At 42.7% G+C, this 144179-nt stretch overlaps 3 protein-coding genes and 1 pseudogene across 6 annotated transcripts in view; 2 read left to right on the top strand and 2 right to left on the bottom strand.

Annotated features, from left to right (window-relative positions):
* Positions 1-16601, top strand: part of LOC114683839 (dehydrogenase/reductase SDR family member 7) — an 18872-nt gene extending 2271 nt beyond the window's left edge. The window contains exons 2-7 of the mRNA XM_028858198.2: positions 4488-4640; positions 7220-7326; positions 8393-8632; positions 14075-14197; positions 15006-15221; positions 16332-16601. Coding sequence (XP_028714031.1) covers positions 4488-4640; positions 7220-7326; positions 8393-8632; positions 14075-14197; positions 15006-15221; positions 16332-16376 — 884 coding nt within the window. The 3' untranslated portion in view covers positions 16377-16601. The remainder of the gene's footprint in view (positions 1-4487; positions 4641-7219; positions 7327-8392; positions 8633-14074; positions 14198-15005; positions 15222-16331) is intronic.
* A 19521-nt stretch (positions 16602-36122) lies between these two features.
* LOC114683850 (dehydrogenase/reductase SDR family member 7-like) lies at positions 36123-59346 on the top strand. 3 transcript variants are annotated; one of them, XM_028858206.1, is made up of 8 exons: positions 36123-36318; positions 42884-43039; positions 47735-47841; positions 48491-48730; positions 52572-52694; positions 53665-53880; positions 56032-56108; positions 59022-59346. In XM_028858206.1, exons 1-7 carry the CDS (start codon positions 36138-36140, stop codon positions 56071-56073), a joined length of 1065 nt encoding a protein of 354 aa, XP_028714039.1. In that variant the 5' UTR covers positions 36123-36137; the 3' UTR covers positions 56074-56108; positions 59022-59346. The 3 variants fall into 3 exon arrangements, with proteins under 3 accessions (XP_028714039.1, XP_028714053.1, XP_028714049.1); XM_028858220.1 differs by lacking the exon at positions 48491-48730; XM_028858216.1 differs by lacking the exon at positions 56032-56108.
* Positions 59347-83527: 24181 nt separating this feature from the next.
* Positions 83528-122569, bottom strand: Pcnx4 (pecanex 4). Of its 2 annotated transcripts, XM_028858231.2 has the most exons (11): positions 122397-122569; positions 109809-110551; positions 103195-103374; positions 102460-102974; positions 102125-102225; positions 101884-102003; positions 98140-98503; positions 96815-96918; positions 92188-93218; positions 91169-91355; positions 83528-84660 (listed from the first exon to the last, which is right to left on the bottom strand). In XM_028858231.2, exons 2-11 carry the CDS (start codon positions 110504-110506, stop codon positions 84409-84411), a joined length of 3552 nt encoding a protein of 1183 aa, XP_028714064.1. In that variant the 5' UTR covers positions 110507-110551; positions 122397-122569; the 3' UTR covers positions 83528-84408. The 2 variants fall into 2 exon arrangements, with proteins under 2 accessions (XP_028714064.1, XP_028714071.1); XM_028858238.2 differs by lacking the exon at positions 101884-102003 and having other exon boundaries at positions 122397-122475.
* A 17868-nt stretch (positions 122570-140437) lies between these two features.
* On the bottom strand, positions 140438-141221 carry LOC114684505 (annotated as a pseudogene).
* Positions 141222-144179: the final 2958 nt, after the last annotated feature.

Genomic DNA, 144179 nt, shown 5'->3' with positions numbered 1-144179 from the left:
AGACTGTTTCATCTATTGGCAAGGTTCATCAGTTGCTTTACTCTGTGTCTTGCGGAATGTCTGGAAGTTTCTTCTGTAAAACAGGAACCTGAAGGACCATCTTACCTTGTTTTGGCAAAGTTCAGTGGTCATTTTCCTATGGGTCTTGCATGCTCATTTTATATAATATATTGTCAAGCAGTCCAGGCAAGATCAGTTTCCTGCCCAAATTGCTAGCCTTTTCCACTTTGAAAGCAAACTCCATAACAAGTTTCTTGGATGTCCATCATTCTCTTTGAAGTAATTGGTGCTGTCCAGAAAAATCTAAGTTTTAAAAACATTTTAAATGCCATAATCTGTAGGTCTTTGAAGTGTTTGAAGATTATCTATCTAATTGAAATATATCTCTGCATACCTAAAAAACTTACTAACATGACTATAAGTTTGATTATTATAGATGACTACTAATCTGTATTTCTTAACAATATATTACAATTTTAAATGAGTTGCATAAACATAATGTCTTAAAAAAAGAGTAGAGATATACATACAGTATAACAAAATTGACCCTGAATTTGTATTAATAAACCAAAATCCATACCAATATAAAGTATTTTGAGATTAACAGTTGTTTTTTGGATTAAAGTAGATTTAATAATCTACTTTTTTTTTCATCATCTCTATATCATATCCCCCTTTAAATAAAAACAAACATTCATAAACAATATTTTGGAAATTTGGGTGTAGCTTTCTATGCTACTTCCTGCTGATTGGTGACACTGGCAATCTTATGGTGATCCTGAGCAAATTTAGAATTATGGTCAAGTCTTGATTGTAGTAGTCTGTGAGGCTACATCATCTCAGCCAGTTGCCTTGAAGCTGTTCTGGATATTGGATCATCTGGAGACCTCTCAGGGATTCTTCCTTGATGGAACCATATTAACCTGGAAGGAATCCACAACTTCTCATCTGCTGTGGAAACAGAAGCAAAACCTCTTTTCCAAAGCAACATGTCTTTAGACCCTAATTTTGAAGTCAAGATACTTATGTATGTATATATATATATATAATAATATAATAAATATAATATATATATATATAATATATATATATATATATATTAGTTTAACTTAGCAGCCCCTACAATCAAATGTCTCCCTGCAGTTAAAGACCCCAAAGACAACACAATAATATACATATCCAGACTCTCTGTGTATTTTTCATCTTTACGTGCCTTTTTTTTTCTATTTCTTTTTAAAGGACTTTCTCTATCCTTTTCTTCTCTCTCCCAAGCCTATGTATATTTTTAAACACACTGTAACCGGTTTAGAGGTTTTTTTTTTTTTTTTTTCTATCTGAATCTGTTTTATTGTGTATCTTTAATCCTTTTCTGACCAGAAGAGTTTTTAAATTGCTAAGCTGCGTGGCTAGAACCAAAGTGGCTGCTCAGCTTTTCAACATGGCACTGGTACCAATGAGCCTTGCTTACCTCCCCAATTCTGGGAAGCAATATTAAGTAGCATGCCTGTGTTTTTAAGCTCAAGACTGTGCTCCCAAGCCCCCAGGCAGCGGCTGGGAGAAGCCTCTTTGTATTGTGGCCTGTGAGAGACCTCAGGAGTCTGCCATATTGCTGCTGAAGCCCACCTGGCCAGGAGACGCGTCTCTATACTGCAGCCTGTAATGAGACCTGAATTAGGAAGCTGTTCTTGGCTCTGTTTTAGAATCTTTTTTTTTTTTTAACTCTCAGGTTTTATGTGGAAATTCTTGCCAAACATCCGGGCGCCAATTGTAGACAGATGAATCTCTCCCACTCTGCCTGTTCCCGAATAACCGGTCAGAGGCTTAATATTAATTACAAACTGTTTGGTCTATGGCTCAGGCTTATTGCTAGTTAGCTCTAACATCTTAAATTAACCCATTTCTATTAATCTATATTTTGCCATTACCAGTCTGCTGGCATCTTGCTCCTTGAGCAGCTGGATGGCATCTGTCCTGCCCCTGCCCCTCTTCTTCCTGTCTCTCTGCTTGAATTTCCAGCCTGGCTTACCATAGGTCAAAGCAGTTTCTTTATTAATCAGTGGTAGCAACATATATTCACAGTGTACAGAGAGACCATCCTACAGCAAAAAGCTTTGCTTACATAGTTTGGTTATTTACAGGACAAATTATATGTGTTCAAATGTCTAAGAAACTGTTGGGTTTTAAAATACTATCTCTGTTTAGGGCTTTGACTGCAGTTGGATGGTATAGTACATATGTCTATTATGCTTTGACAGTAGTTGGATGATATAGTACATATATCTATTATGCTCACAGCATGGGTTCAGTCCTCAGCACTAGGGAACTAAATTGACCATATCTGAATTTGTACACCATAGGGTAGCGGATAGTGGGGGTTCTGTTTCTGCCAGGGTTCTTAGTATTTATTCAATTGATATATATTTATGGAGTCCTTTCTATGTTCTAGTCTCTGCAAAGTGTTAGGCCACTACTGTGAAGGAGGACAGGGTCTCAGCCTCAATGGATTTAACAGACCTCATCTGTGGTTTCACTTCAGAAATTAGAGTTATGAAACTACAAAGTGGGGGTAACTTACTCCCGAAAAGCTTAGTTTTCTGAAGAACTCAGACTCCGTGAAGTTCTTGTGAGGGTTTTAATATGGAATTGTGTTACGCTCGTAGACAAGAATGAAATAAGGCCAGCCTGGATAGCCTTATTACCCCCTGTCACGGGACAAACTAGAGTCCCAAAGAGACCAGGCGTGAGGCCTGGTGAGTGTAACAGGGCCCCAGACCTTAGGACAACTGACTCCATGATGGAAGTGCCATTCAGGCTGTTAAACTCAGCATGTAGACAGCACCACCTGCCAAAACTAAAACAATGACCTAATGCATCAAAGCCCACAGTCCTGGGAAAGTCTCTAAAGGTACCAACCTTGCCTTTTGGCTTCTCTAGTTCTGCTTCTGGCTAACTGTTCTTGTTGAGTGAAGTATGTCAACCCAGGACACGGTTTTTGTCCTGAAAAGTTTTCCCTGAGAAAGGCTCAGGGCTACACTGGGATCCTGAACATCCTGTGTAGTTGCCGGCCAGCCAATAAAGACTTCCTTTTGGTTTAAACCCACGAGCAAGCAGTCTGCTCTGGTGGATGCCCCACAACCGGGAGACTGGCCGTTAAAGCTGCTTGCTGCATAAGCTTGATGAGCCGAGTTCCGTCCTGGAAGCCACAAAAAGCTGGAAGAAAAGAACTGCCTTCTCCAGTTGTCTCCTGACCGCCAACATGCACAGAAGGCATGTGTGCATAGGCCCTGTCATGTGCGCATACGCCCTGTCATGTGCGCATGCGCCCTGTCATGTGCGCACCTGTCATGTGCGCATGCTCCCTGTCATGTGCGCACCTGTCATGTGTGCATACGCCGTCATGTGCACACCTGTCATGTGTGCATACGCTCTGTCATGCGCACATACGCCCTGTCATGTGCATGCCCACACAACAGTAATCATGATGATGAAATTTAAAAAAATTAAGTCCAGGAAGAGAACTGGGGCACAGTATTACACCACGGTGACCCTGGAACTTATGATGTGGAGGCAGGGGGATGAAGAAATACGTGTTTCAGGCAAACATAGCAAGATACTGTCTAAGCAACGACAAAAACCCAAGGTGATTATGTCATCCTCTTGAGCACCCTAGGGTGTTTCGAAGGCCTCACCTGTGGTTTCACTTCAGAAATTAGAGTTATGAAACTACAAAGTGGGTGGGAACTTCAGAATCCTTTATCCAAATCTCCCATTTAATAGAGAAAGCAATGAGTTTCTAGTCACTGGCTTTGATTTTCTTTGTCAGGTAAATGGATAAATTGAGACTTAGAGTGAAACTGTGTAGGTATGAGTCTTAGAGTCTTAGCTACTAATAGATTCTGGTACAGTCACCCAGATTCCAAAATATACAGCGTACCGTATAGATGATTAATTAATAACATGGTGTTCACCATTTTTAAGAAAACTCTGGTAGAAGATGCTTTCTTAGAATTCTTCCATTCTATTTCTTTTTTTTTTCCTCCCGGAGCTGAGGACCGAACCATTGAGCTAAATCCCCAACCCCACATTCTATTTCTTTACTTATTTATTTTGTTTGTTTGTTTGTTTGAGACAAGGTCTCTGCCTATTAAGCTGGCTCCAACCGACTATGTAGCCAAGTAAGTACGGCCTTGAACTTCTTTCCTCTTGTCTCCACGTTCAAAGTTCTGGGAGAACAGACATACACCACCACGCCTGGTTTATGGAGGTGCTAGAGACTGCTCCCAGACTGTGTGTACTCCAGGCAAGCATCCCGACAGCTGGGTTGATCCCCCACACTTGAACTTTTACGCTGCACATATTAGCCCTTCATAGTTAGTAGCGGTATATTAAAAAGTTTACTTATTTCATTCCTGTTTTACTACTCTTTGGCATTTAGGTATCATTCACCATATTCTGGCTCCCCTGTAACCCTCCTCCTTCCTCCGCAGAATGGGAGCTGACTGACATGGTGGTGTGGGTGACTGGAGCGTCCAGTGGCATTGGCGAGGAGCTGGCTTTCCAGTTGTCTAAACTGGGCGTCTCTCTGGTGCTGTCAGCCAGAAGGGTGCAGGAGCTGGAGCGGGTGAAGAGACGGTGCCTGGGTGAGTCAATTCCCGACAACAGCGTGCGCCCTAGAAGTGAGAATCCAAACTCAAGGGCAGCTTCGGGAAGTGAGGGGAGGTGGGACTGTCCTGCGCAGCCCGCGCCGTCTCCAGAGCGGCGCATGCACAGTCCGGCCTCCTCTTCTGCTACCTCTTTGCCTTTTCTGCCACCCTTCCACTGTGCTTTTATGCCAACTTTTGATGTCGAGGGGCGCGTAAGCACCAACCAGTTCGTAAGTGCTGCTGGATTTTAATGATCGAACGACTTATATCTTTGCTTTAGGAGAAGAGGTTGTTATCCACAGTGTTCCTGTGTGCAACCAATGAAACGTAGTCAGGAATGATCCTTATTAGGTTTTGCTTTATGTCAGATAGTAAAGTCCTGGGCGGGAGTGTGTGTGTGTGTGTGTGTGTGTGTGTGTGTGTGTGTGTGTGTGTGTTAGGATGATGAATAAAAAGAAAGGAAAGAAGAAATATGGTTTAAAAATGAACCTGAGGTAATACCTCCCTCTATATACACACAACAGATGACACTGTTAATATTGTCATTGGCTTGAGTTTTAATGTGGTCATGTTCACTTTAATAGTAGCCTCAGGGAGTGTTTAGCATTTAGTATTTTAATATAGTCTTAAATATACGTGTGCCTCTGTGTGTGTGTGTGCCTCTGCCTGTGTGTGTGCCTCTGCATGTGTGTGTGTGTGTATAATCTCTGCCTGTTATTCTTTCACTTTTTTTTCTTTTATTTTGCTGACTGCATTCACCCAATGATAAGAGTTCTTTGCCCCAGTAAATAACGTCACAAGGTTCTTTTCATGACGTTGTTTTCAAAAGCCTCTTGTGTTTTAGTTCTGTGCATTTTTTTGGGGTAACGGTCATTGGTCCTGTGCCTCTGTGACTTGTAAGGCTTGCCCTAGCAGAGAGGATAAATCACATCAGCAGTGCTGAGGTGGTTTGAGGACCACCGGCCCCTTTTCTCTGTGTGGTCACTGGTGCAAGCCTTTCCATTTTTTAAAAGTTTAAAAGTTTTATGGTGTTTTTTCATCTCTTTGCCCACGAGACTTCTGTTCCGCTCACGGTCTATGTACTTGCTACTTTTTTCTTACTGGCATTTATTACTTTAGATTCAAGTTAAAGTCCAGAATAATTCATTCCAACTGTTCCACTGGTGACCAGAAATAGAAAGGATCAATTATGTCCCTGACTTAGTTAGGGTTTCTATTGCTGTGATGAGACACCGTGACCATGGCAACTCTCATAAAGGGAAACATTTAATTGGGGTGGCTTACAGTTCAGAGCTTCAGTCCATTATCATCATAACAGGGAGCATGGTGGTGTGCAGGCAGACGTGGTGCTGGAGTAGTAGCTGAGAATCCTACCACTTGCAGGCAACAGGAAGTTGACTGAGACATAGGAAACCAAAGCCCACCCCCACAATGACACACTTCCTCCAACAAGGCCACACCCACTCCAACAAACCACACCTCCTAACAGTGCCACTCCCTGTGAGCTCATGGGGGCAATGACATTCAAACTATCACAGTCTCAGAATGTTTTTAGGTAGGAATTGTATGAAGGACTGAGTACTTTTCCCTATTTACCTCTTGGGATCCTTGGCCTAGGGAGAGAAGCTTCTACCTCCCATCACACTGCTGGCCTTCTCAGCTTCTTATAGATGTATAGTATGGACTTAAAAGATTTAGTTTTAATTGCGTGTATGTGTGTCCGTCTGTGCATGTGAGTGCAGGTGCTCTCGCAGGTGCCGGCTCTCCCTGGAGCTGTAATTATAGACGGTCGTGAGCCGGGTGCTAGGAATTGAACTCAGGTGCCAATGCAGTGCACGATCTTAACCACGGAGCCATCTCTCCAGCCCTAAGCTGCTGTTTTAAATGTGGGTGCACGAGCTACTGAACTTGACGAGTCTATTGATAAAAGTAACTCTATACTTGTAAAAAAAAAAAAAAAAAAAAAAAAAAAAAAAAAAAAAAACACAAAAACCGTGGTATAATTTTTTTTTTTTTTTTTTTTGTGGGTGGAGTTACTGTTTCTTTTTGATGTGCAACCTATGCTGGCCTCAAGATCCCAGTCTACCTGGCTCCATGCTCTGAGTACATTGCGGTTGTGGACCACTTTGTGCAATTGGCTGAGTTTCCTCAGTTTCTATCTACTAGTATAATATTTACATATATATATAGAGAGAGACAAGGTCCTGCCACATAGCCTCTGCTCATCTGGAACTTGCTGCGTAGACCAGAATAAACTCAAGTTTCTGCAGTTCGCCTCTGCCTTCCAAGTGCAGGGACTCTAGCTGCGTCGTCACATCCAGTTCATTCTTTGCAAAGTCCCTCTGTGTATAGTCAAGGGGAAGGAAGCACGCTGTACTGCTTCCGGTCAGCTAAACCGCTGGTCTGAGACGGCGGCGTAACATCACTGGTCCGCTTTCCTGCTCAGTGAGGGTGCAGAGTCGCCTAGAATGAGTTCATTGCCGCCTTCCTGTGGGATAGAGGTTAAACTGAACTGCTAAGTTGAGTTCAGTGGAACTGGGGAGTGTCTTGCTTACTGTTCATGTGTCTTTTTTCAGAGAACAGCAGTTTAAAAGAAAAAGAAATACTGGTGTTGCCCCTTGACCTGACCGACACAGGTTCCCACGAGGCAGCCACCAAAGCCGTTCTGCAGGAGTTTGGTAAAGTAAGTTGCATTTTATATCCATGAAGCATGGATGGCGTCGCTTGTCTGTCTTTAAAAAAAAAAAAAAAAGACAAACTAGCTGGGCGGTGGGCGCACGCCTTTAATCTCAGCACTCAGGAGGCAGAGCCAGGCGGATCTCTGTGAGTTTGAGGCCAGCCTGCAGAGTGAGTTCCAGGACAGACGCAAAGCTACACAGAGAAACCCTGTCTTGGAGGGAAAACAAACAAACAAAAAACCAGCAACAGGGATTTCCAGCTGTGGATCCCCTTCAAAGGGAAGGAGACAGACAGAGCGCATGTGGTGAGGTCAGGCCTAGGCTTAGCTTCTGCTGCTGCTTCTTCTCCTTCTTTTTCTTCTCCTTCTCCTCCTCCTTCTTTAAAGATTTATTTATTATTTATTATGTACACAGAAGAGGGTGCCAGATCTCATTACAGATGGCTGTGAGCCACCATATGTGTGCTGGGAATTGAACTCAGGACCTCTGGAAGAGCAGTTGGTGCTCTTAACCTCTGAGCCATCTCTCCAGCCCCTAGGCTTAGCTCTTTAACCGTTGGCTGTTGGGCTTCAGCTCCTTAGTACTTCTCGCTTCCCAAGAACAAATTCTCTATGCAGAATGAGAGAAGTTAACATCCGCGGATGCTTTTCTTTTTCCTGCTACTTGTTACTTTACTTCGAATGGAGAGTCTATGGGTGAATTCTTGCTTCTTCTCTTCCTTCCTTCCTTCCTTCCTTCTTCTTCCTTCCTTCCTTCCTCCTCCTCCCTCCTCCCTTCCTTCCTTCCTTCCTTCCCCTCCTTCTCTTCCTCTCTCCACCCCCCTTGACACAGGTTTGATGTAGCTCTCTTCTGGAACTCACTCTGTAGACCAAGTTGGCCTTGAATTCAGAGATCTGCCTGCTTCTTCCTCCCAAGTGCTGAGATCAAAGGTGTGCGCCACCACACCTGGCTTTGCTTATTTTATTTTTTTAGCTGCCACTAGAACCACATCACTGTCCCTTTTACTATTCAAGTTAATAACACAATCATTTTCTTAGGCTATCTCTAAGTACCCATTTTCTGATTTTTTAGATTGACATTTTGGTCAACAACAGTGGAAGAAGCCAACGTTCCTTAGTTCTAGAAACCAACCTGGATGTCTTCAAGGAGCTGATCAATCTGAACTACTTAGGGACGGTGTCCTTGACCAAGTGTGTTCTGCCTCACATGGTAGAGAGGAAACAAGGGAAGATTGTTACTGTGAACAGCATTGCGGGAATTGCTTCTGTGCCCCTTTCCAGTGGGTACTGTGCCAGCAAGCATGCTCTTCGGGTAAGACAGCCCAGACTCTGTGCATGACCTCTGTGTGTGCATGACCTCTGTGTGTGCAAGACCTCTGTGTGTGCATGACCTCTGTGTGCATATGACCTCTGTGTGTGTTTGGGCCATAAGACTTTCAGTGAATATGCTGATTAAACCTGGGCTGTAAACGTGAGACTGAAACAAGAGAGCTTGACATCTCCCCTTAGATAAAAGAACAACCCTTTAGTCACTCCTGCCTAGAAATCCGTAACAGCTTGGCACACATTGTACCAGACCCTGGGGATGTAAGGATGAGACACGGGTTCTTCCTTTAGGATAATCTGCTCAGGATTTCACATTTCCTCTGACTCAACCTGTGTCCTCATGGTAATGAGGCTCTAACACTGTTTCCTCCCGCACACGTTTTAGGATGTGTTTTTGTTGTCCCGTGTCTGTGACTTCTTTTCATCCCCTTTCCTTGGTCTTTATGTCACCTTGTGCATGCACGTTAGAGACAGGTCCTGCAGCCGGGTGATCAGTCCTGGGCCGGTCTCACTTGGGGAGCATGTGACTCTACTTCTTATGGTCTCTTTGGAAGAAGACCATCTGATCAGGGCAGTGACTAGGCTTGATTTGTATTCTATATCTGATGAGGCATAAACAGCAGAACTGAATGAATTTTTAATTTTGGCTTACGAGTAAATGTGAAGAAATAGTGAATTCAGTATGACAATAAGGCATTACTAAACGTTATAGCTCATGTCTCAGAAGGAGAATTTTAGTGGCACATTCTACCCCTGGCCGAATGAGAGACAGTGACGCAAGTCATCATGCTTTCATGGAAACGGAAGTCGTGGTTCGGCAGGATCCATCTCTGCCGTACACAACAGGTAGTGTCAGGTGATGAAGGGCTGCATCTGGGAGGCTTTCCTCGGACTTAGTAAGGGGCTGTCAATCAACCTCCCTAGAGACAGTCCCATCTCAGACAGGCAGATGCAGTGGAGTACAGATCCCGCCGGTTGGTTGTTGGCACTTGGTCTAAGAGATGCAGGATGCTCTCAGTAGAGCACAGTTGGAGCTGTCTAGTCTGTCCACTGAGACTCTCTGTTTTGAATTCTGGGCTGAATTCTCTGACAAAAAGCAGGCAGGTAGAGCGGTAGCTCTGTACCCAAATGCTGAGACTAGGAGGCTTTTTTGTTTGTTTGTTTTGAGACTGTCTCTTGTGGCACAGGCTGATCTTGAGCTCTATACTCTGCCTTTATCACCCAAGAGCTGGGATCACGGGTACGCACCACCATGTCCCAGGAGGCCTTTTTAAAGAACACACTTCCTTCTCATATTCCCGGATGTTACAGTGAACTTTTTCTTTTTTTCTTTTTTTATTTTTTTTTTTTTTTGGTTTTTTCAAGACAGGGTTTCTCTGTGTAGCTTTGCGCCTTTCCTGGAACTCGCCTTGGAGACCAGGCTGGCCTCGAACTCACAGAGATTCGCCTGCTCTGCCTCCCGAGTGCTGGGATTAAAGGCGTGCGCCACCACCGCCCGGCTAATTTTCTTTTTTTAAAGAAAGTATTTTTATTTTGTCTGTGCACCACATGCATGCAGTACCCAAGGAAACCAGAAGAGGGCACTGGATTCCCTGGAACTGCAGTTACGCATAGCTAGCTGTAAGTGTTGTGCCCAGGTCGCAAGACCCCCAAGCAAGACCACCGCAGAGCCAATATCCGATACAAGCACACAGAGGTTTTTAATAACAAAACAAGCAAGCTTGATCCGCGTCCAATGTCCGACACAGCAGGTGGAGGAGAACGGCCCCGAGTACTCACTTTAAGGGGTTTATATAGGAAAGGTTTACGTGCAGTTTGGGATTGGACAAGGGGGCTAGGGGTGAGGTAGTTCTTTGAAGTTACTGGCTGAACTATAAGCATGAGGTTACTGATGGCTAACAGGATTCAGGGGAATCTACAGAGACATCAATTTTTACTCCATATATCCTGCTTTTGTTGAACCTAGGATATATACACTCAAATTTATTGTTCCAGTCCTACTTTCCTCTGAGGTCAACTTCTGGTCATTAGAGCCCATTACTCCCCATATCTTGTTTTGCCAAGTCCAGGATACATAGATTTATTGTCCCAGCCTTAGAAGTTCAAAATTTGGTCACTTCTAAAACTGCTGGTCAGCAAATACTTTTGGGGAGGGGAGGGGGAAGTGTCTCTCAAGATGGCTACTGACTTTTCCCTTTCATAAGCTGCCACATAGGTGCTTGGGGACCAGACCTACAAGAGCAACAAGTGTTCTTCACCTCTGAGCTATCTCTCCCTCTCTAACAGTGAACTTTTTTTTTTTTTGGTTTTCCGAGACAGGGTTTCTCTGTGTAGCTTTGCGCCTTTCCTGGAACTCACTTGGTAGCCCAGGCTGGCCTTGAACTCACAGAGATCCGCCTGGCTCTGCCTCCCGAGTGCTGGGATTAATTAAAGGTGTGTGCCACCACCGCCTGGCTAACAGTGAATTTTTAATCACTGTGTGTACATGATATGATAGGAGAGGATTCAGTGTCGTGCTGGTTGCTTGGTTCCCTCTGTCTTGCTACAGAGGGAAAATATTAAATGTACAGGAGTTCTTCATTCCTTTACCAAGCATTTTGTTTTGGAGCCTCTCTGAGGTAGGCACTGTGTGAGTGTTGTATGATACCATTTCTGGGAAGACATGAACAACATCTGCTCCCCCCAGACAGGGATCCCATGACAGACCAAAGTATAGATACTATCAAAGTCCAGCTTGGTGAACCAATGAGTTGTATTGGAATGACTTCAGGATATGGGTGAGGGGTTACTTACAGGAGCAGAAATGACCAAAGACAGCTGCATCGTGAAGTCCACCCCGGCATGAGTGACAGCTCACAACAACTGGGACCCTGGTGCACACTGCACAGCCTGCAGGCAGCTCAGCAGGTTGGAGAGTTTCTTCTCCAGGGAGCTCAGTTGGTCTAAGCCTTTCCTAGACAGCTCGGCTTGCCTGACATTGACTCTCAACAGTCCGGACAGCTTATATATGCTTAGGGTGGGAGGGGCCTAGTGAATCTGGTCAGTTTCAGGGACTTCCTGAAGCTATTTTGAGTTGTTTGCTTTCTGAATTTAAGGAGCTTTGCTGCGGGATGGAATGCTTCATTCCCTCCTTAGAACATTCTGTTTCACCTCCTTTCAAACATTCTACATCTGAAGGGGCTTCCCTCCAAAGTGGAAGGTTTTAATCCCACAGGAAACTCCTATGTAACAGCCAGTCTGTCAGCAGGAAACCCCATCGCTTCTGCGCTTGTTAGGAGTCAGTACTTAAGAGCTGACAGATACTTGATGGTCTTCGATTGTGCAGGAATGGATCACAATCTTTCTTTTTAGGGTCATAAGTATTGCTTTATTTGTTTGTTTGTTTTGTCCCATCCCCCCACTCCCCCCCAACCCTCGCCCCTCAACCCAACCAGTCTCCTGGGGCACATGTTGGCCTCTCACTCCCTTATTTGCTGAGGATAGCTTTGAACATCTGATCCCCCTGCTCTCCCTTTCTACTGAGGGGTAACAAGTGTGAGCCACCATACCCAACATCTGGTCTTTTAACATAATGCAGGAACATTGCCTAATTAAGGAAAAGAAATAAGGGGAAGCAAATATCTGCTTATTTCTGTTGCATTGGAAATGGCCTGTATCTTCAAGTGCAGATTCATCTTGGTCCTTGGAAGGTCCTGCAGTAGGTGGTCACATCATATCTATACTAGTCTTATATCAGTCATTGGCTAGACAATGACTAATTCTACACTGAAATTGAAGTAGATCCCCCTTCCCACTGCCCTGCCCTTGGAACAGTGGGGGCTTCCTTCCAGAACCTTGATTAGGCACAAAACACACCCAAATACCTGTTTTTACAGAGAGATCTTTTATTAAGTGGGGAAAAAAAGTTAAAGTGGCTGCTTTCTGACTCAGGCAGAAAAAGAGCAGCAAATGACCTACAGGTGTAATTTTTAAGAGGGAAAAAAGGGAGATCTGTGTTAGAATGGGCTAGGATGGAGGTGTGTGTTAGGATAGACTAGGATGGAGGTGTGTGTTAGGATAGACTAGGATGGAGGTCTGTGTTAGGATAGACTAGGATGGAGGTGTGTGTTAGGATAGACTAGCATGGAGGTGTGTGTTAGGATAGACTAGGATGGAGGTCTGTGTTAGGATAGACTAGGATGGAGGTGTGTGTTAGGATAGACTAGGATGGAGGTCTGTGTTAGGATAGACTAGGATGGAGGTCTGTGTTAGGATAGACTAGGATGGAGGTGTGTGTTAGGATAGACTAGGATGGAGGTGTGTGTTAGGATAGACTAGGATGGAGGTCTGTGTTAGGATAGACTAGGATGGAGGTGTGTGTTAGGATAGACTAGGATGGAGGTGTGTGTTAGGATAGACTGGCATGGAGGTGTGTGTTAGGATAGACTAGGATGGAGGTCTGTGTTAGGATAGGGGGAGGTCTGTGTTAGGATAGACTAGGATGGAGGTGTGTGTTAGGATAGACTAGGATGGAGGTCTGTGTTAGGATAGACTAGGATGGAGGTCTGTGTTAGGATAGACTAGGATGGAGGTCTGTGTTAGGATAGACTAGGATGGAGGTCTGTGTTAGGATAGACTAGCATGGAGGTCTGTGTTAGGATAGACAGGATGGAGGTCTGTGTTAGGATAGACTAGCATGGAGGTCTGTGTTAGGATAGACTAGCATGGAGGTCTGTGTTAGGATAGACTAGGATGGAGGTCTGTGTTAGGATAGACTAGATGGAGGTCTGTGTTAGGATAGACTAGCATGGAGGTCTGTGTTAGGATAGACTAGCATGGAGGTCTGTGTTAGAATAGACTAGGATGGAGGTCTGTGTTAGGATAGACTAGGATGGAGGTCTGTGTTAGGACAGACTAGGATGGAGGTCTGTGTTAAGATAGACAGGATGGAGGTGTGTGTTAGGATAGACTAGGATGGAGGTCTGTGTTAGGATAGACAGGATGGAGGTGTGTGTTAGGATAGACAGGATGGAGATCTGTGTTAGGATAGACTAGGGTGGAGGTGTGTGTTAGGATAGACTAGGATGGAGGTCTGTGTTAGGATAGACAGGATGGAGGTGTGTGTTAGGATAGACTAGGATGGAGGTCTGTGTTAGGATAGACAGGATGGAGGTGTGTTAGGATAGACAGGATGTGGTGGTAAAAGATAAGGGATGAAGGATGGAAAGGGGGCCGGGTATTTGTCCCTGAGGGATGAAGGATCACCTCTGGATAGAGGGGAGACAAACATGGCCCATAGAAAATAGGCTGTTTATAAAGGTAAGGGGGACCCCCTGTATTAGGAGTGTTTAATTTTAATTGGGCATGTATTTGGATAACATATTATACTTGCTTTTTTCTTTACTTTATCCTTTCTCTTTTTTTTATGTTCTTGTTTTGTGGTCCTTAGGGTTTTTTCAATGCTCTCCAATGTGAGCTTATCAATTATCCAGGAATTACATTTTGCAATGTTTACCCTGGGCCTGTGCAGTCCGACATTGTGAAGAATGCCCTAACTGAAGAAGTAACTAAGGTAAAATTCTAGAAGGGAAATAATTGAGTCCTATCTAGCCACGTTTGCTTAATCTTATAAGTCCGGGCCAATTCAGAGCTACTCGTGAACTGTTCACAGAAAGCGACAGCGTTAAGAAAAGTGTTTAAGGGGTTGGGAATTGAGCTCAGTGGTAGAGCGCTTGCCTAGCAAATGCAAGGCCCTGGGTTCAGTCCTCAGCTCCGGGGAGGGGGGGGGGCGGGTACGGGGGACAAAGAGGAAAAAAAAGTGTTCAAGTTACTTGGTAGTATTTCAGTGTCTCATTTTAACAATGGCTAGTGACATTGCCAGAGTGTCCCTTATAAGTTCGCCATTATAGATCCACTACTCTTATTAAGAAAGTCCTTTTATCTTTTTCTATTTCTTCCCTATTATGCCACTTGTTAAATATAAGTTATTTTTATGTTGTGTGGTGCTAGGGATTGAAGCCAGGATCTTATCCATTCTAGATAATCATCTCTGGACTGTACAGCCTTAGCCCCTAATGGAAATCTTGGTAATTTGATACTTCTAAAAATGTGATAATAAAGTAGACATTGGTGCCCTATTCTGAGATAATTATAATTAAAGGTAAAGAGCCTTTAGCATGTGCAATCTTATCTGATGAATGCATGACTTGGGCTCTTTGAAATATCATAAATTACAAACCTCCAGTACCTCCTATGAAGACTCCCAGTTGACAGACAGGTCACAAAGAGTCTCACTGCTGGATGGCCTCTGGGTCCTTCCTGGTAAACATTCTCATGGAACGGTTTGGAATCTTCAGTACTCACTTCTGTTTGACTTGCAGCCCATGAAAAACGGTATAGATCAGTCTTACAAGATGCCAACGAGCCGCTGTGTCCAGCTGATGCTAATCTCCATGGCCAACGATTTGAAGGAAGTCTGGATCTCTGATCACCCTGTCTTATTGGGGGCATACGTATGGCAGTATATGCCAACCTGGGCCTTATGGCTGACCTCCAAATTGGGGAAGAAAAGAATACAAAGCTTTAAGGATGGTTTGGTAAGAGCAATTTATAGATTTCTTCGCAGTATGCATGAATCCTGTGAAAATCCTGTTTTCCAGGTTCTTAAAGATTTTTTTTTTTTTGTTTTTCTGACTCCGTACCAGTCTCATGATTAAAATACAGAGAATGTGAAACATATTCTGTACCCACACAGTATATTTGATGGTTTGCCACATGATTTCTAGTCTGGAAGAGTCAAATTTTTATAAGGTAAAAGTCAAAACGAAGGCTGCCAGTCTCTCTTCTTCACTCATGGTCAGGTTTCAAAAAGTCCCTCACTCTGTCTGTTTCATGTTTTACTTGCTTTACAACTATTTCTAAATAAGCTGGGCACTTCTTATTTCCAGGCACCGTTTCTGGGTGATGATTGCATCCAGGGCAGTAGCCACACTCCATCTTAGATTATCATTTTTTGTCTGTCTTTGTGCCAATTCTTGGATGAGCAAATGCTTACCCTTCCCAAAGAAAAGCCACATTTAGGGGTAAACAAGTTGCTTTGTTTTATCTTGTAAACAGTGTATTAAAAGTTCATAAGTGATTCTAGAGTAACATCCAAATATTTCTTTTCTTTTTCCTTTCTTCCTTTTTTTCCTCCCTCCCTCCTTCTGTCCGTCCCTCCCTCCCTTCCTCCTTCCTTCCTTTCTCATTACATATTTCTGGCTACCCTTGACATCCCTACATAAACCAAAACTGGCCTTGAATTCACAGAGACCTGCCTGCCTCTGCCTCCCAAGTGCTGGGATTAAAGGTGCACACCACCACAATCAGCCAGATATTTCAAAATTCTAGGCACTCTGACCTATTGTGCACACGGTTAGGCTATCTATCAGTAGGTATGATCCAGAGGAGTAACAACAAGAGTACTCATTATTTAAGTAATTCTTGCCACGTGGAGCAGATAAAAATACTAAGCCCTGGGGCAATATTTACATGCAGATCAAGAGTTTGGGCTGTGATATTTTACTTCTAATTAAAGTGTTTGCCCAAGGATTGCAAAGATCACTCTTGGTGCATGATGATACAGTACATACAGTTGATTACACAGAGGAGCTTGGTTGTCAAACATAGGAAGAAGGTCTAGTTCATGTTACGTCATTCTTTTACAGGACCCAGACTTGTCTTATATACTCCGGAAGACGAAGAAAGATTGAAACAGCCCCTTGGGATGTCTGAGCCACTTGTTGAGAATGACGGGCCGCATAAGTACAGTAAGCGTCACACAGAAGGAGGGTCAGTGACTGCTTTCTGGGTTAATTTTTTTTATACAAATATCTATTCACTATGTAATGAATAATAAATATACCTTGCCCTGTATCTTGCAAATGTGTATGAACACGCGTTACCTGCTTGAATAAAGTAATAGTCACAGTACTTTAGCACGCAGACTTAGAATCCTGGTTAGCAAACCTCACCCAGCAGTTAGAGCTGTGTGGTCAACCTCGTCTTAATTCACTTGTGCTTCTAAATGAAATACCACTGACTGGCTCCCCGCAGACCATGCTAATTTGCTTTTCACAGTTCTGGGGCCTGGGAAGTCCACAATCAAGACATCAGCAGCACTGGAGTCCTGTGATTCTGGCTCATTCTAGCTCCAAGGTGATGGTATGCTGCTGTGTCCTCCAGAGGGAAGTGCTGTGTCCTGACCTGGCGGAAGATTTGGAAGGGCAGGGCAACTCCCTTCACCAGGCTCATTGCTTTGCTTGTCTCTTTTTCGTTTTCCGAACTGAGGGCTGAATCTCGGGCCTTTACACATGCAAGGCATATGCTCTGCCACTGAGCTGGACCTTTAGCCCATTTAAAAAAAAAATCTTGTGTGTCTGATATATGTGTGAGTACAGGTATGCGCATACCACCAGGTGCATGTGGCGGTCAGAAGATAACCCGAGTATCAGCCTCCAACCTTCCACCTTGTTTCAGATGGGGCTTCCTGTTTCCTGCTGCATACAGTAGCTGAGCTGGCCTGAAAACTTCCGGGAGTTCTTTCTCCAGCTCTCATCTCCCCATCAGCGCACTGAGACAACACATTCATTGATGAGGCTGGTTTTAGATGAGCGCTATAGATCTAAGCTCATGCTCTCGCGCCTCTGTGACAACTTCTCAGGTTCTCGTGAGTCCCAGGTTCTCGTGAGTCTCAGGTTCTGGTGCCTCCGTGACAGCATCTCAGGTTCTCATGCCTCCATGGCAAGCCATTTCCCCAGTCCTATTTCTCATTCATTTTTTACTTTTGTCTTGAGACAGAGTGTCACTAATTTGTTGGAACTGGCCTTGACCTTGACCTGTATCATAGTCAACAGTCAAGCTTGCATTCTTCCTGCCATAGCTTATCATGGGGCTAGGATTAGAAGCCAGGGCCACCAGACCTTATCACTAAGCCCTTTTTATAAAAGCACCCAATCCCACTCATGACTCAGTCTGCTCTGACAGACCATATCTTTTGCTCTACTGTTGCACTGTGATTTTTCAACATCAATTTCGAAGAGAACAAATGTGATTCAAAACACAGCAATATGAGTTATTGCACACAAAGTGGACTGCTAGGCAGTGCGTGGAGGTAAAGAATTATTTGGAACAATCCTTCATCCAAAAGCTTCCAGTGTCTTAAGGAGAGTGGGGAGGGACAAATGACTAGCTGGCAGCAGCCAGTAGGATGCATAGCGGCCTGGGATATGCATCGTTATTAAACATCTGTGATATACCATTTGGTACACTGGACCGATTCCCCCACTCCACATAGCAGCCACTAAAGTAGGTGATGTTTTCTACCTTTTATATCCTCAAGAGATGCTTAAGGCAACGGCGTGTAACTTTTTCAAGATCCCAAAGCTATTTAGGCACAAGTAAACACCCCAGGAAGAACCCACTGGCAACTCCTCATTGGGATTACCATCAATTTTATTTTAGCATTCAGCACGGAACAGTCCCAAGTAAACACAGACTAGGATTGAAAGGCAGCAGGAAAGCCACAGCTGTTTACCAGCGCTTTGCCGTTCAGCTGGGATCGAATAGCACACATACCACAACTGTAGAATAGTTGTTGAGGCACGTGGGAGGCCACTCCAGGGCTATCCTTGGGAAAGGGAGAAGGTGACACACGGATTTACTCCACAAAGCACAGTCGGTAGAAACGCTGGCATAAACACACACACAGAGTTCATCCCAGAAGCATAAAGCAGTACGGTTTGCCAGAACAGGAGTAGACCACAGGCTCATCTCGTGAGAGAGCATGCAGTAGCAGAACCCCGTATTCCTACTGCAGCTGTGTTATTAGCTGCTTAGGATGGGATGGGAATGGGGTGTGCCATGTGTACACAAGTAAGAAATGAGAGGGGACTGTTGTATGACCAGTGATAAAAATGGGAGTCATGGTTTATTGCACACATCGCATCTTCGGTAAAAAAATGAGAAGAACACTACCATGTAGTTGTTTTCTCCTTCCTTCCTTCCTTCCTTCCTTCCTTCCTTCCTTCCTTCCTTCCTTCCTTCCTTCCTTCCTTCCTTCCTTTCTCCCTTCTTTTCTTTCTTTCCTCTTTGGGGGCTCACCACCCAGCCCCCAAATAAATACACAGAGATATATCCTTACTTATGAATGCCCACCCTTAGATTGGCTTGTTTCTAGCCAGCTTTTCTCACTTAAATTATCCCATTTCTCGCCGGGCGGTGGTGACGCACGCCTTTAATCCCAGCACTCGGGAGGCAGAGGCAGGCGGATCTCTGTGAGTTCAAGGCCAGCCTGGTCTCCAAAGCCAGTTCCAAGAAAGGCGCAAAGCTACACAGAGAAACCCTGTCTCGAAAAACCAAAAAAAAAAAAAAAAAAAAACCATTTCTCTTTAACATTTTGCCTCTGGGCTTTTTGCCTTTCTTTATTCTATATATCTTTGTTTCCTTCTTAGTCTGTGATTGGCTTGGCTGTGTGGCTCAGTGGCTGGCCCCTGGCTGGCATCTTCCTTCATTCTCCTTTTCCCACTCCTTTTCTTCTTCTTCTTCTTCTTCTTCTTCTTATTCTTCTTCTTCTTCTCCTCCTCCTCCTCCTCCTCCTCCTCCTCCTCCTCCTCCTCCTCCTTCTTCTATTTATTCCCTCTGCTTGCCAGCCTTGCCAATCCTTTCTCTTGCCTAGCTACTGGTCATTCTGCTCTTTATTAGACCATCAGGTGTTTTAGGCAGACAAAGTAACACAGCTTCACAGAGTTAAACAAATGCAACATAAAAGAAGGCAATACACCTTTGCATCATTAAACAAATATTCCACAGCATTAACAAATGTAACACATCTTAAACTAATACTCCATAACACTAGCATGCAAGAAATAATAGCACATATGTCATATGTTAGGAAAATTCGTTATGGTAGGGGAATAATTGAAGTTGTGGTGTGATTGTCTCGATGATCTTGAAGGAAGGGCATAGAGACAGATAAAGAGTAGTTACTTCATCTTATTTCCAGGTTAGCATTCCTCACTGAAGGAAGTCAGGGCAGGAACTGAAGCAGAGACCATGAAGAAATATTGCTTACTGGCCCATCCTCTGGCTCATGCCCAGTTAGCTTTCTTACACAGCTCAGGGATGGTGCTGCCCAGAGTATCCTGAGCCCTTCCATGTCGATCATTAATCAAGACAGTCTCTTACAGACATGGCCACAGGCTAATTTCATGGAGGCAGTTCTTCAGTTAAGAGTCCCTCTTCCCGGAGTTGTATGTAGGTTGATGATAGGTTCTATCAAGTGGAAAAAAACAAACCCAAACCAAACAAAAACCAAAACTAAGATAGAGCAAAAACAAACAACACAGCAAACAAAAACAAAACAAACAAAACCTAACGAGGACAGGAGGATTATTTTGTCCACAGTGCTTGCCTGGTATTGTGCCAGATGTATTTGCAGTGTGTGAAGCAGATGTTGGGCAGGCATTCTTTGCCTCCAGAGAACAGACCAAGGAGGAGAGGCTTGAAAAGAAAAACACCGTGGTCAGTTTGCAGCACTCTTTCTAGGAATGTGCATACAGATCAACTTGAAGAGTTTGTGCAGTTTCCCACGACTTATGATTTGCAAACCCGAGTGCTTGGCATACTTCTCCCTTCTCCCTGCCAGGTGTGCCATGCTGCACAGGGACGACACATTTATGGATCATTACCATTTAAAAAACAATTTCCCTTGCACAGCTGAGGGTCAACCCCAGGGTCTAGCTCATGCCAGCAAGTGCTTCAGTCAGGACTGGGTCTCCCGGCCGCCCAAAGCCCCAACAATTATCTTTCACGGCCCTTTGAAATGAAGGGAAGGACTCACTGAGCCATCCGTGAAAGTGAGGCATAATTGTTGCTATGCAATGGGACAAACTGGGCAAACGGGCACTGTGTGAGACTCACAAGTTGCCACTTTGAGGATTAGTCTGCATAACCAGTTAGTGATTTGAGACCGCAGTTTATAATCACTACCTATTACTTCTACCCCTGTCCTGAGGAACAGTGAATACACTACACTGAACATACATGAAGTGTCCACTTGGGGAGATCTGACCTATACATACATTTGCTGGCCTGGAAAGATGGCTCAGTACTTAAAAGTACTGGTTGTTCTTCCACAGAACCTGGTTCAGATCCCAACACCCCCATAGCAGCTCACCACAGTCTGTGACTCCAGTTCCAGGGGATCCGATGCCCTCTTCTGGCTTCTGTGAGTTCACGTGGTGCGCTTACCTGCAGGCAAAACACCCAAGCACATAAAATAAAAACCAATCTTTAAAGGCCACCGGCAAGGCTATAACTACATCAAGAGGGCTAACTTATCCACCAGCCTGTAAAGTTCAACCTGTAAAGTTCTGCTGTGTCCTTGTGAATGGCTTCCAGTTGGAGGTTCCGTTGTGTGTGTGTGGGGGGGTGGGTGGGCAGGTAGACACTGAATCCTATTGTTATTTGGGTAAGAAATTTATTAAAAGCATTATTCACTCTATAAATAGCACAATGTCAAAGGCTCTTAGAAAAAAAATAAAGCCTATGGGGCACAGTCTTTTCTTATACATTTAAGAGGAAGGGAGAATATATATATATTCATCACATGACTGATGGGCAGTCCATAGTACATGCTTGGTGGTCAGGTTATCTGCGATTCTCGTCTGGTGGGGGGTTGAGGGTGCATAAAAGCGGGCGGGTGCTGAGTGGGAGTAGGGTTTGTTGGCCTGCAGCCCATATCAGCTAGGAAGGTGAGGAGAGTAGGAATCCAGAGGGGCAAAAAAATCAATGGAATTGCTTTCCAATTGCTCTGCCCAGATCGTGACTCCCCAGAGAGACCAGATGAGCATACTGGGATGCAAGAGCAAGGCTTTATTGGGGAGCAATACAAGCCTAGGCAGGGACCCAGGCAAGCGCATCCAATGTCGACATGGCTATCACCCTCGTGCTGTAGAGCCTCCACTCCACGGCTCCCTGAGCGAGCAGGGGCCTGGCCCTGACCCCACCTGTGGTGCTCACAGGCCACCTGGCCCACTCAGCAATGGCCCGGGTCCCTTCAGTAGCCCCCGGGCTGTGCAGCTGCGGCCTGCCAGACTCATTGCAGTGCATCCCCACCCAATGCCTGCGCTCTGGTCAGAGAGCAAGGAAGCAACGGGGGAATTCTGTTCATCTGCCCCAGTTCCATCAAAGGGACCTCCATCCCTTCTGCTGGCCCTCCCGCCCAGGAGTTGCAATGCACACACAAGCTCAGGCATAAAACTGCATAAAAAACGTATATATGTGGCCACACTTTTTACCCACTTGTACATTTATATAGGTAGGACATTCCAACAGAAAGGTAAACAAAACTTTTTACAACATAAGACAAGACCACAAAACAGCTCTCCTGGCACCTGCAGACAAAAACCAAAAAGATGACAGCCTCATGCTGGTCCCTGGGAGCACCCCATGTCGTCTATAATACAGATATGGGGTTCTACTACAGATGTGGGGTTCTCTGTCCCCGCTAAACCCACTAATGGGGTCTGAAACATCTTTCAGTCCCTTGTGATCATGGTCTGCAATGCATTAGCAAATGAATGATGAGCAGAAATACAATAAATCACACTGACGAACAAGACAGGCAGAAAGGAAGAACAAGGGCCCTTAAAAAAGTTCCGAGGCTGACAGATGGTCCAAGCAGACAGGTGTATGGAGAGGGAGCCTCGATTATGCCAAAGACTGTACAGATGGGACCTTATGGATGGGACCTTACAGATGGGATAGGGACAAGTCAACAGAGTCTCCCAATCCCCAGAGTTCTCGGATACACAGATTGGACCTCATGGGTCCCTGGTAAAGTGGCCTTAACAGATCCCCGGGGTGCAACAGAGGGTCTCTGGCCTTTCGTGTTAAGATACACAGAGCCAAGGACCATATGGATGGAACCATGAAACTCTAAAAAGGGTTCCCAGTCCCCTTCATGGGTTTCACAAAACAGACAAGTGTCCTCTGATGAGGGGACCGTGGGGACCCTGCGTCCTGACGAGGGGTCTGGATGTCTCCCAACTCCTCCAGGGTCACCTTACAGGTGCATCCACCAAGGTGAGATCCTATCAGATTCAACTGCCAGCTTCGGATAAGAAAATTAAAGTAAAAAGGAATGCAAAGACAAAAAAAATTGAGCACTGTTACCAATCGGTGCAGACAGACCTCCAGAACCCTTAGGGGTCCTGGTGGGGGTCTCTAGGGATCCCGGATGAGCCCCCAAATGCTGTGCCCAGATTGTGACCCCTAGAGAGACCACCGAAGATGAGCATACCGGAATGCAAAAGCAAGGCTTTATTGGGGAGCAATACAAGCCTAGGCAGGGACTTTGTCAATACATCTAACACTGTGGAGGCTGGAGGAGGTGCCCGCCCCTCTGCAAGCTCAGTTTTTAAAGGCAAAACCCACAAGGTTACATCAGTTAGGAGTGCTAGTACGGTACAATTCTGATTGGCTTGTTTCTGGGGACGTTCCAGAAACCTGATCTTTATCTTACTGCTAGATGGGCGGCTGTTTGCCAGCATTTTGTTTTGGCTGCCCGCATTGGGACATTTTATGGTTAAACAATCACCATGGAGACCAGGATTAGGACATTCCAATGGTCACACAGTCACCATCACATGATTAACTTGTTATTCTGTACTTTGTACTTCCAGGTTCCTGCAACTTGGGTCAACTGTGGGAACTCAAAACCTAAACCTAAAATAGAGATTCTTAAAACTGGAGGCCTTATTTTAAAAATGGAGGAGCTTTGATCTCACATTTCCCCCTTCTCATGTGCCTAATGGAACCCAATCATGGGTTTGGGGCAGTTAGCTCATAAGTATCCCTTTCTAATAATGACCATGTATAGTTGGTCATCTTGCCTCTATGCCAGGGGGTTTCATTTTGACCCAGTATTTCAGCCTTTTCTGAACAGGGAACATGGGATGACATATTCTCTTCTGGAACTGCTTTGAGCTTTGTCAGGGCCCCAAAGGGGCTGGAAGGCTGGTCAAAGGCTGGGCAATGGGGCATTTGTCAGAAGCATGTGGCTCTCTGACCCTGAAGAGACAGGGAACAATCACGTTGGCTGGGCTGGTCCACGTCAGCTTTTAGCCAGTCCAGAGCTCACAGTCGTCTGGAGCAGTGGAGTCAGCAACTGAAACTTGGAGGTGTCTGCCAGACAAGTAGAAATCTGTTGAGACAAACTTGATCTAGGAGCAGAATTTATGAACTTATTTGGAACACTTAGGCCCACATCCTTAGTAATTGGGAAGATCAGGAATCCCAAGACCAGGAGAGAGGAAAAATACCATCCTTAGGAATAAGCTGTACTTGTCTGGGGTCCTTCTGACCTCTGTGAAGTGGACCCAAGTTTTATGACTCTTTTAATCCTCTGAGGCCTACACAAACTATCTTATAAAATGACACAAAAATTTTAGATACATTAGTTTTGCCAATCTGTACTGAAACCCATATCATAGACAAAGCAGGTAATGAGTATCTGTAAAACAGCAGGAATGGACTCAGACCTTTGAGCCCCAACAAGAACTACAGATTACAATAAGCTGTGTCCCCTCTTATATTTTGTAATCCCTTGCACAGCAGATGGAACCAATTGTGTGCTCTGCAATTGTATATATTTGCTTGTGTTGTACCCAGAGTCCACCAAAGACCACCAAGAGACCGAATCCAATGCAAAAACAAAGCGTCTTTGTATTGTTATGAGTTAACTCAGGATTGTCCATCTGTTTGATGCAGCAGCAGAGCAGGAGAGACCCTGAGTAGCAATGTGGGTTTTTAAAGCAAAGGGAGCTTGGGGGTCTACAGACTACATAGGAACAGACTCAGGATTGGTTGTGGTTACAGTTACCATTTTTGGGCGGGTCTGGACAAGTCTCAAGGTTTGTCCTTGAGCTGCCATGGAGGCTGACTGGCCTAGCACGTACCGACTGTTGGGGCTGATTCAGGAGCCCAGGCTCTGTCCTTGAGCTGCCATGGAGGCTGACTGGCTTAGCACATACTGACTGTGGGGGCTGACTCAGCAGCCCAGGCTCTGTCCTTGAGCTGCCATGGAAGCTGGCTGGCCCAGCACATACTGACTGTGGGGGCTGACTCAGTGGTCCGGGCTCTGTCCTTGACTCATGCACGTAGTTCTAAGTTGGTGAGAGATCAAAGATGATAAATAATTGGCTGAACCTTGAGCAGTCAGGGTACGTGTAGAAAGGGAGCTACTGCAAGGACTATGTCTTTTGCTCATGGCCCTCCCAGAAACTGCTTGCTCAAGTCTCAGGAAACTGAAATGGAGGTCTGATCTCTGAGAGAAGACTGAGCAGCCTGTTATGGCATCTGCTTGGTCCTTTCACTTGCAACTTATGTAAAATTAATGAGCTAGGGATTATAGGCCTGGAGATTTTTCTTTCTTTCTCTCTTTGGTGTGACAGAGTCTTGCTCTATACTCTACGCCAGCCTTGAACTTGTGACAGTCCTTCTGCTTGAGATCTCTGAGCACTGGGATTACAAGCATACACTGTCCTGTCTAGCTTTAGAAGTTCCTATTTTCAGAAGATTTAAAACTATTGGTTCAGTTTCTTAAATGACAGCAAGGCATTCAGATTGTCTATTTCATTTCAGTTGAATGTTAATCATTTGAAAGAATGAATAAACAACAACAAAAAATACTTCAGTATCCATTTACCAATATTAAATCGGTAAACACAATTTTCTTCCTTGGCGATTTTTTCAACTAAATGAGAGTTAAACTTATTTCACTTTAAAGGAAAAGTAGTAAGCCAGGTGGCGGTGGCGGCAGCACAGGCGGCGCATGCCTTTAATCCCAGCACTCAGGAGGCAGAACCAGGCAGATCTCTATGAGTTCAAGGCTGGCCTGGACTACAGAGCGAGATCCAGGAGAGGCACCAAACAGAAACCCTGTCTCAAAAAACAAAACAAAACAACAACAACAAAAGAGAAAGCAGTGATTTGAATGAGATGTCTCCTATGAGTCTCACGCTGGTAGGAGAGGACTGGGAGGTGTGGTCTTTCTGGAGGAGGTATGTCAGTAGGGGTCAACTTTGAGGTTTGAGAAGTCTCTAGCTATTCCCAGTATGTTCTTTGCTTCCAGTTTGTGATTGGAAATGTAAGCTCTTATGGGCTGCTCTGACGCCTGCTGCCTGCATTCCACCATCATGGATTATTATCCCTCTGTGTTTTAGTTTGGGTTTTATGTCTCTGAAGAGACACGGTGACCATGGCAACTCTTATAAAGGAAAATATTGAATTGGATCTGGCTTACAGTCCAGAGGTTTTAGTTTATTATCATTGGCAGGTAGCATGGTGGCGTGCAGGCAGACATGATGCTGGAGAGGTAGCTGAGAGTCCTACATTTTGATCAGCAGGCAGCAGAAAGAGGGACACTGGGCCTGGCTTGAGCATCTGAAACTTCAAAAGTCCCCATAGTCTATCACAGTCTCAGCAATGTTTAAAAGTTCAAATCTCTTCTGAGATTCATGCAGTCTTTTAACTGCAATCCCCTGTAAAAATCAAAATCAAAAAGCAGATCACATACTTCCAACATATAATGGCACAGGATATACATTACCATTGCAAAATGGAGGAAGGGAGCATGGTGAGGAAATACTGGACCAAAGCAAGATTGAAACCAGCTGGGCAAACCCCAAACTCTGCATCTCCATGTCTGATGTCAAAATGCTCTTTAGATCTCCAACTCCGTTCAGCTTTGTTGACTGCAACACACTTCTTTCTCTTGGGCTGGTTCCACTCCCTGTGAGCAGCTTTCCTCGTCAGGTATCCCATGACTCTGGCATCTCTAACATCTTGGGATCCCCAAAGCAATCCAGGCTTCAGCTTCACAGTTTCATGCAATGGCCTCTCTAGGTCTCCATTCAGGGACAGCCCTGACCCATGCCTGACCTCATCCTTAGTCTCAGGGCCAAATTCCACAGCCTCATTCTTCTATCCTTAACTCCAGAACCATGTGGATGAAGCTGCCATGTTCTGCTGCTTACTGGGGCTGAAACATGGCCCCCTTGTTCAATTACATCTTCACCAGCTTTCTCTCCTTGACTCCCTAAGCTTGGTTGTCCAGGCCTCAAACTCAGATCCACCAGCCTCTGCCTTTTCAGTGCTGGCGTTAAAGGTGGACACCACCATGGCCAGCCCTAAACTTCCCTTTAGTTCGTTTTCACAAGTTGGAAGCTTAGCTGGGTGGGGTCTTGCTCTGAGGTCACCACTCCCTTTATTCCACTTAGCATCAGGCTTTTCTTTAACCCGTTTATACTTCCTGGGGCTCCCTTTTCTCTTCAAATGGTCCACTTTGTATTTTTCCTTGCTCAGCTTGCTCCTTTTCATTATAGCTCTGCATGAGCCTGGCCACTAGTAACCACATGACACAGTCCACGCTAGGCTATTTTGAAATCTCTGCAAACATAGTTAACCTAAAACTCTTCAACTTAGCCTTAGGAAGTTTTTTTTTTTTTTTTTTTTTTTTGACAAGGCCAGAAGGCAGCCACATTCTTCACCAAAATATCACAAGAATGATCGCTAAGCCACATACTAAAATTCTTCTCCTCTGAAATATTGTGTGTGTGTTGGGGGGGGGCACAGTTCAAATCACCTTCAGTAACACTGTCTTCCATGCTCTTACTAGAATGGTCCATCAGGCCCTGCCTAAAGTGTCCAATAGCTTCTCCAGTCCAAAGTCCCAAAGTGTTCTCCAAACAAAAGCATAATCAGGCCTATCATAGCAGTACCCCAGTCCTTGGTACCAACTTTCATCTAAGTTAGGGTTTCTATTGCTGTGAAGGGACACCATGATCTCGGAAACTCTTATAAAGGAAAACATTTAATCAGGGCTGGCTTACAGTTCAGAAGTTTTGTCCATTATTGTCACAGAAGGAAGCATGGTGGCCTGCAGGCGCACATGGTGCTAGAGAGGTAGCTGAGACCTGGATCCACAGGCAGCAGGGAGAGTGACATTGGGCCTGGCTTTGAGCATTTGAAACCTCAAAGCCCACCCCTAGTGATACATGCCCTCCAACAAGGCCACACCTACTTCAACAAGGCCACACCTCCTAATGGGGGCCATATTCATTGAAACTGCCACAACCTGTAAACCCAAAATAAATGCTTATATACGTTGCTTTGGTCTTGATGTTTTATCACAATAACCAAAAAGTAACTGATAAAGAAGGACCTGCGAAAATTAGTGTTTGTGGGGAGAGACGGCTCAGTGGTTAAGAACACTGACTGCTCTTCCAGAGGACCCAGGTTCAATTCCCAGCACCCACATGGCAGCTCACAACTGGTCTGTAACTCGAAGATCTCACACAGACATCCCAGCAGACAAAACATCAATGCACATAAAATAAAAGTAAATAAATTATTTTTTTTTAAAAAAAGGAAATAAAAAATTAATGTTTGCTCTGTGTCATACTAAAAAGAGATCTCACTGACAGCAGTGGCTGGTGCAGGAGGTAATCAAGAGGCACAAGGAACTCTGTAGGACAAAATGGTCCATTAGATGGACCGAGAAAGAAGGAGCTTCAAGTTTCGTCATAGTAACTGCAGCCCCCACTGTACCTAGCTTCAGACAGGTTGCAGCCAGTGGTGGAGCCTAATCAAACCAGTTGGTGAAGCCGGGCGGTGGTGGCACACGCCTTTAATCCCAGCACTCGGGAGGCAGAGCCAGGCGGATCTCTGTGAGTTCGAGGCCAGCCTGGGCTACCAAGTGAGTTCCAGGAAAGGCGCAAAGCTACACAGAGAAACCCTGTCTCGAAAAACCAAAAAAAAAAAAAAAAAAAAAACCAGTTGGTGGATTTTTTCATCAGAACTGTCAGCTCACCAATAATGACACGGAGACTTATTATTGATTATGGAATCTTGACCGGTAGCTTAGGCTTGTTTCTAACTAGCTCTTATAACTTAAATTAACCCATACCTTTTAATCTACATTCTTTTACGTCTCTCTGTCACCCTTACTTTGTAATGCCCATGCTCTTGGCTCTGAGTCCTGGCATCTCTGCCTTTCTTTTTCCCAGCATCCTCTGTGCCTGGAAATACTGCCTAGCTATTGGACACTTAGCTCTTATTAAAGCAACCACAGTGACATATCTTACACATAGTCAGTGTAAAGGAATATTCCAGAATAGGTGGACATCTCTACATCATGATTTTGTCAGCACTGCAATTGATTGTGGTAAAATAATGAACACATCAGGTTTTGTAACACCATGACTAAAGTTCTTATCTAGAGTAAATAATACAGAAATAGGTCTTAGATCTCCCAAACATCAGTGCTGAGAATTCTCCCCACCTCACCCCACCTCCTCATTGCTGAGGATTTTAAATGTTAACTTTATTATTGTTTTTACATTTTATTTATCTTGATGTGGGTTGGGGAAGGAATGTGCCAGCGTGTCTATGTGGAGGAGTCTGTTTCTTTTTCCATCATGTGGGTCCCAGGGATCAAACTCAGATTGTCAGGCTTAGTGGCAAGTATCCTTGCCCCCAGAACCACCTTACCCCCCTGAGTCTACCTTTAAAACAGCACAGGATCTACAGCTGTAACACGAAGATAAATTATTCAGATTGTTTGTCTTAGGGTTTTGATTGTGTGAAGAGACACCATGACCACGGCAACTCTTTTTTTTTTTTTTTTTAAGATTTATTTATTTATTATGTATACAGCATGTATGACTGCAGGTCAGAAGAGGGCACCAGATCTCATTACAGATGGTTGTGAGCCACCATGTGGTTACTGGGAATTGAACTCAGGACCTCTGGAAGAGCAGCCAGTGCTCTTAACCTCTGAGCCATCTCTCCAGCCCCAACAGTAACTCTTATAAGGAAAGTATTTAGTTGGGGTGGCTCATTTACAGTTTCAGAGGTTCGGTCCCTTATCACCATGGTGGGGAGTTTGGTGGTGGACAGGCTGATGTGGTGCTGGAGAAGTGGCTGACAGTCCTACATCTTGCAGGCAACAGGAAGTTGCTGCGGGCCGCAGGAAGATATCATAAGAACTCAGCTGGTTATGGCAAAGTCACTACCCGGAGGGATCAGGGAATTCCTCCAGAGGAAGCCAAATCCCAAGGAGTTTTTGGTGTTATTTGGCTTATTTTATATCAGCTGCCTTCTCTTATGAAAATCATGTGTGCCTTCATAGTTTTCCCAAAGAAGGGCTAACAGTGTGGACTGATCACTCTCTGGACATACACATTCCAGGCATTTGGAGAACAGCCTCAGGAAAGGCTTTCTCTGGAGTCAGATATCTCCCTTGGCCACTTTCAAGGACTAGCAGTAATAACAGTCCACATGAAAGTCTCCTGATTCAAGGTAAATTCCACAAGGAGAAACTGCCTAAGTCAGGTGGGCATTAAGTAATAGCTTTACACAATTTAGCTTAGATCCTCCTTTCTTACATCCTTACTAACTTTATAGACCTCTAACTCCTTATCTAACCACTTCTAGGAATATTTAGCTAACTTTCTGTGCTGACAGCTATGCTCAGCCAGAACTCCAGTTCAAGCCTTCCTGTAGTTATCATCATTGGCAGCATCCGGCCAGGTCCATCCCCAGGTGGAGGAAAGTACCTTATCAGAGACACCTCTGTATTCTCTAAGAACAGACTTAAGCATCCAGACTATCCGTTTGAGAAGGCCTGGCGGATGTGCCAGTTAAGCTTTACTTCCTGCTTTCCCAAACCTTACCTCTAGTTCCAGATTTCCCTTTAACTATCACCAGAGGCATCCAGCTGTTCACAGGTTGCCTAGCGACCAAGCACACTTTCCCCCACCCTGCAGAAAAACAGCAGATCGCTTGGACAGATAGGAGCCACAGGAAAAAAGAAGACAGTTTTATTTTACTTGAGAGGAACAAACTGAGATGGGGAAGAACCAGGTTGTAGGGCTAGAAGAGAGGACTAGAGGAACGAGATGGAAGAAGAGGAAGAGTCAGATCGGGAGTACTAGCTGGGTAAGAACAAGCTGAAAAGGACCTATATAAGGCAGAGTTAAGACGAGAGTATTAAGATAGAACTTAGAGGGAGCAATAGATAAGTATAGAGAGAAATCAGGCAAGAAAGGAGCTAGACATGAGAACAGAACTGAAGCTGGGTATACAGGATGTTATGCCAGAGGAATTAAAGCAAGTGGACGATAGAGCTCCGTGTGCTGAGATTCTATTTCCCGAAAACAGTCCTCGCCATTAGTAGTTCCCTCTCCTGAGCCCCTGGGATGTATAATATTAAGGCTGGTCCCTCTAATATTATACAAGAGGAAGTCCACTGAGACACTGGGCAGTGTTCTGAGCACAGGAAACCTCAAAGCCCTCCACAGCAACACACTTCCTCTAACAAGGCCACACCCACTCCATCAAAGCCACACCTCCTAACAGTGCCGCTCCCTGTGAGATTATGGGGCCAGTGACGTTCAAACCGCCACACTGTTTTATTTAAATCTATTAGTAGCCACAGGCGTGCTTTTGTTTTTGTCATCATCATTATTATTAATTTGTCACTGCTGGTATTCAATGGTTACAACCTAACACTACCTTTCTTTTAACCTATCCTACCACAAGATTATTTCTTCAAATCATTCTTTGTGTCCCACTACGTTCTTATTATAAAATCACTAGTATGTGTTTTGCTTTGTGTCTTTTTAATTCAAAAGGTTACATCCCCCAGAAGCACTCTATGAAAACAAACATGGTCGTGGCTTACCTGTCCCTCCCTCTTCCTGAGATCAATGGGGGGGTGGGACTCATCTCATTTAAATCTTGTATTCTAATCTTGAAACATTTGTGTCTTCTAGGATAGGTAACAATTTCTAACTATGACACAGGCATGCCAGCCAACTCCTATGACTGGAAATCCAAAGCTTCTCCAACTAATGTGTAAAATAGGGAGAGCATCTCCCAGTTACCTGTTGACTGTACAGAAGCTTAATGGAAAGCTTGAGCATTGCTGTTTTAGTCAGGATTTCTATTGCTGTGATGAAACATCATACCAAAAAGCAAGTTGGGGAAGAAAGGGTTTATTTGCTTACACTTCCAGATCATAGTCCATCATTGGAGGAAGTTAGAACAGGAACTCAAGCAGGCAGGAACTGAAGGCAGGAGCTGATACAGAGGCCACGGAGGGGTGCTGCTTACTGGCTTGCTCCCCCGGCTTTCTCAGCCTGTTTTCTTACAGAACCCAGGACCACCAGCCCAGGGAGGGCACCACCCACCATGAGCTATCCCCCCCTCCATTATTCACTAGTTGAGAAAATTCCTTACAGCTGGATCTTGTGGAGGCATTTCCTAAACGAGGCTCCTTCCTCTCTGATGACTCTACACACAAAACCAGCCAGTACAATTACCCCTTCTGATCCCTTGAAAGATATGTTGGATGTCAACACTTGATGTCTTAGGGTTTCTGTTGCTGTGAAGAGACACCACGACCCCGCGGCCACTCTTCCAAAGGAAAACATTTTAATGGAGGTTGGCTTACAGTGCGGAGGTTTTTAGGCCATTGTCATCATGGCAGGAAGCATGGCAGCGCACAGGCAGACATGGTGCTGGAGAGGAGGAGCCGAGAGTTCTACATCGGGATCGGAGGGAGCAGGAAGAGAGACACTGGGCCTGGCTTAAGCATTTGAAACCTCAGAGGCCACCCCCAGTGACACACTTCCTCCAACAAGGCCACGCCTACTCCAACTAGGCCACACCTCCTGATGGTGCCACTCCCTGGAGACCAGGCATTCAAACACAATCAGGAGGGGGCTTCTATTCAAACCACCACACTTAGGGAAGCCTTGAGGATGGAGACTAGGAAACTGGGTCAGCAGGTTCTCGAGATTAACAGGTAAAAGACAGTAGGAAGATGACCAGCTTACCTGGGCCAGAGACAGAATATGGGGAGAGGAGAACCAAAGGATGGAAGGGCTCCAGGGCCCCTATAAAAGGTCAGTCCAGAGTCCACGGACAGAGGGCAGCCCTGTGCCCTGCCCTTCTGGACCGGGAGCTTTGCTCTTTGCTTCTGATTCAGTAAGTATGTGGTTTTCACCTCTCCTGAGTGAGAGTATTTACTTCATTTGGCTCTGATACGAACCTGGAAACCTGAAGCAGATATGGAAATAAAAAACCCATTTCCCCGCTGGAGGGCTGGGGGTTTGAAATGATTTTTGGTAGCTTAGGATACGTTTTCATCCTCTTAGTTCAGATTGATCAGTTTAGACAAAAAACCAAGAAGCAGCGTGGGGTGGAGTGTGGGATGTTGGTGACTGATGGGCACACAACTTCAGATAAGCAAGTCCAGGCCTGACCTTGAAAGTGTCTTACTTGGCTGGATAGGAGGGAAGGGGGCAGGGCAGGCCTTCTGGCAGAGAAAACTTTCACCAGGTCTTTGCATCAGTTAGGAGGGTGAGGGAGAAGTTGGAAATTGGTTATCTGCCCTTTGGGGGTCCATGTAGCTCCTAGTCTCTTACTATGCTCCCCAATTAGGTGTTATATCTTACACAAAACCAAAACAGAAATGGACTACTTAGCAAGGATACTACAAATAGATTCAATAAGACCTAACCATGTAAGAACAATTTGTGTGTGTGTGTGTGTGTGTGTGTGTGTGTGTGTGTGTGTGTGTGTGTCAGCGATCAGGGCCCGGGGAAGGGGAAAGGGGGCAAGGTCTCTCTTTGTCCTGGAACTTGCTCTGTAGACCAGGCTGGCTTCAAACTCACAGAGATCCACCTGCCTCTGCCTCACAAGTGCTGGAATTAAAGGTGTGCACCACCACCGCCAGGCTAAGAAATTAGTAGGTGTCTTTACGGTCCCTTAAAAGACAGGCATGGACTGCTCTAGATAATGGTCCTTTATAACACATGTGCCCATTTGTCTTACATAGGTAAATGAAGTCTGCAAGTAAAAAACGAAATCCTAAGAGCCTATTTGTTCTATTGCTGTAATAATCCAGGAAGTAAAACCTCGACACCGCCCTTCTCTAACAAAGGACAGGCTCAATCTGAGAAAAAGATTGGCACACACCTCCTTGCCATGGATATAAATACCTTCTGTCATTCACCGGCATGTCCTCAGGAAAGACGTCTACCCTGCCTAGACTGGACTCCAGTGGAACCCCATCTATCTGTCCCTCCTGAGTCCTTACAGCCTCAGTATCACTCTCAGGATCCTAGGATGCATTCTAACACAGCTTAACCCCGCTACCTGCTACGAACAAGCAAAAACAAACGAGAAAACCTCTCAAAGGTCTAAGAAATAAAATCTGTCGGTTTGTTTTCAAAACTGCTTGGTGTGCTTTGAATTTCCTGTACAGATATTCCTGGACTTCTGCTGGAGTCGGATGCTCTGACAACCCCCATCCCCCAACTACTAAATTACCCCTCCCAGCCAAACTAGACATTTAGAGTAAAAAATTATTAACCCCCAAACTCTCCTGCAAAGTCATGTGTCCGACAAGCGTTAAAATAAACAGGTTGTAAAATATTTGGACCCCCACACAGTTTTTATTGAGGGGGAAAAAAAAGAAAGGTAAACCAATGGAATGTAAGATTATAGCCTGATTACTCAATGAGGGAAGGTTTTACTCATGCATTCAGGGTTATTGAGATCATTTCCTGACTCAATCAGTGCCCTTACTTGACATTGTGGTCTGTGTCTGACTTTGCAAAGCCAAAACGTAACCCATCTCTAAGGGAGGATGGTTATTCTTGCTAAAAGTTTCTTTGGACACATAAAAAAAGTACTGCTTCTATAGAGCAGAGTCCACTTCTAATTCATGTCTAGCCCTAAGTTTTCTTCGTGGTTTGGCATGCTTCCTTGCTTCCCTGTAGGCACTGACTGTTGCTACAAGACACACCCAGTAATTAGAACCTCACACTGTTTTCCTTTAATCTAGTCCATCACCTGACTCCTTTTAAAATTTATATTTTCTGCTTTGCTGCATTTTTGATATATAGCTCTACATGTAACTATCACTACATCTTGGGTGTGTTTTTTTAACAGTCCAAGAGATCTCTCTTTAAGAGCTAAATGACGTAAGCAACTGTACTGCAAGGCTTACTGGCCCTTGGCATCCGACATCAGCGCAAACAACCCCGTGCCATTATTAAAGAACCTTGGCACCTTAACACCTAATGTAGACACCTTGACACCAGGGGCAAGGAACCCGGCAGTCCTCCAAGGTTTAAATACTGCGCTCTGTCTGTCACACTCTGACTTATGTTTCCATGATTTAGTAACATTGTAGTCTCTCTCACCCTAGAATAAAGACGCTCTGCTAGTTTTGGGTGCTCATCTGAGCGGAAGTTATTTGAGCGCTTCATTTGCTTAACAAGTCTTGACCTAACAATGGGTTTAGCCATTCCAGCAGGCTTCGCTTCACAGTGACTCCAACCTGTCACTCCGCCAGCTGAAGGAAAGATTCCTGCCTCTTTCGGAACCAGGCAGGTTGCCTTTTCCTTCAGTGTGCAGAGCTAACTTATTACTAGTAAGCAAATAGTTCGCACCGAAGGTAACCAGGAACACCATCATTCCACGCCTTCCTGTCAGTTGTACCCTGGGTTCTAGTGTGTGTGTGGGGGATTTACATTGGCTTTGAAAGACCCAGAGGAGCCCTTGTATCTCGGTCATACCCAAGCCCATGTCCCTCCTTTAACTACTCTAACCTCCAACATGGGGGTTGTCTGTCTCCCTTCCGCATTCTGGGGGTTGTTGGTTGGTTGGTTGGCTGGTTGGCTGGTTGGCTTTTTTAAATAACCCACTGCTTTCTGGAATGCTGACTGCCCTGTTTGAGTTGACCTCGTGCAGCTCTTACACAAGTAATCAGAGCTGCAGTGAGTTCATGAGTGTAATGTCCCTATCATATTTAGAAGACACATCATATTTTTTTCAAAGATCCTGAAGATAGAAAAAAAAAAAAGTCTACTAGCAATGCACCCATTTCCGCGAGTAATGTAGGTTTTGCTCAGTCCATCTAGTTAAGAAAAAGTCTCTGGCGGGATGGAGGCTGCTGGGAGTGCTGGGGCACCTACCCAGCCCTGGCAGAACCCTGGGTGCCATCTCCTGCAGGGGCAGGGGCATGAGAAGAGCGGCGAGCTCTGGGCCTCTAAAGCTTGGATATTTGTCTTCTACCAAAGTACAGACAAAGCCTTGAGAAGAATTCACCCGCAAAACAACTCTTAAAGCGATTTCTTCCTGCTTATTGACAACTCTTCATCACTGAGCCAGGGGCAGTATCCTTAAGTCCTTAAGTGGTCCACGTGTTTTTGCCCTCATTGCAACATTTCCTTAGACATCCTGTCAGTGTCTGTGCTTGCTTGGAGCCAGCATCCCTCCTTCTTAGATCCCTAGGCGGTGCAGTCCAGGACGGAGCCGGTAGTGTGCACCTGGCAGGCCAGGGACACTCACCCCTCCCATCCGCCTGCCCTCGGGGCGGAGCCAGAGCTCAGGCCATGTATTTAGACGCGGCCAGAGCCAGCGGTCCCCAGAGCTGCCTTCCAATCGCTGCGATGAGTGGGGAGTTCTGGCTGTGGGCGTTGTGCGCCCTGCTGCCAGCCTTGTGGCTGCTGAGCTTCTTGCGCACCGATACTGACCTGATGCTGCTGTGGGCTGCGTGGCTGGGTCGGCGTCCAGGTGAGGACCTTCTATGATCTCCAGCTTCAAAGGGGGGAGTCCTGATCTCGGCTGGGTTCCGGGTCCTCCCGGGGCCACCTCTGTTTGTTGAAGTCTCAGTGATGCCAGCCTGAGCTTTGCCCAGGGTTGGGAGTCAGGGAGGAAGAGCAAAGGGGGCAATTTGGCGTTCTTATAGCTTGTCTTGATCTAAAGATGGAAAGTTTTCGCCTTCTAGGCTGGGAAACCTCTCTAGAGGTTGCCAGCCAAACTGCTCCCTAAAGAGAACATCCTTAAGACCTTGCCTAACCGGAATTCCAGAGATCCAAAGCAATATCAGACACTGTGGGGAACAGCGAACACTGCCAAGCTAAGGTGCTTCATTGGAAAGGCTCAGGGTCTCTTCATTCCAAAAGTATTTGCCTTCGGCTTCTCACTCGGCGAAGTTTTTAAGTGGAATCTTAGACAACCCACCCTTTGGCTGCTTATGAGCCTAGAAGCTCAACGTAAAGGACCCAGGCGCTTTTTCTGAAGTAACATGATTTTTGCGCACTAGTGGGGATTGGTCTGTGTCTTGCTTCATGTTCCATGGGACTATATACCTGTGGGTTAAACACCTATATGGTGTGGCTAAACACATACTGTGTGCTCTGTAGGCAGTGGGCTCAGCGTTTCCCAGCCCCCCGGTGGTTCAGCACAACTCTAGAAGCTGCTTGGCAAACAGGGGGATCACATCCCCTTGAATGACATGGCATGCCCACGGGTAGACTTCGGATCCTAAGAATTCAGCCGAATTTTCCTAGTCTCTTATGACAGTACCCAGAGCATGCTGTGACATTTGTTTGGAAGTGGTAGCTCAGATGACAATGTTATCTACGCTAAGTGGGTGAAAACTGGCTGGGAGGGCCTGGGGGAGGGCAGGACAGGACTGATGAGATGTTTTTGCCTTCTTGCCTTCCTGCCAAACTCACTCCTACAGGCCAAAATCTTACCACTGGATGTTTCATTTTTGGGGGGCATAACTTGTTCAGACTTGTCAGCCAGTTTAAGTGCACATCAAGTTGGGGAAGGGTGGGGTGGATCTGGGAGAAGCTAGGGGATGGAAGATGGATATGATAAAAATACATCATGTGCATGGAACTCTTAAAAAATTAATAAAAGTATTTTTAAACCAAGTGGGATTTGACCCAAATCAGCAAACAAAATATCACATGTATTTCGATTTTTAATTTGGGTTTAGAGGTGTTGAAATCTGGGATCTAGTGTGCTGTTTCAAACTGGCTCATCAAAGGAGTTTTTGAGGTTAAGCTGAGCTACATAAAACCCCAGCTTAAAAAAACAAACAAACAAACCAACCAACCAACCAACCAACCTATCCACATGGCTCAGGGACCATCAAGGAAGAGAAGACAAAGATGGTAGGAAACAGAGGTCTCAGAAGACCTGAACAGAAGTTGTCTTCTATGTGTAACAGGACCTGTGCACTCAGGAACTCACAGTATCGGAGGTAGACTGCACAAGACCTGGACAACAAGATCAATCAACATTAGAGCATGGAAGGGGTTCATGTGCCTCCATCCTGGGGTGCTAGTGTGGTGATATTTTATTTGTGCAGAAATGTGATATTTTATTTGTATGTTAGTTAATAAAGTTTGTCTGGAGATCAGAGTCATAGAGCCATAAACAGAAGTCAGGCGATGGTAGCACACACCCTTAATCCGATCACATAGCAGGTAGAGTCTCTGTGTGGTTAAGGACCCAGGCGCTTTTTCTGAAGTAACATGATTTTTGCGCACTAGTGGGGATTCTTTTTTTTTTTTTTTTTTTCCGAGACAGGGTTTCTCTGTGTAGCTTTGCGCCTTTCCTGGAGCTCACTTGGTAGCCCAGGCTGGCCTCGAACTCACAGAGATCCGCCTGGCTCTGCCTCCGGAGTGCTGGGATTAAAGGCATGCGTCACCACCGCCCGGCTGAGTGGGGATTCTTTTGGTCTGTGTCTTGCTTCATGTTCTATGGGACATGAAAAACTTAGGGGCACAGGCGGCTGTGCTGGGTGAACTTTCTCTGTCAAGTGAAAAGGGCTGACACCACTTTCTTATTTGATAATAGAACCTTCTCTCGATCAGTTGCTTTGATTAACCAAAGGCTCGTGGGTGTTTCATGTTGGATGGTTTTGTGTAAACTTGGACTTAGAGAAGGAAACAAAATCATTTTTTTAAAATTATGTAATTCTACAAAAGTCATTCAACCCATCAAAAGAAAAATTGTTGACTAACGGTTACAAGATCGGGAAAAATGAATTACAAGACATTAGTTTAATGAGATATAGTGTCAGGAGTCATTTAGAAACATAAATAACTCATAAAATGTTAATGGCCTTTAAAATTTAATTCAATCTTAAAAATTAGTCATTCACAAACCTACATTAACAGCAGAGTAAGTTTCATCAAATTTCCTTTATATATATATATGTATACACACGCATATATATATGAAAGCATAGTTCTATATACAGAATATAGGTGAATATATCATGCATTTGTAGAATTAAAATTTCATGGAGGCAGTTGTAGGGAAAAATGTTTCGTAAACCCAGGGTGGGATGAGGGTTGAGGAAAATAATACAAAGAACACAGAAATAGACACAGATTCCTAAAGCATCATAGACTGGGATATGGACATGGTTTATGAAGATTTTAAAAGGGGAAAAAAACTCCCTTTCTCTAGAAAGTAAAATACAAAATTCTAGAATGCAAAAGGATAAAAAGCCCAACACTCTCCCGCCCTAGCCTTCCTACCTCTCAGTATGCCCTGTCTAGTGGCAAACTTCATTTCTGCTTCTTTTGAAACCTTCTGGAAAGAGTTTCTGCATCCCCAAGCATGAATCTCACTGGTAAAATTGAAGATTTGTTTTCAATGATAAATACGGTTGGCATTTCTTCAGTGCCAACTTAATGCTCTGAGAGTTTTGCAGCTTTAATTTATTTCACCAACAGTCCTGTGAGGGATGGTTTATTATTTGCTCTGCAGTTGTGAGAACTGGAGACCCTCAGCATACATTCAGGACATGCAAACTTCTGTCCTCTGCCATGGAGCTGAAAGTTGAGCCTTGAGCAGGCTCCGGAGATGTTCTGTTCACAAGACAGAATTTATTAAAACTCCTTTGATGAGTCAGTTTGAAACAGCACACTAGATCCCAGATTTCAACACCTCTAAACCCAAATTAAAATCGAAATACATGTGATATTTTGTTTGCTGGTTTGGGTCAAATCCCACTTGGTTTAAAAATACTTTTATTAATTTTTTAAGAATTCCATGCACATGATGTATTTTTATCATATCCATCTTCCATCCCCTAGCTTCTCCCAGATCCACCCCACCCTTCCCCAACTTGATGTTATTTTTCTCTTTGCCTTCTTTTGTTTGTTCTCTCTCCTCCCAGCCCTGCCCCAACCCACTGAAGCCAAAAATCTGTGCTTCTCATATATTTATGGGCATGGAGCCACTCACTTATACCTGTTTGACCTTCCATGGGGCCATATCTTTAAAGAACACTGACTGACCCTTCCCCAGAAGCCATCAGCTGTCACTAGCATGTAGACGAATTTCTAAACAATCTTATTAAATAAGAAACACAGAGCCAAATACAGGGGTAGTAGCTGAAGAGATCAGAGAAATAGCGAATAGCCACAACTAGCCTTAGCTTACTACCGCGCTGTAGCTTCCCCAGCAAGAGAGCTTCTTCCTTTCTAACCTGCGCTTTTATTGCCTTCCTGTTCTGCCTTCTCATTGGTTCTAAGCCCAGCTACATCACTTCCTCGTTACTGCCTGTCTGTACAAACCTCCAGGTCTCTATGGTTGGTACTAGGATTAAAGGCACATGTCACCACGCTTGGCTGTGTCCTTGACCACACAGAGACTCTACCTGCTATGTGATCGGATTAAGGGTGTGTGCTACCATCGCCTGACTTCTGTTTATGGCTCTATGACTCTGATCTCCAGACAAACTTTATTAACTAACATACAAATAAAATATCACATTTCTGCACAAATAAAATATCACCACACTAGCACCCCAGGATGGAGGCACATGAACCCCTTCCATGCTCTAATGTTGATTGATCTTGTTGTCCAGGTCTTGTGCAGTCTACCTCCGATACTGTGAGTTCCTGAGTGCACAGGTCCTGTTACACATAGAAGACAGCTTCTGTTCAGGTCTTCTGAGACCTCTGTTTCCTACCATCTTTGTCTTCTCTTCCTTGATGGTCCCTGAGCCATGTGGATAGGTTTGTTGTTTGTTTGTTTGTTTGTTTGTTTGTTTTTTTAAGCTGGGGTTTTATGTATCTAAGGAAGGTGAGCATTGATTTCCTGATGTTCCTGACTTCACCTGGAGTGCTGGGATTGTAGGTGTGTGCCACCACAACCATTTTATATGGTGCTGGGCATTGACACCAGGGCCTAGGACAGGCTAGAAGAGAATTCTACTGGCTGAGGCACAACTAGTGCCCCCACAACGCTGACTTTTTTAAAGACAAGCACTGCACACCACTGTGTATTGTTTGGATGTTGCATCGCAGGTGCCGCCGTAGAGAGAGAGGCTCACCAACACGCTGAGCCTTCATTTTCTGATGGAGCAGAGGGGTACAGCCTTCTTGGAAAAAACTGGCACCCAGCTAGCTCGCTCCAGTTACTTTATTACTATATATACAAAGTTAATAGGGGCTGGGAAAGGTTCCAACTTCCAAAGTCACCTTGCTCTTGCTGCCCGTGAGAGCAGACAATCACATAAAATTAAGGCAATGCTGTGGAATGTCTTTCTGTAGGCTGTGAATATGTGTTGCTCTGGTTGAGAAATAAAGCTGCATTGGCCTATGGCAAGGCAGCTTAGAGACAGGCTGGAAATCCAGGGGGAGAGACAGGAAAGAGAAAGGTGGAGGCAGGAGGAACGCCAGCCTGCTGCCCAAGGAACAACATTCCATCAGACTGGCAAGCCTCGGAACACGTGGCAAAACATAGATGAATAGAAATGGGTTAATTTAAGAACTAAGAACTAGCTGACAAGAGGCCTGCCTAGGCCATACAGTTTGTAAGTAATATATGCCTCTGTGTGTTTACTTGGGTCTGAGCAGCTGCGGGACCATGGGTGAGACTTATTTGTCTGGATTGTGGGGGGCCGGGCAGGACCGGAGAAAACTTCCAGCTACAAGGCAAGCCATAATCCAAAGTAAGAACTCCAGGTCTGCCAGGAGTGTCTTAGGACCCAGGTCAGTGCACCCACAAGTTCTCAAGTAGCACCAAGTGCACACTCTCCAGTGAGAAAATTCTTCAAGGTTTAAACAGTCTCAAAACAGTTTCTCAGACTCTACTGATTAACCCAAACATAGCAAAGGCTTCACTGAAACATTTCTTTAAAAGCCCAACACAAAGTCTCTACTGTGCATTTCACTTAAAGGTGGACATAAAGGCTTTACTTACATATCACTACAACTGTGGTCGAAGTTTCAGAAGGACACCAAGTTTTAGCAGGAAGTTTCCTGTTCCCCAACACCAACCCCTGCCTTTTGTGTGGCTACTGTATCATTTTGGCAGTCTTTCTAGGGACAGAAAGGCTTGGGAAACATGAATCACATTTCTGCCTTCTACAATACATCTTGTATGAACTACTACATCCTCCTAAGATGACAGCATGTACATTGGAGACTTGTTTATAATACGATATTGCCTGAAAGATATCAGATATGATTAGCAAAAGAAGAAAATACTACTTCTAAGTGCAGGATGATTATATCATACCATTGACTAGAATTTGGTAAATCCAGATCCTTACCAATAACTCCACCACAAAAATTTGGAATAACAGAACTGAAAACTGGATGGAACCCAATTATGTAATCTGAATCTCTCGTTAAAAGGGTAAGACAATTGAGTCCAGGCAATTAGTTTCTACTTAGCAGCTTTAATTTTATCAAATATATACTGAGAAATAGAATCTTAGTCAAATGAAACTATTGGTTAGAATAAAGTCTGAAAAACTTACCAAAAATCTTGAAATATATAAAATATTGGATGGGTAGGAAACATATTTGTGCTTTTTAAGAAATTGTAGGAGATTTGAAATTTTAAGTTCTGCATAATAGGTTGTCATATTTAATGACATGGTTTAAAGTTTCTTTATTCATTTTTTTGTTTGTTTTTATTTTTTGAGACAGGTTTCCTCTACATATCCCTGGCTTTTCTGGAACTCACTATGTAGACCAGGCTGGCCTCGAACTCACAGAGATCCATCTGCTTCTGCCTCTCAGGTGCTGAGGTTAAAAGTGTGCACCACCAGCCGAACAGTGGTGGTGCATGCCTTTAACCTCGGTACTCAGGAGGCAGAGGCAGGCGGCCTGCAAAGCCAGATCCAGGACAGACACCAAAACTACACAGAGATACCCTGTCTCAAAACAAAACAAAAAACAAAAAGAAAGAAAGAAAAAAAAGTGTGCACCACCACCGCCACCCAGCTAGTTTATGTTTTGCTTCTCTTTGATGTATGAGTATCACTATCCCACGCATGTTCCTGGAACTCTCTCTCCTTCTTCCTCCACAGAACAGGTGCTGACTTGTGGCATGGTGGTGTGGGTGACTGGAGCATCCAGTGGCATTGGCGAGGAGCTGGCTTTCCAGTTGTCTAAACTGGGCGTCTCTCTGGTGCTGTCAGCCAGAAGGGTGCAGGAACTGGAGCGGGTGAAGAGAAGGTGCCTGGGTGAGTCAATTCCCGACAACAGCCGTGCGCCCTAGAACTGAGAATCCAAATTCAAGTGCAGCTTCGGGAAGTGAGGGGAGGTGGGACTGTCCTGCGCAGCCCGCGCCGCCTCCAGAGCGGGCGCATGCACAGTCCGGCCTCCACTTCTGCTACCTCTTAAGCAGCTGCACTTGCCTGGCGTTTTCTTCTTTTCTGCCGTCTTTCTACCCTCATTTTTATGCAGATTCTCCCCACTTCTCTCAATGCTGGTTAATGATCAAATGACTTAAAACCTGCTCAAGGGGGAAGACAGTGACCATTGGAATACAGTTCAAGGGGCAGCCATACAATTTTTGCTGTCTTTGAATTTTAATGTAACCGTGTTTGACTAGAAAGGAGGCTTATTGTTACCTACAGAACATCTTGTTCCTAAATTGAAATAATTTTGAACTTTTCCCCAGAATATATTTTCGGATGACTTCTTTTTCTTTTCATTGTTGACTTTCCTGGCTGAGCTAACTACCCAGCAATGAGAGTTTGTTGTCCTGTCACTGTTCAAGGAGGCCACATACTTCTCGCACGATCCTGCTTTCAAAGGCCCTGGCACCCGTGGCTAGTGCTGGTTCTTGCGATGATCTGCCTTACCGTGCTGGTTCTTGCGATGATCTGCCTTACCGTGTACTTCCTGCTAAGGTGGGACAAAGGAAATAGTTTGGCTGTTCTTAGCTGGCTTATCTGGTGAATCAGGAGGTACAGCCTTTTTGTTGCCTTTAAAAAATGTTTTACATGTTTGAAAGGTTTCATACAACTGTATTGAATGTTCCTTCCTCCTCCTCCACTTTCCCGTTAGTTCACATTCTGCCCCTAGACAGTTTTACATCTGCTTTCATGTCACATACGCACGCACGCACGCACGCACGCACGCGCACACACACACACACACACACACACACACACACACACGCACACGCACACGCACACACACACACCTTTATATCTGTTCCTTATTTCTAGTTTTATTTCATTATGTTCTGTTAAAATACAAGGTCCTCTGAGTTTTTAATATCAGTTTTAGTAGTCTAAAATGTTATCTGCATTTAGAGGAAGTATGATGGGCAGCTAATAAGAATGCATATTCCACAGCTAGTAGGTGGAAGGGCCTGCAGAAGCACATCAGTTTTATCTGAGGTTTCAATGCAGTTTCTTTCTTGTCTTTTTTTTGGTCTGAATGATCTTCCTGTTAACAGTGGGGTATTAAAGTCACCCACTATTATTTTATTTGGACCTAGCTTCCCTTTTATGTCCTGTTATATAAGATGACATACCCCATTATTCAGTTCATAGATATGTACACTGCTCTATCCTTGTGATGTATCATCCCTTTTAGATTACAGTAATCTTCTTCTTACTCTAATTTTGGTTCAAGGATCCTTTATCAGTTACACGTTGTCTTAGTCAGTGTTCTATGCTGGGAAGAGGCACCATGACCACAACAGCTCCTGTAAGAGGAAGCATTCAGTTGGGACTGGCTTACAGTTTCAGAGGTTTTGTCTACTGCCATCATGGAAGGAAGCATGGCAGCATGCATGCAGACATGGTGCTGGAGAGGTAGCTGAGAGTTCTACAGTATGATTCACAGGCAGTAGGGAGTGAACTGGCTTGAGCTTCTGAGACCTCAAGCCCATCCCCTAGTGACACACCTCCTCCAACAAGGCCACACCTCCTAATAGTGCCACTCTCTATGGGCCTATGGGGACCATTTTTTATTCAAAACACCACATACATATAACTAATGTTTGATTTTAGGTCACATTATTTTCCTCTCTCTCTCTCTCTCTCTCTCTCTCTCTCTCTCTCTCTCTGTCTGTCTTTGACAGTTTGTATGTTTCTTATAAAAAATGGTTGGATCTTGTTTTTTAATCCAGTAAGGTGATATGCATCTTTTTAGAGTGATTAAGGGTCATTATTGAGAGGTTGTCTTCATTAGTTCTTGAAATCTGGTCATTTGTTTTCCTAGTTGTCTCAATTGTCTTTCCCCTTTGTTTGCCTTAGTTATTTGCTGGTCTACTGAGCTGGATGTGACTGATTCTTTTTTAGTTCTTTTTTAGTTCATCTGTTCTTCCCAGGAAGTATACTGTGTTGCTCTCACTGATTGAGATTATCTTTTTTTTGTCCTCTGTGTATAGGATTCCTTCAAGCTTCTTTTGCAATGAGGGAATGGTACTCAGGAATTGATTTAATTTATGTCTATCCTAAGAGGCCTTTATTTTGCCATGAAAATGCCATTTCTGGGTATGGCAATCTTCACTGCTAATTATTACTTTCAGGATGCTAAGCATCCATGCTTCTGATGTCTAGGGACTCGGCTGAGAGGACCAATGTTATCCTCCTGTGTTTACCCCTGTAAGTAAGTAGAAAATTTCCCCTCACGGCTTTTAATGTCTTTTCTTCATTTTGTAGTTTTTGCATCTCAACTATAATGTGTCAAGGGGGCAGTTTTTCTCTGCTCATGTCTTCTTGGGGTTCTAAGGACTCTTGGTCTTGAATGCCCATCTCTTCCCTAGATTTGGAGAGTCTCTCTAGTTCATTGAATAGATTTTCTATAGCATTCATTTTTGTCTCAGATCTTTCCTCTCCCCCACAAATTCTTAGGTTTGAGCTCACGTTTTGAATGTTGCAGTTGTGTTTCGTATTTTTTAAAATTTATGTTTGAATGTGGCGCTGCCTCCACCTTTACTTTTACCCCTCCAGTTCTTTCTTCCACTTGATCTGGTCTACTGGGAGTGTGTTCCGTCTACTGGGAGTGCGTTCTGCAACATGCTTTTTCTTGGCTTAGCTGACATTCATTTTTGACATTTATCTCTTGGTTTTTGTCTGAACTTCTCACTCTCGCTGATGTCTTTTGCTTTTCTGTTGCTGACCTTATATAGGATGGTATAATCTTAAAAGAGTACATAAATGATAGAATTAGGTAAATGTAAGAAGGGGAATCCAAAGAAAAACCACAATGCTCATTTTTATAAAAGTGAAATATTGGGGTTGGAGAGATAGCTCAGAAGTTAAGAGAAGTGGCTGCTTTTCCAGAGGATCCAGGTTCAGTTCCCAGCAACCACATGGCAGCTCACAATTGTCTGTAATCCATCTCAAAGTGAGTTGACACCTTCATACAGACATAAATGTAGGCCAACACCAATGCACATAAAATAAAAATGACTAAAAAGACAGATACCCTACTCTTCAAAAAAAAGAAGAAAAGAAAATATCAAAAATACTAAATGTATAGTGAAAAGAAAAAAGAAAAGACGCAAATACATAAGGGTGAAAGATGGTGTGGTGGTTTGGAAGAAAATGGTCGCAAAGGGAGTGGCACTATTAGGTGTGGCCTTGTTGGAGTGGGTGTGGCCTTGTTGGAGTGGGTGTGGCCTTGTTGGAGTGGGTGTGGCCTTGTTGGAGTGGGTGTGGTCTTGGAGTAGGTGTGGCCTTGTTGAAGGGAGTGGTCACTGTGGAGGTGGGCTTTGAGGTCTCCTATGTGCTCAAGCCACACCCAATGAGACAGACCACTTCCTGCTGCCTGTGTAAGTTATAGAACTGTCAGCTACTCCTCCAGCACCATGTCTGTCTCACACTGCCGTGTCCTACCATAATAATAATGGACTGGACCTTAAACTGGAAGCCACCCAATTAAATGTTTTCCTTTATAACAGTTGCCTTGGTCATGGTGTCTCTTAACAGCATGGAAACCCTAAGAGAGATGGAGTATGGGGTATCTCTTTCCTTGGGCCTCTAAAGTGTAGTCCGCTAGGTGCAGGGAAGGAACAGAGTCTTGAAGTTGGAGCCTCTTATTTCTCTACCAAGTAGACTGGTGCTAACCACAAGTCACGTGGCAGATGTCTAGCAGAGCTTTCTTCCTTGTGGGAGCTTCTCTTTTCATACCAGGAACATCGGATGGCTGCTTAAAGCTTTGCAACCTCTGAACAGGCAGCTGGTCCCATGCTACATAGACTCCCCAGTCAGTTCCCTTTGGAGTGAGTGACTTTATATACAGGACTTGTCTCCTGGCTTGTGTGGGGCTCAAGGAAGGGAACAGAACACAGACTGGCATCTGTTCAGGCAGTCTAGTCTCCACGCTTCATTAATCACTTCCTTAAAGGCTTGGGAGAGGGTTCCGTGGTAGAACACCTGCTTAGCATGAGTGAGGCCATAGGTTCAATCTCTAATTCTGCAACGTAACAAAATGCACTTCTTAGTGTCTGGCTGTCATATATAATTCAGCAAAGGGGCTCTGAACTTCGACCTAATCTAAATGTAACTCACTGACTTTGGAACTGTGCGAAAGAGCAACTAAATGTTGAGGGGTGGGGACTGAGTACTGTTGTAATGTGCTTCTTGGCTGGGATGAAGTTCTGGGTTCAGCTGCCAGGCCAAAGGAAACAGAAGACTAGCAATGCTACTTTGTGAGAGTGTTTCAAAACAAACATAACTCTCTATACTTCTAAATGCACTGTGGTGTTTTTTCTTTTCTGGTTTTTGTTTTGTTTTGTTTTGTTTTGTTTTTTCCTGTAGGATAATCTTTATTTTGCCAGAGTTCTTTCCCAAATTTCACGAGATCCATTCATCCCTTTGGGAAGGTTCCGGGATAGACTTGGAGAGCAGGAAAGAGCTTGACCGAATTGTAGCACGACTTTCTCACTAAAGTGTTGATGTGTCTTCATTTAGAGAATGGCAATTTAAAAGACAAAGATATACTGGTTTTGGCCCTTGACCTGGCTGACAGAAGTTCCCATGGTGCGGCTGTGAAAGCTGTTCTCCAGGAGTTTGGTAGAGTAAGTAGCAGTTTTTTGCCGATAGAGTATGCGTTATATCACTTTTCCCAGCTTGGTGAAAACTGTCAAAGAGATTCTTGTCTGTGGTGTCTCATTCAAAGAGATCCAGGCACAGGGGATGCATTAGTGGGACAGGGCTGTCACTTGGACTTTTTGATCTCTGGGTCTTGGACCTAGGTCATTAGTATTTTTCTTGCCTTTTAAACTCTCAATTCCTATTGAAGGCAAAAAGAGCTAAAAATCCACCACAACTTTGATATTTATGAATTTTGCTATATTTTGTGAAATATTAATTAGTAGGTAAATAGGTGAATTGTGTTGATTTTATCTCCTTTTATTGTTTGCTGTGTTTTGTTTTGTTTCAAGACAGGGTCTCACTATATGGCTCTGACTGTCCTGGAACACGCCATGTAGACCAGGCTGGCCTTGAACTCACAGAGCTCTGTCTGCCTCTGCCTCCCAAGTGCTGGGGTGTAAGGCTTGAGTCACTACACCTGGCTTGATTTTATCTTTTTATTGTTGACTTTAGAAGTGTAACACTGCTCTAGGGAAAGCTCAAATTAACAACATAACTACTCTCTCTAGGAATTTCATCAGTCCATTTGTAGACCATCGCTAAAAAGTCCTCTTTCTGATTTTATTGAACTAGATTGACGTTCTGGTCAACAATGGTGGAATAGGGCATTGTTGCTTTGCTGTAGATACCAACCTGGATGTCTTCAAGATGCTAATAGAGGTCAACTACTTAGGGACGGTGTCGTTGACCAAGTGTGTTCTACCTCACATGATGAAGAGAAAGCAAGGAAAGATCGTGACCATAAATAGCCTTGTGGGGATTGGACCTTTACCACTTTGCAGTGCGTACTCTGCTAGCAAACACGCCCTTCGGGTAAGGCTGCTTGAACCCAGCTCTGTTAGTATTGACTACGATGTACATGAGGGAATTGTCCATCATTGGGTCAGGTCTGGGGCGCTAAGGGGCCACAGAAAGAGAAGACCTTTGAGAGGACAGCACCAGTAAATGACCAAAAATATTTGAGCTGCACATGCTTCTTACTTATTCAACGGATTTTTATTGTGTGCCTGCATGATGCTGCACTCTGAGATGAATTCTGGGGAGAAAGATTATTTCTGCTGGAGCAGGCATATATTGTATATTGCCTGACCTCTTTTTCTACTGCATTTTTCACAGCAAACTGTGAGTCAATCCTCTCTTATCTGGTCTCATTCTGTCTGTATGATCACCGAATGATTGATCTTGGGCTACATATCCCCCCTAGGGAAACATGGACTCTATTCATTCTGGTTTCGTGGAAAGAAGAAAAATCTGATCAAGGCAAAGAGTAGGAGAAAAGACTGACCTGTTTTATCTTTAGAGTAATAAATATCAGAATGGGATGATTTTTACATTGGCTTAATAGTAAAACTAAAGACATGATAAGGCCAGTGATTAAGAAAACATAAAATTTAATTTATCCCATTAAAAGTTAACCCTTCTCCCCCTGCTTTTTTTTTTTTTTTCTGAATTAAGTCAGGATCTCATTCTGCATGTTAGCCTCAAATTCTCAATGTATCCAAGGTTGGCCTTGAACTCCTGGTCCTTCTGCCTTCAGCTCCCAAATGCTGGGATTGTAGGCATAGGCCAACACACATGACTAGAAAGTAAGTGTCAGTGGAATATTTTACCATTGGAATTGTATGATGGAATGGTTCAGGTCACCAGAGCTCCATAGAAATTGAAGGTGTGTTCCAACAGGACTCTTCTCTGCCACACAGTGCAGGCAAGTGCCTAGTGATGAAGGGCTGCGGCTGGGATGCTCTCAGATTCAGTAAAGGGCTGCCAGGCAACCTCCCATAGAGTTAGGCACACTTTAGGCAGGCAGGTGTGGGGTGTGGGGGAGTGTATATCCCGTCTGTTGAGACCCAGCCTTATAAGACATGTAGAATACCTTTTGTAAAAACAAACAAACAAAACAGAAGAGCTACCTCACCTGTTCCCAAGGCTCTGTTTTAATTGGATTTAATCAGCTGGCAAAATGTGCTCAGTTGACAGGCCTGTGAGACAGTGTAGCTGATAAAATCACTTGCCCTGCAGGTTTGCTTGGGTCACCTGAGTTTAATTCCTCAGTGCTCAAGGTAGAGGAGAGAACCAACTACCCAAAGCTGCCTTCTGACCTCCACATGCATGTGGAGACGCGCACGCGAGCACACACACACACACACACACACACACACACACACACACACACACACACAATTATAAGTCCAGTTTTTGAAAATGTGGCGAAGACTTTGTTAGTTGCTGCAGTGGTTTGGCGGGTGAACACGGAGGTCAGCGGGCTTGTAAAAAGCACGTTTTCCTTCTCAGTTCCCAGGAAGTTTTAGAATGAATTTATCACTGGAGCGTATACACCATCCCTGATATGGTTTTACACACCGAGAGGGTTCAGTGCTCCTGGGCTGGCTGATTGGTGGCGCTTTCTTTTGCTACAGACCAGCAGAGGCTAAAGGTATGGGGGGGGGGGTCCATACCCTCACAGGTATTTTGTTTTGGTCCATCTCTGGGTCATCAGTCTCTGAGCGCAGAAGCCTTCCCCATCCCTGGTCGGGGGAGGATGTCGCATTTACGGCCCTCAAACCTTTTAATGTTACTGAATCAGATATGGATGCCCCTTCGATAAAGAGCAATAGAATGGGCTGGATGTTGATGTTCAGTTGTTAAGAATGACACACACCTTTGTACTCCTCCTTGATTTGGCTAAAACCTCCTTCCCTTTTGCCGTGAAAAGCAGACACTTGCAAACTATCTTTAGAAAACAAATGCACTACAGAAACCACTTGAAACCCTTTTCTGCTCTGCTTCTGGAAACATGCCTAACCACAAGGAAGCTGGCCCTGAAATTCCAAGGCCATCTGCAGAAGGTCACATAGACCACGCTTGGAATCCATCAACATCGCAACAGTTAAAAGTCACCAACGCTGAAGACTTATCAATTCAATGGGAATCTATAAGCCAGGGCTCAGTCTCTCTGAAGATCACAATAAGTTCTCCAACCCCACAACTGCTGCTTGTATTTTCTAGAACCTGCTTTCTCAAACACCTTGAGTAAACAATTTAATCGTTTCATTAGCTGGCCTAGTGTTAAAACAATTCGGTCTGGGAATAATTGTTCCTACTTTAGAAACAGATGAGGAGAAACAGATCTCTGTTTATTCATAGTTGGTTTACAGTCTCCAGTATCTTTAAGTCTGGAAGGTCTAGCTAGCTATTCTTTTTTTTTTTTTTTGCATATAATATTTTTTATCAAGTTTTTAAAAAAGAATTTCATGCATGCAGACAAATGTATTCTCATCATATGCAGTCCCCGTTCCTCCCCGTGATTCCTCCAAGATCATTCCCATACTCCCCAATTTCTTTTTCTTTCTTTCTTTCTTTCTTTCTTTCTTTCTTTCTTTCTTTCTTTCTTTCTTTCTTTCCTTCTTTCTTTCTTTCTTTCTTCTCTCTCTCTCTCTCTCTCTCTCTCTCTCTCTCTCTCTCTCTCTCCCCCTCTCCCTCCCTCCCTCCCTCCCTCCCTTCCTTCCTTCCTTCCTTTCTTTCTAAAATAACTCACTGAGTCCAATTTGTTATTTACAAGAAGCTTCTCTGATGAGGTCTTAGAGCTGTACCAATCTATGGATATATAGACAAAATATGCATTGGGCTGGGAGGTGGTGGCACTTGCCTTTAATCTCAGCACTCAGGTGGCAGGTGGATCTCTGTGAGTTTGAGGCCAGCCTGGTCTACAGAGTGAGATCCAGGACAGCCAAGACCACACAATGAAACCCTGTATTTAAAAATAAAAAAAAAAAAATTAAAAAACCCGCAAAATGTATATTGGTGTGTTTTGCCTGAATATATGTCTAGGGACCAGGTGTGTGCCCGGTGCTTGCAGAGGCCAAAAGAGGATGTCAGATCCTTTGGACTGGAGTTACAGATGGTTGTGAGGTACCACATGGGTACTGGGAATCCAACCAGGATCCTCTGAAAGAGCAGATAGTGCTCTTCACCACTGAACTGTCTCTCCAGCTCCTAGAGATATCAATTTAGAGGGCAATTTGATACTATGTCCATACAGCAAAATAAGATTAGTGGGTTCACTCCTGGTCTAGCCTTTTAAAAAAGTCAGTCAGAAGGCAATCACATTATAATCATGACTGGCTATGCACTAGCCATCAGTCAAAATCTACTTCATGAAAATTAATTCAACAGTTAAAATGGTAATATAAATCGAAAACTGGATTTATCTATGGTAGTTATTGTAAGATTCTATTCCTGTTTTTTGCCTTTTGCCCCAGCTTTTTTTTAAACCTTGTCTTTTAAAATCTAACCAGGGAATAAAGAGATGCCCCTCTGCTCCTCCCAGGGATGCTCTGTCAAACATACACATTTTTGGAGAGGGGAAATGAAGATTGTTATGAGGAGGGTATATGGGGATCTTCAGAGAAAAGTCTAGTTCCTGCTTAATGCTTGTCTGCTGTAGAAGCTCTGATGTCAAAAGCTAGCATCCTTTGAAACCCTGGGATTGGACAAGATCTGAGAGTATCGGCTTTGGCTGTTCACGGTCCATGGCCTGTGTGTATACTATCTGTCCTTTATTCAAGCATTTTAGAATATAGTCCCTCAAATCATGAGGCTATGAAATGAGACCTGTATCTATGTTTAATTTCCCTTTTCTTTTCTTGCCTGCTAGGGGTTTTTCAATACCCTCCAAACTGAACTTTTCAACTATCCAGGTATAACAGTGTCTACCATTTACCCAGGACCTGTGCATTCGAATATTTTCGAGAATTCTTTAACTTCAGATGTTACCAAGGTAAATGGTTGGCAAATGGTTGGAATGTTTTACTATTTATCCCACAGTGTTGAGTCATTTAGGTCAGGGTCTCTGCTAGAAGGACTTATGAATTAGCTGCATAACTTAGATTGTCATGAGACATGCTAAATTTAGCTGGCAATGTTTGGCTTCCAGGTTTTATAAAGCTACTGAGATACAGTATCAGTTCCAAGTTGGCTGGCCTGTCCACATGCTGTGCAATAACCTTGTAGTCGGGAATAAAATCCCCTTTACCTTCTTTCCTCTCACCACAGATTGGGGGGGTGGCTTTTCATATGCTTTTTGAGGTGATAACCATCATTAGCCATGGTAGTAAAGAAAATGAGGAACTTTGACTATTCAATTAGCCAGAACGATCTCATCCAGTCCGTACATGATTGCTCTGAGGGACAGTAGAGTACCATGGAGGTTTGTGACTCCCACTAACACCTGGAGAGACTTGGAACAGGTGCAGGCCCACGTTGAGTGGGCCTCACTGGCGCCCAGCCTTTGGCTCCTTCTTAACATAACATTTCTGTAAAAGAGATGGATAAATCTTCAGCATCTGCTGTGGATATCGTTCTGTATAAATAAAACACTGATTGGCCAGTGGCCAGGCAGGAAGTATAGGCGGGACAAGGAGAGAGGAGAATTCTGGGAAGTGAAAAGCTGAGTCAGGGAGACACTGCCAGCCGCTGCCATGACAAGCAGCATGTGAAGATGCCGGTAAGCCACGAGCCACGTGGCAAGGTATAGATTGATGGAAATGGATTAATATAAGATATAAGAACAGTTAGCAAGAAGCCTGCCATGGCCATACAATCTGTAAGCAATATAAGTCTCTGTGTGTTTACTTGCTTGGGTCTGAGCTGCTGCGGGACTGGCGGGTGAGAGAGATTTGTCCTGACTGTGGGCCAGGCAGGACCAGAAAAACTCTAGCTACAGCATCCATTTTATTTTCAATTTTTAGATTTTAGGGATTAAAGCGGACGATGTTTCCAAGATGGCAACGAGCCGCTGTGCCCGGCTGATACTAATCTCCATGGCCAATGACTTGAAGGAAGTCTGGATGGCTAAGCAGCCTGCCTTGTTTATGACATATGTGTGGCAGTATGTGCCAATCCGGGACTGGATATTTTCAAGGAAGACATGGAAGAAAATTGTTGAAGGCTATAGTGTGGATATGGTAAGTGACTTGCTTTTTTTTTTTTTTTCTAGCAGTATGTATTCATCTTGTATGAAAACACAAAGTCTTCAAAGACTTTAGAATGGTTTTTGCTGGCTTCCAGACCAAGCTCACAATACAAATACCAAAAACATGTAAGAAGTATTCTATCACCACACATAGCTGATGGTTTCCCATAAATTGCCTGTGGTCTAAGTGCTCCAGAAGGTTCTGCATGGCAAGCAAAGGCTGCCATGTTTTCTTCTATACTTACTGCTTGAGAGAGTAAGTTTCAGGAAACTTCCTTCTCTGTTCCCTCCCATCAGCTCCTCCCCAGCTTCCCCATCTTAGCTCAGGAGTCACTTTCTTCAAGAGATGCCTTCTCCTCCCTACTACTTCTCCGGGGCAGGTGCCCTCAGCCCCGAGTTTTCCACTTTCAAAACAACCCACTGCACTAAGACAACTACACACACACACACACACACACACACACACACACACACACACACACACTGTGCAGTCATTTCTTTTGTCTCGGCTCCAAAGCACTCTGCACACCCCAGATTTGTAGGGACCAAGGCTGATTTGTCCTTCTTTCCACATCATTCCTAGAACACTGAGAGGGGAATATTAACTGTTTCTTAAAAAGAAAAGAAAAAGAAGGGTTTCATGGCTACACATCACAGCAAGTGTAATGGGTTAAGCTTAAATTCTCTAATTACAGTTACACACAAGAGGGGTTATGGTCGCAGGTCGTTTTCATTGTTTCTTCTGTAGACCTTGTTACAAACATTTTTTAAGATTTATTTTTTATTTATGCTTGTATATTTGTATGTGTATGTATTTGTTACATGTATGTGGTGGCCAGAAGAGAGTATCAGAACCCCTGGGAATGGCCGTGAGCCTCCTGCTCAGATTCAAACTCAGGTCCTCTAGAAGAGCAGCAACCGCTCTTAACTGTTAAACTCTCTCTCCAGCACTTGTTACAAACCATTAAAAAAAACCTCAGCTACTACATAGGTGGGTATGGTGGCACACCCCTTTAATTCCAACATTTGGGAGGCAGAGGCAGAAGCGGAGGGATCTCTGTGAATTTGAAGCCAGCCTGGTCTGCATGAGCTAGCCTGTTCTTCATAGTGAGTTGTGAGTTCTGGGATAGCCAGGTCTACCTAATGAAGAAACTCTGTTTAAAACAAACAATCAAAACAAAGCAAAGCAATCCAACAGGCAAACAACAACAAATCAGATAAGTAAACAGCACTATCAAAGAGGGCCATACCTTACGGGGTGTGTTACCTGCCAGTCATTAAGCAATATTCTCTATTTTTTTAAACAGCTCATTACTTCTGTCTTTCTATGTTGTAGTAAAAATGAATCAGGTGAGAGAGAGAGCCAAGAGAAAACGTTAACAGAATGCTTAAAGATATTAACATTATAAAGCATTTACACGGTGTCCTAAAATGTAGAGGTTGAAATGTCCTGAGTCGTGTTGGGTCTTGGTGATGTGAGATGGTTCTAATGGCGGACTTCACGGGAAGCTACCTGTGTTTTCAATGAGGAGGATGGTTTAGGAAGTGGCCTGGAGCTCAGGGACAGAGAAGCCCTGGGTCAGAGCTGGGGCCAGTGCTGGGATGTTTGGGTTCAAACACTGGGTCTAAGGCCTATTTACCCATGACCTTAGGCAGGTCACCCCTCTGACAATGGGTAGTAGATGGCGGTAACAAGTCACAGGGTTGTGATGGGCATTAAGTAAGAAGAGAGGGGCAGAGGCACTTTCTAAGCACAGCCTGGCATGTTGTCCGGGCTTCTTTTAGTCTCCATTTCAAGCTGAGTTTGGGAGTAGCAAGGGCAGAGGCTTAGGTTGTTTCTCTGTTCTGACTCTTATCAACGGTCACAAGAAGATGGGGGTGCCACATTGCTTCACTATCCTGGTTTCAGTTCCTTTCGGTATGTACCCTGATACGCTTTAGATAGGGTTTATCCTCCAAAGCTTTGTTCCCAAGCTGAACTTCCTTTAAGAGGCACCGTCTGATACGAGGCCATGGCGGCATCGCCCTTGGAAGGGATTAATGTTTTCTTGTTTTCCACGGGACTCTGGCAGTTCTAGGGAGAGTGAGTTGTCATACAGCATGGCTACCCAACATGCCTGGCTTCTTTTCCAATTTTCTACAGGAAGACCTAGAAGACAATCGTCACAAGAAGCTGAGTGAATGAGGCTGCCTAATCTTGCACTTTTAGCCATCAAATTGGTGAGATGAAAACTAATTTTCCTACAACCACAGGGATGGACTAATGTATGATTGGGGTGCTGAACGTTACCTCACACAATCTTGACACCAGTTAATATTTTCAGTGCTTTGTGATAAGGCAGAGAAGGAAGAGATTGAAAAGACTGCCCATCGGAGGGAGAGAGGGGCCAAGCATGGTACTTTCAGGTGCACAGTCTTTCAGCAAGGTGCTGAATAGCTCCTCAAGGCTATTCAGAGCATCTGTTGTAGTTGCTTACTTTTTACTTGTGTCTCTTTGGTTCTTGGCTCTTTGCTTTTGGGGGGGCCAGCCACCCAGCTCTCAGACACACACACACACACACACACACACACACACACGGAGACTTTTTCTTACTTATAAATGCCCAGCCTTAGCTTGGTTTATTTCTAGCCAGCTTTTCTTAAATGATCCCATCTATCTTTTAGCTCTGGGCTTTTACCTTTCTCTATTTCTGTATACCCTTCTTTGCTTCTTCCTTTATGGCTGGCTGTGTAGCTGGGTGGCTGGCCCCCTGAGCCCTCCTCCTTCCCTTGCTCCTCTATCTTTTCTTCCCACATATCTCCTCCCTGTTTTTCTCTCCGCATGCCATCCTGGCCTATTTCTTCTCTTGCCCAGCTACTGGCTATTCAGCTCTTTATTAGACCAATCAGGTGTTTTAGACAGGCACAGTAACACAGCTTCACAGAGTTAAACAAATGCAACATTGAATTAATACGACATATCTTTACATCACTAAACAAGTGTTCCACAGCATCAACAAATGTAACATACCTTAAAATAATATTCTACAACAATCTAGCTAATAATAAAACATAAACATCACATAGAACACTTTGCTTTGGATTTCCTTTAGTGATTTCAAAGGATATAGTCTTTTCTTCCCCAGATCAACTCTTTTTCGTTTTGTTTTGTTTTTCGAGACAGGGTGTCTCTGTGTAGTTTTGGTGCCTGTCCTGGATCTCACTCTGTAGACCAGGCTGGCCTCGAACTCACAGAGATCTGCCTGGTTCTGCCTCCTGAGTGCTGGGATTAAAGGCGTGTGCCACCACTGCCCGGCCTCTTTTTTTTTTTTGTAATAAATTAAAAGCACTTATTTTATGTATAGCATTACCATGCACATATTAAATAGTACTGTAATAGAATGATTTGACATAGTGGTTCTTTTTCTTTTCTTTTTTATTTTTTTAGACAGGGTCTCACTATGCAACCCTGGCTAGCCTGGAACTTACTATATAGACCAGACTGGCCTCCAACTCACAGTGATCTTCCTGCTTCTGCCTCTGCCTCTAGAGTGCTAAGATCAAAGGCATACACCACAGACAGTTTTAAACAGAAGAAAAAAGACAAAAATCTCAGATTATAAAACCTGTCCCCTAAGAACAAATTTTGTTTTTAAAAAGTCAATTTTCCCAAGTGGTCAATGAGACAAATATATTCTGTGCCAACATCATCATCAATAAATGTATTGAATAAATGTTTCTTATCCTTCATCACTGCTTTTTATGACACACTGGACATTTTCTCATTTCTTAGGATTATTTCCTGGGTATGATGCCTCATTTTAACCCAGCACCAAAGAACAATAGTCACAAGAATTTTTATTTTGCATAATTATTAAATTTTAGCCTTTCTTGGTGCATATTTTTGGGGGAGGCAAATGGCGTTATTGCCCCAAAATAAAGTCACATCATGGGCACATGATCAAAATTTTTTGTTTTGCTCTTTACATAATATATGAAAAACTTATATATGTTTTATTATTTTTATTTACATTTGAAACATTAAAATATGATTACATTTCCTTCTTTTTTTTTTTTTTTTTTGGTTTTTCGAGACAGGGTTTCTCTGTGTAGCTTTGCGCCTCTCCTGGAACTCACTTGGTAGTCCAGGCTGGCCTCGAACTCACAGAGATCCGCCTGGCTCTGCCTCCCGAGTGCTGGGATTAAAGGCGTGCGCCACCACTGCCCGGCTTACATTTCCTTCTTTCAACTTCTCTCCTTCAGTCCCCTTTGTCCCTCTCAAACTCCTTGCCTCCTCTTCTTTATTATTGTTAAGTACATTTACATATAAAATTGTTATTATCGCATGTATATATACATAAATATATAGGTATATTCTGCTGAGTCTGTTCAGTGTGGCGTGCACATGATTTCAGGGCTGACCATTTGGTATTGGATAACCAATTAGGGGACTCCTCCCTGGAGGAAGACTGCCTTTCCCTTAGTGGCTATAATTCTTTGTTTAAGGGTAGGACCCTCTAATTTTCCTTTTCTACATCACCATTGTATACAGGTGATGTCCTTGTTCAGGTAGACTTATTTTTTTTTTTTTTAAATATTCCAATTCTAAAGACTCAAAATCATTGCATATAGTTAGAAGGGCAGTCAGCATGGATGTGATGTACAAACCAGAACAATAAGAAAAGAGAATGCTTGAAATGCTATGTGTAGACACTAACCAATGGTATTTATGCCACATACAGATTATAGTGACGCTAAGCCCAGGGGTGATATTTGTGTGCCAATCCACAGTTTTGAATGTGATTTTAAAAATCCAGTGTAAGCATTTGAGCAGGGTTTTAAATATTCTTGTTGTTTTTAAAAATTTTTTAGCCTGCATGTATGTCTGTGTGAGGATGCCACATTCCCTGGAACTGGAGTTACCGACAGTTGTGAACTTTCCATGTGGGTGCTGGGAATTGAACCTAGGTCCCTTGTAAGAGCAGCCAGAGTGGCCAGTGATCTTATCTGCTGAGCCATCTCTCATCTCTCCAGCCCCAGGTTAAGTATTCTTAACAGGGAATATTAATGATGTAGATCAACAGAGCAGGACTACATTTCAAACACTGGGTGAATAGGGAGGGACTTAGTCGTCTTACCGTTAATATTTTACAGATTACAGACCCCTCTTGAAGCCTGGGAGACAAAGGATGATTGACGGGAGCCCTAACCATTTCCAAACCACCAGAAAGGAAGCTGGGAACATAAATACAATGCTCTCATGCACCGAAGACTGACGGAGGACTGAAGTATAATTTTATGCTTGTTATCCTTCAAAAGAAGTTTGGCCAGGTAGCCCAGGCTGGCCTCTAAGTCAGATACTCCAGCCTCAGCCTCCTGAATGCTGGGATTTTTGGCATCCTCTTTTGTGTGCTTCATTTTGATTTTTGACCTAACTTCTTCAACATGTAATAAATAAAAAGTAAAATATCACGATGAAGATTGAAAAAAAATGATGTATATGACAAAATTGAAGAACATAACAATTAATTAACATGTGTGTGTATGTGTCTGTTTATGCTTGTAGGCCTGAGGTCAATCTCAGTTGTCATTCTTCAAGCACTATTCACCTTTCTGTTTCTGTTGCCTTTTCATTTTTTAAAAATTACTTTATTTTATGTATATGGGTGTCTGTGCATCATGTGTATGCCTGATGCCCAAGCAGGGTGGAGAAGGGTGCCAGATCCCCTGGAACTGGAGTTACAGACAGCTTTGAGCTAACTTGTGGGTGCTGGAATTGAACCCAGGTCCTCTGGAAGAGCAGCCAGTGATCCAAACCACTGAGCCATCTCTCCAGCTCCCACTTTGGTTTTCGAGACAGGAACTCTCCTTGGCCTGGAGCTATTGACTAGGCTAGGCTGGCTGGCCAGAAGCCTTAGGGGTCCAACTGTCTCCAGTTCCCTGGTGCTGGGATTACAAGCATGTACCGTGTTTGGCTGTTTTTTTGGTTTTTGTTTTTTACATTAGTTCCTGTGGTGATTCCCTTGCTGGCTTTGCAGCAGGCAGGGGAAAACAGTCAGGATGAGGTAAGACTGAAACTCAGTTCGGCCCAATTTTATTGTAACCAGTGCTGGACCAGGACTTCTAGAGTCTGGCCCAGATCGTTTTACGTTAGCCATATTTAAACACAGCACAATTTTGGAAAAAAGTATGTAGGCACCAATTAACTCAGTTCCAAGTGCACAACAATTTAAGACATGTTTACATTGAGATTCCTTACAAAGTCCATCTGACTTCTTTCCCAAGAATGGGTACTGTTGACTCAGAGACTGTGCCCACAATTTAGGGTCTAGGGAACTTGACTGAGGTTAGCATAACGCCCTAAGATAACATAGAAGTCACTTAGGCTGTTGTACAGCACAAGTGACATCACTCCTAAGAATGAGTATATGGTCTGGAAGTAATACTCAAGGTTTTCAGGGGAAAGGGTCTGAGATAAGTAAAAACAAAAATTCTGGAAGATGCAGGCAGTGTAAGCAAGTGTTGCAGCTCTTGGGGAAAGGTATCCTGACTGCTCAGGGAAGTCAGGTGATACCTGGAGCTGCTGGAACAGCTCTGGCGGCTGGAGCTGCAATGGGACAGCCCAGCTCTGGAGGGAAATGTATCCTGACTGCTTGGGGAGTCAGGCTATACCTGGAGTTGGGTTGTGGTGAGGGATGGTCTCCCCTCAATATAGCAATCCTGCTCTGCTGTGGCCACATTGCATGTGGGAGCCCGTTCTTGGGTTCCCGGTGGCTTTACCCAGCAGGTCCAAATAGAGGATGATCAGGACCACGGGCCTGAGTGCAGGTGTCTGAGATGGTCTGCACTTGGCTGTGCTGGGGGAGGAGGTCTTTTGCTCCACCCCTTGGCGTCTCTGTAAAAACCCTGGACCAGAGACAGTCGGGGCCCCCGTTGGAAAAGGTTCCTGGCCCTCTCGAGGCTATCCTTTATTTTTTATCTGTTTATCTCTGCAATAAATCCTTCTATATAATATTTCCTGCTACTCACACTCAAGAAAACTCTGGGAAAATGTGGGGGTGGTGGGTAAACACCCCACAGAATGGCGCCTGAACAGGGACTAAAGAAAAAAGGGACTAAAAAAAGGGGGGGACTAAAAAAAGGGGAGACTAAAGACAAATGAACAGGGACTAAAGACAAAGTAATAGGGACTAAAGATAAAGGAAAATAATAGTTTTATTACAGAGTTTTTGGCAAAAAATTGAGAGGCAGGGGTTTTATCCTCGAGAGAAAAGGAAAGCAGACTGGAAGGATGTCCGATGCTGCAGCGAAATTCTCTTGTGTCAAAATTTTCTATCTTCTATCCCTTTCTCAGTTTCTATCTGTGAAAAATAAGTATAAGGTATAGGGTAGTAATATAGTGTAGGAAAAAATTTAAGATAAGTAAGGTAACGACAGAAAAACTCAGTTTTCTAACTTTGGGGGCTATGAATGCAAACTGGGGGGAAAATCTTTCTTTGGACTTTACGGGTAGTAAAAAAGCTCTTCTCTGAGCTTATGGGGAAGAAAAAGTTTCCTATGGAAGCTTTTGTCCTGGGGACAGCTGAAATGCTAAATCCAAGCAGCAGGAGAAAGTAATTTCTCCCTGAGGCAAAAATGGGGGTGTAAGAAGTCAAAGTTTAAAGTTGGCAAGTTTGGGGAAAAGTTGGTCTTTCTCCTGAGGAAAAAAAACTTAAGCTATAAAGCTTTTCTTGGAAAATTTGGGGGGAAAAATCTCTCTAAAAAGCCTTAATCTTTCTCAAAAGCTCTTAAAAACTAAAGCCTTTAACTTTCTCAGAAAAACAAATTAGAATCACCTTAAGATATTAGTATGGGGACCACCTGTGATTAGCTCAAAGGGAAAACAACAAACCTCTTAAGACAGCAAAACCTCTCAATTCTTTCAAGCTTTAAAAATCCTCCCAGCAATGCAAGAGGCAGGGACAAGTTTCTAAAAACCCCTTCTAAGCTGTCTCTTCAAGCTAGTAAAAGACAGTGGGTCAGAGTCCCCTGAGGGAAATGCTTGGGAGAGTGTGGGTGAAGAGCTACAGAGAGCCCCAAAGGGCAGGAAACTCTGCCTGAGAAAAGCAGAAAAACTAAGCTTTTCAGTTACAACCGAGCTGAGGCATCAAGGGTTTTGTCTGAGTGAGCATTTCAGAATGAAAAGGTGCTCCTAATCATCCTAATGCAAAGATCCCCTGAAGCAATGCAAACTGTTAGCATTGTATCCTTGCTTCTGACCAAAAATCCAGAGGCGACTAGCCAGCATCTCTGAGTTGGAGTGCATTTTGAGGATACTAGGGTTCCTGCAGTTGTAAACTTCTGGAGCACAGAGCTGAGGCAGGAAGGTGCAGGACCCAGGGGAAAACTGCTAATGAACAAAGTTAAAGCCGGTGGGAAAGGCACAGTTGCCCACTTTCCTACAAGTCCCGGGTTGATAGGTCCACAGCTGCAAAAAGAAATCTGAGAAAAGCTTTCCTATCAGAGAAAGGACCTTTCTGGGAAAACAGTAAAGCTGAACTATGTCTGAAGCAGTTGTGCTGCTGAGTCAGAATGCTGTCTGGGGAAAGAGCCCAGCCAGGGCAGAACAGAACTATCCAGGAGTAAAGCTTTCTTTTCTGTCAGAGAAAGCACCTCTTTGAGAAAAGCTTTGTTTCAACTGACTCCCAATGAGATGAGGGAGTGTAGCCCTGAGGGGTGATTGCCTCTGGCTTAAGCTCTGTCCTTGAGCACCCAGACAAGCAAACCCAACCCACTGGGGGACTAGGCCAGGTGAAGACCTGATGATGCAAAGCACCTGTCCTAATGGGAGTTTAGAAATGGCAGAAACCTCCCTTGTTAGATTTTCAGTCTGTACGCAAACCACACAGACCCCGAAAACGGAAACGGACAAAAAGCCCCTACCTTCGGTATCAGGGAAAGCCGCCGCTCTAGTGTCGGAAACTGTTTCTGGGGTAGAGGGGCTAAACTGAGACCAAACTGGATACTGTCAGGGAGAAAGACTCTGAAGAAACAGAGGGGACAGATTCCTCCCCAGAAAATGCATGACCTGACAAAGCTGCTAGAGTTTGAGGCAGACTCAGGGGGAGAAAAAAAGCCCCTACCTCTAAAGGCAGCTAGCAGAGGTACAGAGCCGCAGACAGATAGCTGAAGCTCTGCATCTGAGGGGTGGGGGGGAGGAACAAAATGAGAATAAGATCAGTGGGAGAAAATCTCTCTGAAAGAGCTATGGAAAAGCTGTTGTACATGATCTTGTTTTTCACTGACTGGCTAAAACAAACACACGCCCCGAGGAAAGTTGCTATCAGGAATTCCAGCCTCAATGCATGCTAACGAGGCAGGGTGCAGTTCTGATCCTGGGCCAATGTCAAATGAAGGAGAGACACCTGTTAAAGCCGGCTGAGGAGAATAGAAACCTCCCAATGTGCCATAGCTGAAAATGTAAAATGCTTGTTCAAATCTCCGGTTGCAAAGGCAAGAGACTTTGTTCAAACCTCCCAGGCAAGTCTAGTAAAAGAGAACCAGTTGACTCTCAGACCCAAAAAGAACCATGAGAAATGAAGTCCAAAAGCTAGCTTGCAATAAGGGACTGATATAAGGGAAATGTATTCTGGGAAAGGTAGTTTTTTCCACTAAAGATGGCGGAATTGCCCTGAAACACTTTTGTCAGTTCGAAAATACGTTCATGGTAAACTTAAAATACAGCTTTTAAAAGAATAAGGAGGAAAATCGTCTAAGGGTTTAAGTGTCAGTTCCAATGAAAAATTGAAAGGATATGGAACCAGGTGCTTCACGGTTTGGGGCTCCATTGGTAAAATGCCTTATTTACCCTAATAGCTGTGCAAAGTTTGTACGGTAGTTGGATGACAAAAAGCTACCTTTAAGAGCAAACAAGCCACTTTAAAATCCTTAAAACAAGGGAAAGCAGTTTATACACTGAACGTTGTCTTAGATATGAAGAAACTTACGTTGAAATTAAAAAATTTCTTTGCCTTTTGAACAAACTGCCTGCAATGAGTAATTCCTTTGCAAATCTAATAAGGAGACAAGGAAACAGGCATTCAAAAAAATGACTGCTTTATAGATGGGAAACTTCAGAAAATCTAGCTGTCTTACAAAATAGTTGCTTTACCTGAAGTTCCTTATAAGAAATCAATGTTAAATATCACAGCTGCTAATAAGGAGTTAAAGCTAATGAAGTGAAAATACTAAATTCTGAAAATGCTTTTTCTCAAAGTAAGCTAATGAAGGATATGTTTCATGAAAGAACATCTACGTTCTTGACTCCTTTAAATAGTAACAGTTTTGGTGAAAATATTGGAACTAACAACAATCAAGTCAAAATGTTTCGACAAATTCAAGACGCTATTCCACAAAAGAAAGCTGCCATGCTTTGTGGGCCATCATAGAGCTCAGTCCAATCTTCCTGGTCCTTTAGCTGAGGGTAATGCAATGGCTGATAAGTTAACAAAGATAAGTAGCATTATCCCAAGTGGAAATGGCTCAACAGTCACATGCTCTTCATCAAAATAGCAAAAGCTTAAGAAAGCAATTCAATCTTACCAAAGAAGCAGTTCGTCAAATAGTTAAATGATGTGGGGTATGTCCAAACATTTTCCTATCCCTCACTTAGGGGTAAACCCTCAAGGTCTTCTTCCCAATTATCTATGGCAAATGGATGTTAGGCATATTGCAGAATTTGGCAAATTAAGATACATACATGTGACCATTGACACTTATTCAGGATTTTTAATGGCTAGTGCACAACCTGGGGAAGCTACAAAACATGTAATTTTGCACTGCTTTGGAAGTGTTTTTCGTATATGGGTATACCAAAAATTATTAAAACTGATAATGGTTCTGGATATAGTAGTAAGGCATTTCAACAATTTTGTACCCAACGGGAAATCGTATATAAAACAGGTATTTCTTAGAATCCTCAGGAACAAGGTATTGTGGAAAGGGCTCATAGCAGTCTTAAAATACAACTTCAAATAATAAAGGGAAGAAATTTATCCTCAATCGCCATATAATGCATTAAATCATGCTTTTTGTTCTGAACTTTTTGAATATGGATGTCTATGAACAGTCTGCCACAGATAGATTTTGGCACAGTGGCACCCAAGCGACTTCTGCTCAAGTGAAATGGAAAGATCCCTGCTCGGGATTATGGAAGGGTCCTGATCCAGTGTTAATATGGGGTCGAGGACATGTTTGTGTTTTTTCACAAGAGGAGAATGAAGCTCGGTGGTTACCGGAGCATCTGGTAAGGAGCATGGAACTAAGAAAGGTCAGTTCCAATGACGTCCCTATAAAGGAACCAGAATGAAAATGACTCGATTAGTGTTTCTGAGGTTTTGTCACTGGTTTAATGCAAACAGTGAGGAAATAGAGTTCGGAGCTGTGCTGCTTTTGGCTTACTAGCTCCTTTAGAAAAATACTTTATATCACCTAATAGCTGTGCAGTATTGGCGAAGAGCTTTACAACAGCTAAATACGGTAATTTCACCCTCAGTGTGAAGTTTTTGGTAGAACAACCAAAAGTACTGCTGTAATAGACACATTTGTCTGAATTGAAGTACTTAGGGGACTATTATGAATTTGGGTGAAGGGACAGCCTCTAGTTAAAAACCGTCTACCGCTGACAGTGCATCTCTGCCGGTTCAGAAAGGCCGAGAGAACTCGGCAACTTTGGGGTGTGGCTTTGTCCTGAGAATGTTACAATCCCCTAGCAACAAGTATCACAACTCTATAATGACAACACTCACTAAATCCCAGTGCTTTATAACAAAGTTGACTATAAACTCTAAACTTTAGAAATGATGTATGTACTTCTTGTCTAGTTAAGAGAATCTTTCTAATAGAGATGGTGATAATAATTAAGAGTAAGAAGTAGAAAGACAAAAATAAGATATGTGAGTTTGTAGAAATTATTCTGTCTTGTTAGGTCTGTGTTAAGAAATCTTTAGGTGTTTGCTAAGTTAGATATATGCTAATGGTAGCCCTATATAAGTTTGTAAAATAGATCTATAGAATTCCTTTAAGAATGTAAGCTTGCAAGAAATATCCAAGGTAATCTTAAGACATGTAGTAATAAGTTTGTAAGAAGTAAAGATGTTAGTTGTAAATGTAATTTTAAATAAGAATAAGATGGAATGAATATAAGTATATAGGTAGTAAGAAATATATTTGCTAAAGTAGTTCTATAGTTTTCTTAAGGAGTATAAATAAGTAGATGTTAATACGTTGTATGTGAGTTTGTAAAAATGTGTAAATGTTGAATGTGAGTCTAAATGCTTTGAAAGGCAAAATGTTATATGTGAGTGTGTAAAAAAGTGTAAATATGCCGGGCGGTGGTGGCGCATGCCTTTAATCCCAGCACTCGGGAGGCAGAGCCAGGCAGATCTCTGTGAGTTCGAGCCAGCTGGCTACCAAGTGAGTTCCAAGAAAGGCGCAAAGCTACACAGAGAAACCCTGTCTCGAAAAACCAAAAAAAAAAAAAGTGTAAATGTTAAGTGTGAATCTATGCTTAATGTATATGGTGAAAAAACATGAGATGCAGAAGTTAGTGTACTAGCAGACGGCAAAGCAGGCAGTATGAATGATTTCAAAAGCTCCAGAAGCTGCTAAGAAGCTAAGAATGGTGGACGCCAGAACCAGCACAACAAGGCATCCACAGCTGAGATCCGTGGAAAATCGACACAACACAGAAAAACCTGAGCTAACATCAAAAACAGTGCGGTTTAGAATACTACTAAAACCTAAAAAGGTCTCTGGCTTGAGAATAAAAGTTGCAGAGATGCTTGTTTGAACTAAAATTGTTAACTGCAAAAAGTTTTGGTTGAAAAACTTCTCTTCATATTTGGAAGTGAAAGCCTGATACCAGAATTTATTTCTTGTTTGAACTTTTTTAACTTAAAATGAGTTAAAATTACAAAAAGATTTTGGTTATGGATTTCTTATATTTGGAAGGCTAGTACCAGAATTTATTATTTGAATTTTAAGACTTAAGAAATTAAATAAACAATAGAGATTTCATTGCAATGGAACAATTTTGAGTAATGACCTAGGAACGGTTTTCTGGAATTGGGTTAAAAATGGAACTGCTTAAATGAAGAAATTTATTCCCCTACCTAGAATCAAGATGCAGTTTTGCATATATGCTTTATTAACTAGTGATTCATGAATTGTTTTGTGGAACTGTTTATGCAAAAATGGAATTACTTATGGAACTGGTTTTGTGTTACAAATGGAACTTTTAAACAGAAAAGTTTGGGTTTTCTAACTAGGCTTGAGATTTTGCTTAAAATTATAAAGAAAGGGGAGAGTTAATATTCCTTAGTCTATTTAATTTAAATTGTTTGAGTGGATTAATGTCATGTTTTGTTAGTAAGAAATGCAAATGGGGTATACTAAGAGACTACTTTTAAAGTGTGTAAGAGTTTTATTAAGAAACTGCTTTTGGATGTTTTGCTAAAAGTTTTCAAAGTGTTAATGGTTAGATTGAAAATATTGCTCTTCAATATGGGTTTGTAGGAATTGTATAAGTTTGGGTTCCTCTAACTAGGTGTGAGATTTTGTTTAAAAAATTATAAAGAAAAGGAAGAGTTGTGAGATTGAATTATGTTCGCAGAAACCTATTGATATTAATGCACCCTGGTTTTGTGGAGTTAAGGAAATATTTAAGTTTGTGAATACATCAAAGTTTTTCCTGTGTTCTGTTAACAAGAAAATTCAAATGATTGAGTTAAAGTTGTAAGACGGAGAAAACTGTTAACTATATATAGCACCATATATGCTAATTCAAATGGTTCTGTTAAGGGTTTTCTTTGAGTTGTAAGATTGAGAGAATTGTGACTATGTATAGCAATATTTATGTTAACCTGTTAATGGTAATGATGAAGCTAAGGGATTCTTTAAGTTTGTAGTCGCCTCAAGAGTTTTTGTTTAGGAAGGGCTTGAGGCAGCTAAGATTACTGCTGTAGTCATCTTGGACCTAATTCAAAAGAGAAATGCCATCTATATCATCCTCTACTCCCATACTGGGAGGTGTAACAGCTATGGAGATTGCTGTAAGCCATTAATAGTTATTTTTTTATATATTAAGAAAGGGGGACCTGTGGGAGCCCGTTCTCGGGGTCCTCGTGGCTTTACCCAGCAGGTCCTCATAGAGGATGATTAGGACCACGGGCCTGAGTGCAGGTGTCTGAGATGGTCTGCACTTGGCTGTGCTGGGGGAGGAGGTCTTTTGCTCCACCCCTTGGCGTCTCTGTAAAAACCCTGGGGCAGAGACAGTCGGGGCCCTGTTGGAATAGGTTCCAGGCCCTCTTGAGGCTATCCTTTATTTTCTATCTGTTTATCTCTGCAATAAATCCTTCTATCTAATATTTCCTGCTGCTCACACTCAAGAAAACTCTGGGGAACTGTGGGGGTGGTGGGTAAATGCCCCACAATTGCGAGACCCCCGAGCAAGACCACCACAGAGCTGATATATGATGCAAAACACACAGAGGCTTATTGATAACAAGCAAGCCTGGGCTTGGTCCATGTCCAACACTTGACACATAGGGTGGAGGAGGAGGACGGTCCTGAGCTCTCAGGGTGAGGAGTTTTTAAAGGAAAAACCGCAAGCAGGGTGGTACAAGCCTTGGTGTCGTATGATTGGGTGAGGGTGTGCAACCTTTGAATTTACTGGTTGGGGCTTACAGTTATCATTTTTGGGCAGGCCTGGAGCTGCCATGGAGGCTGGCTGGCCTCACACATTCACATTGACCCATGCATGTAGCTCTAAGTTGGTGAGGGGTCCCAGACAGTAAACAACTGGTTGAACCTTGAGCAGTCAGAGTATGTGCAGAAAGGGAGTTACTGCAAGGACTATGTCTTTTGTTCATGGCCCTCCCAGAAACTGCTTGCTCAAGTCTCAGGAAACTGCAACTGAGGCCTGATCTCTGAGAGAAGACTGAGCAGCCTGTTATGGCCTCTGCTTGGTCCCTTCAGCTCCCCTCCTGGAGAGCCGCTACAGCTGAGTTTTGCTCAGCCCCGACTTAATGGGGCTTCCCGGTAGAGCTCGGCTTCTTCTCCAGCCCAAGATGTTGCTTCTTTTGCTTCACTTGCTAAAGGGAAGAATTGTTACTTTTTCTGCTCTGCCTTGCTCAACCTGCTAAGGGAACGTCTCTGCAAGGATTTTTCTGCTCAGTCCCCTAGGGGATGTCTTAGCAAGATTCTTCTCTGCACCGGTGAATGAAGTTCTTCACACTCAAGACTCTTTTGAGAAAGAGATTTATTTGGGAAGGAGGGGTCCAGGAGAGTGGCTGCCTCTATCAGGGTGGGAAGCAATAGCCCACAACTGAACAGGCCGGGTGCTTTATATAGGATTTCTTAGGAGTAGAATTTCTCCAGAAGAAGATTTTCTCTCCAGGGATTGGTAAATTTTTTTCTGCTCCCCTGGGCAGAAATTGGTTAGTTTCATTGGTCAGGGGCAGAGGTGGCCCTGATTTCAGAGCCAAACTGTGTTTCTTCCACTGGCTTTTCTTAGCTTTTTGGCTCTAAGTCCAAGGCCAGGGCATATTTCTTTCACTGGTTCTGAGTCTAGGAACAAAATATGTTTCTTTGGCACTGGTTTCAGAGCCAGGGCGTGTTTCTTTGGTTCTGGGTGCAGGGATAAGGTGTTTCTTCCCTGGCTCTTGGTTCTCCTCAAAAACTTGATAAGACACCCCTTGCATCCCCCTTTTTTTGAGACAAGATCTCACCACGTGGCCCTGAATGGCCTGGAACTTGCTTTGTAGACCAGGATGGCCTGGAACTCACAGAGATCCTGACTCTTCCTCCTGAGTGCTGAGACTAAATGTACATGCTACCACACCCAGCTAAGACCCTATTGTTGAAGACACCATATACTGGAGTCTTGGGACATGGAAAAATTAAGCTGGCACTGACCTGGAGGTTTCATCCCTACTGGCTAGTTTCATAGTGCTAGAAGGTACTATGCATGCTACTTGCGGGGAGAAAAGAAGTCAATGTCTTATCCAGCTGTGAACTATAATAACTGACCTGGCATGCTATGACCATAGTTGCAATGGTGGCATGAATATTATGAAAGAAACTAAAAGCTTTCTAATCGAATTTAAGGCCTGTTCCAAAAGACAGAATTCATGCATGGTACTAGTAACTGGGCTGAGAATCCATTGTGGATTAAGTCATATGCCCTAGGGAAGAACCTATTACTATTATTGTGCTAAATAAACATGGCATTAAACCACCCCCTAAAGCAATGGTTCTCAACTTTCCTAATGCTGTGACCTTTTCATACAGTCCTCATGTTGTGGTGGCCCTCAAGCATAAAATAATTTCCACTACTACTTCATAACTGTAATTTTGCTACTATTAAGAACTGTAATGTAGCCGGGCGGTGGTGGCACATGCCTTTAATCCCAGCACTCAGGAGGCAGAGCCAAGCGGATCTCTGTGAGTTTGAGGCCAACCTGGTCTACAGAGCGAGATCCAGGACAGGCTCCAAAAACTACACAGAGAAATCCTTTCTCAAAAAAAAAAAAAATTGTAATGTAACTATCTGATATGCAAGATATCTGATATGTGACTCCTGTGAAAGGGTTATTTGACCCCCAAAGGGATCATGATTCACAGTTTGAGAACCACTGCCCTAAACACTTATTTTTATATCCATGGATTGGTGCAGTTCTCAACCTTCATTAGAGAAACGCCTTTTTGCAGAAGATGTCAGTCAACGCATAGACTCATAACTGGTGAAGTGCAGAGAATAAGAGATTGTTCAGCCCTACCAAAATAGGACATCTCTTTCATCCTCTCCTCCTGGGGCTCAGGGGTCATCTTGGAAGTGAGAGTGGAAAGAATGTGAGAGAGGTTGTGGGAGAGACTGTTGGGAGAGAGTGGCGTCTGGAAATGACAGGGCTCTTACATGTACGGATTCATAGTAGCTGTGACCTCACGTACAAGGCCAAGATAACCAAAACTCCAGCATGAATGGGGGTGAGGCTCACGGAGTCTCAACCCTAGGTGGTGACCATGTGGGGCTCACCTAAGTGGTGACCATCTGATGGTTATTAGGGAAAGAGAATCAGTTTCTTCAGGGATGGGGTTCCTAGGAACTCCAGTTGGATAGCCTTACACCCATGCTCAATGCTGTGGAACAATCTTTGTACACTGTAAATATGTCTTACTCTCATTGGTTAGCAAAGAGCTGAATGACCTATAGCTGCGCAGGAAGAGAGTGGGTGGGAGAGCCAGATGAGGAGAATTCTGGGAAGAAGGGCAGAATCTTAGGAGATGCTAGGAGACACAGAGGGAACAAGACATGCTAGAGGACAGGTAAAGCCATGAGCCATGTGGTAAAATGTAGATGAATAGAAATGGGTTAATTTAAGTTATAAGAGCTAGCTAGTAACAAGCCAGAGCTATTGGCTGAGCATTCATAATTAATATAAAGATTCTGAGTGATTATTTGGGAAGCAGCTACTGAAACACAGAAACTCCGCCTACAGCTCAATCAGTTAAAAAAAAAGAGTTTATGAAGTTGGGAGGGAAAAGTGGTGGTGGAGGTGTGGGAGGAGCTGGAGGAGAGGGAGTGGGTGATAGATGTGATCAAAACACATTATATGCACATTCTCAAACAGTAAGAAAAAAAGGAGACATGCCAAGTGGCTTACCAAGGCAAAACAATCAAAATAACATTGCACCTCTCTTCCAAAATGCCAAGAACATGAGGTGATGTATTTCAGACTAACAGCTGCCTACTACAAGTGTTACAAGCGGCAAAGTTATCCTTTAAAATTGAAAGAGATAAGGACATTTCATGAGAAACAAGTAATTCATGGGTCAGCAATCCAGCAATTCAGAACACGCTAATCAGTTTTTTTGTCAGCTGGACTCAAACTAAGGTCATCTGGGAAGAGAGAACTTCAGAAAATGCCTCCATCAGATTGGCCAGTTTGTGGGGCATTTTCTTGATTAACAATTGATGTGGGAGGACCCAGCCCACTGTGGTACAGTTTGGTAACATTTGAAAGTTCAAGTCTGCCAGAAAAAAAAAAAAATCATATCCTTTTTCGTTTCATTTCTGTGGTTGAGTGTATTTTGGAAAAATTGACTTGGCACTAACATTGAAATTGTAGAAAACGCACAGGTACACAACGAGATCCAAAGATGGCTGCAGTGGTGGACTTCTCTCCACTGAAAAAACAGTCATCTCAAATACTTCACAATTTGAAGTAATTAGGATTTTTATTTTCATGAATGATTGCCATTTTAACTTTTAACATCAACTTGGAGAACAAAATTAATTGAAATCTTTTATAAAAAAAGTTTCTGCAAAAGCTGCTCAACCTATGAAACTGTGCCTGACAATGAAAAATACTGATTTAAGTTGCCCCTCAGTAATGAAGTCACTAAAAGTAAATTTTAAGAAGTTAACTTAGTTGTCTATTGTTTCACTTAGCTGGAAAAACACATTTTCAATGATTTGTAATGGAATCAAGACTATAGCATACTGCTGTATTGTGGGGCGTTTACCCACCACCCCCACAGCTTCCCAGAGTTTTCTTGAGTGTGATCAGCAGGAAATATTAGATAGAAGTATTTATAGTGGAGAATCTTGCGGAGATAAACAGATAGAAAATAAAGGATAGCCTCGAGAGGGCCTGGAACCTATTCAACGGCCGACTGTCTCTGGTCCAGGGTTTTTATAGAGATGCCAAGGGGTGGAGCAAAAGACCTCCTTCCCCAGCACAGCCAAGTGCAGACCATCTCAGACACCTGCACTCAGGCCCGTGGTCCTGATCATCCTCTATTCGGGCCTGCTGGGTACCCCAGAACGGGCTCCCACACTATATGGTTTGGACGATTTGCATACTAATTATCTATATTACATTTATTTAAGTAAATAAGTTTCTATTAATGCTGTTAGGTCCAGAGGAGACTCCAATTCCCCCAAAGGCAGTCCAAATATCCAGAAATGGACTCAACCTGGACTATAGGAGGGTTTCTGGAGGTTAGATGTAAGTCAGAATTCCTCAGGAACTTGTGAAACTGGTTCTCCTCTTTCCAAAGGAGTCATCTTCCTTACCATTGGCAGAAGGCTACCTGTGGCGCCTTTTGTACATAATAAAGCACAGGCATGTGTGGGTACATATGTGCATTATACAGTGTATCTATGGACTTAAAGTTTAACAGGGGAGTCTTAAGGGGAAAAAGTATCTCCAAAGACTGGTAGTTGGGTGAAAGATGAAGAAACATTGTGAAAGGGCCATAGATTCTTATAGCTGGAGGGCTTCTCTCCAGGTCCCACCAAGCCCCCGCAGTTCCATAACCCATGTATAAAATAAACACACAGACGCTTATATTATTTAAACTGTTTGGCCTAATGGCTCAGGCTTCTAGCTAGCTGTTCTCATATCTTAAATTAATCCATTCCTATGAATCTATACCTTGCCACCTGGCTCATGGCTTACCAGCATCTTCACATGTTGCTTGTCATGGCGGTGGCTGGCAGTGTCTCCCTCCACCTTCCTGTTCTCTCAATTCTCTCTCTGTTAGTCCTGCCTATACTTCCTGTCTAGCCACTGGCCAATCAGTGTTTTATTTATTGACCAAATCAGAGCAATTTGATATACAGACAATCCCACAGCAGATTATTCTCAAAAGCACACACCAGAAGTTTGAAACTCCCCTTCATATGCACACACACATATAAAATTTTTATTATATACATTTTATATTTTTATCCTATATAAAATTCTATTATATATAAATATATACATATTTAATATATTTATTTATAAGTATATATGTATATATATATAGTCAAGTTAAAAAAAACTAGACTGCATATCCACATAAAATCTAAAAGTACAAAAGGATAAGCAGTGTTTTAAAAGTGCCTTCCTCCTCCCAGTATGCCTCTCTGGAGGCAACCACTGCTCCATCCTCTTCTGTGCTGTCGGTGGAATTCTCCACAATTCCCAGCAGAGGTCTTACATGGGAAACTGGAAGGTGCCTGGTTTTCCCTATTGTTCTCAGGTTCAGCAAAAGCCTATGATACAAGTCCCGAGTCTGCAATGAGCAAAGAGCGAGCACCTCAAATGAGAGTGACTGACAGAAAGGACGAGGAAATTCACCCGAGGATACAACCGTCTTGGCACAGTTTGGGCCCTCATGGACGGCACCATCTGAGTGACAAGGGAAATGGTTGGGGCATCTCACCCTGCAGTGCCCTGTCCAGGCCCCTCTGGCACCCTGTGCCCTGGTCTGGCTGGCTCCAGTCACTTGGAGATTTGACCAAGCTGACTTAGGCAGAGGGAGGTGCGAGGGTTCGGAAACCTGATGCCAGTGTGATGTGAGGACAGCTAGCAGAAACTGGATTGTGTTTAGCCATACAGAAGCCAGAGATGACAGGACTTAGGGAGGATATGTCCGCTGTCTTCAAGTCTATGAGGGATTGCCACGGGGATGACAGGCTGCTTTGTTCTCTCTAAGGCCAGCAGGCAGAGCTACCATCTGCTGCTTCCAGAATTAAAGGCCTATCACGTGAACAGAAGACAGAGAAGACAGAACCTTTGAAAATGCAAAGGTCACTACTTCCCATATCTGCCCAGGGAGGTGGGAGAGAATAGCCAAGGCCCAAGCAGAGAATCCCTGAGGGCCCTGGCTCTAGATCTCCTTTCAACTCGTAAGAATCTGCTTCCAGAGGAGCCTTTGAGGAAGCCCTTGCTTACGCCGGCCTCCATGGAATTGAAGACAAATGTATCTGCTCCAGGGTCGGAAGATAGATGGCATGTCTGTAATCATCCCAGGGCAAAGAGGAGCACGGAGAAGTACTTGCCACCGACTCAATAGCTGCTTATTGATGAGGACATGAAGAAATCTTTGTGAGCTAGAGGCTAGTTAGGAAATAATTCAAAAACGTTAGTCACTGCAGTTTCTGGGACTTGTAAAAGTTTGGGATAATGAGTAACCAATAAGTTAATAAACAGCCTTCTGATTTCACTCCATAATTGCTGTAAAAGCCTCTCTCTACCATGCTTGGATACAGAAGTATATTACAGGAAGGATAGGTTTGTACCCTAGACCTTGGATTTGGAATAGCTCCCTAGTTCTTTATATGAGGTTTTTTTTTCTCTCTCTCTCTAAGGACAAGTTCTGTTTCTTCAAGTCTAAGATACAGCAGAGTTGTAAAACACTGAATGACTTTAGGGTTAGGAGTGTAACTCAGTGGTCCAGTGCTTGCCCAGGAGACATGGAGCCCTGAGTTTTTGACTTGTAGCAAGGAAAGGTGACTTTATTTGAATGCATGCACCGTAGAGTTCTGGACAGTAGATATGCTGGGATTTGGCTCTCAGCCTCACCAGAGCACTTAGGTGTATGGAGTGTGTCAGTCTCTTTGCTAGGGACAGAGACCACGGCACGTGCAAGCAGAAAGACACACCCCCCCTTGATGGAATTTATCGGGTGCTGCAGCAAATTAATCTCTGTGAAACCATTTCCTTTTTCTGTAAATCCAAGATAACAATATCACGAGAGCTCTATGAGGATTTTAATCGAGTCTGTGTTAAGTACATAGGAAGTGATGAAGAAAACCTTAGGCCGTGAGTGTTAGGAACTGCCCTGTTTCTGGCTGGAGGAAAGAGAGGTCACCACCATCGATTGCCCCATGTTTTGTGCTGATTGACAGATTCAACATTTTTAGTGATAATTAGAATTAGCATTTTCTAAGCGGGGAGTAGGGGCCAGCCACTGCTCTGAGAGTTTTCCATACGTTGCAAGTTCCAGGACAGCCAGAGCTCCACAGGGAAACCCTGTTTCAAACACTCTGACCAAAAGGAACTCGAGAGAGGAAAGGGGTTATTTGAGTTTATAATTCCAGGTCACAGTCCACCGTTAAGGGAAGGCAGGGCAGGAACTGAAACTCAGACCGCGGAGGGACTTTGTTGCTTACTGATCTGTTCTTGCCTGTTCGTGCTCAGTCAGCTTTTTTGTAGGACCCAGGTCCACCTGCTTAGGGGGTGTCACTGCCCACAGTGGGCTGGGCCCAGCCACAATAATCAGCAGTCGAGAATATGCCTCATAGTCATGCCCACAGGCCAGTTTAACCAGGCCAGGTCCTCAGTTGGGCTTCCTTCCTGTACCCCGGGGCTGTAGTGAGTTTACAGCAAACACTAATCAGGACGCCTTTGAAGCCTGCTTGTTTTCCTACTTCTATTTGCTTGGAATATTTTTTCTCCCATTCTTCCATCATAAGGTAGTATCTATTTCTGATGGGAGAAGTGTGGGTCTTTGAGGCAGGAAAATAAACTCTTTCCTATCCAATCTGTTAGTGTGTGTCTTTTGATTGGGAAATTGAGTCCATTGGTACTGACTTATTATTGAAAAATGTATTAATTCCTAATGTGTTGTTGATTTTTAGTTTTCTTAGTCCTCATTTGCTTAGCAATTCTAGCATCTTTCTCCTGTAACCTGTTGGGTGAGTTTATCATTCTTTACAGTCTGAAGACTTCCTTCCAGAGTCCTCTGTCACAGACTGCTTGAGCCTGCCCACAAAGTGCTGTGGGATGTCTTTCTGTATGCTGTGAATATGTGTTGCTATGATTGGTTGATGAATAAAACTGCATTGGCCTATGGTAAGGCAGCTTAGAGGCAGGTGGGAAATCCAAGCAGATATATGGAGAGGAGGAAGAGACACCAGCCGCCCAAGGAGAAGCAAGATGCCAGCAGACTGGTATCACCTGGCCACATGGCAACTTATAGATTAATAGAAATGGGTTAAGTTATAATAGCTAGCTAGCAAGAAGCCTGCCATAGGCCATAAAATTAGTAATTAATGAATTATTTTACAAGTAGCTGTAGGACTGTGAGGCTGGGTGGGACCAGAGAAACCTTTCAGCTACAGCAAGGTTTTTTCTCCTCCAATTGTGATAGTTTTTCTAGGTATCATAGTCTGGAATGGCAACTGTCGTTTCTCAGAACTTGAAATGCACTCTTCCGTTCCTTTCTGGCTTTCAGGGTTTCCATTTAAAAAGCTGCTGCTACTCTGATGGGCCTGTCTGCATATGTGACTCTGTCCTTCTCTTTTGACACTTTAATTTTCCTTTTTTATTCAATTATTACTACTACTTTGTGTAAATGTATGTGTGTGGTGTCTATGGTGTGTATGTGCACATGTGTGTGGATGCACGTGCCTATGTGTGTGGACAAGGAAGCCAGAGGAGGATGTCAGGTGTCCTGCCCTGTCACTGTCCTTCTATTCCCTTCAGACATGTGCTCACACTGATTCTGGAGCTAGGTTAGCAACTAGTAAACCTCAGTGATGCTCTGCCTTCCCCCCTCACAGTGTTAGAGTAACAGGCTTATGTGGCCATACCTGGCTTTTTATGTAGGTGCTGGGGATTTGAACTTGGGTCTTTATTCTTGTAAACTCTATAGGTCAGTTGTGAGGACATTTGGTGCTGATTTATGGAGAGGGTACCTGAGGTGAGCCCAGCTGGTAAGCCAGAATCTGTTCTGTGAAGCCAGGGGCATGCCAGCATGAGACAGGTGGTCACATGCCCTGATCACATAAGCCAGGGTCTTCGGGTAGATAAGTGTGTGCTGAAGGCAAAGGGGAAGACCATGTCCTCTAACTTAATGAGTCAGAGTGAACTCTCTGTGGCAAGACTGTGGCCTGGGGGCTGGGGGCTGGGGGTATTTGGTGTTAGTGCATCCTCTGACTTCACCCACTGGGTGCTCAAGTTGCTGTGGGATTATGGGTCAGGCACAGATGGTTGGGAGTGCTCTGATCTCAGGAACCAGAGCATACACAGTGCCAGGGATGGAGGAGTTTAGGCATTCTCTAACTTCACCAGCTGGGGTGTAGAATGTGGGAGGAAAACAACGGGTCCTCTGACCTAAGCACTGACGTGTGAGATATGGTTGAAGCGTTCACCAGGGACTGGGCATATCTACATACACTGGGTCCAGTCCTCTCACCTCAGCAGTTTGCTTCAGGTGTGCCGGAAGTGAGCACTAGGCTGGAAGAGTTGCACGCTGGTTGACTTGACCAGGAGGGTTAATGTGGGGTGATGAGAGTGTATGTGGGGAGTTGGAGGGGTGTCTCACATTCTCTGGTTTCACAGTCAGGCTGTGTCCAGTGTTACAATGGTGTGTGCATGGGGCGGGGGGAGGTATAGCCTCTGACTTGGACAGCCTTGGTGTATGTGTGGCATATGGTATATGGGGTAAGAGTACGTGGGTGGCTTATATGTCCTCTGGTTTTACCAGCTGGGGTGTTCCCGGTGTGGCAGGGGTGTGCCTGGAGCTGGGGTGGAGCATGTTGTTGGTGTGACTTCCACACTGATATGCTTTTCTATGGGGATCCCTGTCCCTGCAAGCTCTATGGCCAACAGCAGGACGATCTGCAGAGAGGCAAGAATAAAACTGTTCAATATGACTTCAGTTAGCCGGCACTGGTTCAAACTTCTGGAGTCTGACATCATTTTGGAAAAAAATTTGCTGATGATAGTGAACTCAGTCCAGGTTGCACAATGAAGCTTAAGGCATGTTTACACTGAAACTCTTTACAAAGTACATATGGCCTCTTCCACAAAGACGGGTCCTGTTGACTTAGAAACAACGCTTCAGATAAGGAACTAGGAGGATTGACCGAGGTAAATACAATGGCTGTGGGAGTCGGGATTGGCCTGGCCGAAGATAACACAGAAGTCACTTAGGCTGTAGTAAAGTACAGGTGGCATCTCTCACAAGGAAGGGCTTTATGGACTGAGAAGCAATGCTCAAGATTTGGGGTGGGGGGAGTCTGGCTAAACAAACAATCTGGGGGATTCTGTGAATACTGGCCCTGCAGATAGCAGAAGATCACCAAGTTGTCGATTCCATCTTTCCCCAGAGTTCTGGGTGGAAGACCGGCAAGAATCTCCTTCCTTTGAAGAGACAAGCCTGCATGTTTAACTTCCCTGGCTTTAGTGCTTCTCTGGTGCACAAGGACCTCCTGTCCTCTACATTTTCCCTTAGAGAATAGCAATTTCAAAGAAAAAGACAGACCTGACCGAAGTTCCCACAATGGGTTACTGTAAGTAACACTTTGTATCAATAGAGCATCTTCTGCTTTGTCTGTTTGAGCTAAATGCTGGAGAGGGTCTATTCTGTCCTGTCTCCCTCAAAGGGATTTAGGAGTGCAGACAGTAAGGTCAGCTCTATGGCTTGGTTCTTGGCCATTAGGTTATTCATATTTTTTCATACCTTTATAAGTAACTCGTTCTTCACTGTAGAACAAAAACTCCTCAAATGTGCTGTTACTTTTATCTTCATGACATTTGTACTTCTCACAAAAGTTACTAAACTAATATGACTTTTGTAGACAAATTCTGACTTTTCTCTCTGTCTGCCCATCTTCCTTTTTTCCTTTTTTTTTGGTTTTTCGAGACAGGGTTTCTCTGTGTAGCTTTGGAGCCTGTCCTGGAGCTCACTCTGTAGCCCAGGCTGGCCTCGAACTCACAGAGATCCGCCTGCCTCTGCCTCCCGAGTGCTGGGATTAAAGGCGTGCGCCACCACTGCCCAGCCTGCCCATCTTTCTTGAAGGCCAACGTCTTCCTTCTATTGTTCTCTATTATCTGAGACAGGGTCTCTCATGGACCCCGGAGCTTGATTTTCTCCTGGACCTAGCAAGACCCTGGGAGCTGCCCATCTCCACTGGACCCTGGAGCTGGGGTTACAAACACACAAGGCTGTACCCTGCTTTTAAGTGGGTGCTGGAGATCTGAACTCGGATATTCATGCTGGTAAATCAAGCGCTTTGCCCACTGACCCATCTCCTTAACTCTATTATGTATTTGTATTATTGACTTCTAGAAATATAACAATGGTCACCAAAGTTAACAATATGACTAGCCATCACTAAGAATTCCATCACTCATTCCACAGACCATCTCCCCAAGAGCTCTTTCTGATTTTATTTAACCGGATTGATGTGCTGGTCAACAATGGTGAGAAGATCCCAGATTTCCTTGGCTTTAGGTACCAACCTGGATGTCGTCAAGGAGCTGATGGGGATGAACTACTTAGGGACGGTGTCCTTGACCGAATGTACTCTACATCGAATGATAGACACAAGGGCAGTTTGTCACTGTGGGAATTGTGCCTCTGTCCCTTTCCAGTGTGTACTGTGCCAGCAAACATGATCTTTAGGTAAGGCTGCCCAAACTCTGATGAAACCAACCTGAGCGTATACAAGGCATGCTGACCACGAGTGGGAGAGGTAGTGGGTCCCCATCCTTATCCCCAAGCTTGCCACGTCTTTACCGAGGACTCATGGTCTATCCCTACTGTCTCCTACACACACCTCTGTCCCCACGAGGTGACTTCTTTTGTTTTCCCTGACCATAAACCGATATTTCCTGCCTGATGACGGATCCCAGGCCCCATGACTCTACTGGGAAATACACTGACTATTCACTTCAGTTTCACAGGAAGAAGAAATCTAGTCAAAGACTAGAAGAAAGCTTGATTTGGGTCATCCATCTTACGAAGTTGTAAACATTAGAATGGAGTCAACTTTTATTATTTTATTTCCGTTATGCTTTCAGTGAATATCACTAAGCCTACCAACACTCCCCCAACCTCTTACTTTTCTTTTTGGAATTCCACACTGACATTTTTCATTTTTTTTTTTATCTTCCAGCTTTCTGTATTTGTTGGGACCCACTAAATTTCCTAGTGGCTGTACCCTGTAGGACTGCATAAGACGTTGATTGGACCAGGGACCCGAGTTCCAGGTGTTTGGAAGGGTCTACACAAGGCTGTATCTAGCAAGGGGGAGGCTTGGCAATGGTGCCATTGTGGGGAACGAGCAGTTTGTACACGGGAGGTGATGGCAGATTGGAGTTACGCCAGGTGCTCTGTTTTGAATGGATGGTCCGTTGTGGCGGTTTGGATGACAATGGCCCCCACAGGCTCATCTAGTGGCATGCTCAGTCCCCAGCTGATGAACTGTCTGGAGAGGTTTACAGGTGCCTTGTGGCGGAGGTGTGCCATGGGGGTGGGCTTTGAGGTTTCAAGAGCTCAGCCAGGCCCAGTCTCTCTCTGCATGCTGCCCGTGGGTCAGGATGTAAATGTCTCAACTCCTTCTCCAGCACCACGCCTGCTTGAGTGCCGCTGCCGCCATGCTCCCGCCACGGTAATGGACTAACTTTCTGAACCTGTAAACAAGCTCCCAATGAAATACTTCCACATTTACCTTGGTGATGGTGTCTCTTCATAGCCACAGAACATCCACTAAGGCAAATATTAAATATAAAATATTGTAAAAAAACAACTTTTAAAACAAAGTCTAGAGAGGACTTACATTCACTGAGTGGTGACTAGGTACAAAAGGAACCTAGGCCAACCTGACCAGTTTACAGGAGTCAGGATTGAAACTGCTCTGCCTTGTTCCCCGTCGACTTTGAAGGTCATGTCAGCCCCATGTGTGCTCAGTTATTCGGGTCCTCCACTTCACTCCTTCCTCCTTGGAAAGCCCTGAGCTCCAACTCCTGTCCCCAAAGTATTTCCTAGGTCCTTGACTTCCAACTACCATTTCCTGAGCTGTCCTAGGCTTCCAGTAGGAAGCAGCCCCCCACAGAAGAGCGCTGGTGTGGGGACAGGCCCAAAGCAGGTGCCTCCGGTGCTGCAGGAAGGACTCACATGTGCCCAGGCGCCATTCAGAGGAAAGCAGGGTGAGGAGGGCAGCAGACAGCCAGATGTTTGACACACAGGTCCGTAACAACCTCAACCTTTGTTTTTGGGGAAATCAGAGATGGAATCTTGACTGGAATGGATTAATAAATGATGAAATGGGGAACTGTGATCATTTTAGGATAATGCAGGGTCAAGGGAAGGCAAGGCTTGACATTATGTTAATGATTAAAACCTTCTCATTTCAAACTGCTACCTTTGGGGATAAAGCCCAATGCAGCCTGTTAATGCAATCCTTCCTTGTAAGTGACCATTACAAAGAGCTTTTAACCTCATGACAACATTTTTCTCCATGAAAAAGTTATTAATATTGTCCATCTAATAAATTCAATCAGATAAACCACCGCCAGATGTCTAAACTAGTTTAGGGTGTAACCTAAAACTCCATTTTACTACACTGTAACACCTGCAAAAATTCAACTCAGAAATTTTTTGGATTTATTAACTGAAATTAGTCCCCAAATAATCTTTTTAACACAGATGGAATAAACTGGTTCATATGCTAAGTAACTGGGCTAATAACAGACTACAATCAGCACACTTTAATAGGCTTAGCCATTTCTTTCTTTCTTTCTTTCTTTCTTTCTTTCTTTCTTTCTTTCTTTCTTTCTTTCTTTCTTTCTTTCTTTCTTTCTTTCTTTTTTAAATTCTAGTGTTTCTTGTTTTTATTTGGGGTGGGAGACAGGAGGGACACAGGGCGGGAAAGGACTGGTAATGGGCAACCACCTCCTCTTTCTTCTCAAACAGGAAGTGCTGCCACTTTGGACAGCAGGTTCACCTAAAGGGCACATCCTGGACTGTGAACTTCTGAAGATAAACGTTTGTTTCTTTTGACACATAATGTTTACCAGCATTAGGTGAGATGGGTCTGGCCGCATTTCTAAGGACAGGTAGAGGTGACTGTGTGGCTTTTACTGAGACTTGGCAGTGGGGCAGAGGACTGATCGCTGGGACAGTAACCAGACATTCCAGGGTGAGCGGAACAGCAGATGAGGCCGCAGGCAGATCTGTGCCAGGGGCTCTCTAAGTGGGCAGTGCCTCTGAGGAGGGAGACGAGAAGAGATGGGACAAAGACACGTGAATAAAGGTAGGAGGGCAGAGGCAGGATGGGAGAAGAACTGACTGCTACAGATGCAATGAAGCTTTTCCTAAGACGCCCTGGCCGGGTGACCCTAGGGACAGTGTGGCACTACCTGCTGGGGGGGCTGACTTGCTTCCTTCTAACAACTAACAAGGCAGCACGAAGCCACCGCAGAGCTCTGAGGATGCTTTCTCACACCCACCCAGGACAGACAGGCTTGTTCCAGCCCTGCCACCAATGGTGAGCTCTCCAAGGTAAACTGGGGATCCTAATGGGCTGAGCAGCTTGAAACCCCCCTCCCCCACCTTGACTTTCCTTCCAGCAATGGGAAGATTTCCTGTTCTTAGTGAAAGCCAGAAGCCCAGCATATAGCTCACATGAAACCTTCTGCATGGGGCAGTCCTAAGAAACCACCCTGATACCGTGACCCTGCCCAGGTGTCTATGGATAGGTGGCTTAGCATTTCTAAAGGTAACTACTGTCTTAGGGTCCCATGAGTTCCTGTACATTTAGTTGGAAATCTCAAGTAAGGAACACAGCCAGTTCCCATCTGAAGGGCACATGTCCATTGTCCTTTTAAGAGTCTGTAAATCATCCCTGAGCAGCAAGACAATGAAAATGAAGTTCTGATAACTTCATGGGAATTTCCTCTGACCTTCAATTTTGAGTTCATATACCTAAGACACTAGGAGCTGGTGGCCCCACTGGGTAATCAGTTGCAAGAATTGCGTAAGGAGTCAGAACTATGGGATGGCCTCTGATTGTGAAAACACCCACAATGAAGAGTACCATTTTATTTACACATAACTATTTGGAAAGATTGATAAGATTTTATTGGAGAGAGACTGGTATGGTATCTCAGTTGGTAAAGTGTTTGCCGTCCAAGCATGATGACCTGAGTTTGATACCCAGTACCCCGTAAAAAGCCAGACACGGCGGCACGGACTTCTAACTCCACTGCTGGGGAGGTGGGCACAGACGGGGCTCATCGGCTGGCCACTTAGCCCACTTGGCAAGCCCCAAGTCTCTGAGAAAGACACTGCCCAGGCTGACCTCTGCTCTCCACAAGCATGGGCAGGCACCTACACACATGTATACCCCTCTCCCAACACAAAGAACAAGATCTTACTGGTCATATTTTATTTCAAGAGCTTACGGTTTCTAAACTGAAATATATGAAAAATGATACACTGTATGGGACTGTTCACACCATGTTAAATGATAAAACAGTATGACATTTGAAAATACTAGAAAATTAACTACATTTCAAATAAATATATGTATATGTTGTTAACCATTAAAAGGATTCATTATTATTTAAAAACACTGATATGAATGTCTTTTAAATATATAATTATACACCTGTTGACTTTTAAAAAGACAAACTACTTTTCAGACATTTAACAAAGCAGTAAAAAACCATCTAATCTTGTACAAATGTCTTTAGCTACCAAAACCTATGAGAACTCATACAGCACAAATATTGGCCAACTACTTCTACCCATGTTAGGCACAGAGGAGCTGCTGTTTGAGTCATTCACACGGCTGAGAATCAGCTTTACAGACCTTAGTTTTTCTCTCAGGCATCCCTGGGGCAAGAAGAAAAGTCTAGAGAGGTCACACAACTTAGACTCTTGCTGTTTAACTAGTGCCTCCTCTGCTGTCCTCACATTGAGATGTAAAAACGGACTAACACAAATGTATAGGGAGAGGTTTGGAGGAGAAAATTGGATACCCTAAGGGTGGGTCAGCAGCTTGGACAGTGAGGTTCCTCAGAAGGAGTGGGTGAGCCTGGATACTGTAGCGCTCCTCATCATCGTTGGTGGCATAGAGCAGTTCCCATGAAAGATTGGCCCACTGGCCTCGAACAGCCTCGGCATTCAGCTTCCCGACGTGGACCAGGAGCTCCTGGAGCACCAGGACCCTCGCGGTGTAAACGCCCTGCAAGTGTGAAAGGGGAGGGAAGGTCACCGAACATAAAGCAAAACTGCCCACCACACAACAGAGACTGGCCTCTGAAGATGCGCACGAGTTGCTTAGCTTTCCAATCAAGAATCACCTCTGTTTCCTTAGCTCTCTAAATAAGTAGAAGAAAAACTTCACTTATTTACTATAACATTTCAGTTACTTAGTGTCTTCTGACTCTGATCCATCACTTCACGTGGCCTTGGCTGTAAATGTTAGTGGAGAGATCTGTTATTTTCTCATTGATGAGACAAAATACTAGACCAAACAAACAAACAAACAAAAACAAAAAAAACCAACAACAAAAAACAAACAAACAAAAAAACAAAAACAAAAACAAAAACAAAAAAACCTTAAGAAAGGAAGGGCTGGAGCTGGTGAGATGGCTCAGTGTTAAGAGCACTTCAATCGGGTTACGTCTTTATTAGAGTCTACATTCTTTACATACTATAGTAACAAATCTTTTATGAGATACGTAGTTATTTTTCCCATGCTGGTTTGTGTTTTCACTTTCTGACGGTATCTTTTGAAACACAAAATTTATTTTTTTCAGCACTGTTTTGCTTTGAGGCAGGGCCTCATAGCCCAGGCTACACTCAAATTCTGTGTTCTGTGTAGCAGAGGATGACCACAAAGTCTTGATCCTCCTGGGGATAGAATATATAAAAGCCCCCTTTTTTCTCCTCCTCTTCATAAATCTTTTTTTGCTGTATTATTTTGGTTCTTTTTCAACATTTTCAAGATTTACTTTATTTTACATGTCTAAATATTTTACCTGCATGTGCCCAAGGAGTCCAGAAGAGGGATCTGGACCCCTGGAACTGGAGTTACAGATGGCTGTGAGCCACCATGGGTGCTGGGAATTGAACCCGGGTCCTCTGAGCCATCCTGCCACCCCCTTGTTTTGTTGTTGGGGCGGGCTCTTATGTGGCCACAGATGTAGATGATGAAGTCCTCTGGAACCAGGAAGGACTCTGAAGTCTTGAGCCTTCTGCTGAGATTACACATGTGCGACATTTCAACGAATTTTATTTTTGGTTAGCTGGCTTTTGTTTTTTTTAAGACAAGGACTTGCTTTGTAGCCCAGGTTGGCCTCAAACTTGTGGTAATCTTCAGTCAGGCTCCAAGGTCCTGGATTTAGGAAGCCACTAGACCAGCAAATATAGGCCCTGTGCTCTTCTTCTGTTCGTCTGTTTTCCTTTTCTGATAGAGGGGTTCACCGAGGGTCTTGTACGAGGCAAACAATCTACGAAGGAGCCATTTCTGCACTCCTGGTTAACCCATTGACTTTCTTTCTTTCTGACACAGGCCTCACACAGTCAGGATGAACGAGAATCTGTGTCATAGCCATAGATAACCTTGAACGTCTGATCCCCTTGCCTCTACCTTCCGAGTAACTATGTTACCCTGTCTGGTTTTATGTGGTGCCGAGAGTTCGGAACCTAGGGGTCCAAGCACCCTACACAAGCACTTCAGCAACTGATCTGCATCTCTAGCCTCAAGGTTTTCCTTCAATTCTTTTCATTCTCAATTTTGATGTGTATGGATGTTTTGCTTGGATGTATATCTGTACACTATAGGCATACAGTGCCTGAGAAGACCGGAAGAGTGTGCTGCATCTCCTGGGAGTTCCAGATGGTTGAGAGCTGCCATGTGGTTGCTAGAATTGAACCTCGGACCTCTGGAAAAGCAGGCAGTGCTCTTCACTGTTGAGCTATTGCTCCATCCCTTAAACATTTTATTTTTAATGAGGTATGTCAACGTGGTTTCATTTGTTCCTCATACTTTTGTTATCATGTCTAAAAATTTATTTTCAAGTTTGAGGTTATGAAAATTATGCTCACATTTTCTCCTAAAATTTCCATGGTTTTAGCTATAACATTTATTTTATTTTATTTTATTTTATTTTATTTTATTTTATTTTATTTTATTTTATGCAATGGAGGTCAGTTATTTAATTTGGCGTTAGCTGAGATCTTTAGTAGACAGGACAGCATCTTCAAATAAGATGAATGTAAGTCCTACCCCACAGTACCTGTGAATATGACCTTTATTGGAATGGGTACTTGCCAAGGTAACTTTGCTTACAATGGGTACTTTGCAAATGTAACTAAGAATTTTGAGATGCAATCATCCTGGATTTACATGGATCATAAGCCAATGTCTGGAATCCTTATAACAGAAGGAAGCAAGAGATCACCCCAGGATACAGAAAAGAGGCCCCCTGAAGATGGAGACGGGCGTTAGAGCGAGACAGGCTGAGGAATTCGAGGAGGCAGCACAGGAGAGGTTAAGGGAAGAACTCTTCTCTAGAGCCTTCAGAGGGAGCATGGCCTCCTGACTCCCAACTTGCAGAACTGGGAGATGAGAAATTTGTTCTTTGAAGTCTGTAGGAATGGCTTTCTGTAGCAGCCATGGGAAAATGACATCCACAATCAATGCTTCTCTTAATGGAGGGCACTCCACTGTCTCAGTGCCATTTGTTGAAAACAATGCCTTTTCCATTACATGGTCTCGGAAGCCTTGTTGGAAATCAGTTGAACAGGACTATTCTTATGTCTATTTCACACACTTACATGCTACCTTTATGCAGAACCACACAGGATCAGATAGCTTTCTGGAGTATTTTGAAATTCACAGGTACAAGGTCACCAATTTTCTTTTGAAAAGATTTTCCTGGCTACTCTGAGTCTCTTGACATTCCATGAGTTCTAGAAAACCACTCTGCCAATGTTCACAACAGGCAGATGGACCTTGAATGGGGCTGTGCTAAGTCTATAGATTAATTGGAAGAGATTGCCATTTTAAACTTAAGACAACTTTTTTTTTTTTTTTTTTATGTGCATCAGTGCTTAGCCTGCATGTAGGTATGTGCACTATTTGCATGCCTACTGCCCATGGAGGTCAGAAGAGGGTACTGGGCTCTTTGGAGCTGGAGCTGCAAGTGATTGTGAGCCATGGGAGTGGTGGTGGGAATTGAACCTGGGTCCTCTAAAAGAACAGCCAGTGCTCTTAACTGCTGAGTCATCTCTGCAGTCCCAGGTATTACCATTTGAACAATACAGTTTGATCACAAATGTGGGAATTTTATAAACATGAGTAGTTTTACTTAGATTTTTAATTCCTTCTTTCCACAGTGTTTTACAGTTTTCAGAGTACATGTTTTATATTTATTACATTTCTACCTGTTTTGTTTGTTTTGGAGACAGGGTCTTACTATACCAGATAGCGTGAATTCACGGATCCTCTTGGCTTAGCCTTCTGCATGTAGAGATTCAAGGCAAGAGCTACCATGCTTGCCTTGCATTTTGTCCTTGAATTTTATTTATTCATTGTGTGTACAGACACATGTCACAACGGACACACGGAGGTCAGAGGACAACTTTCGGAAGTTGATTCTCTTTCACCACGCGGGTCCTGAAGAGGGGACTCAAGTCATGGGATTCGGTGGCAGGTGTGCCTTCACCTGCTAAGCCATGTCATTGGCCCTTCATTCTTTTTGGTGTATTATAAGTGGGATTTTGGTTTGTTCGTTGCTAGTATATGAAAATACAAAAGATTTTTATGCTGGCCAGCTTCGTATATCCTACAGTTACGCTGAGCAGTTTTAAAATGGACTCCTTCCATTCTGAACTCAGGCCACACCACCTGCAATCCTGTCCTCCTTCTGTTCTGCTCCAGATGTGTTTTTCTTTTTCCCACCTCATTACTCTGTCGTCATAGCTCAGGGTTACAGTGGATTTAGGCTAAATACAGCAGCACAGGCCTCCAGTCCTTGCAACCTGAGTGACTGAGCCAGGATGGTCACAGGGCTTGGGTTTTTATAAATCCCACAACTAGCTGGGCAAAACAGTGAGACCCTTGCTGAACGGTGGACAGAGAAAAGAGAGGGAGGAAGAGAGAGATGAATCGGGGTTTGTTCTCTCACTGTAGAGGTGGGGAGTGTGTGGTCAGGGTCAGGCTGCAGCGAGGCCGCCTTTTGCTGGCTCCTCCTTCTCTGTCTTTCATGGTACACACACAGGAGGGTCTAAGGTGGCCTTGTGTTACAAGGCCACTAGTCCCATCACACAGTACAAGATCTATAATCTCATGAAATCATAATTACTTCTTAATACACTGAGGCAAGGGTTTCAATATGAATTTGGGACAGAAACAATCAGTTCATTACACACATAAATTCCAGCACAGTATTACGATTGTAATTATATTTAATAACTAATAACCAGTTGCACATCACAGTGTATTTATACTGTGGCTAATGAATCATTTCTTTTGGGGAATACTTTAGAGCTCAACTTTTATTTGATTTTTATTTATTTTTTTCTGCTCTTGCTATATATTTTAATATCAAATTCAATTGCTAGAAAAATGTTTTTACTATGAAAGGGTATTGGATTTTGTTAATGAGTTTTTTTAATCTACTGAGATAATTATGAAACCTTTGTTTCTTATTCTATTGTTACTGTGTATGACATTAATTGGCTTTTTTATATATTAAACAAATATTATATACTAGTCTGGCACAAAAGCTATTTTTATAGGTTGCTGGATCAGTTTGCTATAATATATTGTTAAGAATTTTGCACCCATAATGATGGAGTTAGTTCTTTGCCCAATACAGCTTGCTCTGCTGATTTCTTTTGTGTAATTCGTAGACAGCACATTTCCTTCTGTTACAAGCCCCAGGGTACACTAATTACATATCGCAGGGTGTCCACACCATGGCTAATGAATCATTTCTTTAGGGGAGTTCTTCAGAACTCAACTTTCACTTGATTTTCATTTATTATTTTTTCTGATTTACCTTTCTCACAGGGCAACATTTCTGAGGTAGAGCTCTGGATCTGGAGATGTAACTACCATAGGCTCCCTGACAGACACTGTCGGAGACAACACTCTGGGGTGGCCAGAAGGAACTAAGGTTTTTTCAGCTCATCCCTTTCCATGTATAGCCTCCATCAAGTGAATAGGCAAGCAGAGTCAAGGCCCGATTCCTGGTAGTAGTGTGTGGAAGGTAAAGCCTCCTGTGAGGAGGGCTGGCCAGACAGGAACCCACTTCCTGACTGCGTCTGGAATCTGGTCTCAGCAGTTACAGTGGGAAGAGAATAAGAACATGGACGGCCCAGTCCCACTGCCTGGGGACGTGAGTGTTCTTTATTCTCTTCCCCACTGTAACTGCTGAGGCCAGATTCCAGATGTCCTTGGTGCATGAGCCGGCTGTTTGGAACCTAGGGCCTATGCTGAGACACCGGGTGTAGGGAGGAGGGGACTGGAGCACCTCAGCTGAATCTACCAGGCTGAGCTGACCCACAGGGGAGACCTTGCCTTGGAGGAGGTGGGAATGGTGGGTGAACTGGGGGGAAGCTGGGGGGTGGGAGGAGGGAGGACAGGGGAATCCGTGCCTGATGTATAAAATTAAATTATAAAATAAAATAAAAAATTAAAAAAACAAAACCAAAGAACACTCACGTCCCAGCCTCCAGGGACACTTCTCCTTTCCCTGGGAGTGGAGGAGGGCGTGCCCTGTGTCCTTAGCTGTAGCACTCTGATGGAGTTTCTGTCTCCATTAGGGGAAGGAGGTAACAGGGCTTCAGATACCTGGCTTCTTGCTATTCTTAATAATGATGTTTAGGAGACTTTTCTAAACTAATGTTTTTTTATTTGCTATACGCCTTAGGATTATAACCTTTCAAGGTAATTTTTTTAAAAAAATCATTTTTGTTGGCAGAAATATGACGAACTCTTTTTATTCTTGCCATAATGCTATGTAGACCTGAAACCCAAAATAGGCTCATTCCGTTTTTCATATTGTGTTCAATCAAGGATTTTTTTTTTTCCTCCGGGACAGGGCTTCTCTGTGTAGCTTTGGAGCTTGTCCTGGATCTCACTCTGTAGCCCAGGCTGGCCTTGAACTCACAGGGATCTGCCTGCCTCTGCCTCCCGAGTGCTGGGATCAAACGCATGTGCCACCACCGCCTGGCCCAATCAAGGATATTTTTAAATGTACTAAGAACACGTCCTAAGTGTTTTTAAAAAGTCCTCTATTTGAAGACTCTCCGAATTCTCAAAGGTTGGGTTTGATTCAAATGAAGCATATATGTTGGCAGAAGTAGTAATTTGTCACTTACAAATTAATTTCTCTTCTTGGAGTTAGCACTAAAGTGGTAAGTTTTACACTTGAACAGGGCATAAAACCCCACAAAGTATTTCATCAGCTATGCTATACAGCAGATTGCATACACTATCTTATAGATCAGCTGCTGTACGGTAATTCCACAACAGTTTCAACTGTTCCCTCTTTGGCTGGCAAAAGGAAATGAACCAGCTCTTCTGGATTACAGAGATAGCCTGACCATACAGCCCTAATTATAAATGCCTCGCAACTGTCATGACACGTTATTAACAGCTAGAATGTCACACCATTTACCAGTTCAAATAGTGTACATTTCCCAATCTTTAAGGTTTATTTATGAAAATGCCTTACCATACTAGACTCATAGCCCAGGGAAAACAAGCATGGCTTTTCTTCTAGAATTGCTTCTTTCCACTGCTCTTCGGTCACTAAACCGATGTACCAATCCCTCTCGTATTCTCTGAGGCAGTCCATCAGCTCTTTAAAGTCTTCTATTGGACCCAAACTGGCTTTATCAACCATTAGTTTCAGTGTATACCTAAAAAACGGACACCCAAACAACTTCAGAATAATTTATAATACACTAAAGATGAGAAATAATTGTTGACTATTTTTAAGACTCTGAAGTGAAACGTCTCATTTCAAGACAACTCTGGTGGTACATGTGTGACAACCCGCAGGGAAGGGGTGGCAGCACAGTGACCAGGCATCCCTGGCTCTCCAGAATGAGCTCCAGGCCAGCCTGGGATCATGTCTCAACAGCCAGCCTCCCCTAAAATCAAGTCATCCATTGCAGATAAAAACTGAGGGAAACGGGGCTGGAGATGCAGATCAGCCGCTGTGGACTGGCCTAGCATGCACAGCTAAGCCCTGGATTCGATCCTCAGCACCATGTAAACTAGGTGGTGGTGTCTCATGCCTATAACCCCAGCACTCTGGAGGAGGAGGCAGGATGTGCAGGTTTCATCCCCACACTGAGAGAAAAAAAAATCAACAAAACCCTCAACAAACAAAATGAGGGAGAAATGAAGAAATCCAATAAGTCATATTAAAAAAATCTTCTATATAGCTGGGCACTCAAAAGGCAGAGGCAGGTGGATCTCTGTGAGTTTGAGGCTAGCCTAGTCTACAGAGCAATTTCCAGGACAGCCAGGGCTATTACACAGAGATACCTTGTCTGGAAAAAAAAAAAATCCTCTACACAAACAAAATAAAAAATGTAGAAATTAAACTGTTTCCAATTAAATCATGCTATAGACCAAGCTTTTTCTTTATATTTATGAAATCAATAAAAAACTATAAATGAAAGAATCTTCTAGTGATTAAAAAAAAAAAAAAAGAACAACCTGTGTATAATCAAAATGAGTTACCTGAATGCTTTCTGAACTAGTTGGAACAGTTCTGGTTTTTCTGAGAGCCAGTCCAAGGTGCCCGAGCAGGGTAAGCCACCACTGTAGACTCTTACTATTTGACCAGGACTAGGCACCATGTTGTCTGTTCCAAATAAACCAATGTAACACGCCATCACTGTATGAACATACACGGCTTTTAAAGCTTTATCCTTTGCGATTTCTTCCAGTACACCTGACTTTTCCTCTGAGTGAAAACACTCCACCTGCCTTAGAACGAACTGATACCAGTCTTCTGGAAACAAGGGGCTTGCCTCCGTTATTCTGGAATGGGGTGTACAGTTAGACCTCCACTCTTCGGGTACACTCAGCAAGTGCGACTGTGAACAACTGAACTCCACGAGAGGGATGAAAGCCACGTCTTCTCTCTGGCCCTTGTCAACAGCAGGGAACCCCAACAACATCGTCCTGTACAGGTCATTTTGGGGGCCTGTGCTTGTGGAACGGTCATCTGCACTCTGGGAGTCTACTGACCCTGGAATGGGCAGACTGGTACCTGGTCGATCTTTGAACTGAAGTTTTTCTTTTTTGTTTTTGATAGTTGGTTCATCATCAAAAATACAATCATCAGACCAGTCGTGGAAAGTGTCTGAATTTAAACTATCCGAGTCTTCCAGGGATTTGGGGTATGGTGACGTGTTCAAGGCAGGCAGGACCACTGGTAAGGCTTCTCTGTTATTTTCAGTTCTGGGAATATTCTCCTGCAGGCTGGGCCTTTTAGAGCAGTGCTGAATAAGCACCCATACAAGCACTTTGACAAGGTCGTCTCTAAATTCCTGCAAGTTTTCATGAGAATCAATTATGCCAGTTAGGACACTCTTGGCATCAGAGTACAGTTTCACGGGCAAAACAGTACACGGCGTCAAGACATTGCCCAAGTGCTCATTGAGGAACCACGTTCTGGGGGGTTCTTGCTGAAAAGCACTTTCAAACACTTCGTCTACTCTCTGGGCTTCAGCAGTGTGGCAGGATGTCTCCTGTAGTTCTAACCCCTAAAGAGGAAAGAGAAGCACTTGGGTTCACGGCTGTCTCTTACCCAGGGAACAGAAACCAGTCTCCTGAGGGCAATGGAGTATCTCCTCACACAGATATGGAACAAGCAAAAGCAGACTCCAACCAAGTCCGGAGCAGCCCCCACTTCAACTCTGTCATCTGACACATTTGATGTCGCATAAAGAGATTACAATCAAGGCTACTTCGATTTTAAAAGAAATTACAGAAAATCCCACAAGAAGTTGGTCACTGAGTATGGCCATACTTTCATAAGACTATCGGTTGTCAAGGTTGAGTCACACATGAAAAACTGTTCAGTCAGACTTGCTTCGTGGGAGGGGAAGGAAAAGCATGACTGTAAAGTGTGTGGTGATAGTTCTGTATTTTTTCACCTTACTTTTTTTTTATGACACTAAGATAATTATTCTAATGTATGGAAGGACCATAACTTATCAAATCATTTTAATTTTTAATAACATTCATGTGATTACTGTCTGTCTCAACCAAATGCAGCATCAATTTCATAGAGCAGCTGTCTTTGGTTATGATTGTATTCCCAGTACCTACGAGGAGATGATATGCATAAGCAAGTGTTGAACGAATATGTTCTTCTATCAATTTTAGACACATTGATTACATCTTGAAGAGGACATACCAGTTCACTTTTCACTATTAGAGCTGTTAACTTATTTATGTATATTACAAAACCACGGGTACCTTTGTAGCCCATTTCTAAACCACTGTTCCACACCACACCATGGGCTACATAAGACCTCAAGAGATCTGCCGTATTCTCCAAGGTTCTTAAGATCTCAGAGGAAAGAAGTCAACTCTAGAAGGTAAGTGAGTGTGGAGAGTTCAACCCTGAGTGGGCATCTACATCACGCCCACCTCTCCCACAGCTTAAGAGGCTATCAGCAGGACAGAGCAGAGAGATTTTAGGAGCCTGCGCTGGGGGGGGGGGGGGGGGAGGGGGCCTGCTGCACACCAGTGTCTTCTGGACACGACAAAGCTGCTGTCTCCCGAATCCACAGGCTATGGTTGCCGGCCCACGACCAAGCAGTCAACGTGGACAGCATGGACAGAGGAGGGAAGGGCTCATGATGCCCCATCCCTCCCTGAGGAGCTTTCGGGAACTGATGGCTGCCAGGGGAGGGCGAATCCGCTTTCTCTGGGTGTGGCCCAGAGGTTGTCAATGCTCCAGCACGTGGCCCTACACCCATGCATGTTTAGCACACTAGCAGCACTGATTGGACTCAGAGAGTTATTAGAAAAAAAAAAAAAAAAAAAGACATGATGTTGGCTGGGGTCCTTGATGGAGGAGGGTATGCAAGGAGTTGGAGGACGGAGTGGGCGTGGCTACGATCTAAATACATTGTCTGCATGTGTGAAGTTACCAAAGGGGAAAAATAATTCTAGTAAATAGGTTGATGAAGATTAAAGTTTTGTAACCTTCAAAGTAATGCAAATGTTAGTGAGTGGTAAATCCTAAGCAGCTTGGTCACAACAACAACAACAACAACAAACCAAAAGGTTACCTATAAATATTTATGTGTGAAAAAATCAAGACCATTAAAAGGATATATGTCACTGGGTAATAGTAAACTGGAGGACTTACAAATGTAATAAAGGGAAAATGCTCATGGTAATCTTATGTACTTCAGGTGAGTCGGAATGACGGGAGGGCACTTTCAAGTATACCGCCGGACTGCACTGGCACTCAGCTCTGGCTCTGGCAGGTCCAGGGTGGAACCAGGCATTCATTCCCATTGGCAGTTAATGCACCTCGGCTGGGGACCGAGTTTTGAGCGCCACGGCTGTGAGGGACAGCTTTTTGGTCACTAGCACTTTTATCCAATCTCTGTTATGACAAGGAATGGACGCATCCACTCCAGACGCAGGACTATTTATTAGAGGTCTGCTCTGTGTTAGGAACTATTCCAGGACCTCAGGTTACATTCTCGGATAAAAGCATGAGCACTGTGAGCCTGTGATATTCCATTAGTGAAGGACACATACAATCAATAAGAAGCAATCATTTCTTTATTTCTAGAAGGTGTAAGGCAGGCAAGGGCTGGGACTGTGGGATGGGTGGCTGCAGTTTTAAACACAAGAGCTGCAACACCTAGAAGAAGTCTCGAATTTGTAAGGGATTCAGCAACACGACCGATTACCTGAAGGGAAAGGAGACAGCCAGCGGGCTGGAACAGAGGTTGAAGTAGCACCTGAGGTCAAAGAAGTAATAGAAAGCCTGGCTATTTAGGGCCTTGGCTTTAAATGAATGAGGTCCACTACAGCAGCGGTTCTCAATCTTCCTAATGCTGCGACACAGTTCCTCATGGTGTGGGCCCCCCCCCCTCCCCGGCATAAAATGATTTCATTGCTACTTCATAACTGTGATTTTGCTACTGTTAGGAATCATACTGTAAATAAATAGCTGATATGCAGGATATCTGATAAGCAACCCCCAAAGGGGTCACAACAGGTTGAGATCCACTGCACTAAAGGGTTTCTGATAGAGAAGTAACCTGACCAATCTTATTTTCAAGGTCATTTTGGTTGACAATAGATAAGAGGCTACTCCAGTCACCTGGGGTGGGTAAGGGATGAAGATGAGCAGGACAGTGAAAAGTGATGGAGACAGGACAGGGAGTCTCCGCAGACTGAATGTGGGAAGCACAGATGTATGCGTTACTTTGGACCTGAGCAACCACAAGAACAGTTGTCTTGGAGGACTGCCAGGCTCTGGGACTCTGATGTGAAGAGGTCCCAGTAAAGACAACTCATGAAACAAGAGCCTCATGTCAACGGCTGCTGACTGGCGAAGTGGGGCAGGTCTGAGGATAAACACAGGAGTTAGCCAAGTGAGTCACTGGGGAACCTGACAAGGGCAGGATTGATAATAGAGTCAAAGACCTCAGTAAGGTGAAGACAGATGGGAAGAATGGAATTGGAGACTTAGAGTAAACAATCTGAATAAGGCACTTCGCCCTTAAAGAAGAATGGTGTAGCATGTAGGGTAGTGGGGTGTAGGGAAGATCATTTTTAGTAACCCAAAAGTGTTTATATGATACATGTGAATTTAAGAAACCACTGATTCACATTTTTGAGATGCTCAACTAGACGGATGACAAGAACAAGACTAGGAGATGGGGCTAGAGATATGCACAGCCATTAAGAGCACTGGCTGCTCTTCCAGAGGACGCAGGTTCGATTCCCAGCACCCACATGGTGGCTCATAACAATCTGTAACTCCAGTTCCAGGGGGGTCTGATGCCTTCTTCTGACCTCCATAAGCATCAGGCAAGCATGTGCTCACACATGCAGGCAACACACCCATACACATAATAAGATGATAGTAATAAATTTGTAAAAAGACTAGAAACAAAGTCAGTTTTGTTCCCATGCTCTAGGATGCAATCAGCACGAGTCAGCTATCAATATGTGCTTATTGAAATACACCTTTAAAAATCATCAGGTGTTTTCATCAACCAAGAGCTGCTTTTCAAGCTAAGTAACGGTTTGATGTGTACATAACAGGTACATTTTAGGTGTGCTCTATAAAAACCACTGGGAAGGTCCCAGTGATACTGACCTTCACATTAATGCAACAGTAGGAATAGCCGCGCTCGAGGACCATTATCCATATCAGACGATCCTCAAAACGGCCCAAGTAATGAGAGCCAGGGAGGAGGGGGCCTGAAAGAAATCAGAAATGGGAAGGGAAATAAGAAATAACTCTCTGAGCTTGTTTCAGTTCGTTTTATGAATATTTAAAATTAGGTATCTAGAACCCTATTTCAATGACTTGGTCCATCATTAGGTCAACAGAAAGACTCTGCTGCAGATCGTGAGGTGTGACGCTCTTCAGGAGCACTCAGAAGAGACCACATATAGGTGACAAGACACGAAAATTTGGGATATGTTTGTCAGAAAAATGACCAGGTGGAAACTACTGAATAAAATGCCAGACACACGTCAGACATATTAGGGAAAGTATGAAAAGTATGCAAGCCAATTTCACACTGATCTAAAAGACACAATACAACAATGTTTTATGGTTTTGAGATTTTGTATAATTCATACAAAATATATAAATGTTTATCATTTATATATTTTAATATATAAATATATATCATTTGTGATGCATGAATATTTTTAAAGCTTAGGTCCTCTTTCAACACAGTATCTCTGAGACTTATTCATGCTGACTGCAACCAGTTCAAGTTCATTCACAGCTGTTAGAATTCACTGTATGAATACAGTTGAATCTGAGTATTCCTTTCCTGGCTGATAAACAATTCAGGGGTTTTCATTTCTTCGTTATTAGAAGTAACAGTTGTGGGAATTGGTTTTGGTAAGTCTCTTTATTCAACTGTGGCGCTGATGAGTAAACTCAGCAGGATGGGCCGCCATCCTCAGAAGTGTCCGCTCACCAGGGATTCTGAGTGAGCGCCTGGTGTGGATCTTCACTGTTGCTCACCGTTGGTGCAAACTACACCAACTTTCCTTTACAGGTCTCCTTACTGGGATGTTCTACGCAGGGTGACCCACACAAGCATCTTTGCGGATGGAACCTATGGTATCCATCTGACAGAAATTCACTAGAAGATGGTGGAAGAACAGAAAAGTGTTTCTGTGTTTCAATGGTGAGCCTGTCATCTGAGTTTAAGCAAATGTTTCCCTTTTCAAGCTGTCAAATCATGCTAATGAAATTTTCCCCAAGTATTTTATTTTATAATTTTTCCCTTCAAATAAGCAGCAGAGATATAATTCTATTTCATAGTTAGTCTCTGCCTATCTATACATCAAAGTAATGGAACCTGTTTTATGGTTGGTCAAAAGGATTTTTTTTTTTTTTTTTTTTTTTGGTTTCTTAAATGCATCGGTAAAAACTTTGGGGCCCGGCACACCGCTCACCGAAACTTCCAGCTGCCATTGCAGTCTGCAGCGCCGCGGTGAAGCGGGGGATCATCTGCTGGTAGAACACCGTGTCTGTGCACACGCAAGCTGCGGTGCCCACCGCTCCTGGCCAGCTCTGACCCGGACGAGGAAACCCCACCAGGAAGATAGGAAGGGTGAAGAGGGGCAGCAGAGGAGATGATAGCAGTGCTGAGAAGACTATGATAATCAACACAAAGGGAGCGAATACAGCGTTGAGGACACACAACGTTGTGGTTATTTTTCTGTGCTGTTTTTTTTCTGTCCATGATGCCAAGAGCACAGTCATGGCAAACTGCAATTTAGTGATGAACTGACGCACACGGTCTCGCATGACACCAATCTGTGGATATATAAAAGTAATTATTCATTATGCCTTATGAATTTTCAAAAGTCACATAAGGAAAAAAAATCACTCAACCTCAAAATTAATAAACAAGAAACTACATTTTGGGTTTCTATTGCTGTGAAGAGACACCATGACCATGGCTACTTTTATATTTAAAAAGGAAAAAAAAAACATTTAATTGGGGCTGGCTTACAGTTCAGAGCTTTAGTCCATTATCATCATGGCGAGAAGCATGGCAGCATGCAGGCAGACATGGTGCTGGAGAGGTAGCAGAGAGTTCTACATCCAGATTGGCAGGCAGCAGGAAAAGAGTGAGAGACTAGGCCTGACTTGAATATCTGAGACCTCAAAGTCCACCCCTAATGACACACCTCCTCCAATAAAGACACACCTCCTCCAACAAAACCACACCTCCTAATGGTGCCACTCTCTAAGGGCTTATAGGGGCCATTTTCATTAAAACCATCACAATAGCCGGGCAGTGGTGGCGCACACCTTTAATCCCAGCACTCAGGAGGCAGAGCCAGGTGGATCTCTGTGAGTTCATGGCCAGCCTGGTCTACAGAGTGAGTTCCAGGAAAGGTGCAAAGTTATACAGAGAAACCCTGTCTCAAAAAAAAAAAAAAAAAAATCACAGTAAGTTCCGTCTTTTTTACTTTCTTTCTTTTTCTTTTTCTTCTTTTTTTTTTTTTTGAGGCAAGATCTTATGCAGCCCAGGCTGGCCTTAAACTTGCTATGTAGTTGAAGATGACCTTGGCCTCCCAATCCTCTTGGCCTCCACCTCCTGAGAGGTTAGGAATACAGACCCCTGCTGGCACTGGCAGGTTCTGGACATACTTGGGATCTTTCATGCAAACTCATTACTCTACCAAGTAGGCTACATACTCAAGCCAAGTTTAGTCTTTCCAAAAACAAAACCAAAAAAACCTAAGTTACACTACACCACTTAAATCTTATGGGTAAATAAATAATCACAAGTTATTAAATTAGGTGACTAGGATATACCCTAGGAAAACACACTTAGTGAAGTCAAATAAAGAAGAAAAAAAGACGAGCTTAATAACAAGAGTGAATTAGATGACACTGAATTAACTAAGATTCAACTAGTATTTTTATATTCAAAGTATAGATGTGCTAGTTAGATATATTTCATTTCTAAAATGTAGTGCAATAATTACAATTTATGACTCAACATGTATCCAGCTAAGTAGTATTTTGTGTTACTGCTCTTTTTTCTTTTTGATAATTAATTTTTCTTTCTGACAATTTTATACATGTATACAATGCATTCTGATTACATTCCCACAATCCTCTCTTACCTTCTTCCACCCCGTCAGCTCCCATTTTTCCCTACAAATCTTTCCCCCATATTCATGACTTTTGGCTTTGTTACCTGAGTTTAACCCGGGTTTGGAACTGTCCACCGGAGCCTCGATGGGCTTGCCAGTGGACACACGACTGAAAATAATGACTTCCCAAACTACTCACACAGAACAGCTGAGATGTGGATGCCTTCAATATTATGAAATACTATAAACTATAAAACACCCTACATATTAATATTTACTGGATATTATAAAACATTAGGAATGACCAATACCAATCTTTTTCCAGAGAACAAAAGTGTAACATGAATCTTAAAAGTTCTTATTAATAAAAACAAACCTGAAGCCAGGTATTGGTGTGAATGCTGGACGATCAGAGAAACAGAACAGGCCACAGCTTCCTCACCTTGCCAATTCCTCAGCTGATCCTGTTTCCTCAGACTGGAAGCCTCTCAGCTGAACTGTTTTTAAAAGCCTGAAAGCTAAAAGCTTCTAGTTTCTGGTCTTAACGCCTTATATACCTTACTGCTTTCTGCCATCACTCCCTGGGATTAAAGGCTCACTTTCTGGGATTAAAGGCGTGAGTCACCATGCTTGGCTGTATCCTTGAACACACAGAGATCCAGATAGATCTCTGCCTCTGGAATGAACACACAGAGATCCAGGTAGATCTCTGTCTCTGGAATGCTAGGATTAAAAGCATGTGCTATCACTGCCTATCCTCTATGTTTAATATTGCGGCTGTTCTGTTCTCTGACCCCAGATAAGTTTATTAGGGTGCACAATATTTTGAGGAACACAATAACACCACACAAAAGTGTATGGAATACTGTTAAACTCCTTTTATGTGGTCCTGATATGTAAACCAGACACTATCACAAGGAAAGGTAGCCACAAATACACATATACACATGGCTTAGACACACCTCTTGAAAATACAGATAATACCACCACAACATATGAAAAATGTTGGAATCCATGGCCAAGTAGGCCATTTAGGAATAGAAAGTTGGTTTAACAATCAAAACTCAACACATCACACTATGTTAAACAGAAAAAACTGATAAACTTTCGCACCCTTCATGATACAAACACTTAGCAGTGAAGGGTACTTTATAAAGTAGAGACTATCTATGCAGAATGTTTAATGATAAAAGGTTGGCACATTAATGAAGGTTGGACGCTTTCCTCATGAAATGCCTGCTTTTTCTCTTCAAGTGAACATTTTCCTGCTTCTCAACATGAAACAAAATAACAGTAACAAAAAAAAATCACTGCAGATGGCACTTCATACCATGAGTATATAAAATAAAATAAATAATAAAAACGTCAGGTAACAAGTGTTGATGAGAACGGAGACCAGCTGGGGAAGTCTCATATAATGCCAACCGTGTATTCCAAATGGTACAGTTAGGCTGGAAAGCAATGCGCCAGTAGCCTGAAGCATGAAATGTGGGTGACTAGAATACACCTACAAATACACCTGTTCATCCATCCATCTGTCCGTCCATCTACCTACCTACCTAACTCCATGGGAAATAAAAAATACATCTGTACAAAAACATGTACACAAATGCTCACAGTAATATTCCTGTCAACAGTGAAAAGCAGCAACCTAAATACCTATCATCTGATGGGTGTATGAACCAGCAGGGGTCTATGGACACACTGGAATTTACTTGACAACAAAGAAGTACTCATCTATGCTATATGAATGAACCTTGAGAGCTTATTAAAAAGTTGAAGAAAAGAGATGTAAAGGACCACACATCCTCTGACACCACTCAGGGAATTCATCCAGAAGTGAAGATCGGTACAGAGAGAAGCAGACACATGGTGGCTGGGTCTGGGACAGATACAGATGCCAGGGAGGGCGTGACGGAGAGTGGCTGTTAGTGTACACATTTGGAACGCTGAAAATGTTAGATGGCCGCAACGATGGCCATCTACTCTGCATATGCAGCACTGACTAGAAAGCCTTCAATGGGTGAGTTTTCTTGTCTGTAAAACCCAAATACCTCTCGACAGAGCTGCTGAAAACATACTTACCAATAACAGTCTCACGCCCGTATTAAGGCTCCTGTTCCACCAGCAGTCTGTGTGGGACACCATGTAGACTGCCCACACAATCACAGTCTCTAGTAAAGCATTTTCTGTGTTCTGCCACACCTACAGTATATAAAGTATCCACTTTTATCAGGTAGAATTCAATAACCTAAGCAAACTGTTGAATAAATGCCACAATTACACTCCGCCACAGGAAAGGCTGTGCAATGCATCCTGGGATTACCGTTCTGAAAGCCCTGGTGAATCCGATGGAGACAGTCACAGAGTGCAGCCCGTGTAAGGAGCTATCCAGTGCAAGGAAGGCCACCATAGCCAGAGGAGACACTGAAGCAGAACAGACAAGACGGGGTGAATTGGATTAGTGCAGAAACCTCTCCTACCACAGCTTATCTCGGTAAACAGCTTTCATGAGCACGCGTAAGCAACTAACTGAAAAACTAATGAATATATTACAACAAAAACAAAACTCAAACATGAAGAGTAGTAGGTATACAACACACATGCGAGGATTCTTTTCTGACTACCATTTGGAAGAGCCAGTAGATCAAAACCGCCTACCTATAGTTAGCAAGATCCATCTGACCACCCCAATCTTCAGGAGCTTGTTCTGCTTTTCGGAGAACACAGACACAGCTTGTATATTCTTTGGATAAAAAGGGTTTCGAAAAATTCCGAAGATGTAGATGCTTTGAGTTTCTCCCAGTATCCACAGTATTGAAAGTAACGCCATCAGAACATAGCCCAAGATGGACTGAGAGCTGCTTCTGGAGACCTGGGAGACACCGGCGTAGTGATGTAGCAGCCCAGCCTCGAGGAGAGCCACACCCAGCACAACGGTGCTCAGAAGGCATTCCTTCCTGCTGAACCGATGTCCACAGCTGCCTGGGAAAGCCTTGGGACCCCTTTCTACTCCGGGCCTGGCCACACCACGCCTGAAGACCAAACTCAGGTCACTTAGGTTAAGACTCAGGAAGAATCCAAGTCCAGTCATGAAAAGCACCACACCAACGGTGCTGGGGATGAAGTAGGACACGACAGGTGTTCCAGCAGAAGTGATGAACATTGCCAATAAGCTGTGGGGAAAAGAGGACAGAAGATTTACTTGAAGACCAGCAGGACGGCTCAGTGGGTACCCGAGTTCCATCTGGAGAGCCCACACGGCGGAAGGAGGAAAAAAAGACTCCTGTAAGTGTCATGGCAGCACATGAGCACTTAACCCCACACCACACTAGAGAAAGAATGAAAAAGTAAAAAGTTCCATCGACCTGCACAACTCAAACCCTAACAACTTACCGTAGGTGAGATGACATGGACGAGCCTCCAAGAACGAACTCTAAAACCTGCTCCACCGCCCAGAAGAAAAGGGCGTCGGGTGGGGGGAGAGTCCCAAGTGCCCAGAGGAGAGGCAGCAACACAAACAAGATGTGCAGAATCTGATTCCCTTGCTCTAGAGCTGGTATATTTACAATAAACCTGTAAGAAAGAGAAAATACTTAAACCACACAAAGACCAAACAGATCTACCAAATAGCACAGATCACAAGAAGGCAAGCTTACAGGAAAGGCCATGCTCCCAGACAGCTGTGGGCATTGTGCCCACTGCCCCAAACCAGCAATGACCTCACTTGTGCCCAAACTTTACAGATACCTGGATTCAAATATGCCAAGAGAGAAACTAATACAGCCATCTGCAACACTGAATGCAGGGATTTAAAAAACTGAATAAATGAGGCTGGGACATTCTCCCCCTAAACCTACACTGGCTGAAATCCTACCAACGATTCTCAGACTTTACAAGCGTAAGTAACCCTGGGGAGCCAAGCTGCAGTAACATGCATTTACTGGCAGCTCGTCTCTTCTCTTCCCTCCATCACTGTCCTCCTCGTAGGTCTCAGCTTTGAAGTCACTACAGATAATAGCATAGGACAGGTCACTGGGAACTTAATTAGCACTAATAGCACTCTTCTATTTTGGACCAGCAATGTTATGGGCTGAAGACATATTTGTAAAATACAGTCTCCTCAGAGCAGGGGCAGCCCCTCTTTAAATGGAGATATTGATACTCAGTAAAACATTTGGAGTTAAACATAACAAAACAGATTTAAATTGTTGAATAAAAATGTAAAACATAGGAAAACATTCTCAACCTCCTGTTAATTTTTCAGAATAAACTTAATCAAACACTAAGTCAAGGGGCTAAAACAGTAACAGTACTAATGGAGTGCTAGAGATTTTCAAGAGAAAAAACCCAAGGCTCAGACTTAGAGCAGAATTGCACTTGAATACCTGAGCTGTTGAGAATCAAAACACAACCGTCATACTTCAGCTTTAAGTTTCCACAGTCTGAATGCAAGCATACATTAACTATGGCTGTAACAATGGCCTACACATATTTGCTCATGGGCATGCCTGGCCTACACCATTCAGCACACTACTTCATACTCTCTGTCCTTCTTTCAAATTGTCATAAGCAGGGAGCAAATGAGCTCAAGATCAACATGCGGTGCTCAATTAGAGGACACTCTTTCCAGTGGTGGAACTTGAAATAAAATATACTCCATTCTGAGAAGAAATGTCCAATGAGCAAAAAGATTTAAGCAACACATAACAACCTACAGGTGGTAATGAACACCTGGTTAGTCTGTTCTCAAAACCATTTTCCTCTTCAAAATATACTCACAAGCAGAACTGCATGAGAATAACTATGCTCAGCAAATGTTTTACAAAATAAAGTTCTATTTTGAAATACCTTTCTTAATAAGCAACGTCTTAGCAACAGTACTTACCAGATATTATAAACAAATATAAGGATGTTATATAAGTAAATATAAACTTATAGTTAAATTAACCAAATACAGATTATTTTGCTCCATATATAAATTGACCTCCAAAAGATGGTTACTGTAAGTTAATTACTTTATATGGGAAGATACTTAATGTTTCTGATAACATAACAGAAACTTCCTAGGATTAAAAAAAATCAGGTATTAATTAAGAAAACACGGTTTTGAAATTAATAGCTATAAAAAATATTTTGAATTCCATATATCTGAAGATCCACATGCCAGGAAATAAAACATGCCCATACCGTGGCTAAGAGGCTATAAATGTGTATCATTTCTTCTGATAACTCTCAAGTCTCTGAGGTGAGTACTGTAGATTTAACACTTGCTTTTCAGAATCTAAAGCCCATAGAAAGCTATTTACCCTTCTCACAACACAACTGTAGTCCACAGAATGGGGAGAGAAGAAGTTACTGTGGGTTGCATCTCTTCAGCCTTCTTTGCTATCTTTAGAGATAAAACTAAGCAACAGTTTGGTATTTCTGTCCAGCATGGGAGAGCATACACACTTTATCCACAAGCTAGCTGTGTCCCCACACCTACTAATCAAAGACTCTGTGTCTTTGTCATCTCGAAGGTATTGTTCTAAAAATGAAAGGTTAACTGTTCCGTATTGAAACTGTCATTTTGTTCTTTAAAAACAAATGTGAGGCTTTCTTTGCCTCATGCTTTGGTTATAGTTAAAAAACCCTTTGTAATTATGAAACCTTTAAACATTGAAACAGTACATTAAATCCAACAAGAAATTTAGCAAGAAATATTTTATGCACTTCTATTTATAAATGAATAATGCTGTTTTTAAGAAAATGCAACAAAATAACTTAGGATTATTTAAAATGTGGAGATATACTATAGCAGGCATTAGTTTCTGACTTCAGATTTTTTTTTTGTTTTTCTGAGACAGGGTTTCTCTGTGTAGCTTTGGTGCCTGTCCTGGATCTCGCTTTGTAGACCAGGCTGGCCTTGGACTCAGAGATCCACCTGGCTCTGCCTCCCCAGTGCTGAGATTAAAGGTGTGTGCCAGCACTGCCCGGCCTAACTTCAGAAATTTAATAGTGGGATAGTAATTTACAAATTTGTATTCTGACTCAGGAGGTGTTAATCCCATAGATGTGAAGAGAAAGGCCACCAAACCAAATATGGCTAAATTAATTTTAAAAAGCTTTATTCATATACACAGGCTGTTGCTAAGGTGGGGTTCAAGAGATCAGCATTGAGTGTGGGAAAGATAAATTTTTTATAGCTCAGGAGCAGGGATTTTCCAAAAAGGGGATTTGGCAGGTGAATAAGTGGGGGGTCACAGAAACTGAGCATAACAAGGTCATAAAAACCTATATTTCAGAAGGTTTAGAAAGTTGCCTTTTCCTGGAACAGGCAGTACAGACCACATGCAGTTAGAGTTACAGGTAGAGCATAGCCCAATCCTTGAGAAACAGATTTAATCACGGAGAGCAATGAACCAAGTTTGCCCTTACTATAAAATGGTTTTCAAGCCTAAGATAAAGGCAGGTTGGTTTATCAGAGGCAGAAAGATTTCTGTGAGTTCGAGGCCAGCCTGGTCTACATAGCCAGTTCCAGAACAGGCAAGATTACTTTGAGAGACTCTGTCTCAAAAAACAAAAACAAAACAACAGCAAAAATATATTCTGAAAATTCTGAGTCTTATAAACTTGGGGTTTTAAAAAAGGTTGTATACATGCATTCAATTTTATAGCTAACTTCTAAAAACCAAGCATTTAATTGTAACTTGTTAGTAAATGATGCTACCAGACTCCAGCTAAACTTCCCATTTATGCTCCTCTTAAATATCTGATTAGATGAAGAACTACATAAGTTCTTACTTACTCTGATCTACAAATGTAGATTAAGAGTTAAGGACATCTGAAGTCAATTTCAGTACATAAACTGTCCTTGTGTTTTCAAATGTCAACTTCCACAATACAATACAATAGACTAGAAGGCTTAAAGTCGTAGAAATTTATATTCTAAAAGTTGAGAGAGTTGAGGATGCTGGAAGCCAAGACCACAGTAGAAATGAGAATGAGCGCTCTTCCACACACTGCAGATGAAGTAGCTCTGTTGGGCCCCTTCTTCTAAGGGCCTCATCCCATCACATCAGGTTGCACGTTCCGACCTGGTCACCCGCAGAGGCCTTCCTCCTAACTGCATTACACTCAGGGTTGAGCAACACACAACTCAGTCTACATTGCACACCTGTCCAGTCCACAATGTAGGCTCTTCTTGAAAGATAAAACCAGCCCAAGACTGCTCCGCGGTAGAGAAGGTTTATTGTAGTTACGAGGGAATCGATAGCCAGAGGTATCTGGAACGGTCTATGGAGGACAGGGGGATTAGAAGAGTGAGAGAGGAAGAGAGAAGAGAGGAGGAGGCCAAGAGAGAGGACCCAGGAGCCAAGAGCCGAGAGAACCACGAGGGCGTGTAGCCAAGATGGCGGAGTTACACAGGGAGGAGAGGCCGGGTAAAGGGAGGTGCAGCTCAGGGGCTGGGGAGGGCTAGGATAGGAAGCAGGGTATGCCAGTCAGGATGACTCGGTAACAGGTCTGCAGCCAGCGTCTGCTCGGATTTGTTAGAGAGGCACCCCAGTTAGCCATCTGTCCTGAGTTTCTTTAAGACCTCACACTTCTCACAGACAAAAATACATTGGTGTCCCAATGGTTCCCCAAGTCTTAACTTTTTTTTTTTTTTTTTTTTTTTTTTTTTTCGAGACAGGGTTTCTCTGTGTAGCTTTGCGCCTTTTCTGGAACTCACTTGTAGCCAGGCTGCTCGAACTCACAGAGATCCGCCTGGCTCTGCCTCCGAGTGCTGGGATTAAAGGCGTGCGCCACCACCGCCCGGCTTCAAAGTCTTAACTTTTTCTAGCATTAATTCTAAAACCTCATCTAGGTATTACCCAAACGAGCACCCTAAATGTGCCTAATCTTATCTATGAAACACCTACATTTAGCTACGGGTGATGCTCAAGGTACAATCATCCATTCCTTTCCAACCGTGAACCTGAAGAACTAGGCTGAGGACTTTCCACAGTGGATGGTGAGACAGGCTAGGACACTCTCAATAGCAAACGGTGAAAGGGAAAAAGAATGGGTGACTGGACCCAAGGAACTTCAAATACAGCAAGACAAACTGCATTATCTTTTAGCTGAGGGATAATTCTTTCTGGATCTGTACTTGGCCTTCTCACACCCTGGAGTGGCTGTAACTTGCATGGCTCCAGGCAGAGCTCATTCTCCTGGCTCTGAGGAGTGACCCTGTCTATGTGGCTCCTGACAGAGGCGATTTGGTCTGAAGCCGAAACAATGGTCCTGATGGTCTCAGAATCACTCCGGCCATCATTCTCCCCTTATTCCAACACTGCACATTCACAGTTGAATAATTCTGTCAGTCTGGGCTGCAAATTCTAAGCTCAGTAGCTCTCCTTTACTTTATTATCACGTTTCTATCCCTTTCACTCAAACTGGCCGCTTCTGAGGATGCAATCTGCACTGACTGACGAGGAGACGCTGTAGCCTCACCCTACTAGTGTCCTCATCAGAATCTGTTATAAAACAGATTGGGAATTTTCCAGATTTCAAGTTCTAGTTCTTTTTTTTTTTTTTTTCCCCCGATTAACGTTTTCTTTCCCTCTTTCCTTTTGTATTTTAAAGTAAGCTGTCAGGATGAACATTGTTTCTTCTCACATTTGTTTCAAAATTTCCTTTCTCAGATGCCCTATTATATCACTTAAAAGTTTTGCCTTCCACGAAACACTGGCAGTTGGCCAAGTTCTTTGCCAATTTATAAAAAAGGATTACTTTTCTTCTGGTTTCCAAGAATATGCACCCCATTTCCATTTACAATCCCATCAGAATTGCCTTAATGTCTCAATTTCTAGCCTGCACATCCCAAATCGCCCAGCTTTTACCAACTGCTCAGTTAAGTAAGCTCCATTTTCTATTTAGGTATTTGTTATAACAACCGTCCACTACCTTTGTCTGCTTGGGCAGCTACAACAAAGCATCACAGACTGGGTAACCTAGGCGACAGAAATGTGTTCTCTCATAAGAGCTGGAAGTCCAAAATCAGGGTGCCAGAGTGGCGTGGTGTGGGGGCTCCTCTCCTGGCTTACTGATAGTTACTGCTGTCTCTCCCAAGTCCTCCCATGTATCTTTCAAAGGCACCAGTTCTACCAGACCAGAACCCACCTTCATGACATCATCGTCTTTCAAAGGCTTCATGTCATCATGAAATGATACCACATAGCTTAAGGCTTTAGTAAATGAATTGTTTTCACACACAAATATTTGCTCCATCACATGTCTGTACATTTCTACCTGTCCACTAACCTGGTAGAGAAAACTTTGATCTACAGAAACAGAAACTAGACTTAGAAAAGACAAACAAGAAGGGTATCAAGCAATTTTGTAAACTGTTTGCTTCAAAACAGTTGCCATTTCCCTTCTAGAACTAATTTAAAAACCATCATTCTGTCTACATTTTGGTGTTATTACAGAGATTATAAATTTTCTATTCATTAAATTTGCTCTTTATATAATAGTAAGTATAAATTTTAAATTCTCCTCTCCCTGATTTAAAGTTTCCCTTCTTTCCCAGGTTATCACATTAAAAAATAATAATCTTGATTTAAAGTGAAACACAGGACTCAAAAAATTATGTATCCTTGGATACAGAATTTCTCTGTGTAGCCCTGGCTGCCCTAGATCTGGAGACCAGCGTGGATCTGAACTTCGAACGCCACCTGCCTCTGCCTCTGCCTCTAGAGCTGGGATTAAAGGTATGCACCACCACCACCCAGCAAAATTATGTATCTTAAAAAGTATTTTTGTTATGTTTTGATTCTTCATTAAGATTTAGATACTTCTTTATAATATGAAAATTTTATAGAGATCATTCCTAAAAGATTAATCATCAAAATAACTTAAGTATCCCAATGGTTTGGTCTGACTTTTTAATTCACTGATGCATCCCTTGTAAACACTAAGAAAAGCTCTCTTGCCACGTACACTTAGAAACAAAGCAAGCCATTAAGTATCCTCTAAGTTTTTACCTGTGTGCAAGGTCCACAGAAACAAAGAAAAAAATATACAGTGGCCTCAGGAGAGGAGTGATTTCGTAGGTATCCTGGGTCTGAAATGTTGCGGTCTCCGTGGCGGTGTTTACAATTAGGGAATATTCTGCTATGCAAAGGGTCAGCCACCCAAAGACAAAGAGAGCGGCCGTTGCCCCGGGGCTGCCGTACAGCGAGGTAATTCTGTCTGGGAGCAGATACCATGTTCCAAGACCACACACCAACCCGGCGAGACCAGAATGGAAAACTGTATTGGCCACGTATTTTTTGCCAGGAATCAGAAATCTGACGGTCTCAGCCCCAGCACAACTTGTAAACTCGTGCTCGTCTTCCTCCGCTAAGATGTTCAGGGCTGTCATCCTCTGGACCACCACCGACTTGCTCTTGGCGTGCGCACTGGTTAGCTGGATGACAGCCGCCGTGATCACCATCAGTCCTCCCGAGAGAGCTGCCGCCGAGTAGTCTCTCAGGATGTCCAGCTGGTATAGAAGTGTTCCTGTTCCACCTAAGGCCCATGGCATCAGGAAAAGGACAATCTGATTAACGTATATGTAAGGAGGGGCACAATAGCCTAATTTGAGTCGAGGGCCTCCAAGAACAGTCTGTGGAAAGCGCTTCAGCAGGAAGTCCTGTTTGTAATCGTTTAGCAGAGGGACATCTGGACTCATCCTTCCCATTCAGGACTGGTCGAAAAGTCACATCTTTTTCATAACCAGCAGTATCTGTGAAAAAGAAAAAACAAAGCACTGTTCAAAAATACGACACTGAAGACCTGGAGGAAACACAGTCCATATTTCGACTTGATTTCCTTAGTCCCTTTACAGGCAGGATTTCTAACTTTGGTTCCTATCCAACCTTCACAATATAATCGGTACTAAGTTTGCTCTCTTCCCAAAATAATCCTGCTAACTGACTTTCTTTTTTGGTTTTTTCGAGACAGGGTTTCTCTGTGTCGCTTTGTGCCTGTCCTGGATCTCACCCTATAGACCAGGCTGGCTTTGAACTCACAGAGATCCGCCTGGCTCTGCCTCCCGAGTGCTGGGATTAAAGGTGTGCGCCACCACGGCCCAGCACTAACTGATTTTCTTAAGAAATCAAATTCTTGGGCTGCACGATGGCCAGCACTTGGGAGACAGAGCCAGGCGAATCTCTGAGTTCAAGACCAGCCTGGTCTACAGCGAGAGTTCCAGGGCAGACAGGCTACAGAGACACCCTGTCTTGTGGGGGGAAGAAATTTTTTTATTAATGTACCTAGCATATCATTGTTGACATTAGATTGAACTCACAGCTTAGATTCCAAGGCCAAAGGAAAGTACTCTCTACTCAGACTTGCTGGCAGTCTTACTGTTTCCCAGTGAGCTCTAATGTTAGTCTTTTCCTTCTGTTACAGGGTCAGTGAACTGTCTCTAAATGGCCAGACAGTAAATACTGTCAGCTTGTTGAGTTCTGTTATAACAATCCTATCTTGTTGCTATACCATAAAAGCATCCATAGACAATACAATATGTAAATTAATATGAGTGGTTGTATTTTATAAAATGTACAGTATTTATCCAAATAGGCTATGTATAGGCTGTCAATCACTACTGTCTAAATAATGATATTTCTCTGTTATTCTCTGGAAAACAAAGTAAAAAATACAACAACTAAATGTTCTGTATATCACTTAACAATTATAATAAATTTAGGATTTTCAAATATTTTAAAAAGTCAAATCTTATTACCTAAAATTAGTAGCATTTCAATAAAAACCTATCTAGAAACTGGTAGCTCAAATGTAGTTGGGAGGCAGGCCTTTAATCCCAGGATTCAGGAGGCAGGGGCAGGGGCAGGTGGATCTCTGAGTTCAAGGCCAATCCAGGGCTAGTCGTGAGAACTTGTCTCAACATCATCTTCATCACCAACAACTACAACCCATAAGATAAAGTAGAAGAAAAACTATGATGAAAAAGAAGTCAAAATACATGCTTATTTTTAACAGCTATATTATCACAGGCAAGCTACTTCGTAATTCAAGTTTTAGTCTTTCTAGTGCCAGTTTCTAGAATATGCCAGAAATAAACTGCACATCCTTTATATCCTTAAGTGTAGGTTATTTCTACTCAGAGATCATAAAAATCTTAAGTATCAAGTACAGTGGATTCTATTTACTTTTCCACAATATTCAGAAAGTAAAACAAAAATAAAAATCAAACAACAACAGAACCTGTTGCCTGATACAAGATTAGCTGGAAAAATATTACCACAGCGGATCATCTGTTAGGTGGTAAAATTTAAATACCTTAAAACAGCCCTTTGAACTAGTCTGGCTAATCTGTGGTAGGCAACACCTGTTTGCTACACAGTTAGGATGCTCTTTAAACTGCAAATGTCTGTGTTCTAACACCTTCAGTCAACTGTCCTTAGTTCTGTGTAGAACTATGTGCGGCTTTGACTTAAGTAGCAGCCTGGTACATTCACAAGGTAACAGAGCGGAAGAGATACTATAGTGGTTTGAATGAAAATGTCCCCACAGGCCCATAGGGAGTGGCACTATTAGAAGGAATGGCCTTGTTGGAGTAGATGTGGCCTTGCTGGAGGAAGTGTGTCACTGGGGATGGGCTTTGAGGTTTCAGATGCTCAAGCCAAACCAGTGTCACGTTCTCTTCCTGTTGCCTGCAGATCCGGATACAGAACTTTCAGTTCCTCTCCAGCACCATGTCTGCCTGCATGCTGCCATGCTTCCCACCATGATGATAATGGATTAAACTTCTGAACTTTAAGCCAGCTTCAATGAAATGTTTTCCTTTACAAGAACTGCTGTGGTCATGATGTCACTTCACAGCAATAGAAACCCTAACTAAGACAGAAATCAAGGACTAGGGTATTGCTGTAATAGGCCTGACCATGGTTCTGCTTGGAGGAACATGGAACACTATAGCACGAATCCTAATTGGTCTTAATTAAAAACCCAGAGTCAGATATCAGGGTGAAAGCTGGAAGATCAGAGAAGCAGAGCAGCCAGCCACTACAGTTCTTACCTCTACCAAATCCTCAGCCTGAAAGGACTCCAAGTTCCTGTCTCCTCCTACCTTATAATCCTTTCTCTGCCCAGCCATATCACTTCCTGTCTCAACCTCCCAAGTGCTGGGATCAAAGGTGTGAGCCACCAGTGCCTGCTCTGTTTCTCTTTTAGACTGGATCAATCTTGTATAGCACAGGATGGCCTTGAACTCACAGAGATCCATCTGCCTCTGCCTCCTAAGTGCTGGGATTAAAAGTATGTGCCACGACTGCCTGGACTCTATGGCTAACTAGTGACTTAACTCGCACTCTGATCTTCAGGCAAGCTTTATTTGTTAGATCACACACAAAACATCAACACAGAACACTTTGGGACTTTGGACTAGAAAAGGGATTGGACATTTTAAGTGAGATTTAATGGGACTTACTAGTAGGAGCATGGAAGACAGTAGTAGTGAGTGTGATTTGAACTGTGGGGGCCTGGTCAACAGATTTCAGAGGAGAAGAATATTAATATGTGGTCTAGAGATTGTTCTGGTTATCTTTTGGCTGCTTTCTGCCCTTGTCCAAAAAAAAAAAAAAATCTGCCTGAGGCTAAACCGAAAAGTTATGGATGAACAGCTTTGGCAGAGCCTACTTCCAGACAGCATAGTATTGACTGTTGCTTGGTTCTTAGTGGCCACGCTTATGCAGATCTATAATGAAAAGCAGCAAGCTGAGCAAGGAAACAAGCAATCTGAGGAGAAAAGGGGCCCCAGGAAGTGTAAACAGGTCAAAGAAAAGCCTGATTCTGAGTGGAATAAAGGGAGTGGTGACCTCAGAGCAAGACCCCACACAGCTAACTTTTCAAGTTGTGAAAAGGAATTAAAGGAAAGCTTAGGGCTGGGCTTGGTGGTGCACACCTTTAATCCCAGCACTCAAAGGCAAAGGCTGGTGGATCTCTGAGTTCGAGACCAGCCTGGTCTAACAGAGCGAGTTTCAAGACAGCCAAGCTTAGGCAGTGAAGGAAACCAGTGAAAAGAGAAAGCTGGGGAAAATGTATTTGAATAAGGGGGCCATGTTCTGGCCCAGCAAGCAGAATTTGGCAAGTTCAGCCACGTTGTTCTGGCTTTAGAATCAAGGATACAAGAAACGGGTTAAGGTCAAGCATATGTCAGGAGTGTCCCTGCATGGAGGCACAGAGAAGCCATTGCATGAAGCTGTGAAGGTAAAGCCTGGATTGCCTTGGAGACCCCAAGATGTTGGAGATGCCAGAGTTGTGGGATAACTGTCAAGGAGAGCTGCTAATGGAGTGGAACCAGCCCAAGAGGAAGACATGTGCTGCAGTGAACAAAGCTGAAAGGAGTGGAGATTTGAAGAGCACGTTGACTTCAGATGCGGAGATGTAGAGTTTGGAGTTTGCCCAGCTGGTTTCTGCTCTTGTTTTAGTCCAGTATTTCCTCATTATGTTTCCTTTTGGAATGGTAATGCATATTCATTTTGGACGTATGGGATCTGCTTTTTCATTTTGACTTTACTGGGGATTATAGTTAAAAGACTGCGTGAGTCTCAGAAGAGTCTTTGAACTACGGATTTTTCAAACAGTCCTGATACTGTGATAGACTATGGGGATTTTTGAAGTTGGACTATGATATGGCTACCGGCCTGTGGGGGCCAGAGTAGAATGTGGTGGTTTGGATGCAATGGCCCCCAGAGGCCCACAGGGAATGGCACTATTAGGAGGTGTAGCCTTGTTGAAGGTGGTGTGTCACTGGAAGTGGGCTTTGAGGTTTCAGAGAGCCAAGCCAGGCCCAATGTCACTCTCTCTTCCTGCTGCCTACCACAATACTCAGTTCCTCTCAAACACCATGTCTGTCCACAAGCGGTCATGCTACCCACCATGATGATAATGGACTAAACCTCCGAACTGGAAGTGAGCCACCCCAATGAAATGTTTTCCTTTATAACAGTTGTGATCACGGCATCTGTTCACAGTGACAGAACACTGACTAAGACAGGGATTTTAATACTCTAAGGTTCTTTTTGCACCTTTCCCTCTGTAAAACCTTATCTGTCTCAGTGATGTTAAGCTTGCTGGTCTGAAATAGTCTCCTAGTGTCACAGGGTCAGAAGACCACACTCCTGCAGACGGGGGGTAAACATGCCAGCATGAGTTATCTATGTAGATGCCATTAGTCAAGACAATGAGCTCCACTGGATGGTCAGAATTTTAAAGTCTGAAGTACCTAAGTTTTCTCCATGGAGTTAAGAAGACTCTCTTCTTGCCCCATGAGAGAAGTCAGGAAACAAAATAGAGAAAGGGAGACAGAAAAATGATACCATATAAAGCTGATTATTTGTGATACTAACCACATTCATTTTCCTTCTAGTGGTTCTGAACCTTTTAGAATACTAGACTGTCGATAGAGAAACATGGAAAGACACTTATGAAATGCCAAAGAATAAAATGAATAAATTGTTGATGGCATCTGTATTAAAAGTATACATATCTATGTATTAGAAGACTGGATATATATTGCATATATGTTAAAAGGTTGGTAAGGATACTATTTGTTATAACAGTTGGTAGTTCTTCAAATTACTAAATGTCCTCCAAGCTCTCAATGCCACGTCCTGGGAACACATCCTGTGCGTTTCCTCCTAGGTGCCTCTTCTCACACCCTTTGCCTATGATCTTCTCTTTCCCTTTCTCTAGTCAGTAATTTTAGTCAACTTTCATGACTCAGTCTAATCATTTCTAAACTCCTGGCAAGCACTCCGGCTGAACTACTGTGTCTCCCTTCTCTCTGCACCTAGAACAGCTGGTTCTACACCACTCCGAACATCCACCAGCTCAGAGGCAACCTCGGAGTAGGCTCTCACACTGTTCAGCATTATCTGCACATATGTATTTCTCTTCTTTACTTGTAATCTGTGGCGAGGGGCCCAATCTGGAGATTCATATGATTCCTCAAACTCAGCAGAACACCTCGGTATACAGAAGCATGCAGTATGTTAATAGCTTAAGTAAGATGGGTCAAGTTGAAAAACAAGATGCCTTCCTATTTTAAGGGAGGAATTCAGAGTCACCATTTTTGAGCTTTCTCACATTGTATTTTGTTCCAATCAAAATATTAAATCCATAAACTGCTTGTTCCCTGTTTTGGAAGATGGAAGGTATCTCCATTTATCTTCATTATGAAATAAGTTATGGTTGTTATTGACAATATTGTTGGCTCAGGGAAGACTCTGCCTAGGAAGGTTATCCCAAAATAACAAAGGAACAGGACTGGATGTGATGGGGATCACACAGCTAGTTTTCTCTTGTGGGCAACGAAGTGGCAGGAGTAAGATGCTAGAAAGAAATCCAACTTGAATTCCTTCCTTGTACTACACTATAGTTTAATCTCCTCATCAGGACAGTGCAGACTTCATACTGAGAAACCAGTAAAGGAGAAATGCCATGCAGATGTACACAAAGAAAAAAATATGAAATCAGATAGGCAGAATGTCAGACATAAATGCTCATTGAAATCATAAATATTTTTAAATAATATTGTGAAGATTTTAAAAACTGCTATTTCCTAACAATTCACTAATGACCACTATGGCAGAAAAGATATAATAAGCAGGTCCATTAACTTCTAATTTTCATTCTAAATCATAGAAGCTTAAAAAGATTTAAGAATTTAAAATATATTTTGAGGTACCACAATTACATTTATGTGGAGAAATATTCTAAATGCTAACCTGGATTATTCATAAATATAATCAGAACAACTAAACTCACTCCCCCAAAACCTGGCATATGCTTCTGAAGGACTGTTGATCCCTGGAAGGACAGATGACATTTATATGGCCCCCACCTCTAGCACGCTCAAATGAAAATAGCTCCAGCCTGAGGAAACAAAAACTGTGATGAAGACCGCACCACAACACTGAGTTGGGCCATATGCTCTCCTCATATGCTCTTCTGAAACTGAGCCAACCAAACAGACTCTGAGATGATGCTGTATTTGGAATCCGAGTCACAAAATTCCCACAGGAGTAAGAAATGGTACAAACTGGCAATCTGCTGGGAGGAAACTTAGTTACCAAAACTACAGCTCATCAATCATATGATAGTGACTAAAATCCCCTGAAACAGAGGAAAACACAACAAAAGTAGTAGTTTGAATATATGCATGTGCACATCTATATACATTTCTCTAAGGCCAGAAGAAAGAAATCCCTAAATAGCACTTTTGGCAATTGTCTGGATTTTAATTAGGTTTATTTTTTTTAATGTGTCATATTATTATTCTATGAATACAACATACTCGTCCATGCTCCAACAATATATTTCATAAAATTTGAAAAATATACAAAAGTTTTACTTTTTCTTTCTTTTTTTAAAAATTATTTTATTTTTTCTATTATCAGCTTGACACAGTACAAATTCTTATCCTAATAGTGAAATGTTTCACTGAAGCTTGCTCAATGATTGAGTAAAAACCAAAACTTATTATAAGCCACAGTCATCCTAGGGTCCCCCCTGCTAGGTAGCCTCCCTGGTTCTGTGGGTTGTAGTCTGATTGTTCTTTGCTTTATATCTAGTATCCACTTATGAGTGAGTACATACCATGTTTGTCCTTCTGGGTTTGGGTTACCTTACTCAAGATGATATTTTCTAGTTCCATCCATTTGCCTGCAAATTTCATGCTGTCGTTGTTTTTCTCTGCTGACATTAATCCACACACATGAGCACCTGATTTTTGACAAAGAAGCCACAACTATACATTGTAAAAAAGAAAGTATCTTCAACAAATGGTGCTGGCATAACTGGATATCAACAGGTAAAAGATTACAAGTAGATCCATATCTGTTACCATGCACAAAACTCAAGTCCAAGTGGATCAAAGACCTCAACATAAATCCAGTTACACTGAACTTGATAGAAGAGAAAGTAGGAAGTACTCTTGAATGCATTGGCATAGGAGATCACTTCCTAAATATAACACCAGTAGCACAAACACTGAAAACAACAATTAATAAATGGGACCTCTTGAAACTGAGAAGCTTTTGTAGGGCAAAGGACATGGTCAATAAGACAAAACGACAGCCTACAGAATGGGAAAAGACCTTCACCAACCCCACATCTGACAGAGGATTGATCTCCACAGTATATAAAGAACTCAGGAAACTAGACAGCAAAATACTGAACAATCCAATTAAAAAATGGGCTAAAGAGCTAAACAGATAATTCTCAAAAGAAGAATCTCAAATGGCTGAAAGACATTTAAAGAAATGCTCAACATCCTAATTCATCAGAGAAATGCAAATCAAAACGACTCTGGGATACCACCTTACACCTGTCAGAATGGCTAGGATCAAAAACACTAATGACAGTCAATGTTGGAGAGGATGCGGAGCAAAGGGAACACTCCTCCACTGTTGGTGGGAATACAAACTTGTACAACCACTGTGGAAATCAGTATGGTGGTTTCTCAGAAAATTGGGAATCGATCTACCTCAAGACCCAGCCATACCACTCTTGGGCATATACCCAAGGAATGCTCAATCATACCACAAAGATACATGTTCAGCTATGTTCATAGCAGCATTATTCATAACAGCCAGAACCTGGAAACAACCTAGATGCCCATCAACTGAAGAATGGATTAAGAAAATGTGGTACATCTACACAAAAGTTTTACTTTTTCAAGCATCACTGCACTTAACTGATTTTCAAAACAAATACTTTATGATCACTACAAAAATAAAATGACCCATACCACTGTACTCAAAAAACATGAAAACTCAATTCTCTGTTTCTTAGATAAAAGTCACTTGTTACCACTATAATAGTTCCAGAATATACAGATTTGGAGAGTCAGTTTGTTTTGGAGATAGTTAAGTGTAAACTGCTGAATGCACCAGCTGGAATCCAGAGATACAATGCCAGCTGCCATTCTAATTCTGTACATACTCTAGGGATCCTAACTGAATGCCACATCATGAACAAACAGCACATTCTTGAAGAGCCTTTAAAAGACATTTGATGTGGAAGTGTAACACACACACACACACACACACACACACACACACACACACACACTGCATGCTGTGGCCCGCAGAGCATGGGTAGCTTCCTACTCCATCCACCACAGAAAGAAAATTGGTCTGAGCACCTGCAGAGTAATCATATCTCCTAGAAGCTATAAAATGACATTTATTAAGACTTTAGTAAGGTCTTTGAAGAGGTGTTTTATTTTTTTTAATTTTTTTCGCAGTAAATCCATAGGTGTGGTCTGTCAAAATAACTGTAAACCAAGTAGCACAGACCTCTAATTTCTGCTACTCAGGAGGCTAATGCATGAAGATCTCAGGTTCAAGGCCAGCCTGGGTAATATCAAAAGCTTGTTTCAAATTTCTGAAAAGTAAAAAAGAGGTCTGGGAACAGGGCTCAGTTGCAGAGCACTTACTAAGCATGTAGGAAGCCTTAGGTTTAACCCTTAGCACTCCATCCCTTCCCTCAAGGGAAAAAGGAAGACTTTTTATGGTTAGAGAGGGAGACCAGACAGTTCAGATGGGCAATGCCTCACAAGCAGTACAGTGAGCATCCGTTCTGTTTCACTTGTCCAATGTACACAAATGAACAGAACACAAATGGACAGCTGTCTTCGTTAGGGTTGCTATTGCGGGGATGAAACATGACCAAAGCAATTTGGGGAGGACAGGGTTTATTTGGTTTACACCTCCATATCACTGTTTATCATGGAAGGGACTCAGGTCAGGAACTCAAACAGGCAGGAACCCAGAGGCAGGAGATGATGCAGAGAGTCGTGCCTGTAACAGGGATTCAGACATCAGTAGGCCCCCAGACCTTAGCACAACTGACTCCATGATGAAAGTACCATTCAGGCTGTAAAACTCAGAAGGTGGACAGCACCACCTGCCAAAACTAAAACAAAGGCCTGATCCATCCAAGTCCATAGTTATGGGAAAGTCTCCAAATGTAAAGCAAGGTTAGTACCTTGCTTTTTGGCTTCTGTAGTTCTGCTTTTTGCTAAGTCTTCTAGTTAACTGAAGCACATCAACTCAGGACATAGGTTTTGTACTTAAAAGCTCACCCTGAGAAAGGTTGTGGTCACCGGCTGGCTATTAGCTTAAACCCATGTCCAAACAGTCTTCTTTGGTGGATATCCCACAACAGGCCTCCCCTCATTCAATCACTTACTAAAAAAAAGCTCTATAGGTTTGTCCACAGCCCAGCCTTATAGAGGCATTTGGGGTTCCCTCCTCTCTGATGACTCTAGCCTGTGTCATGTGGACATAAAATGAAGCCAGCATTCTACTACTCACAGAAACTAAAAATGGAAAGAAATGGCTAAAGATTCTGACCACCCTCCGGTTTCTCACTCACTCGAATAAATTCAATTGGTTTGACAAAGTTTTCTTTCATAATAAGGTATCATCAAAGTCGAGCCTGACACTCATATAAATCACTAGAAATAACTGTACTAGAAAGCGAGAACCAGTGGTGGCGCATGCCTTTAATCCCAGTACTCAGGAGGCAGAGCCAGGTGGATCTCTGTGAGTTCAAGGCCAGCCTGGTCTCCAAGGCAAGTTCCAGGAAAGGCCCAAAGCTACACAGAGAAGCCCTGTCTCAAAAAACAAACAAACAAACAAACAAACAAAAAGCAAGACCCAACAATATCGACAACTAAGATACAAAGTGGCAAAGTAGGCTTTTGAACTGTACCAACTTATTGTCAAACAAAAGTGAAGTTTGCTCTCAGGATTCTTGAAGGGTGGACTTGAAAGGACTACACAAAGTGTGAAAATGTAAACCCTGATACCTAAGCCATCATGAAAGAGTTTTCAAGAGTCTTCACCAGCAGGGAAGTGAAACATTCTACACAACAGTAAAGGGCTGTATCTAGAGATTTGTATTTAGAATATATAATGAATTCTCCCACTTCAATGATGAAAGTACAACTTGGGTTTTAAAAGATGAACTAAGGATAAGAACTGACAATTTCTGGGTGATGGGCCAGAGGAACTAAGGATGAACCCTGACATAAGGAGATGGAAACCAAACCCACCACGAGATACTTTCAATTCCCTTGACTGGCTAAAATAAAAATGAAAGACAAAACCAAGTATTGATGAGGTTAATTTAAAACCTTCAAACACGTCTGGTGGGGATGTAAAGGGGTGTAATGCCTTGGGAAAATCTGGCAGTTTCTCAACAGTTTAAGCAAGAGAATTAATTAGCATATGACCCACTAGTCCATTACCAGGTATTATATTTAAGAGATATGAAAACATGTCTACACAAAAATTTATACAAAATGTCCACAGCATATTATTAATGTCAAAAAAGGGGGGAAACTCAATGTCTATCAATGACTAAATGGATAAATAAAATAAAGCACATCTGCATAACAGACTTTTATAAGATAACAAACAATAATGAAGCTCTGACATGGGTGAGCTTAAGAACATTCCTATAAGGTGAAAGAAGCTAGATGCATGCATTCAAATTGCATATTCTAAGGTTCTGTGGAATAAATCTGAAGAGACAAAACACAGATTAATGGTTGCCTAGAACTATTGTGGGCAGGCATATTGGGGAAAGGTGAGAAAAACAGCTAAAAACATACAGAGTTTTTGGAAGGTAATCAAATTGTTCCAAAATTGACTGATAGATGTGCAATTCTGTCCATATACTTGAAACCAGTGAACTGTACACTTCCAGAGAGAGTTGTATCTCAAGAAAGCTCCCATAGAGGAACACGAAAAGGTTCCCTGCCCAACATTTCCACAGCAGTTAATAACCAACAGGCATCTCTTTAGGTAGGAAAGGTAAAACTTGTAGACAGCATGGGCCCCAAACTGTTAAATTAGTAAAATGGCAATATCTGAACTGGATGCTGTGAGAAATGATGGGTGAATGGGCAAGATGGAAGCTGATAGAAATATGAATGTTCTTTCTAAATGCAGGAACTTAATGAAAGAAAACAACAGCGAAAGAATGAGTAATGAGTGGCACAGAGTGGATAATTCAGAGGCCTAAAAAAAAAAAAAAAAAACCAAACACACGGGAATGGAATTCATTTAAATAAATTCTTTGACATGCAAAAGATTATATGGAGACAGAAAACCTGGGAAACGAGCTACGCGGATCCGGGCGGCCAAGAATGAACAAATTTGAGGGAGGAGGGCTTGAGATGGAGAAAACCAAGGAATAGTGAACTCTACCTCAGGGGCATAGACCTTGAACTTGATTAGGGTAACATGCTCATCCCTCATCAGGGCCAAAGAGTCGCTCTCCAATTCACAAAGGCCTCTCGGAAAGAAAACGCAACTCCCCGGGCTGCAAAACACTCCCAGTCAAGTTAAAAGCCACACTGGATCACTACCTCCATCAATTCAGTTCACCCTGTACGTTAGAAAGAGCAATTGTTGCACTTAAAAGCTTTCTAACGGAGAACGGAAGACGTTTGTTGTTGGTAATAAAAGCCGAAAGAAGCGGGTCGTACCCAGGCGTGGAAACTAAGGCAGCAACCAAGTCCCGGGTGTTTCTGGAACAGACATTACCTGGAGTCATCCGAGGGGAAAGGCGACGCGAGGGCGTCCCGGGACCACATCTCCCCTGGGAAGGTCGGTTGGGAGCTCCCGCCCCACGACGGGTGCGGCGGCGCCAGCGGCTGACCCGGGGCCTCCAGGACCGCTCGCGTTTCCATGGCTAACATCAACTGCGCTCGTGCCTCCCGGGAGGCAGTGCGCACGCGCGCCCGGAGGCGGGGCTCCGCGCCTCGCCCCGCCCCTGTCGCCATGACTCTGCCGGGTGGGCGGCGTTGTTTCCTCCGCGCGGGTGGGGGCCCGGGCGGCCTTAGCGCTGTGGGACCCAACTGCGGCTCAGGATCCTCGATGACCCGCCGCCTAAGCACCACCTTTGAACTCTCCCCCGGGCCACGCCCAGACGCCAGAACGTGGTTGCCTTGGTGACGAGGCGTTCCTGCTCTGGAAGTCTCAAAGCTGGATAGATGCTTGACCACCACCACCATTTAAGCCGGATGGATGCTTGACCACCAACATTTAAGCTGGATGGATGCTTGATCACCACCATTTAAGTCGGATAGATGTTTGGCCACCACCATTTAAGCCGGATAGATGCTTGACCACCACCATTTAAGCCGGATGGATGCTTGACCACCACCATTTGGGGAGCCTAGAATCTCTAAGATTGGTAGACTCGTGGTTCAAAAGTGTAATAGGAATCCAATCCGCTAGGGTCCTCGGTTAATGACCGCAGAACTAAGGCCATCCAACAGCCTCAGGGTTCTGAATGCTTTTAAGTGGTACCACGTGCCCTATTCTACTTAGATTTGAAACCAAATACCTTCGTTTTCTTGCACTACTAGATACTGCCTTTTCCTGTTTACAAAATGAAGGTTATTGCCACAGCAAGTGTTGGTTCCATTTTTCCAACTACATGTGCCTACTCTTGCATTACATATTGGTAATTCTCAAAACACGTTAAACTTAATGTGTGTATTTGTTACATACATGATCTCAAATCAAATGTTTTCACTCTTTGTTTGTTTTTAGAGACAGGATTTCACTGTGTTGTGTAGCCCTGGCTGTCTGTCCTGGATCTCACTCTGTAGACCAGGCTAGCCTTGAACACAGAGATTCTCCTGCCTCTGCCTCCTGAGTGCTGAAGTGCTGGGATGAAAAGTGCGCACCACCACTGTCCGGCTTGTTTTAGCTCTTAATAATATACTACTTTGGGGACATTATAAATTATATCCATATAATAGTGAACTTATCAGGGCAGTGGCCAGGGACCAGGGACACAGGTTGTGCATAGCCACCTTAGCAACCCGAGCTGAATTTGCAACCGGAAAAAAAATTCCAGGGTGGGCCTGTATGGAGCAGAGTTGAGAGCTTGCTAATGATTTTAACATGAAGTACGGGGGTTAATAGACGTGCTCAATGACAAGGTAAGACACATGAAAATGCGGGCACTTTTCTCTTTACATAGTCACATAGACAATTTTGGTGACATCTGAGGTTACATAGAAAGCTGTGCTAAGGACTTGGAGTGATATCAGGAGGTTCCTAATGTCCATTGGATCCATTTACAGCTGATAAGGTAAAAAGGGTGTTTTGAAAGATATGTTTATAGTCTTGTTTGTGAGAGACCCAGAACTTTTCAGGTTTATATATATTTGGAAAAGAGTGAGGTCATAGATACTCAGGCCCTAAGCATGACTTGTAGATATTTAAACATTCTTATTTGAAATGTTTCTACATAAAAGGAGTATTGTCTCTCTGTAGGCAACCTTCACAGAAAATTTTAACTTCTGGGACTCTTCACTTGCTGGGCTCTCTCACCTCAAATGTCAAAACAACTCTTTCAAATTCTCAACACATATAAAAGTTTTACCTTATTATATTGTGGGTTATTAAGTGTTATATCTTAAAAATCAGTGTGTATATCTTAATTACAAAACATTTCCTCAGGGGGGCTGTGGAAGTGGCTCAGCAGAATTCTTGACTCTCACCTAGTAGAACTTCAGCCAGACTCTGGAGTGAAAGATTTTTTTTTTAATCTTATCGTGTCCCCTTATTTTTCCCTTCCTAGTTGTCTCAAACTGAATTGATAAACGTGTTTTGTCAGTTCTACAGATTTGGCGATTCCATTTTCCTTCCACTTCTCCAGCTTCTCTATTTCTTGTGACAAAACAGTGTTGGATTTGAGTCAGTTGATCACTCTGGAATACTCTCTAGGTGGCCAGCTGAAGGGGAGAGCTGGGGAACTCTCACTTTAAATCAAAAGCTAGAATGACTAAGCGTGGTGAGTCAGGCATGGCAAAAAGCCAAGACAGGCTGAAAGCTAGGCCTCCTGTGTGTGTGTGGGGTGCCCAAAACAGCTTGACCACACAGCTGCCATGACAGACTTAGAAGCTCAGACACAGCTTCTGGCAGGCAATACCTGGACCCAGGAAAAGCCATAAGCTGACCCCACCCAGGGAAGGCCTGCATCTAAGAGGAAATACCTGACATTCCAAATATTCCCTATATCCCTAGACAAATGTCAGCCAATCAGAGTCCTGAACCCTGGAAATCTCCTCACCCCAACCTCTGCTATGATTAAAAACCCCTCCTGCCTGGGTTCTGGGCTCTCTGCTCTTAAGCGCTGCATTAGAGAGAGTCTGAGCTTGAAAACAAAGGTTCTTTGTTTTTACATAAGGGATTTGGTCTCCATGGCGGTATTTTGTGGGTCCCCATGATCTGGGTATAACATTTGGTGGGTCATCCAGGATTCCCCAACCCCACTGGGACCACCGCCAGTAGACCTTGAAGCTGGCCAGTATGTTTTCTGTGTGTCTGTGGTTTGTGTTTTTTATGTTAACTTTCATTTGGATATCCTTTTGTAAATGGGCTTTTGGGATATCCTTTTGTAAGTGAGCCCAGAATTTATGAGTACCTGCAGGAGGTCCTTTGGATGTGTTTGGATCCCTTTGGTTGATTTGTATTTGAATTCGTTTTGTATAGACTGGGACGGCATGAGGCTGGTGTCTGCCTTTTGGTTTTGTCTCTCGGTGCCAGAGCTGTTTTGTTGCCTTGTGTGTTGTAATTTTGTTCTTTTCCTGACTTATGAAAATGGTAGATTCTTACTTTAGGATTTTTGAGTTGGTCAGCTGACGCTCTTTCCCTGGAAATCGTTTGCCTTTTCGTTGGAATGTCCTGCCTATTGAATGTGTGAATGTGTGAGAAATGTGGCCACATATGTGTGTTTTATGCCTGGGCTTATGTGTTGTGACTCCAGCTAAGAAACTGTACATGGACAGCCTTTGGGCTGGATGGCCAGCAGCAAGGACAGAGGATCCCTTTGGTTGAACTGGGACAGACTAACAGTACTCCTACCCCTCATTGCTTCCTTGCTCTCTGACCCAGAGCACACATAGCAGGGGAGTGGGGGAGTGCACTGCTGTGGTGCTACACACTGGGTGGACAGAGGCTGGGGCAGGGACTCCGGTCACAGCCGAGGAGTGGCCGATAGGGAGTGCCCCCCAGAGCGCCTGGCCAGGGCATTGAGTCCCTTCCAGTCTGCTGCTCTCATACACTTGAGCATCTGGGGTTAACGACAATATTTTGTCTCATGCTGTGTGCTGTCCCCTCCCATGCTGATGGGTGGGGCTCCCAAGACCTGCCCAAGGGGACTGCCCGCCAATCCTGACCAAAATTTGGCTCCAAAGATGGAATGGAATATCACTGCCTATAGTTGCTAAGCTACGGTGGCTATGTTATAATGCTGTAGCCTGGAGCGCTTTGATCATTCAGATCCAATAGATTCTTCATGTTGGTACAGTGTTGATACACATTTAAGAGTTATTCTTGTTATGGTATATGCATGTATTTCTGTTCTTGTTTAAAATATTGTAGCCATACAATATATTCTAGACTACTGAGGGGAATCACAAGAAAGACAAAGTATCTGTGTTTAAAAAATAAGAAAGAAGGCAGGAGCCTGGAATAATAAAGAGAAGGAAAGGAAAAGAGGAACTTGTCTGAAGAAAATGTCTGAGGAATCAAAGGAACGGACTGAAGGTACATAGAAGATTGTAAAAGGCCAGAGGGGATGTCAACTATGTTGTGGTTTCTTAAACCTGAAAAATACTGATTTTGAAAGTTAATTCTGGTTGGTTTTCATTTTAAAAATAGCTCATGATTCTTCACTGCAAACTGTTTATGTTAAAAATGGAGATACGTCTATGTATATGTGTATGTAGACATATATTTGACTTGGATTTAACTCTATGTGTGAATGTAAGCTAACTTTAACTGTATGTATGTATATGTAACTTGGATCCAACTGTGCATACACGTGCAAGTAATTATTGTCTAGAAAAACATTTTTTAAACAGCAACCACATGGCTTTCCTCCATCTTGGCAGGTGACCTCATCATGATGTAGCAGACACGTAGCTGGCAGCCATCTTTTACTAAGGTTATAAAGATCTATTCGGATTAACAAAAGCTAACTTAGAGATTTACACCTAAGTATTTATGTCTTTGTCAAGTGTTCAACAGCAAGCTTCTAGAAAAATTAAATAGATGGCTACATGTGTTTAATAAATAAAGTATTTTGATAAATATTAAAGCTGCACCTCGATGCTTTTATACACAAGAATGTACCTTGCTCTGGAAGCTAAACTTTGTAATTTAAGAGTCACCTAAGTGATAGTCATCAGAAATTGAGGTGTTCATTTCTTGTGATGCAACAAGATAATGACCTAGGCAAAGGGCTTGGATTAGTTTCTGACTCCATGAGTCTAAACCCTTCGGGGATTGAAAAACGTTTTACAGAGGTAGCCTAGGATCACCTGTATGTCAGATGTTTGCACTGAGATTCATAACAATGGCAAAACTGCAGTTATGAAATAGCATTGAGAAAGCTGAGAACCAGAGCCTTACTCAAGGTCTATTAAGGCTTAAGAGTATATATATAGCCTCTTTGCCTTTGCTAAATTTGTTAAACTTAAGCTATTTGGATAAACTGAGTCATATAAATGTTTTATATTGATATTTTGTTTTGGTTTCTTTACTGAACCTATATTTGATACTAAAAGAACTTCACTTTAAAATCATTGTTTAAGGCTACTTAGTGTAGACTGTTAGAGACCATAAGTAAATAGTCATTTTATAATCAAGTTCTTTAATTGTAGTCATGCTAAGTACTGATGTAATTAATAACAAGGATAAGCTTTACTTAGTCCTTTGCATTTGTTTTCAGTGTTGAGCTTAAAATAAATAACTAGAAACAAAGTTTGTCTATTCAGGTATACAGGACAGTCCTCATACTTGAGAGATCTGCAGAATATGGCATTTAAAATGTTGATCTAAAAGCTTATTATATCAAACAGACTTGCAGATCCTAGCAGTGACCCAAGGTCTTCAAAGAAGATTACATATGGGACTCCACAATGTCTCCACCTGGATTATGGCAATGCTGACCACAGGGCAAGATGCCCTAATGCAACACCTACTGCCAGCCCTGGCCCAGTCTGTGGACAAGCAGCAGGACATTGGAGAATTGATTGCACCCCTTTTGCCTGGACAAAATTAGATCAGTCTTCCCGTGTCCCTCTTCCACAGGGAAAACTCTGCTTTATTGGACTGATGGCCAAAGCAGACTGATGCTTTTCTGATACTTTTACCGCCAATACTGTGGAGACCTGGGTATGGACTGGTCCCTTCATTTATAGAATTGGAAACTGCTGGTCTGCACTCAGATATAATTTATCCTTCTCAGATCTCTGATAGTACTGATGGCTAGGCTAGCTATAACTTTGTCAGCTTGGCAGCATCAGACAACCAGATCCTATAGCCAGCTTGTCAGTTCATTTTAAAGAAAATGTTCTAAGATATGAAAGTTTAAATAAGTCATAAAGGTTTAAATATGGGTCTGAAAAAAAAAATCTGAAGATATGAAAGTCTATGCAAGTTTTGAAGGTCTAAGAATGTTTTAAGATTATATAAAGGTCTGAGTGTATAAAATCTTATAAGCTTTGAGAATCTCAGAAAATGGTTTAATATATAAATAAATTAGCTGGGTAGTGGTGGTGCATGCCTTTAATCCCAGCACTCAGAAGGCAGAGGCAGGCAGATCTCTGTGAGTTCGAAACCAGCTTGGACCACCAAGTGAGTTCCAGGAAAGGCACAAAGCTATACAGAGAAACCCTGTCTCGAAAAACCAAAAAAAAAAAAAAAAGATATAAATAAATGATTTAGATTATGAGAAATGTTTTAGATTGCTCCCCCTTCTATGATATAAAAATTCAGAGCTTAACTTTTAATAGAGTTCTGATAAGCTGGTAGAGCAATGACAACTTACTGTTCAATCACAAGCTCAACATTTTACATTTATTTTAGTTGTCATCTAAATATAAACTTAAAGTGCTTCTCATCAGGCCCCCAAAAAAATCTCTGTCCAATTTATACCTGACTCTCTAGACAGAATGAAAATGCACATGTTTTTAACCCAAATCTATAGTTCTTGCTAGGACTCAAAGGTGTGAGTCCACTTCTGCTGTTTTACAGATATCCATCACCTGCTTTGTCTATGATATGGAATCCAGTACATATTGGTAATACTAATGTATCTAAAACCTTTATATCCTTTTAAGATAATTCATATAGGCTTCAGAAAATTAAAAGAGTAATAAAACTTGAATCCACTTCACAGAGGTTGGAAGGACTCCAGATAAGTACAGCTTACATTTTCCCAGCTTGTTTATTCCTAAGTATGGTATTTTTTCTCTCTCCTGGTCTTGGGACTCCTGCTCTTTCCAATTACTAAGAATATGGGCCTAAAAATTCCAAATAATTTCATGAGTTTTAACTTCTGTCCCTAGTTTAAATTTGTTTCAACAGGTTTCAACTTGGCTGGCAGACACCTCCAATCTTCAGTTGCTAACTACACTGCTCTGGATGACTATGAGCTCTGGACCTGCTGGAGGCTGACATGAACCAGCCTAGCCAATGTGATTGTTCCCTGTCTCTACAGCTAGGTCAGATAGCCATGTTTCTGACAAATGTCCCATTGCCCAGCCTTTGACTAGCCTTTCAGTCTTTTTTTTTTTGGGGCCTGACAACAATTCCCCAATGTCAGCTGGAAGCAGTTCCGAAAGAGAATACATTGGCCCATGTTCCCTACCCAGAATACAATAAAATGTATTCCTTTGGGTCAAAAGGAAACTCCCTGGCATAGGGGACTAAGTGGCTAACTATAATGCCCATTGACATACCAGGAAAATAGGTTCAGAGTTGTCAGTTGACTCAAAGATCAGAACTACAGGGCCTTAAGAATGACAATAGATACAGATGTCACTGCCCTAGAAAAATCTGTTAGCTGATGGTTCTTAGATCCCAATACCCTTAAACCCCTGGACAGGTAGGACTCATGATTGAGTCCTGTCATTGTACTTGTGAAGGGGGGATGTGAGGGAACCCAAAACAGCTTGACCATACAGCTGCCATGACAGGCTTAGAAGCCCAGACACAGCTTCTGGCAGGCAACACCTGGACCCAGGAAAAGCCATAAGCTGACTCTACCCAGGGAGGACCTGCAACTAAGAGGAAATACCTGGCATTCCAAACATTCCCTATACCTCTAGACAAATGTCAGCCAATCAGGGTCCTGAACCCTGAAAATCCCCTCACCCTATCCTCTGCTATAATTAAAAAAAAAAAAAACCCACCCTGTGTGGGCTCTGGGCTCTCTGTTCTCATCACCGCAATGGACAGGGAGTCCAAGCTCCAAGCTTGAAAATAAAGACTCTTTGCTTTTACATACAGGATTTAGTCTCCGTGGTGGTCTTCTGGGGGTCCCCATGATCTGGACATAACACCTGGACCAACCAACTAAGTTGTAAATGAAAAGTTCTTAAAGGAAATTAAAAGTGATGCTACGAGAACACACAGATGAAAAGAAATAACTGTTTCCCTCTAATATGGAGAAAACCTTAGTGATCTGGATGGAAAACCAAACCAGTTACATTCTGTTCAATTCTGTGAAGGCTGAGAGAGGCAATGAAATTACAGAAGCAAAGCTTGAAGCTAGACCAGGCCAGTTCATGATATTTAAAGAAAAAATTGATTCTGTAACATCGCAGGGCAAGGGAAAGCTGCAAGAAATAATAACAGTGATCGGGAGTAACCTGGAAGACCTAGTTAGCTTATTGAAGGTGGTCACACTAAACAGCTGATTTTAAGTTTAGAAGTAGGGCTTGGAGATATGACTGAATTACTTTAATCCAGTGGCAAACTTCAATGATGAGGAGCTACATCTTAGGAATGAGCAAGAGGAAGTAATTTTTTAAGACAGGACCCACTCCTGGAAAAGACACTAATGTGTTGAAATGACTGTGGGAGCCCATTTTCAGGTTCCTTGTGGCTTTACCCAGCAGGACCACATAGAGAGGACGATCAGGACCACGGGCCTGAGTGCAGGTATCTGAGATGGTCTGCACTTGGCTGTGCTGGGGGAGGAGGTCTTTTGCTCCACCCCTTGGCATTTCTATAAATACCTTAGGGCTGAGACAGTCAGGGCCCATTGGAATAGGTTCCAGGCCCTCTCCAGGCTGTCCTGTATTTTCTATCTGTTTATCTCCACAATCTAAGTCCTTCTATCTAATATTTCCTGCTGCTTACACTCAAGAAAACTCTGAGGGGGTGTGGGGTTGGTGGGTAAATGTCCTGCAAATGACAACAAAGGATTTAGACTCTGTAAGTGTGCTTGATCAAGTAGTAACAAGGTTTGAAAGAATCAACTCCAATTTTGGAAGAAGTTCTACTATGGCTAAAATGTTATCAAATAGAATTACATGAAACCTTTTGTGAAAGCAAGAAATCAGTGCCAAAAACATTGTTCTCTGAAGAAATTGTCCCAGCCATTCCAAAACTTTAGTAGCCACCACTCTGAACCAATCAGCACTGAGATAAGATTCTCTACTAGCAGAGATAATTCTGAAGGACCATATAGCCATTAGCAATTCATTACCAATAAAATATTTTACATTTTATTTTAATTTTAATTGTGTGCTTATGTGTGTTTCTGAGTATGGATTTTTGCACTTCAGTGTAGTTTCCTGCTGAGGCCAGAAAAGGGTGTTGTGTCCTCTGGCACTGGAGTTACAGGTCTTTGTCAGCTGTCCAGTGTGGGTACTAACTGTGGGGTACTAGTTGTGAGGAACTCAGCCCAGATCCTCAAGAAGAGTAGCAAGTACTCATATAACTGCTCAGTCATCTCTCTTGCCCCCCCATGAAGTATTTTGTAATTAAGGTACATATTTTGTTTTTAGAAATAATGCTATTATGCATTTAATAATCTATAATATAACCAGATGAAATTTTTATGCGTATTGAGAAACTGAAAAATCTGTGGCTCTGTTTTGACATTTGATTTACTGAAGTGGGCCATGTAGGGTAAAAGGGGCAGCCAAAGAAACACACCCTGACACTGAAACCAGAGCCAAAGAAACACACCCTGGCCCTGAAACCAGAGCCAAAGAAACACACCCTGGCCCTGAAACCAGAGCCAGCCAAAGAAACACACCCTGGCCCTGAATCCAGAGCCAGTGAAGCAAACACACCCTGGCCCTGAAATCTGAGCTAAAAGGTTAAAAAAGGGCCAGTGAAAGAAACATGCATTGGTTTTGAAACCAGAGCTAAAGAAACACACTCTGCCCTGACCAGTTGAGCACGAAACTAACCAATCCCTGAGCAGCAAAACCAACCAATCCCTGACCATGAAACCAACCAGTCCCTGAGCACAAAATTGAGCCAATCTCCAAGCTTGTCTAATCTCAGGCACTGAACTCTGACCAATTATCACCCTGGAAAAACTCCACCCCTAAGAAGCCTTATATAAGCCTTGTGCCTGCTCAGTTGGGAGCTGCCCTTTTCACCCTGGTAGAGGCAGTCACTCTCCTGGATCCCTCATTCTCAACACATTTGTTGAATGAGTTTTAGGTGGTGACCTTTCCCAGGAGTGGAGCAGAGGCAGAGAAGTAAAGGACATCTCTGCTGGGAAACTCCCTTAGTGGAGCAGAGCAGAGCAGAGCAGAGCAGAAAAGTAACAATTTTTGCCGGAGAGGGAACAAACTGCTACATTTCCACTGGGTTCCCCACTGAGCAGAGTGAAGCAAAGAAATAACAATGTTTGCCAGAGCAGAGAAGCAGTGATATCTCTGCTGGGAAAGTCTCCTAGCAGAGTGGAGCAGAGCTGAACTGTAATGGTTCTCTTGGAAAGGAGCAGGATTGCTACATCCTGTCGGGAAACCATCCCTCACTGCAACACAGCTGTAGGTATAGCCTGACTCCCAACAGTCAGGACACCTTTCTTTTCAGAGCTGCAGGTATACAGGATACCTTCCCTTCGTAGCTATCGATAATACCCTCGCTCCCGGCAGTCAGGATACCTTTCCCTTCACAGCTATAAATATAGCCTGGCTCCTGACAGTCAGGATACCTTTCCCTTTGGAGCTGTAACATTTGCAGGCCAGAACTAAACAAGAAGTATGTACAAGGTATGCTTTATATGTTGAATCTCTCTTTATTTATATTTTTTTCCATGAGTACATTTGTAGCTGCATTCTTAGGTATAAAGAATGGCCATAACCAAAACATGTTACTAACATACTTGTTTTGTTAATAAAGGAATAGTTCTTCTGTTCCAACTATTTCCTAAAAGCAGTGGATAATTTTTTAGTGCAGCATTCGTTTCAGATCCAGGAATTTTTAAGACCCACTATTCTTGTTAAAATTTTACCCATACCTTCAACATCTACCACCCTGATTCTTCAAGTTCTGGACATAACCTGGACACATTCCAGCTTACCAGTTGGGAGTCCTCAAGGTAGCACCTGAGAGTTTTAATGTTCATCTCAACTGACTCATCATGCAAGAGAACTCTGAAGCCAAGTTGTTGTTGGTGTAAGGGCACTTGTCTTTGCTTGTGTGAATGATATTCTACCACTTTTATACATTTGACACTCCCAAGTGGCTTCAGAACTGACATATTTGGAACTTAACCCAAAAATTATAAATGAAAATTAATTTTTTTCCCTCTAGCTTATACAGTAATTGAGCCTTTGGGCTTTCAGAATATAATGGGCTAAAAATTTGTGTTAATGGCGAAAAATAAACCATGACTTACTTTAAAAAGATGAAACATTTCTAGATATAAATTGTAGTTCACTGAAAGCACATGGAAGAAACCTATGAGGTAGCACTGATATGCAAATGATATGCAAATTAAAGACACAGTTTGCTGAGAGACTTATAGTTCAGTGTCTTCAGAGTTTGAGAGGTTATAAGGAGATACAGTCCTGGTCTACCCACACGACTCCCTCTTTGTCGGGGAAGACAAGCTCCATCACTCCTGGCCGGAGTACCAAGTTAAGTATCTTTGAAACTGCAGTCACCGCTAAGAAGTTCAAGGACCATGTGGTTAAGAGGAGACACGCCAGAGTCAGGAAGCCTAGATCAGAACTCTGACATCATCATTCATTGCTCATGTGATTTGGAGGTTGCTTCATTTCTTTGGTCTACAGTCTCCGTGTCTTATGAAATAGAGACAATAGGTGGTTTAACCCACAGAAGGTTACACAGATTGAGTTAAATCATTCAGCACAATAACTGGCAAAATTTAAGTACTTATTAAGGATGAATGCCTGGGTTTTTTGAAATTATTTTATTTTTAATAAAGAGGCTTTAAAATGCTCTTTATTCTCGAGAGTACTCACTGTGACCCAACTAGAATTAACCTGTTGTTGGTGTTGAAATACCTGCTACTGATACATGTTTTTTTTCCCAATCTCTCTAAATATTGCACTGTCGTACAGTAACTTAGTAGTATATGGTACAAAGCTGTTAGCTACTATTTGTGGATACCATAGCCATCCAATGGTTATTAAAGCCAGGGTTCTTATTTACCAGGAGCCGCACTGCTTCTTGTAGCTAACAAGTCAAATAAAATAAAATAATTCTCAAGGGTCTTACCAAAATGTATCTTGGGAGATGAACAAGGTCATTGATAGTTACAGGAATTCAGAAGTAGGACACAAAATAAGAAAATATTCTGAGAAAATAAAGGATGGCTGTAGTCCAATTATGAAAGGCATGTCGAATTAGTGGGATGAAAATGTGACAAAGGATATACTCCTAGGTAACACTTCATTCTTAACAATATTGAGGTAATATAGAGGTAAGTGCTTTTATGTACTTCACTTAATGGTAACCCACAAGGTACCTGTTGTTCATCTAATTTCAAATACAGGAGTCTGGATTCCAGAGAAGTCAAACAAACGAAGTCTGGAATTGAGCCCATGTCTGTGTGGGCTTCATGATTCACCTATTTTTTTTACTACCTTGCTGATTCATATGAAATAAATGGATAATGAACAATATGGAACAGCTGCACCCGCCACAGAAAATGTGTAGACATCTGTCATCAGGGCACAGGTTTTGTGTGATGGTATAATGGCAATGCCTGTGTACAGTTCACACCAAAGAGGCACAGGGTATGGAAAATAATGCAGAGCTGCGGAACCAGGAATAGTGGGATAGAGGCAAAAAACAAAAAAATGACAGTTCATGAAGTGTATTAAGAAACAGCTTCGCAGTCAGAGGTACAGCTGGTTCGAACTGTAAATGATTGGATTGGGTGGGTGGGAATAAGGAGACAAGATAATAGAGTGAAGATGGGGTCCAGACGTCCAGTTCAGTGTCCACACCAAGTCCGAAGTAACATAAAACACACAAGCAAATAAATACAGCAATAAGTAAGTAAATGAAGAGGAGCCATCTTGAGAAGAAAGATAACAAAATCAATCTGAGATGTTTCTGAAAGGCTTGTGGGCTATTCAGGTACATAAAAATAGCCAGAAATACAGAGAAAAAAAAAAACCAGTTGAAATCATGAGATTGGGAGAGATTGGGAAAGTTTAGGTAACCAAGGAAGAAAAGCATCAGAAAAATAAGTGACAGTGTGACAATTTCTTGGTTTGTTGAAATTTACTTGACTTCTTTATATCACAGGTCATGATATGCTCATTTGTTTTTGAGACAGGTTCTTACATATTATACGGTCTGATTCCAACTCTCTGTGTGGCTGAAGATGACCTTGAACTTACCCTCTTGTTCTAACTCCTGTGTGTGGGTTCCAGGCATGCACCACCACACCCGGTTAATGTGGTGCTAGGGATCAAGTCCAGGCATTGTGCATGCCAGGTGGACACTCTACCACCTGAGCTACACCTCTGACACACATGCTTTTAAAATGATGATGTGAGAGGTAGAATTTCACATTGTCTCGTCACGTTGACAGGCTATGAGGATGTTAAATGACAGGGAGTTAACAAGGGTATGTGAAACATATTGAAACATCTTTCAAAATAGAACTTTTCATGTCCGCCAGACACACACATGACTGTGGAGTAAACAATGACTAACACAATTATAGCTCTGACTTATGTGGTTTTTAGCGTTCTTGTAAGATGTATTTTATTGTTCTGAAAATTTTACAGTAATTCTTGATGGGGGATGTTACAGGGTTAAAAGGATAGCTTTTGGATTTTGTTATTCAAGAATTTAAAATCTTTCCCAGGGTTAGTGGTGTACACCTTTGATCCCAGCACTCAGGAGGTTGAGGCAGGCGGATCTCTATGAGTTTGAAACCAGTCTGGTCCATACAGAGACTTCTGGCTCAGCCAGGGTTCAAATATTGATTGTAGTATTAAGGTAATTCCACGTAGTTAAAAGGGAGGTTTATTTTTGGGGGTAACTTACAAGTGAAGGGATAGGTTACAGGGTCCAGAAAAGGTGTAGCGCAGTCCAGAGATGTTCTCTGGAAAACTCTGCTCGGTCTACCTCCAGCGTCCCGGATCCAGGAACCAAGAGTGCCGGCACATCTGGATCTCGGGTTTTAAGGGCTCCTGTCTCGGCCCTGCCTTGTAGGCATGACAGTTATTGAAGCCTCAGTGGGGGTAGTACTTCCAGGTCAAAGCTGGAACAGCTACCCACTACATTCAAAGTGAGAATTTTTTCAAAGGAATTAAATTTCTTGGATAGTTCTTACATTTCACTGTCATTTGCCATCAATAACTTTTTTTTTTTTTGGTGGTTGTTGATATTGTTCTTGCTTTTATGACAGGATATGGCTCAGATAGTCTGCCTCTCAGGTGCCAGGGCTACAGGTGTGAGCCACACATCCAGCTTCATTTTTTTTTTTAATTTATTTTTTGACCAGTTTCATTTTTAAGGGTAGTTATTGTTTTGAACTTTCGTTACTGGAAATTTGAGGGATATAGTTGTTCAGAAAGAGAACACAACTATTTGTATACTGAAAGCAATTTACTGGTTTATTTATTTAAGAGTGTCTCATTGTGAAGCTCTAATTGACCTGGAATTTGCTATGTAGACCTCAGATTCACAGAGACCCATCTGCCTCCTACCTCCTGCATGCTGGAATTTAAAGTTGTGTGTCACCATGCCTGGCCAGTGTTGTTTCACTTTTAAATTATGGTACATTTAATAAAAAAAAAATGTGAAGATAAGTTCACTGGACCTTCAAATTTTAATAGTATACCATTTCCTTAAGTATCTCTATATATTTAATTTATGTCTATAAAATTAAGTTACACACATCTGAATTGCAAAGATGCCCCTTTATTTTGTCATCTACAATGGAGTTGATTATGCAGACTTCAGTCTTTTTTTTTTTTTTTTTGTTTTGTGTTTTTGTTTTTTTTCTCTGTTTTTCTTTTATTTTTTTATTTTTTTTTGTGATATATATTTTTTATTTTACAGTATCATTCAGTTCTACATATCAGCCATGGGTTCCCCTATTCTCCCCCCTCCCATGCCCTCCCCTTACCCCCAGCCCACCCTCCATTCCCACCTCCTCCAGGACAAGTCCTCCCCTGAGGACTGTGATCAACTTGGTGGACTCAGTCCAGGGAGGTCCAGTCCCTTCCTCCCAGACTAAGCCAAGTGTCCCTGCATAAGTTCCAGGTTTCAGACAGCCAACTCATGCAATGAGCACAGGACTTGTCCCACTGCCTAGATGACTCCCAAACTGATCAAGCCAATCAACTGTCTCACCTATTCAGAGGGCCTGATCCAGCTGGGAGCCCCTCAACCTTTGGTTCATAGTTCACGTGTTTCCATTCATTTGGCTATTTTTTTTTCAATAATTGAGTAAAACTGAAATTTATTATATGCCACAGTCGTCCTAGGGACCTCCATGCTATATATATATATAGCCTCTATGGTTCTATGGGTTGTGGTCTGATTGTTCTTTATTTTATATCTAGAATCCACCAATGAGTGAGTACATACCATAACTGTCTTTCTGGGTTTGGGTTACCTCACTCAGGATGATTTTTTCTAGTTCCATCCATTTGCCTGCAAATTTCATGCTTTCATTGTTTTTCTCTGCTGAGTAGTACTCCATTGTGTATATGTACCACATTTTTTTCATCCATTCTTCCGTTGATGGGCATCTAGGTTGTTTCCAGGTTCTGGCTATTACAAATAGTGCTTCTATGAACATAGCTGAGCATGTATCTTTATGGTATAAATCAGCATTCCTTGGGTAGATGCCCACAGACTTCAGTCTTTACCTGAACATCAGAGACTGAGATTGGAACATGGCAGCTTCTGTTGACAGGGATATCAAGGATATAATGCCTTGTTATTAATGCTAATCTCTAAAGTTAGAGATACGGTAACTTGAAATAGCTATCCTTCCCTTGGTATTTGCCTTCTAAATTCTGATTATAAATATATTAGCCATTAGAGTCCTGTAAACATTATTTCCTCTTTTTTTTAAACGTCTTCATTTGCCTAGAAAAGCCCACATTAGTTTGAATTACTTCTTATAGTTTATATGGTAGTGATGTCTTCAGGATAATATAAACATTAAAAATTAGAGATTGTTCTTAGTTATTTAGAGGAAGTGAAACCACACTTAGAAAAGAAATTTTATACATAAAATATAAGTTGTAGGTCAGGAATTTTTGAAATTTAGCTTGGCTGCAAAAAAATTTAAAATGCCTTTCCACTTAGAAATTTCATCTCTGGAAATCTTCTTAATAGCTACCTCACTAAGTGTATAATAATTTTACAATAATATGCTTAAAATATTTGTAAGCAAATAAATAAACAAACAAACAAACAAATAAACATTCCTTCAGTAGATAATGAGTTAAATTAGATGTTTTTCTAAAAGTAGACCTTTAGGTAGTCCCATACAGCGATATCTAGCTTGTATTAAGTTAGAAAAAAATCAATTTGTACAGTATCTTTAGATCTAGGTTGTGGGGACCTGCTCCACCGGGAACTTAGGTCACCTGTGAAGAGGTGGCCTGGAACTGAGGAAGGGTAAGTGCGCTCTGCTGGCCCGTTCCCCAGCCTCCCCCTTGCCGGGAGACAATCAGAGTCTGCCTCCAGGTAAGGGGGAGTCAAGTCAAGCAAGAACTCATTTATTGATGCAGTAAGTCTCTTTTATACCAGAAAACCTCCAAACCCTAGGAGGGGATGAAGGAACCAACCAATCATTTTAAAGGGCACCCTATTTACAAGTTGTTTATGCCCCGACATCATCTCTTGTTTTTAGTATCTTATCATAAATAACTTGAGCTAACTTCCTTTCTCACCATTTGTCTTTAATCTCCATACAAACAACCCAAGCTAACTTCTTTTTAGCCATCCTTTGTATCTATTTTCTGCACAAACAGTTTAAACTAACTTTCTCTGGTACCATTTGTATCCACTCTCTGCATAAACACCTTAAAGCTTAAGCTCTATTTATCTGAATTTCTCTCGGCACCCTCTTTGCAGCCCATGTATGCCCCACACTAAGTAAAGTGGATATAAGCCTGTGCATGTGTATGTGTTTATTTCTGAAGGATAAAAAGAAACTGGTAGGCTCACTCAAGAGGTTAAGTGGGTCTTGAAAAGACAAACATGTACTTCATTCCCTTTTGTGTTGTTAGTAACAGTTTTAACCCAAAATTAGCAATCTTTAAATCATATAATTGCTAACAAGGATTAGCAAAAATATACTAAAAAAAAAATCCCCCCAAGCTATTAAATGATTTGTCTATTGTGCCTTTGATGATAAGTCATAGTGGGCAGGGCAGTAATGGCACATGCTTTTAATCCCAGCACTCAGGAAACAGGGACAGGCAGACCTCTGTGAGTTCTATGCCAGCCTGATCTACAGAGCGAGTTTCAGGACAGTCAGGGATACACAGAGAAATCCTGTCTATAAAAATATATATGTATATATCTGCAGTGGATTTTTATTTCTATAATGGTACTTTCATACAGAAAGCAATTTGGAAAGTAGCTTCCCAGAGTAAAGAAATAATTATAGCATTAATACTTCCATAGGGAGAGGAATTCTATATTTTTGGTGCTATATATTAATGTTGGAAATTACTATAAATCATTGGTATACCAGTAATTTGGGGCCTATGATCAAAATTGCTTAAATCCTGGACCAGTGTACAGTGTAGTGTTATATCAGCAGGTCATCCTCTGAACTCCTGAAAAAAATTAATGTTTTATTGAAGAATCAGAGTAATTCTCATTATTAGTTTTCAAATGTTGCATACCCAGAGTTTTAGCACATATGTAAAATACAGATATTATTGTATATACACAGATACAGATGTAAAACATTTGCACATACGTAAATGTGTGTTATCTACAACATAAAAAGTAAAATACATGGGAGTCTTGTAAAACCAAAAATGACTAAGTATCACTAAGAGAAATTTCCATATGCAGCTTCTCTTTAGCAATGTGATTTTAACTATAACAATTTTAATTAATTTCTGCCAAGGTTTTATTTTATTGAAGTTCCTTTTTAGGGTCTTAATTTGAATAAAAATCAAAGCATAGAAATGAATACTGGGATAAGTATTTTAACTAACTTTATTACTTATTTGCCAACAGGAACTTTTACTAAAAACATGTCAAGAGCCAGAATCAACAAGGGAGGCAGCTGATGTGCCCTTTAGATGGCCAGGCTCTGCCTAAGCCGGCCATGAAGGTCAGCTCACCAACAGCCGGAGCCCTGCAGGACACCAGTGCTGCCGCATCTACAAGGACTTTCTGCTGGGCTTGGAGATGCCAGCCTCCCTCTCACTCTCAGGGTTGGAGACTTCTGATATATCGTGGGGCCAGTAGTCATTATAGTGGGGGCAGTGTGGTTCGGAGGTGACTGACATACTTGGCCATGCAAGGGAAATACATACTAATACCCATGCCTCTCAGCTTTGACCATGGATGAGCAGATCTTTGCCTATCTGCACTGTATCCAGGCAGGTCTCTCGGGTGAACTGCTCCACCGGGCCATGCAGCGTGAACTCCTCTTCCTTCTCAATCAGCTACTTGCTCTGCACGAACTTCTGCAGCACCGGCTCTGCTTTCTTCTTCCTCATCCTTTTGCCTTTGAGTTGATCAACCAGATTCAAAATGTTTGTAGAAGCAAAGCCAGCTTCTGAGTCGATGATCAGTTCCAAGATCTTTCCAAACAGATCCAGCCCGTTCTCTACAAAATCAGTTCTCTACAAAATTTTGGAAAATGAAGTTGTAGCAAGATTCACCAGTGTATAAATGGGTCTCCTTTATCCCAACATACAAGGACTCCAAGACACTGTTGACACTGTTGATGAAGTCCTTCAGCTTATCCACAGTAGCATTTAGGTCATGGATCTTGTCACAGTGGCTCTGCAGGCGCCTAACCTCCCTCTCCTCCAGCACATCTGAGTCAGCGGTGCTGACGGATATGATGGACATCCGCCAGGGCGCCCAATCTTCTGTGCCGCCCTGCATGTCCCAGGGAGCCCACGACTGCAGGCTGGCCAGGGGCTTAACTAACTTTAACACTAAGTAATCTCAGCACATTTCCCCCAAACTCAGGCTTTTATCTGCTTCATTTATGTGTAGTTTACAAAATCTACAAATTAATTTACTAATGAAAAAATCTATTTTTAAACTCAGAAAACCTTTATTGATTTCAAGCTAAATACTAGATACTTGTTTTTATACAGACATTTGCTTCCTAATATTTAGTAGAAATTGCGTATACAATTAAAGAAGAGCATGTACAGAAAAATGCATTTACTTATATAGATGACTGTGTATTAAGAAAAAATGGATCACTTTTATTTGTGGCTTTTATATAAAATAAGCCCATGGACTTATTTTCCCTATAAACTTTTTCTTATGGCATTATAATAATGAAAAGAAGAGCATTTTAGAAACAAAGCTTCTTTTAAGGGCATATATGCCTTGCTTTAACACATAAAATAAAAACACTTATTTCCATACTGCAAATGTCAAATGAAAATTTTAGTCTCAGTATAGAAGCATATACTAGGGCTGGAGAGATGGCTCAGAGGTTAAGAGCACCGACTACCCTTCCAGAGGTCCCGAGTTCAATTCCCAGCACCCACATGGTGGCTCACAACCATCTGTAATGAGATCTGGCACCCTCTTCTATATATATATATAAATAAAAAAATCTAGAAGCATATACTCTGTATAAGCATATACTCAGTATAGAAGCGTACACTCTGATTTTCACAGCTTACCCCTGAGTCAGCCTGATACTATGTCATTGGTTTGCCCAATGGTACTCTAGAAGAGAACAGAAGGGCTGTGAAAACATGTTATATTTCTTCTTATTAAAACTCTGTTTTATCAAGCTCCTCTCAATAAATTGTTTAACACATAATATGTCTTAAAAATACTTAAGTATCAAGTGAGCGCATCCAGAGGGAGTTTTTTTTTTTATTATTATTATTACCTTTTCTACTGTTGCACAGAACACAAAGCATTTGCTCCCTGAGAAGCACCTCAGAACAGGAAGAGCCCGAGGTGATCTTCTCCCTTTTGCTTGACATCCGTACTCTATCATTGCCTCCTCCTGAGGAAAAGGGCTGTTCCCATTCATGCACAAAGTACCCCTTCCTGAGTATCTGGATCCCCATCCTCTGCATGATCGTCATTTACTAGACCAGTATTTCCTCATTTCTTATCAAGCATGAACTAAGTAACTGATTTTTTTGGGGCGGGGGGAAGGGGATGTTGTTTAATTAATGAACATGGGTACTTTGTTCAATTTTAAAATGATGAAAATTTTAGAAAAACGTTCTTAACTGGAGGAAATTGTTTACTTTCAGAGGGCTATGGAAAACGTATTTGGTAAGTACTGCTGTCTGAGTTCTAGTTTACTATCTACTGTAAATTTGATCATTTGACCCTGGGAAAGCTGTCAGACTCTCTAGTCTTCAGGGTAACACCCCGTGGTGAGAAGAGATTGGGGTACAGGGCTGAGTTTCCAAGTAACTCTGTTTCTGCCCTTATTTTTTTTTTTTGTTAAATTGATCATATTTATGGGTAGAAATACAGGCAAATTTATAAAATTTTAGTGAAAGCAATCTTTTTCTTTAAAAAATGAATAGCCTTTCTAAATAGCATAGTTAAATTTAAGAATGAGCTTTACCTATTGCTATACAGACCAAAAACAAAACAGGATTTGTTTCTAACTGCTAACTTTCTCTGAGACAGTGACTTCTGTCACTATTAACACTTGGTAACATGCCACCTTAGTCCATTAGAATTCATTAAGAACCAACAGTTTACCCACTGAGAGCTTTCTCTTTAAGGTCAATGAAATAAAAATGTTAAAGCTGGCATTGTGAATATTTTCCCCTTGTAATGGTGAAGTTACTTTATTTTTAGCCTCCTTTTGATTAAAACTAGTGGTCAAAGATGACAAAGCCCTCAGAAGTGATTCTGAGGGTAAAGTGCTGGGACTACCCAGGCTGTAATCACAAACAATTAGGAAAAACGTACCAAACGCTTCATTTCTTTCCCCAGGCTGCATGGCAAATTGCATTTAACATTTCAGGCTTGTTGCATCTTAAAATAAGGTCTCAAACTAAGCAATTTTCAAGACAACTTCAATCAAGAGATATTGCTTAAATTTTTGTTATTGCTATAGAAATGAAAAGAATGATTGTCTGTGTGATTAGCCTTGAAGATTGCTTTGGGAAGAGTTTGACAGTCCTTGTAACATGTCTATTATCATTTACAATCTGTGCAGAATTGAATATTACATTGACTCTCAAAGACAGATTTATAAGGCTTCCTCTTTATCTGCTAATTTTAATTCCACAATTTTAACATGAAGAGGGAATCAATCCTTGTGGTGTTAATGTGTAGATAATGTACTTTTAATCATGAGTAAAATTATTTCCCAGTCATTAAAAAAATAAACATACAGTGGAATAAACTTAACCCAATTGGTGCCTCCTATGTGCAAAAATTTGTGCTAAAGAGTTTGGCAGGCAGATATATCCAACTCGAAGATGTTGTGGTTTAATGACTAAAATTTACAAAAAAGAAAAAGAAATGAACAAAATGAGTTAAGAAAAAATTGGCACTTTTGTGTTCTTATGGTTTTTTTTGTGTATGTGTGTTTCTTATAATTTTTTTTCTTTTTCTTAAATCCTGAATTTTAAAAACTTTGCTTGTTTTCTAGAGAGAGAGAAAGAAGGCACGGAGCTGGATGGGTGGGCAGTTGGGGAGCATCTGGAAGGAGATGAGGAAGGGCAAACTTCAGGATACATTGCATGAAAATGATTTTCAACAACAAAAAAAGAAAAGAAAAATAGCACCAACTGCAAGTAAGTTGTGTTGAATATTACCTTCACTACCTCATTTGCTATATAAAAATTAAATCATATATGGATTAAATTGGCCTTATGTTGCACAACCTCAGAG

This window comes from Peromyscus leucopus, chromosome 14 (genome assembly GCF_004664715.2).
Source record: "Peromyscus leucopus breed LL Stock chromosome 14, UCI_PerLeu_2.1, whole genome shotgun sequence".
Classification (NCBI taxonomy): Eukaryota; Metazoa; Chordata; class Mammalia; order Rodentia; family Cricetidae; genus Peromyscus; species Peromyscus leucopus.
Note: the sequence above shows the minus strand (reverse complement) of the source record. Positions and strands in the feature narration are given on the sequence as shown.

Bases quoted from the DNA above. Each gene is read 5' to 3' on its own strand.
- LOC114683850 (XM_028858206.1), top strand. From the start codon at position 36,138: ATGTATTTAGACGCGGCCAGAGCCAGCGGTCCCCAGAGCTGCCTTCCA. The intron at 48,731-52,571 runs GTAAGGCTGCTT...CTTGCCTGCTAG, and splicing joins CTAGCAAACACGCCCTTCGG to GGGTTTTTCAATACCCTCCA. The intron at 52,695-53,664 runs GTAAATGGTTGG...TTCAATTTTTAG, and splicing joins TAACTTCAGATGTTACCAAG to ATTTTAGGGATTAAAGCGGA.
- Pcnx4 (XM_028858231.2), bottom strand. From the start codon at position 110,506: ATGGGAAGGATGAGTCCAGATGTCCCTCTGCTAAACGATTACAAACAG. The intron at 93,219-96,814 runs GTCAGTATCACT...TTTCCTCTTTAG, and splicing joins ACTGTTGCATTAATGTGAAG to GGGTTAGAACTACAGGAGAC. The intron at 91,356-92,187 runs GTAACTCATTTT...TCCGTTTTTTAG, and splicing joins CTAGTTCAGAAAGCATTCAG to GTATACACTGAAACTAATGG.